The 144179-nt window shown below is 38.1% G+C and overlaps 5 protein-coding genes across 7 annotated transcripts in view; 2 read left to right on the top strand and 3 right to left on the bottom strand.

Annotated features, from left to right (window-relative positions):
- The window catches only part of CTSO (cathepsin O), a 9493-nt gene extending 5870 nt beyond the window's left edge, over positions 1-3623 (top strand). The window contains exons 6-8 of the mRNA XM_032109212.1: positions 324-487; positions 945-1037; positions 2345-3623. Coding sequence (XP_031965103.1) covers positions 324-487; positions 945-1037; positions 2345-2379 — 292 coding nt within the window. The 3' untranslated portion in view covers positions 2380-3623. The remainder of the gene's footprint in view (positions 1-323; positions 488-944; positions 1038-2344) is intronic.
- A 56-nt stretch (positions 3624-3679) lies between these two features.
- On the bottom strand, positions 3680-15287 carry TDO2 (tryptophan 2,3-dioxygenase). The gene is made up of 12 exons (XM_032109211.1): positions 15179-15287; positions 14725-14830; positions 13554-13644; positions 12298-12368; positions 10574-10701; positions 8700-8886; positions 7831-7938; positions 6757-6868; positions 6575-6632; positions 6003-6082; positions 5335-5425; positions 3680-4470 (listed from the first exon to the last, which is right to left on the bottom strand). Exons 1-12 carry the CDS (start codon positions 15211-15213, stop codon positions 4317-4319), a joined length of 1221 nt encoding a protein of 406 aa, XP_031965102.1. The 5' UTR covers positions 15214-15287; the 3' UTR covers positions 3680-4316.
- Positions 15288-24179: 8892 nt separating this feature from the next.
- Positions 24180-41707, top strand: ASIC5 (acid sensing ion channel subunit family member 5). Its single transcript, XM_032110199.1, has 10 exons — positions 24180-24352; positions 27893-28199; positions 30113-30344; positions 31493-31612; positions 32533-32682; positions 33242-33389; positions 34859-34915; positions 36957-37125; positions 40796-40887; positions 41508-41707. Exons 1-10 carry the CDS (start codon positions 24313-24315, stop codon positions 41705-41707), a joined length of 1515 nt encoding a protein of 504 aa, XP_031966090.1. The 5' UTR covers positions 24180-24312.
- A 15737-nt stretch (positions 41708-57444) lies between these two features.
- GUCY1B1 (guanylate cyclase 1 soluble subunit beta 1) lies at positions 57445-99961 on the bottom strand. Of its 2 annotated transcripts, none has more exons than XM_032108843.1 (14): positions 99868-99961; positions 99546-99619; positions 83904-84004; positions 82768-82886; positions 78118-78315; positions 69266-69496; positions 68638-68754; positions 67671-67804; positions 66674-66871; positions 64774-65011; positions 63813-63953; positions 62511-62665; positions 62068-62194; positions 57445-58766 (listed from the first exon to the last, which is right to left on the bottom strand). In XM_032108843.1, the coding sequence occupies exons 1-14, from the start codon at positions 99868-99870 to the stop codon at positions 58743-58745; spliced, it is 1860 nt and encodes a 619-aa protein (XP_031964734.1). In that variant the 5' UTR covers positions 99871-99961; the 3' UTR covers positions 57445-58742. The 2 variants fall into 2 exon arrangements, with proteins under 2 accessions (XP_031964734.1, XP_031964735.1); XM_032108844.1 differs by lacking the exon at positions 99868-99961 and adding an exon at positions 96819-96892.
- Positions 99962-105216: 5255 nt separating this feature from the next.
- On the bottom strand, positions 105217-142861 carry GUCY1A1 (guanylate cyclase 1 soluble subunit alpha 1). 2 transcript variants are annotated; one of them, XM_032109301.1, is made up of 9 exons: positions 142763-142861; positions 120685-121100; positions 117652-117713; positions 115973-116031; positions 114451-115160; positions 112512-112997; positions 111860-112003; positions 109850-110004; positions 105217-107884 (listed from the first exon to the last, which is right to left on the bottom strand). In XM_032109301.1, the coding sequence occupies exons 2-9, from the start codon at positions 120931-120933 to the stop codon at positions 107683-107685; spliced, it is 2067 nt and encodes a 688-aa protein (XP_031965192.1). In that variant the 5' UTR covers positions 120934-121100; positions 142763-142861; the 3' UTR covers positions 105217-107682. The 2 variants fall into 2 exon arrangements, with proteins under 2 accessions (XP_031965192.1, XP_031965193.1); XM_032109302.1 differs by lacking the exon at positions 142763-142861 and adding an exon at positions 142303-142320 and having other exon boundaries at positions 107407-107884.
- Positions 142862-144179: the final 1318 nt, after the last annotated feature.

The following is a 144179-nucleotide window of genomic DNA, read 5'->3' as shown; positions in this document are numbered from 1 at the left end:
TTGATTGAGAAGAGTGATGTACAAAAAGTATGTAGTGCTCTCTATTGCCCACCAGCTTGACCTAGAAACCTGCTGCTTTTTAATAGCATTATGTCTTTGGATCTGCACCTGTCCCATAGTTTGTGTGTCCTGTATTTTTATGACTGTGTTGTAGTATATGAAATACATAATTACTGATGTGTGTTATGTGGTATGTAGAACTTGGAGGAAAGAGTTTAGTTATTTGATTTTTAAACTGTCCTTAACAAGTAGATTACAATCACTCTAATCACTTAAGTGTGCTAACTTCAGTAACTTAGCATTTTTACTCACTTCTTTCACAGTGGTCAAGAAGAGGAAATGATGAGGATGCTTGTCAGCTGGGGCCCTTTGGCAGTGACAGTCGATGCCGTTAGCTGGCAGGATTATCTCGGTGGAATCATACAATATCACTGCTCCAGTGGAAGAGCAAACCATGCTGTTCTTATCACTGGTTTTGACAGAACAGGTGCGTTTCCACCAGCTGAACTTGAGCACAGTAGGTTTGTTTTACTTGCTACTTGCCTTTTGTGGGACAAGTGATTAAAATCCAGAACTTGGTTTTCTTTTGGAAGCTGTTTGGTTTGATGTCACACCAGTTCTGGAAACGTAGCCTGATCCCAGGAGAAAAACTCTTTTTTTTTTTTTGTTGTTGTTCCTTCAGTTCTGTGGGACTTCATCCTTGTAAAGTCAAGAACATGGCTGTGTGTGTCTCTTATGCTAGAAGAGCCCATATCCAGTCTTCCCATACCAGAATATTAGCTCTGTTCTGGATATGGACAACAGTTGGTTTCACTGGCCTATATCATCAATCCATCAGAAACTATGAGATACTAAAATGCTAATTAATTCTGTGGAGTGTTAGGAGGCCAAAGCTTCCCAAATTTCGTGCTGTCTCTTGTTCATGAAATGAATGTCTCTTGCAGGTAGCATCCCTTACTGGATTGTACAGAACTCTTGGGGGCCGACATGGGGAATAGATGGCTACGTTCGTGTTAAGATAGGCAGCAATATCTGTGGTAAGTCTGACAAAAAATAAGTAAGGTGGTAAAGGCCATGGGCTGGGATATGTTTCTCAATGGCTGTAAAAAAGTAATATAATACATATAATAATGTAACAGAGGTATAATGGGATCCTCAGAGAGGCAGTACAAATCACTGCTATACTTCAAAACAGGTTAAATGAGTCCAGATGGAAAAATAAATAAAGTGGCTGCTAGTTCAACGAAGCCACCTAGTTAAATGATTGAAAAGCACCATGTAAAGGTAAAGCTACATGAGACATAAATAATCAAAGTACTGTTGTCCCTTACCAGGTAGAGGTAATTGTAGAGTATCCAGCCATGTGTGGTGGTTCTAGGTGGGTGCCATCACTGTACTCGCTGTAGGTAAAACAGCTGCTGTCCTTGTCTGCTTGGTGCCATTATCTCTGGGCTCAGCTCAGCAAACAAGTGTGAAAAGCGAATCTGCCTGGGAATTGTGCACCCTGCTTGTGGCTTTTCTTGCAGGACAGAGATACATCTTTTTATAGTGCTAGTTTGATCTCCTGCCCTATTATTGTTTGCATGAAATTTTTCTTTGTATTTGGGGGATTTCTTTAGCATTAATTACCCAGTTTCTGCTGGATACAGAGGTAAGACAAGTCAAGCTCCTGTTTATCATTAGATTGCTGAACCAGATTGGTGGGATATTACCACTACATAGGAAGCGTTGTGTATCTGTTGTAATTTTATGTATTTGAGTAACCCCTTGGCTTTCCCTTCCACATGTGTTTCACAGTAGCTCTCAACCACTGCAAAAGGTGTTAGATTACCCAAGACTTCTGCAAATAAAGAACAGACAACATTCAGTTTGCCTGCACTTAGTAAAGATCAGAGCAATGTATCCAGTCATAGCTTTCTCGTGTTGCTGAATCTTTTGTTCTAACTGTTGCTGTGTAACCAATTTGGAAAGAGAAATTTAGTAGTGATAAAGCAAGTCAATAATAGAGATGGCAGGGAGAACAGATGTGTTATTTTCAAAACCTGTTCTTTCAAAAAGCAGGGTCTTTCACATTTTTTGCAGTTTACCACACCAGAACAATCCAGCAAAGGACAGGTGCTCTGATAGCACCAGGATACAAAATTTTGAACATAAAAGCAGAGGAAGGAGGAGATTAGGTTTTCAACTATACATAGTGCAAGGCAAGGAAGAAATTAAATAAAAGGGTTGCAGCTGATTCCCTGGATTCCTACTGTCATAGCATGGACGGGAGGGGGCATTGTATGAATATGAATTCTGGGAAGTCTCCAGTATTTATTAAAACCAAATTTTATTTCCTTTATAGGTATAGCAGATACAGTTTCAGCAGTATTTGTTTGACACGTAGCTGGGCCTCTACAACTGATCAAAGACCACAAGTATCATCAGGACATACACTGTATATGAAGGTGTAATTCAAAACAACGTCTTTAAATATAACAAATGGCTGTAAGGGCAATTCCTGCAACTCCTGGCTGAAGTTGTTAAAAATGCTTTTATTTGAAATGTGTGTTGTGTGCCAAATTTCTCATGGAGTAAGAAGACTCAGAATCAACTCCAGAGTGCACAAAAAGAAGTTACGAAGATGGACTGAAGCCTCAAATGTGAGCTTTATCCAGGTGTTGAATACTACTCCATAGAAAAATCTTGAAAGAAAAGAAGTGATGGCAAATGAGAAGGAAAAAAATCAATAGTATAAGAGTATATTTGAAATTATTTGAATATAAGAAGAGTCATGAGTAACAGTTTACAAAGTCAGCAATTACAGAATACATCAAATAGAGTGAGTGTTGAATTTCCCTCATTAATTGAATTCAGAGGTGGGACTTGGTGGTAATGAAAAAGGGGTTCCAGCTTCGCTGACATCTGAAACTGCAGCTGTGGGCAAATGTAACTAGAACTCACAACCAAACATGTAATTCTAAAATGCTCTGAATTTTTCACCTGGAATGCTTTACCTGTATCTTTTAAGGAGGCCTACTAGAAAAAGTATTGAAGAAATTCTGTTAATTTTGCACTCAATTACTGCACCATGTTTTTAGATTAGTTTTTTATAACCTTTTTATGACAAATGCAGTGAGTATTTATAATAGCCTGTTCTAATTGTTAATATTTTAAATGAAAGGAAGACCAAGTGAGGTGTTTCTTTACTTCAGGTTTTGCTACTTACTGAATTTACTTGGCTGAAAACTTCAGTTGAACAAAAGGTGAAGTCTTCTGTACTCTGACTGTTGTGTAGTCTGGCCTTCCCTGAGTGGCTTACAGACAACAGATTGCACACTTCCATAACTGGAAAACAACTGCCAAAGTTCCTAATAGGCATAGATAAGAGTAATGTAGTCATAGCAATATGAAACACAGATGTGCCACCAGTGTTTTTGAGGTGCTACTGCCAGGTATAAGTACCCTGAGATGCTGGAGTAGAGAGAACTTACCAGAAATTCCAGCCTATGTGTCTTTCCAAAGGAAGCACTTAAAAAGACAAAGGTCCATTTAATGAGAAGATGACACTGCTTTATCAGTATTCTATAGCCAAAGTTGCCTTTTATTATATACCAATTTGAATAAAAACCACTTTAAATGCCTGTCATACTCTTGTTTGAACTTTAGAGTTTGCTTTAGAAGAAGACTTAACAAAAGATGAGCTTTAATACTGCTTTATTTGAAATGCAAAGTAAGTACTTATAATCTGCTATTTTTAACAGTATTTCTACGTAAGGGATTTACATTCACATGTAACCCATAGATAGCAACATGATTCTTGATGTATTACAGGTTCAGGATGCTTTGGTTTCTACAGATTCAGGACCTACTCTTTTGAATCTAGCTTTTGAAACTTGTAACCCAAAATTCCTTTTGAAATTGCCCTAGAGCTCAGAAACAAATATTCTTCTGAAGGCAATGAGACTGATTATATCCTCAACTAGACATTAGGCAAACAAGCAAATACAAAACTATGTACAAATAAGTCATGATCATAACAATTGCGTGTAATGTTCTCCCTTTCTCTAGGTGTAGGCTTTAAGAAGTCAACTAAGAGTTAAATTGGTCATTAGGTTGAATTGGGGTATCATTGTACTCGTAATGTGGGCTAACTCAACACAGATTTATTCTTTCTACAAGCAATTACTTTCTTTCACAAGCCAATTATACTATTCACAAAGGTGTCATACATAAATAGATATTTACACGCCCACACTCTTTGTGAGAATAGCTGGTAGCACCACTCAAGGTGAAAGTCAGGAAGTTCTTTACAGCAACCAGCCTAGAAAGGCAGGCTAGTCAGAGTCATCACTGCTGAAGTAGGAGCTGTCACAGTATTCTGCTGTGTAAAGGAATTTATGAATGGTTGGGTTCATCTTTGGTATCCAGTGTCTTGGCACTAGAAACGTTGAAAGATTGAACAAATCCACAAACACCTTGTATCTGTCACTGAAAAAGATAGTCGGAACAATAATTCCATCAGCATAGAAGGCCAAAATTTCTAAATCCTCTGTAACCATTCCTTCTCATGTATTTAATAAGATTCCTTGCACTAACCCTCCTGAATATTGCAGAGCAAGAATCCGGTCCTAACTTTTTAGGGCATAGCAGATTAGGCTTAAAAAGGAAGTAGGGTTCTATAGTACCATCTTTCTTCTGAGAATTCAGAGTACGTAGGGTGTGATCTCTAGTAGAATTTATCTGGAAACAATCTTAACCTGACATGAAGGAAGAGTGGGAGAGCTTTCTAAAATCCACAGTGGACATTTAATTTTCACTAGCAGTCTAACCATCCACTTTCTACTCTGCCCTCTCTTCCAATGGTTGTGATAGTAGTTGCTCACAGCCATACATGGTGGTTCAGTGCTCTTTGAGAACAAACCTCAAAGATCCTCCTGTAAGGAGGTTGTGCAATTAGAGGTCATGCCAGGGAATAAAGAAACTCAGTTACACAGTAGCTGGGACTCACTTCCAGCCTGTGTCACCTCTGTGGACTTGGGCTAGCTGGCACACAAACTAAACAATGCAGGGTTAATATTATTGCTAGCACTGTAACACCTGGACCCCTTGGCTGCAAATTATAGATGGCACTTTGTGTGAGTGATCAAAAGGAATTCTTATTCCCTAGAAGCCTTGGAATTTATATATGTCACTGATAAATAAATGTACAACAACCAGGTGGAGATGCTAGAGTTCTAGAAGAGAAGCAGCAGCCCTTTGGCCTCCAGTGAGCCATCTGAAATAAGTCTCCCAGCATTAGAGTATTTATGAACTGCATTACTGCAGGTAACAGGGGAAACATGTTATTCCTACCTCACTGTTGAGCGCAAGTAATGGTAGCCTGATGAGCCTCCAGTGCCAGCCTTGCTGCCAATCATTCTGTGCACCAAACAGACATGGTTATCTAAATGATACAACAGGAGAAAATGGCACATGGTCAGTGTTTAGATATAACTAAAAAGTCACACTTATTAAAGGTCGTTCAGAGATCTTTACAGGGCTATAGAACTATTAGGTCTTCAGCAATGCAGGATTTAATTCTGCCATTCTTCAGTCAATTATTACAAAATTATTGTTACTTCAGAATGAATACGCTAATTATTAAACATTACTATGTTCTGTTAGTACAGAATTATATATTCAGTTATGTATGCCTAGATAGGGAAGGAGCAGAAGGAATGTTTGCATATAAAGACATGTCATTATGACCACTTGGGATACATTGAAAAATATATAATTGGCCTTGAAATAAGATAGTACACTTAAAGCCCGTCATACAAGTGGTAGCTATACCTATGTATCTAATGGTCACAGAAGCAGCTCTTTATCTTTCCTCTTGGCTGAAGTACAAACAAAAAAAAAAAGTCATTCCTAAAGCATGAACTCCAAAGCTCGATTCTTAGACTGGGTGTAAGTCAGAGACAGAACAATTTATTTGCGTCCAGAAGAGGGAGTGTCACAGTCAAAAAAGTCAAACTTACATCTCCATTTAGTCATGAGCACATCGAGATCCATAAGGGAGGTAAGAAGCTGAAAGGGAACCTGGAAACGAGGCTCCTCCCTTGGAAAGTGAAAGAGAAGAGTGAGACCTCTTAGCATGTGCTGTTATTTTTCAAAGTTGCATTTCACCAATGCTCAGTTTAAAGTATAGTTTTCCAAAATTAGTACTGAAATATCGGTAGATACTTCAACAAATGCTTCTGCCATGTAAGTCTTGATCCCTTGTACTTGGAAAAGGACTCCAAATCTTTCTAGGACAGGTAGAACAAGGCATTTACTAGTCACAATCGGAGAAGCAGCATCTGATCAGACAAGAACCAGCTGCCCAGAGGGGATGTGCAACCTCCATCCTTGAAGATACTCAGAACTTGGCTGAACACGGCCCTGAGCAGCCTGGTCTGACCTTCGAGCTGTATCTGACTAATCAGGGTTCCTGTGGAGGGCTGAAGTAGATTGCTTTCCACAGCCTGTTCCAGCCTAACTAAACCTGGGCTGCTGTTCTTACCCTTCACCTCTCCTCCTGCCAGTCACCACCAAAGACACACAGCATTACCTGTAAAAGTAGATCATCAAGGCCCCCTTCAGTGCTTTGTAGGACAGTCGTCTCTCTCCTGCAAGATAAAAGTGTCCTTAGTTTGTTGCTCATTCTCCTGCAATTTTAATGTTATTATGTGGTTATAAATAAGATGTATAAAACATACAAAGTGCATATTGACATATGGTAATGCAATCTACCTTTACTGAGCAGATGTTCATGGCGTTTTTCATCAAATAATGAAAGTAATACGTCTCTCTGTTTTTGGAATTCAGACAATAAGTCATCTTTTTCTTCTGATTCTGCCTTGGCCTTTGGTATTTAAAACAAAGACAAGTTTTAGAATTCAGTAGGGAAAATTAAGCACTTGAATGACTCATTATGCAACTTTTATTTAAATAAATACTCTGAAGTTTGCATCTTAGATGTAAGAACTGTATTTGCAAATAAGATACATGAGTCACTGTCCTTTGAAAAGTACAATTACCAAGAAATGTACAATTAAATAGATTCCAGCATAACTCAGATAAATGAATATTCAAACAAGCTGGCAATTTATCACTTATTTTGGTCTAGAGGCCTTAAAAAAATTTAATTTGTTTGAAGTCTGATTTATTTGTTTTCAAGGCAAAAAAATTACATCCTTGCAGAGCTGTGGGCAAGAAAATTGTAAATAAAAAAAGTTTAGATAAGTTAGAAAGTCATAAACAGATATTCTCCGGAAGTTGATTAATTCTTATTATTTTTTTTCATTAAAAATGAAAAAATTAAAAATGTTATTTAAAGCCACAGGTCTTAAAATATTCAGGGATTTTCTAGTCCTTTTTTGCCAGCATAATTCAAATGATCACATAGCAGCAAATTGCCATATACTGTTAAACAGAAATGGACTGTTTATGGTGACAATCCATATTCACAGCTTAGGGGCCCAAACTTCATATTTACTGTGGATTGTAGATGCAAGTACTAACTAAAGGTGGAGTTGTAGTTTCAGCAGAATCAAGTTCAGCCCTCCCATTGATACTAAATCCATCCCTTTTGCCATCAAAATCATCCATGTATCTCATGTTTTAAATCATTTTAGATGTCAAATTTAAAAAATATTCCTATTTCCTTAAGAATTTGCATTTTTTTCTGCTTCTTGCAGACAGAGACTGATGAAGATTAAGTGAAGTGAGTGAGAAACTATGAGTGAGCCAAAAGTTCAACTTATGGCAGACTATCATTTTGCCAGATGTCTTTGCTTATGGGTAGTTCAAGAGTACACTCTGTACCTGTATCAAGGCAAATTCCTCTTCCAGACCTTTTAAAACATTCTCTTCAAATTGTCCCCAAAAATCAAATTCTTCTGAATCGAGTCCTGGAGTTCTTTCCAGCCATGCCTATAATAATAGTAATAATATTAGTAGTAGTAGTAATAATAATAGTAGTAATATGTACAAACAATAACAAGGCAAGTGCATTATCCTAGAATTACAAGTTATAGCAACATAAATTATACTACTACAGTTCTGGTTTAGTATCCTGTAGAAGTGCTTATTGCTAAATTCAGCATGTCCATGCAGATAATTTACACCTGCATAATGGTGCCATACCAACCCCCCTCAGCTTCCAGATTGAACGGCCAGTGTTGGAATACAGAAGCTGTCTCATTCTAAGGATATCATTAAAACAAACTACAGGAAAATAAATCTTATTCTACATATATATATATATATAGAGTAATATTAATGATAAATCTCAGAAGGAAGATACAGAGCCATCTATAGTTTTTAACCTCTTGAATAGCCATCACCAACAGTGGGACTATTTTTAAAGTTTTCTTCCCAGAAGGGCCTACAGTCATGAAAACATGCAAATGAAACAGTACATTTACATTCTCAGTTCACACTTCCACAATTCAATTTGCCAGTTTAACAGCCAGAATTTTCAGATGAAAGGAGATGCTGTGAAAAGTCAGTTGGTTTATTAACAACTAACTCTCTTTCATGCAAAATTTGTAAAGAATCCAAAACACAATTGACAGAGGATTTGCCGGCACGCTTGCTTCTCTTAAGGTAGGAGAATTTGTCGCTGACACTAATGAAGGACATTCTCGGGAGATGGGGGAAAATGAAGCAGGGCTTAAGACAGACACTGTTACCTCCACAAGTTGCAGTAGTGTTGGTTCTTGTTCTGATTGAAGCAGTAGTTCATAATCCTGTCCCTTGAAGTTATCACGGTAATGCCTTCTGTTGTAAGGGACTCTCAGACTTTGGGGAACGCCAATCTTGTTCTCTAGCAAGCGAAACTGCAGGCTCTGAAAACCTGAGGCTGGGCTTAGGTGGTATCTTTGGGAACAAAGGAAAAGAAGATACAAAAATGCAGGATGTTATTTTACAATGGTGAGTTTATCTTTTTCTCAGAAAACCCCACCTATATTTCATATTTGAAGAATAACAAACAGCTATCTCAGCATTTTTTTATATGATTGCATTTAAGAAAAGAAAAAAAACATGCAACCTTAATGCAACTACAATGTTTGTACAACAATCTTATTTTCTATTTCTATCTTGTTTGTGCATACAGAGATACATTCACACATTTGTGTTTACACTGTGTTTTAAAATGGCAGCTTTGTGCACACAATGTACAGGAGGCAACATTAGTGAATGCCATTTTTTTTCCAAACAGAACAGGCAGTTTCACACCAAATTGCTATTACAAAAATTTTCACAGCAAAAAAGTGTCAACAAATGCACTTTAAAGTCTTGCTATACAGCATAATTCCTATATATTACTATATATATGTGTGCAATATTATATATTGCCTTATTCTATACAGTAGAATAATGTTCAGAAAAACTTCCAGTGGGTTTTTTTGAGGGATTCATTAATGGGAGTCTTTTCGAGTTAAATCATCTGACCATGCTGAAAAACAATTACTAGTGAAAGTAACCTGAAATCCTACATTGCTAGATAATTGTAATGCATTTTGAATAGCGAGTACAAGACTTGACAGAGACAGATCACTGATTAAATCTTAGGTTTACTTATCAAATGACAGTATGTGGTTGAAAAGGTGAAGGAAGTATGGATCAAAACAGAAGATTAGCCCATGGATTTCCCCTGCTGTAATGTAATGATAGATGATACAGACATTTCAAACTTTAAAAAAGTGAAGAAAAATTGTAGTTTCCTGCTCTTTTTATTAGTGAACATTAAAAGATAGAAGGAAAAGGGTTCCAAAATGCAGAAGTGGATGGGATGCTGGATGGCACTGGGGTCACCAGGCAGACAGATATGCACAAATGACACAAGCAGAAGAACAGGGAAGGCAAACAGTGGATGAAACTGTCATGCATGGTAGTGTGGTGGAAGGACCTAGATGTAGTGAGGGAGGAGAAAGAAATGCCATGGGAGAAGTGAGACAAGCCAAAGGATCCCAGAGAATGCCTGGGCAGAAGGCAGAAGAGCTACCCACCACCGAGCCCAGCAATACACTGAGCTGCTACTGGAGAGCAGAAATTATTGGGGAAAAAGGACAAGGGACAGCAATGCTTCCTTCAGCCACTTGAAGCCTCCAGCGCTGCAGACCCAAAGAAACACCATGCAAACCAAGACAGCTGAAATGCCTGTTTGATAATCTAGAGGGAGTGCATTTCTCCCACCCAAGCATTTCTATGATTTGCCATAGAACAAGGCTTCAGCTCTGCAGTGCCAAATTTCAACTAAATTGTTAACAGAACCATGAGCTATTTGTGTTTTTTCTGCTGTTTTAACTTTTGACTCTGAAACCAGTCAGCAGCACCCTGCCCCAAAACGTCAACACTTGTACTTCTTTGCAGAACACGCTGGACTCACACTCGGGCTCAATTTCGTAATTGACCCTTGCACTTCAATGTCATGTTTGCCTCTCCAAGGTGAGTTCTCAGCTTGCTGAAAAACACCAGCAGGCATGCAAAACTCACAGTCAGTTCTAAGGATGGGAATTACCAGCTTACTGGTGGATTACTGTGTGGAATAAGAAGTCTTCACCTGAAATCAAAGAAGTCCAATGCAGTCATAGTTTCCAAAACTGAGAATTGTTCCACAAGTAATTTCAGAATCAGTGAAATTCTGTTCATTCGAGTAATAACCTTCAGCATGTTTCTCTCATCTCTTACCTGTAGAAAAAATAAAGATCATTACCAGACAGAATGGTGTTTTCTCTAGATCCTACCTAGTTATTTCATGTCTTTTCACTGTTGTACATCACTACAGTTCCCAAGTCCTTCCCATGTGAAATCCATAGCAGCAGAATCTCATATGGAATAGAGCACTCTGGTTTCAACTGAAAACTGAAACTATAATTTTCACAGATTGAAATCTGTTTTTTTCTGACTGATGTTACATTACAAGTAGGCCTATCATATAGGGAATTTTCTTTTCTATGTTTTTAACTAAAATAGAAGTCAAAGAAATTACATTCTAAAGCAAAATAATTTATGAATTCCAATAATTACAATATTATTGTAACTTCATATTACATAATACAAAAATTATATACTTTCTGTTATAATTACTTCCAGAATGATTCCTATTTTTGTGAAGGAACAAGCCATAAGGCAGGTATGGGAATTACTTAGAAGTTGAGAAGCAGACTATCTGACAGCTACATCAGGAGAGCGCATCTAAAACATGTTCATCAGAATTGTGCAGTAGAAAGCAGAGAAGAAGAGAAAAGTGGGAAATAGAAAAAAAGTGGTGGGAAATAGAAAATATTAAATGGAGAATACAGAAGTTCTTTTTCTGGCTAAGTTGAACACTTTGCCTGCAGAGGTGTCTGCTAAAATTCCTTTCAGTTTCAATGGGATTAAACTTCTCTCTAAAATCTGGGCATGCAACCAGGAAATATCAAACTACAAAAAATGGCAAATGATAACCATTTCCCTAATTGCTTGGCTGTATACTTGACCTTAACATTGACATTTCAAATTCTAATTACAAGCATGGCTTCATTTTTCACAAAAATAAATATTGAAAGATTATTCTTCTTAAGAACTGATTTTGGTCAGTTATAATTTGATAAAATGTTAAACTAAAAAGCCAATGAAATTAGGAATATAGTGGGCAACAGAGAACATTTTCATTGCACCTTGTGAAAATAAGGTTCCTTTTTTCAGTCTGGTCTAGTTTCAAATTTACTTTGTAGACACATGGTCATGATGTCCTCAAGGTATTTCTCAAACTGCATGCAGTCAGTTTTTTCTGTGGATGTAGTAGCAAGTCAAGAGTTTTCCATTGTTGCCTATTGTTATAACATGTGTTTAACTTTGGACAAATGCAAAGAGTTCAAATCTGTAGACTTCAAAAACTGAGCAAATGCAGAAATGACTTTTCAACATAAAAATTCTTGTGAGCCTTCTGCTTTTCAGTTTTGCCTCTGAGGCTGCTTTTTCTGCAGTAGAATATCTCCAACTTACGTTTCTGCAGTTACCCAGCACTAGCAGGAGAATATGAGAGCATGGCCAATGAAATTGGCCTTGAAAGGTGATCTACACAAAAGGCAAACTTCCAGAGGAAATAAGATTTTGCTGATCAAAGATCTGTAGTATGAGGATATAAGAGCCACTTGGCCAAATTTTACTTGGTCTTTTGATGCTCTTTCTAAAAAGAGCACTTGTTGCTTTAGTAACCCCAAGTATATCAGGCTCAGAGGCAGGAAACAAGAGAGAAACGGGGCTGAATTTTCCAAAAATCAATATTTGTTTTTAACTTACATGACCATTTTGAAAGATCACTCGCACAGAGTCCATTTCCCACAAAATCTGCTTAAACCAAAGTTCATATGCTACAACAAGAAAGACACTGTTAGCATCAACTTCAAGGTTGCTTTGTTTTTTCTTCTTAGCACCAAGAAAGAAAAATTCTTGCATGTTGATTTGAAATGAATGGCCTGCATTGACACTGCCAGTGCACAAGAAGATGCTGACACATACACTATTACTTGTTACAGTATTCTGTCCTTTACTGAAAGTATTCCATGAAATAATCTAGAGTGGGGAATATTGACAGAATTTTTAAAAATATGTTTTTACATGTCAGATATTTGATCTACAGATTGTTCATTACAAAAGGAGGAAAGAGAAAATCCAGATCTGATACTTCAATAAAATCTAACTCCAGAGCTGCTTACAATCTGCATGTTTTCTGTCAATAACAGAAAACATCATCAGGCCAGGCTCTGGAAAATAGGCAGATATGGGCATTATGGAGTGCCTAACCAGTGTGCTGATTTCTAGACAGATTCTAGGTGGTCAAAACTGGATTGAAGTTTCAGAGAAGGCACAAAGCAACACACAAAATTTGCCTACAATAAACTGCATAGCAGCCTGTTGCTTGGACGACACCAAGATTTTCACCACCTTAATTTCTCTGAGAATAAAACCATCCATACCTTGGTTTACCAAATCCAAAGGTTATACTTATTGTGGATACAAAAATGCTGTTAGTGAGAAATTTTCCTGCTCCTTTCTAAGCCCGTGGGATACTTTTCTCTCTCACGAGGATATTTGCAGAAGTTCTGTAAACTATGAACACCTGCGACCTTGTAGAACTATGCTTATGGTACAGTAGAAAAATATTTTGACAATGGATGCTTTAGGATACTAGCCAATCACCCCAGGGGGTGGCTGATCCTTTGTCCAATTAGACTATGAAGAAAAAAGTCTATAAAAGAGTTGGTAAAATAATTAAATAAATCAATCTTGCTGCACAATTCCTGCCTGCTGGATCTTCTCTCCTCTCCTCCCTACGGCTGCGGGATACAGTAATAACTTATGGCTTCACAAGCATAGAGTTGATTACAGTCTTACAAATTATATAGGAATATATACAAATATGAAAGCAGATAAAAGACAGAGCTATTGCTGTGCTAGTGTCTAAAATGAAACAAATTGTGAATTGCATGTGTCGGCACCGAATAACTCCCTGTGGCAAAAATGTTGGTCAACCACCACTACACTCCTCCACTTACCTTGATGCGTCACAATGAAAAGATGCTCATCGTGGATTTTCTTCCCTTTCTTCTCACTCTCAAGTTCTTGAGCATTCAATATTTTGTTCAGCTTAAAAATAAAGGTAAGACTGTTCTGTAAAGCTCTCAATTCTACTATTAGCAATGGTAGTCCTACTGTGTATAGCTAATTTTTAAGGATAATATTTTTAAAAAATACACAGACATCACACTCTAGGTTCTATGAGAAGTTTGACTAAAGTGTCTCAGGTATGACTTTTACTTTTTAACTTAAAAAACATCTTGCCTAAAATGGAACATTTAGGTACCTCAAGTAATAAAGTTTTGAAAATAATTTTAAGGGTATTTTTAGTTTTATATATATATATATATATATATATAAAAATAGAGAAAACAAAATATCCAGCATGCTTTCCAGATTTTAGGTCTATACTGTTGTGTCCCATGAAAACAGAGTTCCTATAGTAAAATTCTGAGTAACCATTCAATAACATCTGCAAAAGAGTTCTGATTTGAGGCTGTAGAATTTCAGTTCTGACATTACTAATTTTTTTTTCTTAGCCAAATTTACAATTTAATCATACCTGTTTTCAAATAAATCTTTGTAAGATTCCAAACAGTATATCAACAAATCAGTTCACAATTATAGAGTTATTCCCTTCACTTCATGCTGTCAGAAAAAAAAGAAAATCTGGATTCTTTTTTACCTATGGCATTTTATTTTTACTTATTTCTTAATTACTTCTAATTTTTGCAGGTTTTGTTTGGGGGTTTTTTATATCACCCCTTTGTCATCATCCCACCCCCTAGATTTCTGAAATACACTTTTCCAGTCAAGTATTCTGGACTTTCAAGGAAGTTGCACACAGCCTGCTGACGTGCAGAAATTGCTGAGTGATGATTGCCAGACCAAAGAAAGCTTTTTGTGGTGTGTCACTTTACAGTTTAGGCTTACCAATATGGATAATTCCCTACCAACCCCATCTTCCTTGCAGTTTGAGAAGCCTTTCCCACAGTCCACCTTGAGGTCCCAGCTGAGGTGGGCACCTGTGACTGTAACACCTGGAGACCTGTCTTAGCAACTAGCTGACTGCAGGGAGAAGTGTCAAACATGTTCTGCCTCAAGTTACAAGAGCAACCAGGACAGCAAACATGAAATCCTTAAACTTACTTGTAGGTATTCTCCATAGATAAGCCCACCTTTGCTGGCTTTATTTATTCCTTCTTGAGACTTGTCATCATTCTCATCTTCCAAAGATAGCTTGTTAAAATTAAATCTAAGAAAATGAAGTAAATATGTAAACTATTTAATTAAAGAATTATGAATATACCTTTCTACTAACAGATCCACCTACAATTCAAATGATGCTTTCTTTTGATAAACAGAACCAGTAAAGCAGGCTTTTGATAAAAACTGAAATTCCTCTTGTCACAGTAACAGCTGGGAGCATCACATCTAGATCATCAAGTAACAAGTCCTTGTATGATCTCTAGTCATTTAGCGATAGCTACAGCTGTCTACTTGTTGATAATTAGTAACTCCTCTCTGGAATTTCTTATTTTGCACTAACACAATACCATTTGAATTGAATATATAAAGCAAAACACAGAGAGGAAGTACTCACAGGTAATTCTTCCCCGCAAAGGGGCAACCAGTCATGATTTCAGGATCCAAACTCGCTGAGCTGTGCACCGGGGAATACACTCTGGTAGTGTTCCCAAACCTGCTGCAGCTCCCTTATATGTAACCTTATCTCATTGCCAAGGCCAGCCCCCAAATTCCCCTCCTTAGCCCCCAGCCCATCCCCATTATTCAATAATTACAGAAACTATCACAACACAAAGGTCAGGAAGTTCATGTGTCATTGGCTCTCCAGGATTGTGTTTTTCTCTGCCAGTTAAAAAATGAATGGATGACATGCTTCATCCTATGGTACAAGCTTTTTGTGCTTTTACTGCAAAGTTTCCACCAGTTGCTTCTTTGGGTGCAGGCGTAAGGTATAGTGTGTAAGGTGTAAGTCAATGAGAGGCCTGTGTGTGATAAAAAGGCAGTATTTAATAAATACAGGAATTGTTAAAGTAGGTTTTTAACGTACAGCCTTTTGTATCAGGATACTATTAAGTTTAAAAAAATCAAACGTGTGGAAAGGGGAAATGAGGAGGGGAAGGGGAGAAACATATTTATGTGGCAGACTAAATAGGACTTATTCAAAGGGATTTCAAGTAATATATATAATTTTTTTAAATGTACACAGATTAAGTAAAGAACTAAAAGCTTCATGTACCTGTCAGGATGGTTTTCCAGTTATTTAATTCATAATAATTTCTTAATTTTATCTCCTTGCACAGAAGTTTCTCTCTCATTTATTGACAAATGTTACTCAATCCTATCTGGTCATCAGCTTAATACACAATGAAGTAACATGTAACTAGCATCCACTTCTTTTCTGCCTGCCAGCCCTTTCTGAAAAAAAAAAGTTAATGCTCAATTTCACTGCAAACAAAACCACAGGACCTCTGTGACCCTGGATCATTTGCCCTCTGCAAGATTTATTCTGCTTAGTGGTCTCTGTGTGGTGGTCTCAGCTGTTCCAGTCACTTAAGAGTAGTTTGCTCATTAAGAAATGCATATGTAGGATGTGTGGGTGATGGGATGGATACCCTGTTCATCAGCCTGATGTCATTTGTCAGGCTTTAGACATATCAGCTTAAAATTAAGTTTAGCCACAAGAAAAGGAGGACTGCACTGAAGCAAGCCACCAAGCAAGGTCAAAGAGCTCTTCATGATGTAAAACCTGACAGAGGAAAATAATCCTCTCCTCACACACACCTACACGTGCTCAGTGATGCAGACAACTAGAGATGAAAGCAAAGACACCAGGAATTAGATATTGAAAACTGCTTTTCACATATTTGCACTCAAACAGCTTGATTTACAAATGTAGAAATCTTGCACATCCATAGATCTCAAAGGCATGGAAAAGGGAGGTTTATATTGTCATTCCTGTATATATTCACCCAAAACATCCAGACTGAGCCTACATAATGAAATCAAGCTCTCTGTTATCTTTTCTCATGGCAGAAACAAAGAAAGAGTGTGAAACTAGTAAAAATAAGGACAGTTGGAGAATACTGAATATTTAACCTCACAAAATACGTTAATGTGTGTTTCCTTGTTCAGTTTTATTTTCTTCTGTGGAAAACAGAGAATAATAAACTTCCAGTGCAATGATCTCTGACTGGCAACCTTTACATTGCCTACCCAGTAGGCAAAGGACTTTGAAGTTTCAGAGCCCTTTTACACTCTGTGTTTAACAAAACATTAACTCCTTATTTAGGAAGTAATAGTACCATAAGTTCATTCAGGGTTAGCAAACTCACTTGAAATCTAGCTGGGGATACTGTCTTACCAAGACCTAGACAAACTCCTGTCTTGGGGTGACTTTATGATGTGTATCCCATATCGCTGCCCCATGCCCAGGAATTCATTTTGTGCCTTTCTATGCCTTTAAACTGAGCCCGAGAGAGAGAAGGAAAAACTGAGCAAAACTTTTTCAAAGCAGTTTGCAGCTTGTTCAAGGTCACACAGAGAGAGAGAGGTTTTTTTTCAGCTGCGGCAGGGGAGTGGGAGAGAGGGGAAGCACCTGGCTTTTTTTCTTTCCAGCCAGCTTTCGGCAGTTTTTTTTTCCTCAGCTCCTTTTCCTTCAGAGAGTTGAACTTTTGTTTTCCTGGGACTTCGCTTTTTCTTTTCTCTGCTGGACTGCTTCAACATCAGAATACATTGAGAGGACTTTCCACCGAGGCCTTGGCCCTGGAGGTAGGGCCACCACCCCGTCCCAGCTCCAAGGAGGGGGAGAGAGATCTATGGAAGGACTCTGAAATTTCCCCAGGTTTCTCTCAGCAGATTGAGAGGTTTTATTATTTAGCATCATTATCCCTTTTCCTGTGTGTTTGTTCAATAAATAGTTTTTATCTCTTTCACTTTCCTTCTAGGAAAATTTCTTTTTCCCCGAACCTGGTGGGGGAGGGGTGGTTATAGCCTGCCTTCTCTCAGAGGATGTATTTCTAAATTTGACCAAACCGGCACAACTCCCGATTCAGCAACAGAAAGCTTCAGTCAGTCAAATAAATTGGTAAGACAAGAGCAATTCAGAAAGTTTCTTCCAGTGTTTCCAACATTTCAAATTCCTTGTTTAAGGACCTCATAGCTGATTGGTCCCAAAGCTGTAAAAGACCAATTCCTGAACAACTGGGTAATATTATGGATAATATTTGCAACCATTCATTTAAGAAAGTTTAATCTCGCACTACCTGAATTCAGATCTCTAACCATTGCAACTACAACACATTTCAAACTCTCTAAGATCAGTGGAAAAGATGTCTTGATGAGGACTTGAAAACCCCTGAAATAAAACCATAGACAATACAGATCATTCATTCACCTTACTGGCTGCCTTCATCTGATCTCAGTAAGGCTCCAAAGTGTGTAATGAGCTTGGTAGCAAAATAACTTTTTTAAGTGACTTGTATGACCCGATTATGAAACTGTCTGTTGGCAGTGTAGATGACAGCACAGGTTACAAGAGCCCTCAGGTTTGGATCAGCTCAGAGCCTTGAACTTTGACATGGTTGCAGATACCCTTAGAAACAAATGTGCTTCTGCCATGCTGCTCAAATTTGGGGCTCTCAGTAGGGACTTCATTTTTATTTGAGCAGCCTTCATATCCTAACAGAGATTTTATAGCCACTTTGTCATCTCTCTCTACTAGCATAATCATAAACAAGTCTTGATGAAAAAAGCTCTCCAATGTGAATATATCTGAAAGCAAAACATAACCTTAATTTTAAATGATGGTATTGCTTTTTTTCTCAAAATGTACCTTCATTTCCCTTTTTCATGTTGAACACTCAGAACCACAAAGAAGCAGATCTAACCACACACATAACTTGCTGTTCATGCTGCAAATGACTGAGCAAGGCTGTGAAAACCAAGAGTATATGTGCCCTTGAGCTTTTATTTAGTTATTTATTTACTTTTAACACTTGAAAGTCAGATAAAAGGCCTTCTTTTCATCACAGAGGACTCTAACCTTCAGCAGACAGTGAGAATGTTCTATTTTGTGACTGGGCTGAACACAAGACAAACAGTTACATACAGCAGAAAAAAAAACCCCCACAGCTTCCCAGAACTGCTCTTTGTGGCCTTCGAATGAACTGTCACAGCCTTCGTGACCAAGCATGGGAATTGTTAAGCACCCTTCTTAATCCACCCTTGCCCCACTTCTGCTTACCTCCCCTTCCCCAGGTGGATGTAGGGTGGCTGGCTGCAATAGGGTTGCAGAGCAGACACAGACTGAACTTACTTGGACTGAGAGAAGTGGTTCACATGGGCAAAAAAGGAGCCTCTCTCTAGCCTGGCCAAGGGGAGGTTTGATGTAAGGCAGAGGTGGCCTGCAGCATGATTTACGGATACAGCCAGAGCCAAGGGTCTGCGTGTTCTCACTGTGGGGCTCTGTCTGAAACATTATGTTCTGATGAGGACAGGTAAGCAAGACTGACCTCCTATGTACTGTCATGAATCCAACCAAAGTGTGAATTGGAAGTGACCTGTTCACCCAAGCCAAATCTCAAGTTTTCCTACATGAAATCACTTACGGAGAAGAAAAAATGCACACACAAGTGGTTTGGACAGCGTTACCCATTCTACTAATCAAACTCTCATTCTGATTACAAAATCATCACAGATCAATTTGTTTGTCTAGTGTTTGTTAACTTGAAGAGCTCAGAGAACTTCTGACTACAAATGACGTTTGAAACTTCCCAACACTCTTGTCCAACAATTGCAGACTAGGAGCCACCCCACACACATGGTTTCTACCTATGTAACAATGCCTGCAGTGAGTCAAAGATCCAAGTAGGTCATGCCATGCTGAAAAGTTTCAGATAGAAAGTAAAGGATGTCTTGGGAAGAGCTATTAGAACAAAAGAAACAAACATTAAAAAACAAAACAAAACACCATCAACAAAAAAAACCCAAAACAAGCAAAAAACCCTTTGAAAAACTAAAAAGGAAGCTTACCATGCAATAATTTCCCCAGCATATTCATCTAACCTTCCAAAGTTGATAGCCCAGGACTTCCCAAGAGGCTTGAGTCCTTACACTTAATAACCTTTTTGTGGATTCTGCGAATCCACAGCCTGTAGCAATGACTTCTATAACTGAAGCATGTATCATGTGAAAGAATATTTCCCTGTACAAGTTTCAAACTTCCTCCCAAATAATCAAGTAATTTTCATTTCTGTTTATTACTAAGTCATGGCTAATGAGAAATGGGTGCATTAGAACTTCATAGTCCCAGTCACCCTGTTCTGCACTTGTGCAGATTCTACTGTGATCTTTGTAAGATGAAATACTCAAAACAAAAATATATTTTCTATGTATAGATGTTGCATTGTTAATTTCATAAAATTACAGTGATGAAATAATTTGGACAGCCAACACAGAACTGTAATAGTATATAATATATAATAGTATATAAAATATAATAACTGCAATCCAGCTGCTACAGTTTTGCTTGACAAGGTGCAACTCAAATTGCAGATGCGAAGCCCCTAGCGTCCTAAGCCAGAACTTCACTGTTTTGGCTACTCTGCCAGCACTGAACAAAAATCACTTCCTCATCCAATTTAATAACAAAACAAGAGATAGACAGGTGAATAAAGACGCATGAAAGGAAGGTGAAGAGCAGAAGATAAACTTGGCACCAAAATGTGTCCTCTGCTGAAATTAGTGTTTCGTGATTTTCAAAACTGGACTTGCTATCTAACTAGCATTTGAAATTAACAGTTGGTTTTAAGAAAACTAAAATTGGGTGACTCCAGGCTAAAACAAACAAGCCTGAAGTTGATGCAATATTAATAATCCAATCAGACATTTGTACCTGGGGGAGGAACAGAGCTCAAGGTCTTGCAAACTACAAACAAAGAGATGAGATAGTGCTGGAAAGATTATTTTTTTTCTTTTTAAATACTGCATTTGTTCAAATTCTTAAACACAAAGAACTGTATCATCACTTCCCAGCATACTTTTAACTTCCATCTGTGTTTCACACATCCCAGCACAACCTTCCCCCTTCTCTCTCTCATTTGTGGCTCAGCAGAATGCAGTAGTATTTCTTTCACATGCTGATAATTTCTGACTGATAGTTATTCCCTGAGTATGGAGAAAATGTTCTTTCACTTCTATTGTCCAAACACCCTCTTTCAATCAATGTAAATGTATCAATGCCAGCCAGAACTATAAACTTAGGAGAAACAACATACCTTGAACACATACCACAGCATTGTCCCAAGGCAAACCTACCCTCTATTAATGCCTTGCAGCCAAACATTGCAGGGTGCAATTCTTTAGTACAGGAAGGCTGTTGTTCTTCCCCTCCTGAACATTCCAGTCCTGGTTACCTGTCAGATCCAGTGAAGCACAAACCTGGAACCATAAGATACTCCTATGCCTCCACGTGGCTCAGTTCATGCTGCTGTTTACTCCATGGTACAGCTGTCTGGCAAGTGCAAAGGGCTGGTTTAGCACAAATGTTGATAAAAATCTGCTAATCTTGTCCTGTTCAGTATTATCTTTAATGGCTGGGGTGATGGAATAGGTTGTACACTTCTTAAACTGACAAATCAGAACAGCCTGGAAGGTCTAATAGCATGCTGGCAGATGGGAGCTAGAATTCAATATTACCTTGATGCACTGAGATCAATAATACGCAGTTTCTGTGATGCAAAGAGCAGTACTTTTGAACTTCAGCTGTGATAACCAAACTAGCAAATAAGAAATTCTTTAGAGCAAATCTTATACTGGAATTTTTAAACAGAAACTTTATACATGGCATGGAATCCGTCCTTTCCATCCAGCATCAGAAATAATTCATCCATTATATTATGTCCTGGGCACCACTCTTCAAGACAGATGAAGACAATGTGGAAAGGGCTCAGAAGAGGATGGCAAGAACAATGAATGTTCGATGTAGAAAATATGGCCCTTAAGAAAGATGGAAAGAATTTCACTGTATAACTAAGAGAAGATTTTGGGGGAAAAGTGAGAAATATCTTCCTTTCAAAAGGAAGAGCTATAAGCAACTTCCAATATACCAGAGCATGGGAAAAGGAGTAACTGGTTTAAATTATGGCAAGGTAACTCAGACATAAGAAAACAATAAGTAAGGAAATATTAGTATCTGTAAGCACGAGAAAACAATGAGAGCTCATAATTTCTCCAGTTATAGCTGATTCCTCCTCAAGGTAGAGAGAGACTCAACCAGTCCTCAAACTCTCCTTGAGCACCTTCTGCTGCAGCCCCTTCTACCCTGCTGTCCCCCATTGCTGAATCCAGTGGCAGTACATGCTTGAAGGAAGGAGCAAGACAGATGCTTGCATATACCATTAGTTACCAGCCTTCCATGAAATGGCAATGACAACACATTATAACAATCCAGATGGTGATCACTCCATTGTTTTTTCCTCTCTTTTCCCTTTTTGCTACTATTTTTGTATGAATTGAGTAAAAGTATTTGTAGTCTGCTATATTAGCAAATGCATTACTTCTGTCTTAAAAGTAGATAATATTTGAGATGTTTCTATTAAAAAAAGAAAGCAAAGCCAAACATCAGTAGCATTAATGCCAAGAAAGCACTTACAGAGTGTCATGCAATGTAACAAGCATTGGAAAGAAACATTTTAACAGATTTTAAAAAATACAAAATTGCCTAATGAAGCTAAATATACACCAAATACATACTTGTGCATGCATGTATTTTATCTCAGCAACACATAAGAATTCTCAGAAGACATTTTGCTGCAACTAGGCTATAAAGAATTAACTTTATCAGAAACGTTTCTATCTATTTGCCTCAGGAAATAGCTATGTAGTTACATTGGCTGCAGCATTATTTTTTAATTTAGCACCACAACATAAGAACTGAACAGCACTTAAGACTGACTTCAAATAACAATTTGAGTACAAAATTTGCGTTATGTATGAATGCAAAAAGTGGTGACCACCTCTGTCAGCAGTTGGTTTTCCTAATCTTTACGGCATTAAGTATTAGGGAATGGTTTAAATAACCAGATACAAATGCTAGGAGTGAGTGGACAGAGCAAGCTGCCTGTGACCAATTTACAACCTGGAAACTGTTTGTCCAAGCCATTTGGGAAGGATGAACAAACATAAGATGGGTGGTCCTCGCCCCTTAGTGTTTGCTTAAGAATTAATATAAAACAACCATAAAAGAAAGAAATTTTTCAAAATCAGTTTCTTATGTAAAACACAGTGGGACAACAACAGCCTTGTTCATCTAAAGTATTACATAAGCGTAACAACTCTTTTTAAGGCAGCAACACAAAAAAAAAAAGTTGAATCATTTTCTGTATAGAGAGCAAGTAACTTACAGTTTGTACTTCCTAATTCTATGCACATAACAGTATAAAAGATTGACATAATTCGTTTTATGAGCTCAAGCAACTTGGTCAAGAGGTGGTGTCTAGGTTCTGTGAATTACAGTGGTTAGCATCAATAAGACTCAATGGATCTGCAGCGCTCAGCAACTGCTCGGCAGAGCATCAGTTGGGGTCAAGTTACAAACAGATCTTGAAAAACTGCTTGAGTCAACACAAGTGCTGTGCAAAGCTTGCCCTGGCAGAGAGCCCCACCAGTGAGGCAACACTGACAAATGGAGCTGGGAATTCCAAGAAGTAGAGTACAGAATCTTGTCAGCCAGGAACAACTAAATGGAGTTCAGTGCTTTACCTTGCTGCGTGTAGCATTAAAAGGACAACCAGAAAATGGCAAACAACCAGGCAGTGAGACACCAAGGAGCCAAGCTAATACACCTGATAACCCAAGAACACTGTAGGTGATCACCTGGACAATTACTAACAGAGAGAAACAAAAACACAGCTCAGAAAGAGAATGCGAGGGGGGCTTTTTCCTTATATTTTCCTAAAGCGTTAATCAAGTACATCCCACATTTGAATTTTCTAGTCTTTTAATTCACTTTTATTAGATGTTCAGTTCTTTTCTTGAAATAAATTTCAAGCAAGATAATATCGCACATTAACACAAAAGCAGTCTCTGTCCTTTTGCGTAAGGCCTTGCTGGAATGATTAACCCTGCATGTATATTCATCCTTGCTTACAGGGTGGGTTCTTATGAGTATCAGCTCATTTTTGCTGAAGTCCACAAGAATATGAAATCTGGAGCTGGTCATGAAGACAGCTGTTCAAAGTGTGACTGGACTGCATCTTGTTCCTGATGGGAACCTAGTGAGAGACATTTATTACCCTCCAGACCAAGAAGGAGCTCCTTATCTATTTCAAGAGAAGCTATTCAGTTCTGAACAGCACAGAATTTCTGTGAAGATAACCGGCCTTTCTAAAACAAAAGGAAAAAATACGAAAGAAATTTGCAAGGTGATGCAATGCACAAGTGCACTTGTACTACTATTAGCATAATATGTAATTGAAATTTATATAAATGCATACGTCTGATCCTGTAATAAAAATAATCTTCTCTTTTACATTGAGGACCATGTTAATGAAAGGCAAAACATAGCAACCCTGGCAGGTAAATTACCCGGTCCCATGTGTCATCGAATATCACCTCCCATTTAGTGTTCTATAAAAGCCATTACCCAGCAGTGACCACAGTGGTAAGGCAGCTTTCTATCCATCCCTTCCTTACTGAAATAAGCACGGCCTCATGGAGCAGCTTGGGAGATTCATTCAATCAGATGCCAAAGGTACGTGACTAGGTATATTAGAGTACTTTAGAGCTTTGTTGTCATCCTGTCCAAAAGTAGCAGTAGTGTACCTTTTCAAGATACAAAGAAGAAGGGAGAGCTCAAAAAAGCTTGTAGAAAATAATTTGTATGCTTACTTAAGAAAATAAAAAAGTCTTTAGCTATTGGTCCTCTGTGTATTTAGAATAATACTAATACAGTTTTAACTAGGCAATTCCTTCTCTGAATAATACCACACTTGAATGATCTTTAGATTAAGGCAAAGAGGAAATCAGAAATCTATCTAGACTAACTAACCCTAGCAGAGAGGCCATACAACCTTCCCAAAATAACTTCTTTCAGGTAAGAGCTCTGGATGAAGATAAGTGATCTTTTAAAAAGCCATTTTTTAAAGTGTATTAGTGAAAATCCAATCACAATTAAACATCAGGACTACAAAAACAAAAGTGTTGTACCTTATTTCCCCTACGGCTTAGCTTCCAGTTCTTCCCACTCAGTCCTGTTATATCTTTTTCTCCACTAGATCAAGGAGCCTATTCTTATTATCTATCAGTTACTGTGCAAGCAGTTATAGATGGTTACCAGTTGCCTGCTGGCTGAAGTGAAAAAACCCTTTAAATCCAATTTATAACATTAACATTAAAGACACTGTGAATTTATGAAGAGATAATTTCTGAATGTCCCTATTACTATGTGAATTTCTATTTTAATTTCTGTAAGCCCATAACAGTATGCCCATGTATCCCTAGTTATACATGCAGGGAAGTAATTTCTTCTTTAACAACATTTACTGGGAAATTAGGTTTATCTGTCTAACCTTGATGGCTCTCAGGGCTTTTCCAGTAATCAATGTTTCCTGAGGCAAAGCACCTGCAGCCCATCCTGAACATACAAGCTACAGTACTAGTTCTTACATGCAGGTCCTATATTTGGTTCCTAATATGTCATTTGCTCCTGAAGCTGGATTCCTCTAAGTCCTTACTTTTTTACTTATCCATTCTCTACGCTCCAAATCTGCTATAAAAATTTGATTTATTGATATGTTTGACTGGTTTTTTTTTTCAAGTAGCTACATTAAATGTACTTTGTATTACTACTAAAAGAACATTGTGCTCTAAAGCACTTGTTGTCTTATGTGTCTAAGTCCTTACAAGGCCTTACTGTCTATCTAGCAGCAACTTGGATACTCTAACTCTCTTACAGCTAGTTCGGCTATGTTGGTTACACAACCTTAGGCCAGGTACACACAGCCTAAGTGTTGCACAGCATAGGATGTGACAACCCATCCTTAAAGGGAAGGAAGGATTAATCATTTATGATCTCATGCCCATCCATTATTGTGGTGTATTATTTTACTATTTGCTAACTAAGACCTGGAATAACCATTCTATTACTAATAATACATCACTGGAATGTATCTATTCCTCATAAACAGAGCAAATCACAAATCAATGGCTATTCCCAATTTACATATTTGATACTATTTTCCAATGTACCCCACGTGAGCAATTTCACACCAGAAGTTTACCATTTCACCCCTACTTGGCGTAACTAACAATAGTTTTTCTTAATTTTTTTTTTTTTAATAATAGCATTTTCTAAACAAATCGGGAAGTAGGGTGAGGATTCCTTAAGACGCTGACAAAGTGGTGCTAATTCCTCTGGTGAGAAACCAGAATAATTAAAGCAGCAACATGCTATTGTTAGATAATCTTAAGCATTAAAAGCAAAACTTTTGCAATCAGGTGAAACATCATTTCTACTTCCTACTATTTACTGTACTAGCTATGCACAAGAGCTGAAATAGGATTAGTTACATGTTTGCATAGATTCAAAGTTGCACTTCTGCTGATTAAGGTAACCAGTGTTTTATGATGGCACTGGAGTTTTATGTAGGGACATGCTATCATTCTTGTACCTAGCACAGTGCATACAGGAGAAATAAACACACATGGCACTATGCTTTGAGAAAAGGATCTGACCTGCCTGTGGTCTCTTGTTGGAGTCTATAGGCAGCAGATGCAGACATGTTAGAAATGTACTTCTCTCTGCTCCTTTTTGGGGAACATGCAAAGAATTCGCCCCACTGCCCATGTGCTGGTGAGAGAGAAAATCAGAAATCCACTCCATTCCAGCACGATGTACAAAACCACACACGGCTGAACAGATTTGCAGTGGGCTCCAATAGTCACTAGAGCTAGGAGAGAAATTTTTGAACAGTTTTGTAGCGGAAAACTGATGATAAAACAGATTCATAGTAAATTATGTAATATTGATCAAAGTTCTTACACAGACCTTAAAAGAACAACATAAAGTAAATTCTTTCCCTTCAGAAACATTTTGAAACCCGGCACCATCTGGGATTTCATTATCATGGTCCAGAGACTGTGGACCAAAGAAACACCCCTGAGTACTGATTTGGTCCCAATGTGGCTTTGGCAGATGACTCTTACATCCCTTTGTTCCTTTGCCTGACTGTAATAGCCTCAAGTAAGTCAGTCTTTAAAAGGCTATATTGTCTTCCTACTACACTATCAAACCTAATTTTTGGTTAAAAAAAGAAGGGAAGTATTTAATTGATGTTAAACACTGGTTTAAATAATATATTTTCAGATATTAATAACTGTCTCACATACTTTCTTTGATTTACTGTTCTTATGGATTTACTTAATGTCAAAATAAAGTAGCGGATAGTGACCCGTAAAAGAAGCACTTTGCAAAGAGAGTGACCCAATTATGACAAGGTACAAAAAAGGTCTCATGAAGTTTCCCTCATTTGGGTATTTTGGGAGAGAAAATGTTTTTAAATCCATGTCCAAAAGATTATTCAGCATAAAGCATAAGAAAGTTCCAGGTACTGATAACATTCATTACTGTTATAGCCCTTAAACTTAGATTTAAAAACTGTTTGGCTTGGTTTATTTTAATATCCGTTTATAGAAAACATGAGGCAAATGAAAACTAAACCCACCCCGATTCAAAGGTATGGAATCAGACAAGTATGAACCTAAGAAAATGAGATTAGATATTCTTTGGAACCTGTAACCTTCCAAGTCTTATTCTGAAATTTTTAATAGTGAAAGAGTGAAATTCCCTTTTATAGCATTCACATAATTAATTTTTAACCTTGTTTGTCAGAGCATGTGTGAAGGACCAGTCCTTTATTGGGTTGTTACTGCAAAAATGAGATGTTTAATTTTTCACATTAGGTTCACAGCAACATATGGTTTTAGATCCCTGAGGTATGTCAAAATCCAGTTTTTCCCCCAGAAGTGGAACTATTCTTTTAAATTAAAGTGCTTAAACATTTGTGGGCTTGAAATACTGCAAGATATAGTTTGTACTCAGGGCAGCACTGAGCTCATCTCTTAGCACACAACTCTTCCATCCTCAGAAACGAGTTCTCCACTTAAAGAGAGAATTTACAATTAAAGGGAAATTTTACATCTGCTTTTCAGCATCAGAATTATGTGGATTCCTTTCTTAAGTGACGGTTAAATGGTGTTTTTTAAAAATGTTTTCCCTTTGTTCCATATTCAGGAATATTGGAAAAGATACGGTTGTGTTTAATAAAGAAACTGCTGCCACATTTGGAAGACAGAAGGAGGTATCATGAGGAGTTTGTGTCATCCACTTCATTTCATGGCGTGCATAACGTTGTCCACACGCAGAGCAAGGCTCGCAGAGTGCTGTGGCTGCTGATAGTTGCAGGCTGCCTTGCCACTGTCATTTGGCAGATCTGCAGTCGCTTCATCTACTACTTCAGCTGGCCAACCACAAGTACAGTGGTGGTTCAGTACGTGGAAAACATCAAGTTCCCCTCTGTGACCTTTTGCAACTTGAACAGGTAAAAATGAGGTCTGTTGTTTGCTCTTGAGCCACAACACATCTTTATCTGAAAGCAGTCGGGTTCCACAGCTTGTTTGGACAAATCACATAAACCAAGGGAAACATGGCTATGAGGGGCATGTCTTCCACACCACCACATGATACTTAAATGAAGATGAGAATATGAGAATAAAGAAAGGGAGGTTGCTTTTATAATCTTCCCCTTCATTCAGATGACAGGATTTTTAAGTTTCACAACAGAAGTTGGAATAGAAAAACTCCTCTGGTGGTAGTGTTCTATGTAGAAGTGTTGCTTTTACAGTGTAACTAAGGGACAGTCATCAGCCACACCCAAGTTAAAAATAAAAGACAAGATTAGCTGATGATTTTAAATAGAAACCTCATACAAAAGTAAAAATCTTAGGTAAAACAGATACTCGTTTTTCAGAGGTGCTCAACCTTTACAGCTCCAGCTGATGTCTGTGGTTTCTGCAGGAGGAAAGCATTTGGGTTGTTTGGAAGTCATGTGTCTAAGCAAGAACTTCACTCCAGATTTCTACATTTGAAGACAGTGGCCAACTGCCAATTCAGTGCAGCCACTTCAAAAATAACGTAGTAAAACCACAGCCTGATTTTTAGAGCAAATACGTAATTCAGGAACAGTTTTAGAAGCACAGAAAGTTTATCCACCTATTTTTTTCCTCAAAAAATAGTAAGTTTTCTTAGTTTCTACCTTTTGCTAGCAGAATTAGCCAGAAGTCCAAGTCATTCTTCCTCCCTATGCCACCTTCCCATTACCTGCATAAAGCCACCCTGTGTTATACCTCACAATATGCACTGCAGATGGAAGTACCTCTGGTTGCAGTGGGCTGGCTGTTACAAATGTGCCTTGCTTCTTGTAACCATAGCAGCAGCACATTGTAAGGAGTCAGCTACTGAGCATGGCTTTTTTCCATCTTTGTAAAAATTTCCTGCTATATCCATCTGCCATTCATGCTGTGCTTATCCTCCCCTCCAGTTTTTAGTAAGTAGGAGTTTTTTGTTAGCATGACAAAGAGGCACAGAACTCCCTCTGTCTTTATTTTTTGACTCAAATTCAGTTGTGAAGAGCTGATCCTATTAATCTTCCTTAAACTGGGGCATTAGAGCTACTACACAAATACATTATATTAATACATTTTTTAAAATAAGATAAAATGTCAATGCTAAAGAACATGGCATAGTTTCATTTGTGCTTATTCTCTTTTCAAAGTTATAATTTCTGTAAAGCCTTACTTTACTTCAATAAAGAACTTCAATGCTGTGCACAAGGAAAGCACCACCAAAGTCTCATCACGTTTTTGAGACTTTTCTAGTGGATTCAAAGAGTAAGGCTCACGCTTGATTTAAGCCACTGTGCCACCAGCTCATGGGAAGGTAGACTGTCTCTACACTGGGGTGTAGTGCCTTAGTAAAGCAGGTACATAGATTATTGCAGATGCACTTAAGAGTTCAATTTTCCAAATTAATTAAGACAGCTTTTTTTGAAAGAGATAGCTCCTCTCAGCTAGTTTCCCACTTATAAATGCAATTGTTCAGCTTGTCATGAGTTCTACAAATCTGCTTGTTGGCTTATGTGAATTGTTAATCTATGCAGGGGATTTGGTTTTTAATTTTGAATACCACATACAACATAAATGTTTCCTGTATGACTGGCCAGAATAACCATTGGAAGATGTCCATTTTGTTTCCAGGTATGGAAGATACATTCCTAGAGATAGACACTATATTGTTTATCCATGTTCTAGGAATCAAACTGCAACCTGCTGGGCAAGAATCACTTATAGTTTGCGAGCAGACAAAAAATTGTGTCACAGTTTTGTCAAGAGCAGCCTTGAGATCAGTCCTATAACTGCAGAATTCCAAGCAATTCTTTCTCCTTCTCACTGACAGGTTTCAAGCTCATGCAGTGAGCAACCTGAAAGTAATTTTTTTAGTTTGGAACATTGTATCTGCAATACTCAAAAAATTTGCTATGGAAGATAAATATTCCCAGGAGTTAAATGATTTCCTTCTTGGGAACCAGAACTTCAGCATCAAAGAGTTTACAAGGAAAAATGGGTTTTATCTGAACAGCAGCACATTGCTAGAATGTGATTTTTTTGGAAAGCCATGTTACCCACAGGTAAATATGTTTATTTCATTAAAACAGTAGCATGGAGAGGAAGGGGATATATTCTTACACTCAACATAAGACATCTAGTTCTCCCAGCTACTCCCCCTTTGTTCCCTTATAGTCAGGCAATAGAGAACAAAAGTCTAACTCTAAATTACCCCGAGGGCCTCGATTCTCCCACTGACTGCACAGGCAGCCTGCTGGACTCTCTGAGCTCTAAGATGGGATTTCAGTTTAAATTGCTCTCTGCCTAATGCCACTTCTGCACAGACAGCAGCCTTTGAAAGCTGTCATACCTCCAGGCTGTATCTAACAACCTTTCCCAGCCTGTAATGAAGGACAGTTTGAACAAAGTTTTTCATAGCTTTGTTCTTGAGGTCAAGAATATAGATAGCCAGGGTAACTATATGCAGAATCCACAGGAATTTTAAATATCGCAATGAAAATACCCCATCTTTGGGAATTTTGGACAACAGCCAAAAAATATGATCATCCCATTCTTATGTTGATTCTTCCGTAAAGGATTTCCAACTTAAACAGAAAATGTGAACCAAAAAGTTAGTTCTACATTCTTTCAGTTTAATCTAACCTTTAGATATGCTGTAGTTTCTAAAATAAGACATTAGAGTCTGAAATTAGGCATCAGAGACTTCTCTTAACTGGAAGACACTAGTGCTAATAACTAAACCTAAAGCAATGAGATGCAGTCATATTAAATTATGAGGCATTTTCAGGAAAAAATGCAAATATTGTATTTTCATATGTAACATGACAATTAGTTTTGAAACAGTCTTCACTAAGCAGCTAATGGAAAAAATTAAAAAGTTATTTTTGAATATATAATTTCTACATAATGTAACAGGTATAGAAATAACACAGGACCTCATTAAATTATTCTGAGCAGCTCATAAGTATTAATAAAAAATGCAAAATTTCTCCTTTAAACTTTACTTTCTATAGAAAGGACTGAAATACTTTTGAATATTTCCATTAATTACCACTTTTCTGATTGTAATATTGAGCACTTTGTGGGGGGGAAAATAAAACAACCAAAATAATCCAACAACCCTAGTAGTTCCTCTCTTGCATTGTAATTATTAAGGAAACTTCAATGCTCTTTGTTTCATTTCACTCTTCCCTGTTTTCCTTTATTGAAGGATTTTGAACATGTTTTCACCGAATATGGAAACTGCTTTACTTTTAATCACAATGATCTCTCCGCAAAAAGAGTGAGTTTGTCTGGAAGAGGCTTACATTTGCTTTTTGATGTCCAGCAGGTACAGCTATCCTCAGGATTATAACAACAAATCATGTAGTAACTTATAAATTAGTGGAGGAGTTTTTTTCTTTGGTTTGGGATTTTTGTTTGATTTGGTTTACCCAGACCTTCAGAATTTCATGCACAAAATTCTAAATCAAGACTATTTCCAAGTGAGAGAGTATTTTAAAGGAAGGACCCAAATAGAGATTTAAAAAACCAGAATTATTATTGACTCTGTCCCCAGCTAAGGGGTGGGGGGAAGGTTGTGAGTGAGCATATACATGCACTGTCCACCTACAACTGAAACACGTCATCAGAAGAGTGATTTAATTTTATACAAGCAGTTCATTTAATAAAAGGCCCAGTAGCAAAGGTCACCTGGTGCCACTTTCTAAGTAGCACTAAATTTTAGTTACAGCAGCTGCAGCAGCTCAATGCCAGCCAAGACCTGGTCTTTGAACTGTAAATTATTTCTCACATTGTCTTCGACCAACAAAAAGCAGAAAACAGGGAATATCACCTTGTGAGAACAGGAAATAAAACCAAAGATAAACAACTTAGACATTTGCTTTTGTTCTCTGGAATTATGAGTCAGTAGTGAAAGGTTCTGAAGAGAATAATGGAAAGTTTGCTAAAATGTGATGGGTAGTTGCAAGTAAAAGGAACAAATATCCAAGTTATGAGTAAATGCTCATCTATGATTTCTTGCTTTTAAAATTGGGGGATGCCAAAAGGAATAAAAAGGTTAAAAGTTTATAGCAACTGGAAGGAAACCCACAGAGGGGAACAAAGGAAATTCAAGTCAGTTTGCTGCTGTACTTTCCTGTAAATTGCCAAAAATGTTACTAAATAGCATAGTACCACATTAAAAATATAGCTAAAGCTTCAGATCATAAGCAAAGCCAAAACTACCTTAAACAATTCTTTTTGTATTAGGACAAATTCACTGATGAACCTACTCTTGGTTATACTGATGCTGGAGTAACTTTTATTATCCATTCACCCCAAGAGCTTCCACGCTTTGATGGTTTAGGTTTATTGACACCAGTGGGGATGCACGCACGGGTCGCAATCCGCCAGCTGAAGGTAAGGATTTTGTCCATGACCTGGAAGTAGTGTTTTTTACTGTCTCTAATTCTCTTCTGAAGCACTGACAATGAATTAGACATTTTGGAATGCATAATATTTATTATGCCTTAGAGACTCCAAAAAATAACATTTCCTCCAGACACAAACAAAATTACTGCTCTTTTGGGGAGGATATCACTGGTTTGCCTAATTTGTCTCTATCAAGGCAGCCTTTCTTTCCTGTAACTTTACAGCCTCATTGACAGATAACGATAAAAGGACACCACAGCATTTCCCTATCAACATATTCTGCTACCATTAAGGGGGTCTCAGATTCCTAGTGGAATCCAAGCAGAGTGGAGTACCATTTTGCACTAGGCTTTCTGATCAGGCCCTACTTTTGCTGAGAGAGAGATGAATTTTTAATCCCAAGAGCACGAACTGTAATTAAATCACAATGTTACAGCTTATGTCTTCAACAGGCTTTCTTCAGCAATTTAAAATGTGAAAAAGCAATACCTACATTTAAAACAGAGACCAAAAATTGATTATATCTTTTGTTATTATTACCCTACAGTCAATTATCCAAGAATACCCATGGGGAGAGTGCAAGCCTGATATAAAGCTTCAGTACCACAAGATTTATAGTACTAATGGATGTTTGTTGGAATGCAAAGCCCGGTACATACAGGACTGGTGTGGCTGTTTGCCATTCATTCTTCCAGGTATTTCTCAGGAGCATCATCATACCACACACTGATCATCTTCCTGGAAGACCTCACATGCAGATAGAGCACATATATGAGGGATATCTCCAGCTGAGATTAATTAAAATTCCAAGAAAACAAGCGAGATATTTGGTCAAGCCTAGACCTAGCATCTGGGTCATTGTCTCTTCTTAGGATACAGTCCAAAATATGGAAAGAAACAGTTATGCCTTAGGCATGCAAGACAGGTCTGCAGTCTTCAACCTACATTCCTAAGGAGCTGGAACTAAACCTTTAAGAAGGCATATATTTTCACATGTACCCCAGACAACTTACTTTGCAAACAGGTATTCAGCAGAAGAGCTTGCTTGAAGACAGAATCTGAGGTCCCCCACATGAGCCAATGAAAGATCCCGGCAGCAGCAAAGGCTCTACAAAAGCCAAAAAGCTCTATGGAGCCTTCTAATCAGCCTCAAATGTGGAGCACCAGGTGCATGCTGTAATAATCCCCTCAAATATCCAAGCTTCTTAATCACTCTAGAAATGTAAAGCAGTAACACTTAGCCCTCACACCTTTTCAGCATTAAATGTAACAAAAGTATTGTCACCTAAAGCAAGAGCTGGAACCCAAATCTCTGGCTTTTGCACCTCTTTTTTCACAACTACTGGGCAAGAAAGCCTGCACTTTCTGACTCATTGTATTTTTTAAATATGTTCAAGCAAGGTAGAATGTTCTTAATAAAGCAGACCCATTAATGTGTAAGCTCTAGCCTGTTTGTTTCAGACCCCCTGGGAAAGGAGGTTGGCAGTCTTCTGCAAACTGCCAGGGAAAGGGGGTTGCCAAGGCAATTAAGTCTGGGTCTTCTATGCCTGGGGTGACAGTTTTATACAAGGACAGTTAGCTGAAGGAGGGCAATGCCTTCTGGAATTAAGTGTTCTAAACTGCTACATAACATTTCCATGTGAGGGAAAAAAAATTTAAAAATGGGATGAAACTGAGGCCATCTGAAATCTGAAAATTTTGCTCTACCTCAGGATACTATCTTACCCCTTAGATCTCCAAACAACTCTTGCATGAAGTTCAAAATTTCTGCAGAAACACATGGGATGTAATCATATAGCAAATTTACCTTACTTTGGTGGTTTTTTTTTTTTATCATTTCCACTAGGAAATGCAGAAAATCCTGTCTTTAGCAAGCTAACACAAAGAGTGAGCCACAAGCTTAAAGGCAGTTCTGGCTGGTACACATCATGAAGATGCTTGCTCCAACAGCAGCCTCCTGGCTTGGTCTGTTGTGTCTCTTCACTCTGTACCACTTCTGGTGTTTGCAACTGCACTGTGCCCAACTGAATTGATTTCTCAGTTGTGTAATCATTAACGTGGAGTTGTGAGCAGGCTTTGATGACATTACATTTCAGTTTAGTACAAACAGAGCTAAGGGTTAGATGGTTAATTTAGGCTCCTAAACCTTTTTATTTATTTTTAGGAAATGGAACAGAATGTGACTTGCTGAAGTTTTACAAATGTGTTTATCCAGCAGTCTGTAAGTAATAACTTCATATTCATGTTTTCTAAACTGGTTCCAAACAGTAGACAAAAATAAACCAAAATACTGAAAGTAATCTGAAATGGAGTACATCCCAGTTCATTTAATATTCTGAAGACAGAGTCCAGACAGAGCATGAAATGTATGTCCAATAAAAAACAAAGAAACAAACCACACAAAAAAATACTCCAAAAAATAAGTGTGTGTGTATATATATATATATATATATGTATATATAAAAAAAACTAATAGAAGAATTCATTTTAGCAATCAGAAATGGTTTAAAGTGGAAGAATATTCAACTAATCTGTTTTCAGTTACCAAGCCTCTGGCTAGCATTTTCACATCTTCATGGTATCATCCTTCTAGATCCAATGTTGTATTCTCTGTGCAAAGAAGGGTGAACCGCACAGTAATAACAGGTTTGTTAACTGGTAAAAATATAATTCACTGGACTTTAAGGTTTTATCTTTTTAAAAGTAAAGTTAATTACAAATTTTGAAAGCACTCCAAATGCAATTCTTTTCCATAAATAAATAATCTGCACACAGTGGATATGTGTCACTTACAACAGACTTTCTGGAAAATACTTTAAAAGGTAATCTGAGAAGTAACTTTTCATGAACTTCAGAAAGTTTTCTTTTTAATTGCTTGGTTTCTATTGTGTAATGTGACTCTCTCTGAGTGATTAGTAGACTCAGAAGTTGGTGGTGGGGGACTGTTTTGATTAGGTGTGTGCAACATTCAAGCCAGATCTACTACTGTGAACATTTCCCATTTTTTTTCCTGTGGCTATTTTGAAATGGATTCTACTAAGTTCACATTCTTATCTAACCACAATCTTTGAAAGCCTGTCATCAGGGAAGATGTATATTATTTTACTTAATAGATATTCAGAGACTGAATTTCAAAGAAACCACAGAGCACTAAGCAAAAATGACCCTAAAGTCCTATGAAGGATGGATAGGATTCAGAGCTGAACCCCAGAAGGTCTGTAGGTATATGGTCCCCAGGATCCCATGTTAGGGGCTGACTCTCCTCTGACAGTGTACGAGAGGTAAGTCATCTGATAACAAAATCTCAAGTAAGAGCACACTTATCCAGTATCTGCAGGACCTACTAAGAGCATTTATTTTAGGAACTCTAAAGGCTGTCAATCCAGAATTAAATCCACAACCCCAGCACCCCTGAAGAATATTTCAAATCATCAGCTAACAAGCTGAGATATCTCCTCCTCTGTGCTTTGCAAAAGTGACAAGCCCGCAAGCAGAATGAACAGACACATCCTCTGCCACCACACAAACAGGACAAATAGAGCATCACAAGCAGGACATTACAGTACTCATCTCAGAGTGATGGCTTATGATTTAGGAAACATTTATGCCTTACAATTTTTCATCTACATTGTTTTTCTCTAGCTTTCTCAGATTTCTGTAATGATTACTTTCTGTTAGAACCTTGTTAGGGGAATGGCTCCCCACTTTCACGAGCACCCAGACCTGAAGAATTTTATGGCTTCTCTTTGGTATTCGAAGAGACAAAGCTTCCCCTAAGCCTTCTTAGCTGTCCTGAGCCCAATTACCAAATGGAAGGCAGGGATTAAGGTAGAGTGAACTTAGTTTACCAAGGTCTTTATATAGTTATCAGATGATAGCAAATTAGAATTGGAATTGCTCTGAAAGATGTTTAAGATAGCACAGAACATGGAAAGTCTTTTGTTGTTCTTTTGCTTAACAGTGGGTGAGAAATAATAAGCACATAAAGCCCCAATGAATGCAGAAAGACTTAGAGGTGCTATATTTCTTTGGAAAAAGTGAGAAAAATATCTCAACCCTTATTATCGTGAACCAGTTTCCCAAAGGACAATTGCAAATACTTCTTTGCTCCTTCAAAACTGACTAAGTATCCACTTTTTTGGGAATAATTAACCCACACATTAAAGACAGTTAAAAGTAGTTTATAAAGTATTTTTTAAAAAGTTTTTAAACTGTGTGCGTTTTTAGAAATATTATATAAATTATTTCTTCTGAAATTTCAGATGATATAGAGATAAAAGGATTATGTACAGTAGGAACACACAATTCCACTTGCCCTGCCCCATGTGAAGAAACAGATTATCCTACCACTGTCACCTATTCAAACTTGGGAGGAGAAAAAGCCATAAAATATTTTTCTACAAAACTGAAGAAAAGCCCAGAATACATCAGGTAATCTTGCTTAACACCTTGTCTAACAAAGAAATTATCAATTGCTTATAATGGTGCTAGCAGAGCGTATGATGAAAAGATGACCTTAAAAAATATTCTTACGTGCAGTATTAATAACATTGTCTGTGAGATAACATAATCTCTTGGACAAAATTGGTTAAGATTTATACAAATGCATATATATATATAGATGTATGTATGTATTAGACATATAGGTACATATATGTATATAATACACTTAGATGCATCTAAGACTGTGGATAACAAATATTAGATAATGCAATTAGAAAGTAATATTCTCAATTACCTTCTCTGTCACTGATCTCCTATAACAAAGCTTTTTGATCGCTGCTTCAATTAAGACTAAAGAAAAAGCAGGGTTATCAAACCTATTCACAGTCCATGTGAGCCATCCATTCAAGAGAGAAGAAATCTTCACACTTCCACAAATAAGGGCAATGAGTAACACAAATAGATGCTATATAAAGTTTTTTTCCTTTCAGCTTATTCCCAAAGGAAGCTTGGTAAGCACTGAAGACCTAGGTTTTACTGTATTGGCAATGCCACAAATTTAATAATATTTTCCACTGTTAGTAGAGTTCCCTAAGACCATTTATATTATAAAAGATATTTAGAAAATCTTTGGTACAATATTAATTCTCATGAGGTAGCAGAAGAGTGAAAGGGGATGGTTGTGTGTGATTGAAAGCACTACACAGCAAAGGAAGGTAGTTCTCCACCCAATAGAAGATACCTTCTAGTGTGAAAACACCTCAACACTACTGACTACATCTTCTATCCAAGAAAAGGGGACAGGATTTACGTTATGCATAGAGCTGTGCTGCTCAGTATGCAGACTGCACTGACCTAATCTGCATACTTTTAAATTCAGTGATGCCATATATCCTTATGCTTTAATAGACCATACGTGCCTTACTGTTATGATATAATGAATTGATGCCAAACTTCCTCGCAAACACAAGCATTATATATCAAAAAACTGAATTATTGCCAGATTTTTTTTGCTAGAAAGAAATGATCTAGTTGTCAAAGAAAATTTAATACAGTTTCATACAGTGAATTGCCTCTTTCTCATAGCCAGAGATATCAGCAGTACAAATAAGTATTAAGGCAGGTGCTACCTGAACTCATAGTATATAGAACATCAAAGTATGTTTATAAACAAATGTAGAAAATTTGGTTCTTGAAGTATATGAGTTTCATTGTCTCAGTAACTTCAGTTTTCTCACTTTTGAAGCCATCAGTCTGCAGTGCTTGCATATGTTTATACATGAACAGGAACCATACAAATCAGAATAGTTGGGTTGGATGGGACCTTTAATGGTCAATTAGTCCAACTCCCCTGCAATGAGCAGGGATGTCTTCAACTACATCAGGTTCCTCAGGGCCCAACCTGACCTTGAACATTTCCAGACATGGGTCATTCACCACCTCTTGGGGCAACTTGTTCCAGTGTTTCACCACTCCTGCTGTAAAAAATGCCTTCCTTGTACCTAGTCTGAATCTACCCTCTCTTAGTTTTCAACCATTACCTCTTGTCCTACGTCTACAGGCCCTATTAAAAAGTCTGTTCCCAATGAACATTATGAAAATTAAACCTGTTGTTATATGCAAACTATATTAATCCCTTGAAGACATTTTATCTTTGTTGATTATTTTACTGTCTGTAAACATCATGCGCAACACAGTAATTACTCAATTAAGCAAGGGAACATACAGGACATTCCCCTGTTACTGGGCCTTAACCAATAGGAATCCTGCCAACACATTAATGAGTACATATTCCAAACTATAAAACATAGAGATGTATTTATTTCTGACGATGGAAGGAGGAAAAAGTTAAATATTTATTGGATAGTTCTGCCATGATAAGGGCAGGAGCCTTACTAAGAGAAGCTAGGAAAAAAAGATTATTTTTATAAATTACTGCTGAGTTTTAGAATTATCACCCAAAGAAAGAGAAGGGATGATTTTGTATAGAAAGTACTTTATTTTCATGAAAATGGTAAATGACCTTATTGTCACGGTCAAACCGAAAACCTCTAGCTGTTAACACTTCTGAAGAATCATAGAATGCTTTGGATGGAAGGGACATTAAAGGTCATCTAGTTCCCATCCTTGTGGGCAGGGATAGCACCCTCTAGATTGGGTTGCTCAAAGCCCCTTCCAACTTGGCCTTGAACACTGCCAGGGATGGGGCATCCCCAGCTTCCCTGGACGGGCTGTTACAGTGCCTCACCACCCTCACAGTGAAGACTTTCTTCCCAATATCTAATCTAAACCTACCCTCTTTCAGTTTAAAGCCATTCCCCCTTGTCCTGTCCCTATATGTCCTTGTAAAAAGTCCCTCTCCATCTTTTTTGTAAGCCCCCGTTAGGTAATGGACGGCTGCTATAATTTCACTCCAGAGGCTTCTCTTCTCCAGGCTGAACAGCCACAGGTCTCTCAGCCTGCCCTCAAAGGTGAGGTGCTCCAGCCCTCTGACCATGTTCATGGCCTCCTCTGGATTTGCTCCACATCCTTCTTATGATGGGGGCCCCAGAGCTGGATGCAGCACGCCAGGTGGAGTCTCACAAGAGTGGAGTAGAGGGGCAGAATCACCTCCCTTAACCTCCTGGTCACTCTCCCTTCGATGCTGTCCAGGCTAACTCTGAGGGCTGCAGGTGCACGGTGCTCATTCATGTTGAGCTTCTCATCAATGAACATCCAAGTCCCTCCACTTAGGGCTGCTCTCATTCTATTCTCCATCCATCCCATGTTTGTGCTTGTGCTTGCCCTGACCTAGATTCAGTACTTTGCACCTGGCCTTGTTGAACTACACGAGGTTTGCACAGGCTCACCTCTCAAGCCTGTCCAGGTCCTTGTGAATGGCATCCCTTCCCAGCAGCATGTCAGTCACACCACACAGCCTGGTGTCACTGACAAACTTGCTGAAGTTGCACTCAGTGCCACAGTCCATGTCACTAAAAAAGATGTTAAACAGCACTGGTCCAAATACTCTACTTGGACATCGACACATTGACATTAGCTGTGCAATCAGGTTTTGTGTCTGTTTTCTTCCAAAACCATTATTTTTATATTCAGTCTAGGACTTAAGCACAATCTTTCTCTAGGCAATATATAATAAAGAGGAGCTCTACACTCAGTCATTACACAGGTCTTGCTCCAACTGAGATTTACCTACTCTTCCACTTTGGCAGCAGGCAAGAATATAATTAGGGAAGTGAGGCTACTAGCAGAGGGTAGAACTGAACATCCAAGTTTAGGACAAGCACTGCTCTGCACAAACATGCCCATTGAAATAAGCACAATTAAATAGTATGTAATCCAGAGTGGTAGACTATACTTTGCTTGACATTTCCACTCAAGTTTCTATCAATGACCCTTAAAAAGTATGAGTCTATCCCACAGTACAGATCTAGAGCTACTTTTTCAACACAGCATGAAGATCTACTCCTGACAAAGTGCTGTTGTTATTAGGACTTTGGGTTTTTTCCTTCTCTGATGTAACCGATCTTGATAACACTCATCTAATTTTTCATTAAAAGACACCATCACTCTCCCTGAACTCAGACCATGCTGACAGATGTTGGTAAAAATGAACTGCACTCCCAACTGTCTCAAGTAAACTCTATGTATTTGTCATTAGGCAAAACCTTGTGCGCATTGAGATTAAATATCATGATTTGAGCTACAAAATAACACAGCAGCAGAAAGCCTTGACTGTCTCTGAGTTGCTTTGTAAGTGAATGTTTACTATTTATTTATTATTGATTAATAATTAATCTAAAAATAACAATTTTTTTAAACCCTCTTTTTATAATTGTCTCTCCTCCTAAACCAAAACCTATGTGGGCTTCTGAACAAGAAGCCATAATTTTTATATTATAACAGTAATAATAATGTCTGTCTCATGGTCATTTTTGATACTGTCTCCTGTCATTCCATTAAAGAACCTGGGATACGGACAGCAGCTGAGAGTAAGAATTAAGTCTGGCACTAGTTTATGGCTGTAGCATAGGCAGGACTGTAAGAATAGTGATGTTTTGGGGATTTGGAGAGGAGAGGGAGATCACAGGAATGAGAAGCAAGGGAACAGTTAAAAAGACATAGAAGTAGTAAATATTTTAAGTATCTCTTTCACAGTAGGATATCTTGTGTTGTACTTGCTTTATTTAGAATTTTCAGAAACACATTACTCTTCTTCAGTAAACATTCTTAAGAATATTAATTCTGTTTTCTTAAAGTGATGGATTATGTGTATTGAATTTATTTAACACTTGAGTCTGGCAGGGTTTTGTTTGCTTGCTAGACTAAACCAGATTCTTTGGATGACATATGTTTATTTTCTTCTATTACAGCTGAAGTAGGTGGCCAGCTTGGATTGTTTTGTGGTGCCAGTATGATTACAATCATAGAACTGCTAGAGTATATTTTTACTAACTTCTGTTGGATGTGCATCTTTCTTCTTTTGAAAGCTCCTGAAATGCCTCAGTGGAACAATCCATCCCAGAACCAACCAACACAAAAGGAAAAAAAGAGGGGAATACAAGAATGTTAGTGGATTGTAGAAGTTCAGAACTAATTGGTTTTGCAAATTCCCTTTCCTCTTAAGATACAAAGGAGACAGTAATATTTTACACTGCTCCCTTGTCTGCACTCCTTATTCTCCCTTTTATTCCCTAGAACTATTTAACTGTACTAAATAAATTTAAAGAGTGCATTTCACAGTCTTGCTTTCCTTCTCATGTAAAGAAAAAATGTAATCTTTAACTAAAATTGTACTTTAATAAATTAATCTTTTAAATAGCTTAACAAGTGATGCTGACATACAATATAATTTAGCATTCATGACCCAGTTTTTATCTTCTGTATTTTGAGTGATGAGAAATAATACACATGCCAAATTATCTCACAGAAGTTTCTTGACCACCATAAACATGGAGCATTGCTATTCTTAAAAAGCAAGTTGCTTATTAACAATTCTTCTAGTAGGTTATCACTGTAACATATTCCAGTGAAGAATATGGTAGCTTCATCTAGAACAATTAGGAATGTGCCTAATAGCAATAAAATTTACAGTACTAGCTGTCTCAAACACATCAAAAAAATCTCATCAGCCTGCCAGCTACTCTAGAGAACCATAGGGCATCTGAGTGGATGGCAAGTGGGCAAACATGAGTCAAGCTCAGTGTTTAATGTCATGAAAGACAATAATAAAGACTAAAGGCTTCATCTAAGTCTTACTAAATATGAGTCAGTGTAAGGACTTTGTGGCTTTGGTGCTGATTCAGGCTTCCTGAATGTTTGTTTCTTTAAAAGTGTTCAGAAAAGCTTCTGTGATTTCCTGCATGTTTGGGCCTACAGAGCAGTAGCAGTTTAGTCTTATGTTTTTTTAAGAAGACTCTGGTGATTAAATAATAAGTGTATTTACTAAAGAGCCAAGTCCTTAAGGTCAGACAAAGTAATGAAAATGCTACATTTGGCCATCATTGGCAATAGCTTCCCTTCAACATAAGCCCTAGGATATGCAATTCAGGAAATACAGGAAATATTTTTGCTTCGTAGAAAGAGATGCTTTGATTTTTGTCCTCTTAAGCATAACTTAAAGATTTTGTTCTCAGTTCTATTTTATTGGTCACTCCACTTCTGCTGGGACTTTTCCCCCTCACATGGCCACATCTGGCTCAGCAGCCCTACAAAAAGGTCATTCTAACCCCACTGTCCAAGGTGTGTATTAGGCAACACAGAGGAAGAATAGAAAGAACAGAGCAAACATACTGCAATATTTCTCTAAAGACTTCTCCCAGCCTCAAACAGTTTGTAACTGTGGAATTCTTAAGCCAAAAGAAATTATAGGTTTGGAAGTAGAAATCAGGTATTATCTGAAAAGCAGGGTAAAGTTTAAACATGGTAATCTAGCACACCTTGTATTTCAGAGATCAAAGCATTTTGTAGCTATCAATCACAATGATTTGGTTTGTTTTGTTTGCTTCTACTAATAAGGGCTAAATAAAAGAACATTAGTATTGTAAGGACGAAACAAAACAAAACTGGTATTGTTTCTGTCCAAAGGTTCAAGTGAAATGAAGCACAGAACATGCTAAAAAACTCACCAATCCTCAGAAAGGGAAGGTACTGAAATCTTTGCTTTGTTTAACAAGAATAAAACAACTTTTGCTTACTCCACTGACTTTGGACAAGGACAGATGAAATCACTGCTTGGTTACAGAATCTTTCAACATACATGGCAGAAAGAGCTCTGAAGGAAGCACAAAGGCTTGTTTTGCCCAAGGTCAAGTGACAGACTTGGATGTTTTATTCCCAGCAATGGCTTGTGATAAGATTATATAAAGCAATTGATTCCCTAGCACAGCTAAATTTAGCAAGTGTGCTGTGCAGCAAAGCAGAAGTAAGGGTGCTTTTGTATTTTGATGTATGACTACTCCTCCATTATGGCAATAGAATTTTTAAAAGTGTTAAGGAAATGTCTGGCTTTACTGGATGGGTGACAATGTCGTATCTGTAAGGCAGCAGAAGCAAGGTATTTTACCTGTTCAAACAGATCTCCTAGCTTAGCATTACTTTGCTGCTTATTTATTCCGTTTTCCTTTTCACAAGTGCACATCCATACTCCAAGTAAACATATTGGCAAGCTTTTCCCATAGCAATTGGTTCTAAAATGGTAGTCCTAACAATGGAATTAGTTGACATGATCAGGAAAGCCCCCTTGGACTCTTCCCAAGTCCTTGTCTAATATGCAAAAAGAGATGCAACATAGAATTTTGTAAAAATAATTTTAAAAATAAAATTTTAAATGCATTCTGCAGAGGTCATTAAACTTTATTTAATGCTATAGAGAATCTCATGCAGTTGCATACATTTTCTGAAGAACAGAGGGAGGCACTTTAGTTGTGTGGATAATGACCTGTGTTTGGGAGCTCTGGATTTTATAGAGTATTGTTGTATTCCTTTATGCATTGTATTCATTTTAAACCCCTGGGCAGCTGGTCAGAGTGTTAGAACCCCTGTACAAGGAAGCCAGACTTAATAAACTATCGGAGAACTTGCCATAAGAGACTCGGGTGGGGGAATGTTGGAGATAGCTAAAGACATGAATCACATGTTTTTACAAGTTTCTTTAGCTCATTTCTCTTCTTCTTCTGTCTCACAAGACTACTATTGCAATGTACATGGCAGACATCTCTAAAGGAGTGCCAGAAAGTAAGGAATTATGCAAAAAGAAATTGTAATTCTTTCCAAAGAGTTCAGGAAACAGGTCTGACATTTGCTTATTTGGCAAAGGAAAATGTAGACAGAATGGCCTGTACAGAAGAAGGATTTGGAGCAGACTTCCATGGAGTAGGTGAATTCACTACATTTCACCAGTAGATGCCCCACTTACCTTAGGCTGCTGTTCACAAGGCTTCTCATGCACAGTTGATTTCTCAGCACCTATTATAGAATTACTCACTATAACTGAAGTCAGGTTGTTTCCCTCTTGTTAATGATGTATCAGCTGGGGAAATATTTCAAAGGAGCTGCTGGCAAACCTGCCATTACTTAGACTGAACTGAGACATCATCTTTGCAGCACAATGTTTAGATTGATTTCTGAGGAAAACAAACAAAAGTATACAGCCATCCCCACTCTGCATCAAAATAAGCTGATCAAAGCATTTCTTAAGGAGCTTATACAAGCCAGCTGATCTAATGTTGCGTAAGAAAGCGTTGGTTAAGGTAAAATAATTACCCTCACCAATTCTTTATGCTGAAACTATGCAGGGGGGTGTGGGGGGAAAAGTATTTCCCTAATCACTCAAGTTTGAAGGTAGTTAGCTGTGCCTACACCCTAGCCCAAATACAAGTGTTTGCACTGTGTGTGAATCTGGTGCTGGCAAAACCTCAAAAAAGAACTCTTCCCCACCTGAGTAGTACTCCATGGCAGCATGAGACAGACAAGTTTTTTACAGATAAACTTTGCCTTCCAGTTGCTCAGTATTTTGGAAATCCAAGCATCATCATGCAATTCTAAAAACTTCCAGACCAACATAAACCATAGTGTTTCACTAATACTGTCTCTCAAGTACAAAGTGTTTCCAGCACTTCATACTTCTGTACACTGGAGTGAATATCCCTTATTAGGTTATAAACATTAGTACATCTTGTCACACTAACTGTATCCAGAGTTAAACACATTTTTGTGTTGGCAGTTGGTGTGCTTAATGAACTCAGGATACAGGAAATATCTCCAAGTTCATACCATATAAATTATATGGCAGGGCTATAAATTATAAATTCTATATGGGGAGGATACTGCTGCAGATCAAGGGTTAGCATCACATCTCATTCATGTTGCTTATGGCCAGCCTGCACTGTTAACCCTCTTGCACTCTAAGTCCCTTTATCCACCAGGAGATGCTCACCTCTGCTGACTCCTCACTACAAGCAGTCACCACGAGAAGGAAAGCTTCTTTAGAACACATAAACTTCCAAATGGCTCTTCCCACTACACACACAACTGATGTCCAGATAGGGAATCCCCAACTATCTCGTGTCTCAGGACAGAAATGCTCAAGGTGGTGGGGTGGGGATTGTGTTGTTTGGTTTGGTTATTTTTTAGCATCTTTTGGGATCAGGACTGCTTTTACAAAACTAGGAAGAGAGGGAGGTTCATACATGTAGCTATTCTTTCCTGAGTGAAATACTAAGACCCTTCTATCTCCAGAAAAGCATGTTATTTTGCAACAGGAAGACTGGTTAAGTGTGTATCTAGTTTTGCCTTGCTGATTGTTGGGGGTTACTTTCAAAGAAATAACCCTGAGCCTTAGAAAATTTAGTAATACTTCCAGTACATTTCGAGGTTTTAATGAAAAGGTTGATAGTCCCCATTATAATTGTTAGCATTTCTGCCTACTTTGCTACGCTTTCAAAGCCACTCTCAACTTAGCCAGTCATTTTGAATTAAAGAGATGAACACTGAATAAACACAGGTTGTGTCCCTTGTGGGTCTCAATCTGAGCACAGCATTGGGTTTCCTTATCTACATCTACCTATTTAAGACTTGGCAAATAGGTGTGCAAGGCAGGATTGATGATTCCACACTTGGTCATTCCTGATGTATCCCTCCCATACTGTCAATCAGCTGAAGGTAAGAAATAGGAACAGTTACTGTCTTGGTTTGAAAGACAGATGTCTGCTAAGGAAGGCAGGAGCCTTCCTTGGAATGGAAAATGTAACCCACTTCCCTCCAAATTATTAAAATTTTGAAATTAAGGGGCTTTCAGGCAAAGATATGAGAAATAGAAATAACAGTTCTTTACTAATATATATAACAAGGCAATAATACAGAAACACTGGCTTACTTAACCTGACAGAGTCAGGACATGACCTGACGCCCTGCTGGGCAGGGTGTGGTAGCAGTCCAGTTAAGCAGTGGCTGCAGTCCTCTCTGAAGTGATAGATGTGGTTCTGTCAAAGCAGTGATCCTGTAGAAGGGTCTGGTCTTCCTCTGAGGGTCCAGTGGTGGTTATGTAGCTCTTGTCCTCTGGGAATCCAGTAAGTAATGGCTACCTGTGGTGTTCCAAGCCTCAGATTATATCCAGGCAGGAATGCTTGGTTCCTCCCCCTGGGCGGAGCATCTCACAATGGGATGATGTAATTTTATGAGTCATGCAGTGGGGCTGAATGGCCCATTAACAGAAGACATCCCTCTGGAGGGAGTTATCAGGGATGTGTGTGGAAGAGATAAAGAACACTGCCTCACCTGGTTTTAACAGCTGGTGATAGAATACATACTTTTGGTTACATCTTATATTGTAACCTAAGTCAGTTACAACAAGGAATACTTTCATGCACAAGCTGTAAAAAACATGGGCTTGGCAGGGCTGCACACATACCACAGAACATGCAAAAACTGTTCATCGAAAATGAAGGTTTGCTTCTGGTGTTTTTAAACTAAACCCATAGGCCTTCCACAACAATGGCTCAATTCTTATGCAGTTTCCAAAACTGATACTCCCAAAAATTTTAGCTAAGAATTACAATGTAACCCCTTTGCCTGTTGTAAGCATAATTCCAAATTTATGGGAAGTTAGAGTCAGGGTTAGGGTAAGAGTAAGGGTAAGGGTTAGAGTTCAGTTAGGCAAAGAGTTAGGTTAGGGTTGTGTTAGGGTTAGGGTGCGGTTTTGGGTTGGGTTAGGGTTAAAGTCAATGTTAGGGTAAGGGTTAGGTTTAGGGTTAGGTTTAGAGAAAGGGATAGGGTTAGGGTTAGGTTTGGGGTGATCTTTAGGATTAGGATTAGGGTTCAGATAGAGTTAGGGGTTGGGGTAGGGGTAGGGGTAGGGTTAGGGCTAGGGTTTGGGTTAGGGTTTGGGTAAGGGTTAGGTTTGGGGTAAGGGTTTGGGTTAGGGTTAGGTTTAGGATTTCCATTAGGGGTAGTGTTAGGGTCAGTGTTAGTGTACGGTTTTGAGTTAGGGTTAGGGTTTGGGTTAAAGATATGGATAGGGTTGGGATTAGGCTTAGTGTTAGGGTAAGGGCTTTGGTTAGTTACTGGGTTAGGTTTAGTGTTAGTGCTAGTATTAGTGTTAGGGTTAGGTAAGGGTTAGTTTTAGGATGAGGGTTTGGGCTAGGGTTTCTTCAGGGTTCGGGTTAGGTTTAGGGCTTGGGTTAGGGTTAGTTTTCTGGGTCAGGGTTAGGTTTGGGGTTAGGTTTAGGCTTAGAGTTATGTTTCGGGTTAGGGTTAGGCAGAGGGTGTTTTGGGCTTAGCATCAGGCTTTGGTCTAGGGTTAGGGTTAGGGTTTGAGTAGTTTTTGGATTAGGGTTATGTTAGTTTCCGGGTTTTGGTTAGGTTTAGTGTAGCAATGGGGAATGAAGCTGACAGACTCCTTTGTACGTCCAAGGAAGATTTGTTTACTGTCATAAATCTTCCCCCTTTCTTCCCCTAATTTCCTCCAGACACAGCTGACACCAGTCTGAAACTTTACAGAATTTCTCCTAAGAAGGGCACCCATTGGCTGGCTCAGCTGCGCTGCTGCTGTCCGCCCATCCTATCACCCAATCAGCTTCCTGTTCACACGCTGCCCAAGCATTCCTCCAGCCAATCACAGTCTCACTGCCAGCTGTCACTCAACCGACTCTCTCCTCACTCACAGCTGCCTCTCACCCCTCAACCAACTTCCAACCGAGCAACTGTGCCTCTCCCACAGGGCCTTCTGGTGAGCATAAGGTTTAACAATATTAACAAAGATAATCCCATAGCCTACATCTTCCCCTTCTTTTGTTTAAGCAATGAAAACCTACTAAGAAAAACCAAAACAACTCCTACGACATCACTAACAGTAACAACGATAATAACTTTTCAAAAACTAGCATATGCCTATAACTTAGCAACTATATACACATGGAAGCACGATGGTGCAACAAAAGGTCGCACACACCTTGATGGAACCCACTCTGTGTAGCAACCTGTGGCAACGCAGGTATAACCCCTGCCCCACGTTAGTGAGTCCAGGGGTCCTTTCCATTGGCCAGTTAGTAAGTCCTTCACCATTACTGGAGGTCTTAGACGAGCCTTTGTGTCAGAGGAGTACTGTCTCTCGCACACACTCAACCGACTCTTTCCTCACTCGTAACTGCCTCTCACCCCTCCACCGTCTTCCAACTGACCAGCCTGTAACTGTGCCTTTCCCACAGGACTTTCTGGTGAGCATAAATTTAACAATACTAACAAAGACAATCCCATAGCCTACAGTTTCAGGTTTTGGTTTGGGTTAGGGTTAGGGTGTAGGTTTAGGGTTAGTTGTTAGGGCTAGTGTTCATGTCTAGTGTTCCACACAGCATCGGATTTTAGAGAATTCTTTTGTCATGAAGCATAAGTTGCTTATTGTTCTTTATTTTGCAATATGCCAGTTCAGAGAAGTGTTGTTTGAAGTACCTCACAAAATGCAGACCTTTTAGAACACTAAGGCAGCTTTTTTGCCCCTTAACTCAAAGCACCTGAGGGTTTGGGTTGCTCATTTACATGGTGAGATAAGAAAGTGTGCTTAGGTATGCAATGGCAAGTACCGTTTCTCCCATTCTTACTGCTTGCAGAGAAAGTTTAGATGTCTCAAAACAGATGGCCTTAATAGTAAGCAGAGAACAGCAACAGCACTGTCATGTGATGGATGTGACTATTCCTGAGCCTCCCTTGTGAAGGCAAACATGTTTTGCACCTGGTGTAGGAAGCAGGGTGGAGAAGCAATGGTTTCGAATTATGCGGACAACCCAGCTTCCTGTCACCCAGTTGTTTTGATGGCATCTTTGGGTTTGCTCCAGCAAATACTCACCCACATAAGCTCTGCTGGTGACACTAGCAAGTACTGCATTATGAGGTTTACATCTAAATTTGGAGACAATCTTTTTATTCTTTATTGCTGACACACAACTGAATTCTCACGGGTTGGCACTGCCAGTTTCTGCAGACTCCATGGGAGGTTTCAGTACAATAAGCCAATAAGAAACTTTCATCAGAAAACTCTGTCTGAAAATCAAGGACATTATTAGCAAGTTAGTAACTGTATTCAATTCCAAAGTTACATCCAAAGGTGAAAAACAGCTCTTTGGGGAAGAGGAAGGGGTAGTTTTCAACTGAAGAAGAGAGTATTTCTTGTGATGGGATGGTTCATATCTCTGAGGAAAATCAGGAGGGCCAAGGATCCAAACAGTTCCTGTGCTAAAGGAAACACTAGACTTTTGCCTTCTTTCTTAACCTCTGTGTCTTTCATAATGCCAAACATGAAATAAACCTTCTAAAGGTGTAATCTTCTACCGAGTTTGGACCCAGCAATGGAATTCAGCTCTTCAGCTCTATTAATTAACCCTTACATAAAACACTCATCACATTCTCACAGTGTAAAATCAACAAATACAGTTCTGAATTCAACTGTGTAATTCTCACATTTTTGCCTTAATAAAGAATTGTGGCAGGGCATATCACCCCTCTCCCCACCACAGGTGGCCAGTGTGGATAGGAGAGATAATCCAGGTGGGCAAGGCCCAGCGGGTGTCATCTCCTGGTGCCAAAAGGTCTGCCAGCTTAACCAAGAATCAACAGCTTGATATGGAGAACAGATGTGGGAAGAGACAAAAGAAAAACATAGGTGACCCAAAGCCCTGCTTTACCCTATGTAAAATACTACAGATTATCACGGAGGCAGAAGTCTCCTACACACACCCTGAGAAGCCTTCTACCCACACGCCCTGAAAGCGTGTGAGGCGGCTCCCCGGAGCCTGGATGCAGGTTCTGTGGTTACTTTCCTGGGAATTGAGGGAAAGGGTTTCAATGTGTGCTCCATCAGGAATTGGATAGTAAGAAACACTGGATTCTAAGTTATATTGTTTCTTCACTAGCTGTAAAATTAATGGTACCTTTAACCCTGTGTGTATAATACTAGTATTATATAAATAGTCTGTTTTAAGTCTTATGTCTGTTAGTTTTGTGTCTATTAAATAAGTAATTCATTCTATAATCGACTGAATCAGCCATTATTACAGAACTTGCAGACAAGAGTGGGTTTTGGGGTGCTGGCCATCCCTATAAAGCTACCGCCTGCTGCCAGAGGCCTGGGCAAAAAGCAGGGACTTATTTAAATCCACATCATCCATTCATAACAAGAATATAAACAAACTTCATAACAAGAATAAATCCACAAACTGATCAGCAATTTATTAAGTAATGATGTTAAGACCAGACCTAGGATGCCCTGTAAGGAAAATATGCAACAGCTACTTACCAATGTGAGTGTTATTAACAACAAACTCTATGCAATAGTGCTTAAAGCTAGCAAAATTCTGGAGGGTTATAGCAAGGACAAAGTTTGACTCCTTTTTTTTTCAGTCTGCCTGTCTTGATTTATAAATGCTATGTCCCTCAAAAGCTTTCTACCTTCAAATAATCAGCAGAAAGAGGTTGAGGGTTAATTTTTGAGACTGTTCAGCAATCAGGCTCTCCTGCTGAGAAAGCTACAGGCGGAATGGATTTCTATAACGTATTCTGAATGCATGCATTTGGCTTTGTATTACTAAGAGCAGATTAATTAAATAAAGCATATACAGGACTTGATAATTAAAATGAATGCACAGTTCACATGCATCAATAGATGAGTATTTGCCCTAAGGAGGTGAAGGACAGTAGAACAGAAAACAGATGGCAGGCAGCTCTCAGATCCACAACCAAAACAGTTCTTTTTGGCCATGCTTGCAGAATTTGTTGTGCCCGAATTCTGTCCCTCTTTTTCTTGTTAAAAGTGAAAAAGCAGCAACATTGTTCAGCACTGTTTCTTTGGGTGCTGATGGAAGAAAATCCTCAGCAGGGACCTGAGCGTCCAGCACCTTGCCCAGGTCCCCTGCATCCACAGAGCCACACTGCCTCTGCTACAGGGCAGGTGCATCTCAAATGCCGCTACTTTTGCCAGTGTCCAGACAATGAGAGGAGCTCAAATGAAGCCTGGTGCTCAGGAAGCAACAAGTCTTTTTTTCTTTGCCCTCCTGATTATCTGTTCCACCTGTCCCTGCAGGGAGGAAACAGGCGTAGTTGAAAAAGCCACGGCAGTACTTAAAAGTTACTGCCCAACTAAGCCGTGTGCTGGTGAGTGGGGACTATTCCTTTCATAGACTAATTTCCCACTCAGAATCCTGTTCCACCGATCGCTACTAAATTTTTTTGCACCAAGCTGTGCACTGACAGAATTTACCCACTTGCACATCAGCCAGAATAAAGCTGCTTTTTTTGGTTTTTCCACAAGCAGGGAGCTTTCCAGCGTATGTTTTTTGTTTAGGAGCAGGAGATGTTCCAACCTGGCCTAGTGACTGCAGTTAGTAACTCTAATGGATGCTTTCAAGTAGACTGAGAAATTAAAAAAGTTCTGACAAATGCAACTCAAAGTTCAAATCTGCATTATTGACATGCACAGAAGGGAAAGGGAATTGTTACAGAAACAGATGAGAGAAAGAAGCAAAGATTCTTTAACATCAGACCCTCCAGTTCATCCACATCCTCACAATTAACAATGGAAGTACTTTGAAGGCTGCAAAACTGCAGAACAGAATAGAAGCTGATGCAGGGAATTTTGGCATACTCCAGATATGAGCAACAGCCTGTATATTAGTTTTTCCTTTTTTACAAGTATTCGTAATTCCTGTCTTCAATTTAGAGACACTTTCTGTAACACTTGTCTTAATAGAACTTTTCCTGTATATTTACCAGAGCCGTAGAAGAAATGAACATAAGGTACAGAAAGATAAGTGCAAAATGGGCTACTTTGCATCAGGAATGATACTGTTGGTCAGCAGAAACTCCTAGCACAAAAGTGAGCACTCTACAACACAAGCCACTTCTGAAGTGCTGACAAGCTCTTTCCAACAATTAATTCCATTAACAGACCAGATAAATTTTCTTGCAGCACTGTTACACTTGCCACAGGCCTCCACATTCATGGGGGCAATAAAATCAGTCACTATGCAAGCAGAAATGACCCAAAACTCCTTGTATGAGTAATTACACATGAATGATGAATTTGAATGTTTAGAAAGACCTGTCAGTGTAGCATCTTTGGCTTGTAATTATTAAATGGCTAAAACAAACTATCTCTTCAAATTGGAATAAATTTTGGTTACTTCTAGGATGCATTCCTCCTAAGAGCCTCCTGTAAATGTAGCTATAGGAATGCTGGGTGCACCTTGGGAAAAGCTGAACTCATTTTCTTGAACTGAAATAACAACCCTGTTGTTACATAATCCTTACCAAAATGTTACCAAAGATCCATGCCATTGTAACCATGTCTTATGTAGATTTTGGAATATTTTATCTTTATTTAAAATGGCAGCTTATGTTACATACTTTTACACGAGAGATGTTACAATACAAACTACTGACACATCCATCAGACACAAAACACCTGATTTGTGTATTCCTGAACTAAAATGTAATGAAATACATGATGGTTTTTGGATAGCATCCATAGCACCAGTATTAGATCAAACGACCACAAATACGGCACTGACATGTGAATTCCAAAGCTGAGTTAGGAGTCAAGAAGGGAAAGGCTTTTCATTTTCTTCAGGGTGCCAGGGGCTGCCAATGGCAAGGTGAGAATTTAGCACTCAGTAAAAACAAAACCAATGAACCAAAGGGATGGGCAGTGTTCCTCAGCAGGTACGCAGCATGGTTTGGAAAATAAGGTTCAAGTGAAAACTGAGGTTGCGTCTCTCATAGATAGAAATGTTATCATTAACCCAGCACTTTTGTCCAGATAGCCTCTCCTTTCAGACTTATAAAATGAGCAATGGAAGGAAGCTATTGCTTTCAAAACTACGTATTTATCTGTATAAACAAAATTGATCTTTCTTTTCTTCCAGTGATCAAAGAAAAGTAGTTATTTTCAGTGTCTTCCATCAGAGGAGAACTGAGTACCTCAAGAAAGCAAGTTCTTCCAACAGCTGCTGACTTTAGATTTTGCAGTCTTATGCCATTCATGCTACTCTATGCAAGAGTGCGCAGCACTCAAATGTGCATGTGTGTGTATGTGTGTGTATATATATATATACACATGTACATGCATTTATAAAGCCTGAAGGGTAGGATGATGTGGGAAAGGCTGTGTGAAAAGGCATGGATCCTTATTTAGAGGGCAAGTTTCTTATCCTCTAGGTAATTACAAAATTGCCCACAAACACATCTATAATGTGGCAGAAAGCAAAGCTTTGATTTCTTGTACAGAGCTGAAGCTCTGAATGCTTCACTATGCCCTCTGTGGAAAAAGGATACTTACTCTTCAACATCCTTATACAGGTTTTTATTTGATATTAGGTTATTTCTGAACACTTCGTGTAGGAAAGCTTACATTTCTCAAGTCTGAAAATAACAAGGCGTAACAGGCTGCCTTTTCTTTCCAGGAACCCTATACACAGTGTTTAGGACTTGCAAGAAATAGATGTGCGTTTCTTCCCACTTAATACACTGCATATTTCAGTGTGATTTATGAAGGTGGTTTATTTGTCACACACTTCATTAGAGCACTACACCCATACTGACATAGGGGCTGAAGGCAGCAATACTGAACTCAAGAGTTTTATTTCTCATCTGAAAACTATGGCCATGTAGTTCCTGTGGGGGTTTTTGTTTGTTTTTATTTTTAAACAAAGGCTCAAGGACTATTGGCTTAATTGGTCTCTAACACCAGCTAGGAACTGTGAACATTTTCAGCCTTTTGTCAGGACTCATCAGATAAGTTCTGTCATTTTAATCACAGGTCAGTTGTTTGAACACTTAGACAGGACAGCACATTTATCAAAGTGTAAAATCAGTTTTGAAAGGCTAGAATGACCCTGAGAACCTGAAATATAAAAAGGCACACAGATTTCCTGCCAGAGGTGTCCAGCACATGAACAGATAGATCCTCAGCACACAAAATTGCTGCCCTTGAAAGCACAGTTGTTCTGTGATGTTGAATCTGTACTAGGAGCATAATCATCTCTGGAAAAAAACAGTAACAATGCTGATCTGAACACTGGATATGGGGAATAGTCTGGAACAAAACCTTTATAACAGAGATCACATCTTCATCCCAGAACAATAATCACAATATTGTTTTCACATTCCACTGTTGTCATTATCTCCAAAACAGTTATATTGGCAAAAAGACCCCTTAATGATGATGAAAGTGAACATTATTACCCTTTTCCTGTTAATAACAAAGAATGAATTGCTGGAGACAGCATGTATTGTTGCAGTTTTTCCAAACTGCCACCCAAAGTCAGACAGAAATCTAAAGAACAGTAGAAAAAACCCCAGTGCCTTTTATGTGCAGCTAGAGATTGGTGAATGGAACCTCTTTTTTGTTTTTTTTACAGTTACATTAGCACAGCTCTGTTTACTGGCTTATTACTTGCTTCCCTCTCATGGTCAGGTAGGCACATGAAATGACACCAGTTTCAGACTCTCCCCCATGAAAGAATCTTGTTATAATGAAAAATAAAATCTTGTTAAAATAAAATAGGACTACAAATCCAGTCAATTCCCTTTACTTGAAGATGGTAAGCCAACACAGTGACTGGCAGAATTAATTTAAAATTGCTATAAGCTCCCATTTGTACCAGTATGCTGACTGTCTGGAGAACATGAATACTAAATTCTCTTCAAGTTCTCATAGTGCTAGAACACGATGACCCAACTTTTCCTCTTCTTTTTTTAATATATGATGGCTCTAGAAATGCACGGAATAACCATTTTACAGTTTGTGACAATACAGTAAAGTGTTGGCCTGTCTGTGGACAAAAAACACATTTTAGGATACAAATGCCTCAGGCCTTCCTCTGGATCCATGGAGACAGGTGCTACTGAGAAGGCCATCAACATTTCAGAGTACAATACACAGAGCGTGTATTGTAGTGCACAACTGTCTGCAGCACACTCATTTAATAGCTTTAGATTTTACTGGAGGTTTGTTCAAAGCAAAGGTTCTGGGGCTTCCAGCATCACCCACTTTTTATTCATATCAGATGCTAGCACATCCCTTCCTATTTCCTTCTTGTACATATGATTGTCTTTCAAAAGTGAGCTTGGAACCAGTCGGATATGATTTGCACTACCACCTTAAACACTGGAACCAAGTAATAAAAAAACCTCACATGTGTCCCTCCTGGAGGATGTCCTGTACAGAGAATCACAGTTTGGAAAACAACTCTAAGACCATTGAGTCCAGCTGTTAACTTAGCACTGCTGTGTTCACTGCTAAACCACACTCCCAAGTGCTGCATCTGTGTGCCCTTTGAACATTTCCAGGGATGATGATTCCACCACGTCCCTGGGCAGCCTGTTCCAGTGCCTGACCACCCTTTCAGTGAAGACATTTTTGTGACAATCCTGTAAGCAGATATCCAAATGAGCATCTCATCCATTGTTTATCATTTTGTTTAAAAAAAAAAAAAAATCAAAGATGAAGTTATGTTCCCAGAGGTTGTTCCTACCAAAGACTGAATCAGCAGTTTGGAAGCCGACTGCAGGGCCCACTTTAAGACAGCAGTGGAGTCACAGAGTCCCCTGCACAGCCAAAGCACAAACACCACCGAAAATCAATTTGCCTTGCCTGTCTGAATTCAAAGGAATGCATAAGATCCAGGAGACTGAAAATAACTAAGCATTCCATAATTTGCAATTTCATGGCTGATTTCCCCTTTCTTCTCTTTGTTCCATTTTTTTTTACAAAAAATACCAGAATAAAATACATCCATTTATAAAGACCTTTGAAACAGACTTTGGTAATTGCTCTGCCTCATGTTTCAGCTGGAGAGCTTCTATTGGAAAGGCAAATCTCTACAATTAAATATAAGAGGCAGTAGAACACACATAAAAGAACTAAATACCTGCAGAAGTGTTTAACTGTTAGCTGAGAGTAATATTTAACCAAACCATAAATTTAGTAGTTGAATGCAGCATTTAAGACCAGTTTTAGTAACAGAAGTGGTTAAGCGCCTAAACTGAACTGAGATAAAAAGCTCCTACATGAACACAATATGAGCTATTATTCTATGCTTTAAGAAACTGGTTACGTTACAAAGTAGCTTAATAGGAGCATTAATATTTTGAAATTATTAAGAAGGTACAATATAAACGCAGAGCATTATTTAAGTTTTCTGGCACACCATCTTCCATTAGCTTGAAGTGTGATACAGAATTTCAGTTTCTTCAGAGGCATTTGCATGAATTACATCAACACACAACCACAGCTGTCACAAATCCCATGTGCTTCAGAGTTTTTGTAAGCTTGAACAACTTGATCAATCCAAATTACTCCTGTGTATCTATCTGAATGAGGGCAACCTCTGATGGTGTGCTGGGATGTGTTGCTGTCCGACAGTGAGATGATGGGGAAGCAAGTATGTGTTCTCCTCTCTTCATTTCCCATTCCTAAAGGAAATTTGGTTGATAAGGTACATCCTGCTCCCAAGTGTATGGCTAATCATTTTTGATTGCTCAATATCGTCCAAGAGTTTCAAAGGAAGGTGTATGGATTTTTTGTCACTTCAACTACTATTTCTGAAGCATTAACCTAAATATTTTGAACACTACTTTAATTTGAAGATGTGATCCATTAACCTGAATCTGTGAGACACTTGGTAATTTACAAACATCGGAACGATGACTCAACAATTTATTTAAATTCAAACTGCAAATTATTTAATGGAGAAAATACTTGTTTTGATATCAAACAATGAAATAAAGTTTTATACCAAAAGAAAATCCCAAGATTTCTAGAAGTCAGTGGAAAAAATAATTTATTGCAATTTCTTTTGCACATTAACATGAAACATTTATACATATATATTCTGTGCTAGTAAGATATACTAGATATAGACAATTTTTATACACAAAGTAATTGCACTATCCTATTTTATAATGCAAATATTCAGAAATGATCAGTCATATAAGAACAGATACTATTCACATAAAAATGTACTATATATTAAAGTTATGGAAGGTCTATGCATCTGAAACCTTGTCCACTTTTACTAACTGTATCAGCTGATGAAACACACCATGTCCCTTCAAGCTTTACATCCCTTAATTATGTCATGATGCCTAGAACATTACCAGGTCCTCTCAAGGAATAAAATTAGATCATTTCTGAAATTAGAGAGACCAAACCAAAAGGCAACCATGTCAACCACGTCCCAGCAGCATGCCTTTCAACTCCAGGGGCTACATCAGATGAGAATCAATGCACTACAAGTGGTCTGAAATTGTCCAGTAATCTATTATTAATATGACAATTTAATTTAGTTTATATAAATCAATGAGAAATACATTGCAAGTGAACAGCATTTCAGTAGAAGTACATTGGCACATGCTTCAAATGGCAGTATCAGAAACACAGCCGTCCCTTTTCAATACAGAAGATGTCTACAGAGTGTCCACAAAGGGAAAATGCAGGATGATATCAAATGAGAACCCTTTTTCTAACCAGGAATTTAAAGAGCATCAAGTGTTATTCACAAAACGAATGGGAAGCATGGTAATAGCAGAACTAAATCTGATAACATTTATACAATAATTTTTATAATGCCGCTTTAGGTATTATTATTAAATACAGTTCCTTAGGTTCATTGTTCTGCCTATCAACTGAAATACCTATCTTTCCAGAAATGTCATCAATTCACATAACCACAGTACTTCAGAGATGAAGATGAAGATACGAAGCATCAGATTGAAGTCATTAGTTGTGGTGTGCATACTACATGGTTTCATTCAATATTATCTGGTGGTAGGAATGGTCACATGACTAACATGCAAAAATGCATATCAAAAAAAGGAAAGCTTGAAATACATGCTCATAGCAGAGATATAACAGTACCAAACAATAAGGACAAAAAATTAGCAAGCAAGCCTGGAGAAAAATGGTAAGTATGACTTCAGGAGTAGGGCAAAAGACAATGGTATTGCACATGGCAGTGGGAGATATAATGTGAAATAACATCCATAACACAACCTTACTGCCTGGCACCCTATTTGGAGACAGTATTGCACCCTATCCAGCATCCTCTTCCTCTTCCCTCAGCTCAGGAAGCATCTTGCTTTGTTTCCTTGAGAGCATGCAAGCAGAATTTGAGAAGTAAGGAATTTTCTTTGAAGCAACAAGGTGGGTTAATGCAGTGACAAAATACATTTTACAACTTGCAACCAGTATCAGTAAATAATAATAATAATAATAATAAAAAAAGCATAGGTAGTGCATATATTTCTTTCGTATGTATTTTATGTAGGAATGAAACAATTCCTACATGCCCTGGTGAACTACCAACTCTGACAGAGACATTTCAACTTGATCCCACCAGTAACATGGGAACGGGGCAGAAGAGAAAGATACTAGAAAGTGGAAAGGAATGAAAATTGCAGTCATACATTTGAGGCTCTCGGCAAGATTTTTTTTTTACAACAAATCTGTTTCTCAAGAGAGAAACTTCACCTGAACCTCTGTTAAAGTAATAAAGATGGTAATAAATAATCTTATAACACGCAAACAAGCAGATGCAAAATGAGTAATTGGTCACAGCTGCTTTGTTCTATGTGCTTCTGATGCAATTCTACATTTTGCTGTACTGGTATCGTGGAAGAGATAGAAGTGGCAAAGAAGTGAAGGAGCAGCACTCCAAACCAACACTTATTCTTGTAAATTAGGTCTTTCTCAGAAATAACTGCTGTTCATGGGGACTGATATTAGAGATGTCAACCCAGGAATCAAGTTTGAGGCATGCTGAGCTGCTTCAACCCTACCATTTCCTACAGGCCTAGTAGAGCAAAAGCATATTTTAAGCCTTGGTTTCACATCTCTTATGGCACCTGTAAATATTTTGTCCTTTTTCCTCACCATGTATTTATTACCGGTCTTCAGAGTAAAAGATTACTCTGATAGATTTGCAAATGCTGAGCTAATAACCCTCTAACGGATATAATGAAAAGAAAAATACATCACTGATGTGCATTGATCCTAGACTAAAGGTAATGGAGGTAGAAAACTTCACAGTAAAAGCATAATTATTAGAAGTATCTTTAGGATGATTTAAGAAATATTTTCATATTTACTTCTATATGGCACTTCTTGCGATATTCTGGAGTGACCTCTCAGAAGTTTACAATTAGTTTCTGAATATATGGTAACATGCCATATTTATTGTTATGTACAGTCCCCCTGAAATAAATGGCACTGCACACAATAATATATTAGCATTCTGAAAAACTTCTGGAAAGAAAATCAACACTACACCCGTGACTAAAGCAAAGTGATTACTTTAAAGTGATCAAATATAAAAAGTTGGTTATCTGATTTCTGATTTTGGATTAAAACTATTATGCACAGCCTATAAAGTGCCAGAAAAAAAAACCCATGAAGAGTACCTTCACACAAGAAATTGCAAACAGTTCAGAAAATCTTAAAAGAATAAAACTTTGTGCATTTTTTGTGTATGGACAGATGAAATTGTGCAGGGAGTGAAAAAGAATCGAAAGATTAGAGGATTGTATTATTTCACTTTTCAAAATCACCTCTGACAAAATGATTATCAGTTCACATCATCACATCAATGCATTTTTCTAATCTATGCTCCAAAACTTAGTACACTTTAGAAGAGACACCTGTCATAGGAGAAGTCGTTCTGCCTCTAAGAATTACATCTATATCTGAATTTCAGAATTAACAAAAACTAACAAAATTAGAAAGACATTTTGAGTGTGCTCAAACTGTGAGTCTTAAGTGCTCCTGAAAATCAGGCTCACAGTGTTTCTTGGTCAGGTTTATTCCTGCCCCCATGTCTCCCTCTACAAAGCTCAATTACTGGATAATTGTATTACCAAGTGCCTCTCAGGACTGCTGTGAGGATTAACAAAACCAACTGTTGTACAAGATCTCTGAAAGGCAATTGCAATATTTAAAGTCTTAAACTACACAAACCTTATATTCATATTAAACATGTGTTAGGCTGAAACAAGGAAAATACCCACCTGACTCAGTACCTCTCTGAAATTTAGATTTAAAATTATAACGTGCCTTGCTACAAATGATAGGACATTTATAATGCAGAAAAAAAGGTGAAAGGTGTTTAATTAAAATATATTTTAAATACAACAATAGATTTGAAATAATGGTAGCCATGTGAAATTATAGTTATCTTACTGCAGAATAAGAATAGAAAAGTATTCTCAAAAGTGGCACCCAGAATATAATTTTAAGTAATATATATTAAAATACAGGATTAAAATGCAGGGTTAATACTGGGAGTTACCATTAAAAAGTCAGTGTTCATATACTTGGGTACCAGTAGTAATAAATCTGGATTAAATCTCCTAAAAAGCCTAAAGAGTTTAACAGCCTAAATTACTTTTTCAGAAGTACATGAGTATTCGGACACATAATTAATTTCCTCTGACTTACAAGAATTATTTCAGCCAAGGTAATTGATGACTTTCATTATTTTAGTCAAGTGTGTTTTTAAGATTAAATACATTAGCTGAAAACTCGTTCTTTTTGTATTGCTTCAGGGCAAAATTCAAGCTATGTAAATCACTTTTATCTTTTTTTCTTCCTGTTGACAATGGCTGGAACGTATGCGCCCGCTCAGCTATGGCAAAGCAGCTGGCATACTGTAACCTCATTGTCTAAGTTTGTAGCACACTTTGAGTCTAGATCTCACTGGCTTTTACTGAAATTCTGGATAATACATGCCCAGAATTCTGAAACTGAGGCACAAGCTTAAAGAGCCCTCACTGCTTGAAGAGCTTTACCCTACCTCATTTTGACGATTTTGGCTCATATGTCATTTACAAGAAGTAGTTTTCACCCTGTGTATTTCTGAAGTGGGACCTCTGCCATGCAACAGTCTGAACAAGCAGATGCCATCTGGGGTTAAGAGACCACCATACACATTAGGTGTAAATTTGCCTGCAAGTAGTTGCTTGACTGTTGCCTAAATATTTGAAGGCACATTTTTTCACCCACTGCAAGAAAGCACATGGCAAATTTTGAAGTGCTGATAACCAGACATGTCAGCTAAACAGAAACTGACATTATACTGCAAAATCTAGTACAGTGCAGAAATCTGTAAGAGGGAGATATAAATATTTAAACACTTGGCATTCCCTCAAGGACTTTTTGAAATCAAAAATATTCTTTCAGGAACCGCACAAACTGCAAAGACAAATAATCAAGAACTTTCAAGTACTGTCAAGATAGTAAATGTGTTAATGAAAGAGCGTTGCACAAAACTCTTCATTTTTTTCCTACGGAACATTTAGTTTTGAAAATGTATATGGATCTCAGTGGTTTAGATTAAATTTTTAATGTTTACACCTTGTTTGAAAAGAACAAAATTACACTCTAGTTACTCATACCTCTGTCTCTGTACTCTTTCTGGACAAAAACCAAACCTGCATTGGCTCTTTTTTGCCCTTCATAGAAACTGGACCCCTGTACTCCAGGTGGAACTGAGGATCTGAATTTTCTGGTGTCATGAGACACCTGAAATTGAAAGAGAAAACATGTAAATGAATGCGCTTTACATGTACACCACACACTATGTAAAATATTAAACTTGCTACAGGTATGTGAGCAAACTATCAAAAGATTCAAATCTATCTCTACATCATTATTATGTTTGCATGCCAGTAATTGTGTATCATAATGCAGTTTGCCAAACAGTTTCATGAGAAGTCACATACTTAAATAATGTTTGCAAGAGGACTGTCACTTTCAACTCCAAAAAAACTTTTATGGTATGCTGACAAAGTGAATTATTTTAAGATGTCAACACCAATAAAAATAATACATCACTCACCTGTAAGTATATTCAGAGACATTGATCTTTCCCTTTTCTCCAGTAGTTTCTGTCCTGCTTGTTAGATTCACAGTATTTCCAAAGAGACAGTACCGTGGCATCCTTTGACCTATGACACCTGTGACTACCTCACCAGTATGGATTCCTATTGTTATCTTTAGAGAGAAAAAATTAAGTTTGAATATTCAAAATTGAGGTAAGTAATCTGATGCTTCTGACTAAATACAGGGTATATGTCATTTTTATCTATTAGAGTTTATTTTTCCAATGTGCTACTCCTGCTTCTTCAAAGCCTTTCATTCTGTGGGTTTTGTCACTTCTCTGTTTTTTAACTTTAGTACAGTGTCGTGCCTCTGACTTCCACACGAATAATCAAACTCTGTAATTTTCCAGCATGCACCCTGCTGTTATTATATACTGTGAAAATAAAGAAAAAAGGTGGGCAGAGAGGCATACTCTGAATGTCTGTGTTTAGTGAGTGCTCAGAAGGTGCAGAAATGGATGGCATAGGTCAAGAAAAAAAGATGTTTCTCAAAGGAAAAATCATGGTATTTTGTATTCAGAAGCTCAAGAGATAGGACAGGGAGAAGCTTGTTCTTGTAGCATGGTACAGTTATTGTAAAGCCCCAAATCACTTCTCACTGCTTTCCTCCATGATAAGTGAACTACACAGCTCTAAGCTAGGTGATAGAATGGTAACATTCATGTAAATAGAAATACACATTGCAATCAATCATTTTCTGCTCACAACCTTCTGATGAGGACAGCCAATGCTGCTTGCCCAATTCTGTTATCAGTGCCACAACATCTCCGTAAAGTCCCACAATGTGTGAACTTCCACTAATACACACTAGTGTCAGCAGTCATTGCTGTAACTGTCTATGGAACTGTACTGCTCTTTTTAATGCAATAATTTCTCATTCTGACAGGAGAATCTGAGGTGTAATCAAAAATATCAGGGAGGGAATATTATTCTTTTGTTCATTGAGTTGAAGAAGACTCAACAGATTTTTCTTGATGCACAATAGGAATTCATTGATTATATTGAAACGATCAGAAAACTGACATAAATGATGTGGACCTAAATTAGTCCTTTACCTTTTAAAGCACAATAGGCATTTTAAGGTCTGGGAACTGCACATGTCACAGCTACATGTGACTTCTCACATTATTTGTACAAATCAGTCTCAAAATCTAACAATAACAAAGCTTGCACAGACTGGGACTAGAGCATTATCGTATTTCAAAGCATTATCATCCTATCAAAGAACGGGTTTTCCGTTCAAGCCCACATTTACTAACCTGTACAGGCTCACCATCTACTTGAACTTGGCCTGCTATTTCCATCATATCCAAAGCCAGGTGGCAGATAGATCGTGCATGATGCATGCAAGGCTCTGGTAGACCACTCACTGTCATATACTTGTCCCCAACTGTTTCCACCTATAAAGACAGATTTTTTTCAATTATTATTATGCCTTTTGGAGTACTAGAATTGATGTAGTGCTTCCTTCAAGACTGCTTGTCCTTTCAAATAGTTCCCTTTCATTCAAATCACCCTAATTACTGTCATCTGTGCTTGTTATTGAAGAGAATTTATTGTAAACCCACCACGTAACAACTTACATTGACACTGTGATTGTGTAAACCTGAGTCTCTCTTCTGGTGTCTTCTCAACGAAACTGAGCTCTATGTTTGTTCTGACTCACACCCTTGATTCACACAGTACAGGCCATAAAATTCAGTTCTAGTAAAAGCCAGGAATGAACTTCATAGATATAAACACACAAGCAAACACATGGACATATGTATGGGTTACATATGTATCTCTCTCTGTACCTTCCTGCTACCAGCCACATTTGCAACTACACCTCACTCCTAATGAAGGAATGAAATTCACATTGAGTAACTGAGTAATAAATTATGATTTACAACTAGAAGACCCAGGAACAGGACTGAAAAACTTAAAGCACAAGGTCAGAAGAACCACAAATGTCTTGTATAAGTTCACATATGCTAAATGTGGAAGTACATTTGTATGTGCACCTAATGGGTAACTGCAGAAATCGTAATGAGAACTTAGCACTTTATGTTCCCTCACACATTTAGAGATAACCAACATACTCTTCTGTAGATATCTAATATCAGACTGAGAACATACGGGTTTTTTTAAAACGCCTAAAATCCAAGAAAAGACTGGAAAATTTACGATAGTAAATTATCGAAAAGTAACAGATTAGATACTTTAAAAATCTATGCTTACCTTATAAACAAATGGATTCCTTCGTGAATCAGTCAGAATATCAAATCTTGTGTAAAGATCATTTAAAAGGTTGACAATTTTCATGGCTCCCTCTCCAGAGGCGTGTTTACTACAAAAGGCATTGAATCCCACAATGCCACTGAACAGAATGGTGACATTGTCGTAGCGCTTGGCTGGAACAGGACGCTTGTGTCTCAGCTCATTTGCCACTGATGGCGGTAGAACAGAGTACAGTAATCTACACAGGTAAGGAAAGAAAGGCACAAACAAAACAGAGAGAATGTGAAGAAAGGTGTTTTCAGCACCACTCTTCATATATTAACTTCCTACCCCCCCACAGGGCTTATAATATACTTCCATCATCAATAAGCAACAGAAAAGATGTTTACCGAAGAATATGTTATTTGGAAAACAGGAACTGATCTACATCAGCATGCCATTTCAAACACACATTAATGCATCTAAATTATCAACAAAATGAGACATATATTACTAATTCTTCTGACATGATCTGTTAATAGTGTCTTGGATCACTCAGCTTATTTAGTATGTTTTTGCTCACAGAACCATAAAAACTGCTAAAAAGACCATGAAGAGGATCAAACAGTTGTTCCACCTCTGATCAATTCATGCATTCTAAATGCTTACTCTCTGTTGAGCATGCTGCTTTTAGGGTTAGAGTGTCTTTAATTACTAGTCTATATGACATATTAACACTTGTTCATATTATAAGTTACACAAATAAAATCCAATCACACACAGAAATTCACTCTATTCTCATGTGTATTCCTTCAACTTTCTAACTGCTATCTTAAGGTCCATTTCCCTCCTGACACACCTAAGTGGACAAGCTGAAGATCTCTGACTGTTTCACAAATCTTGAACATCGTTTTGTACACAGCCTCCTGCACAAACCCTCATTAGTTGCCTTTTTGGCAAGTTCACTACTGCATGAGTTATAATTAGTGAATACTTTTGGCACATCATACAGTAACTGACACTGTCTGTTCCAGCAGCTGCCATGAAGGCTAGAATTCCTGAAGATAAAATGACTTTTTAAAGCAAGCCAAAAGGCATGAAGAGGAAAAAGATACTTCTTATGCTTTGTTTTCTCTGGTTCTCCTGTCCATCCCTTTTTCCATACTCCATTACAGAAAAAATGTATCTGTCAATAGAATTAATACAGAGATGGGACTATGTTTTATAAATGAACCCCACACTACTTTTCACACAAGCTTTTGTTTAATTTGCCAGTCATTGTTGAGCTGAGATGCCAGAGAGTAATGACCCTTGAATTTGACTTTATAGTTATCTGCAGAATTGGATTTGGGGCCCAGTGCACACTTACTGTTATGTGTTAGTTTTAGGTACTTATATCTAGATAAACCCAAATTCATTTCTACAAGTAACTATAATCAAATTCATAGCATTAGGCCATTGCAAAATTTCAGCTTTACACGAACTATTTTCAAGATTTATAAATTATGTTTTTCTGTTCTGTTAACCTGTCCCAGAAAGACAAATTTGGTTTACTGAACTCTGTCAAACAACAGCACTTGGGCATTCATCAAATTCACCTCTGCTACAGTGACTGCATATAAGTTTCCAAAATTTTAAGTAATTCACAAATAAAAAAGAATTGTCAGCTCACTTTTTATAACTTTTCTTATCAGGGAGGGAGCCATCAAAACATCTAGGCATATAATGGCCTAGACTGTGGGTGACATTTGACAACCTAAATAAAGAAATACCCTATTAAATGTTCTTTCATGACTCCAAAATTACCAGTCCTGATTATCTCTGATATTCCTTACAAGATTCTGTTATTTTTTAAAGAAGGTAGCTATAAATAATATATTGCTTTGAGTGTTTCAGCTCAAAATCGGGATTTGGTTCTTACGTGTCTGTCTTTTTCTTTTCATCTTCCAGTGCACGCAGTGTGTGCTGCAGTCTGTCAGTGAGGATCTCGAGCTCCTGAGTCAGTTTATATTCCTCTCTGAACTGCTCTCCCAAAAGAACCAGATCACGGGTAGCATCGTGCAGTGGAATATCACTCAGATATAAACCTCTCCTGGTTAAATCATCCAAGTTCATCACACTGCAAAGCAGAGAAGTATATAATAATATGGATAAAATTAAACTTGCCAGAGGAGCATTTAAAATTCAAACAGCAGAGTCTGCTGAATAACAGTAGAAAGCTGAAGCTTCTGAACTTGTGATGAGCTGAACAACATATCCCTTCTACGAAACACCTTATTTGTGATCATTCATGTTAACCCATGGCTCTTGATTTTTGCATTTAAATACAGAATTCTTATTATGAGTTCCATGAGCATATCAAATGTATGTACTGCAGCACACAAATTAAAGTGAGATTATGTAAAGGTAGGCTGCCTTCTGTCATCATCCCCTCTCTCCCCTTTACACAGGAGGTTAATGCATCGTAACTGTATAATCCGATGTGTTAGTTTAACATGCTCTTAGCTAAAGGATCTTTCCATTCAATCCCCCATTCCAACCACTTATCACTGATCTATTATAATAAAACTACTGCAAATATACATGAACCCACATAGAAAACCAAATCATTGTAACATTTCTTAGCACTCTCTGAGTAAAAAACAAAGGACGAAACTTGAAAAAAAAAAAAAGGAATATGAGGAATAACAATTTGTACAAACTGGGCCAGAGCAACCCAATACTTATATTGAGTATTTAATAATCAGTCAAGTTCCAATGTTTAAATGCTCCTACCTCTTTTAGTATAAACACATCGAAACCAATTAAATCAATATTCAAACCAATTAGTCTCTGTCGTACTACTCTCATAAGCGTTCTTAAAATTAGTAATTGTAAAATGGAAACCAGTATTATAGAACTCTCTAGGTTTGAAGTACCTTGGCGAACAAAGAAAGAGAATGCTGTCTGCTTCAGGCAAGTAGATCATTTGACCTTTCAGCCGTAAGCAGCTGATTTCTGTGCCAGTCAGTTCATCTTCACACTCCAACTTTTCCACATCCAACAGCCCCTCCTGGTGATGAAAAGTCACAACTGTGTAAGGGCAATGGTGTGTTATGCACCAGGCCTAGTATATAAGTGCATTCACTACGACGGCAGTGAGAATATTTGGAATAGACTTACAGCCTACATTAAACCCTGATTAATTTCTTATTTGAACACCACGCACTACCTGTATTTTAATACTGCTATTCGCTACCTTAAAGACACAACGCATGGTATCTTTCTTTACATTCATGTTCATAATTCCTTGTTTTCTTCCACATAATTTCTTAATAGTTTTGACAATAGTATTGCCTATTCTGTGAAGTTCTATCTGTGCCTGTGACCATCTCTAAGAAATCATCCTGGTTTCTCTCAGGTACAGTTTTCTTTAAATAACCAGGCTCCTTAATGTAGTAGGTGTTACTCTACATGCTGCATCTGTTCCTATCACCCGCCTCATCTCCTGCTCTCTTTAGAGAAAAGGGTACAGATCTGTGTATGAACGTACGGGCCCAAGCAAGAACACATTTCATATTTGTCTGCCACACTGTTATGAAGCAAAAGTCAATGTAATTACCTTTCTACATTTACTTTGATACAATGCCATATACTAGACTAGCCCCTAGCAGAGAAAGCATCAGACATGAAGTACATTTACTTCGCCATTCCTATAAAACATTCTGCTCAACAACTACACACAAATTCATACCTGTGACTCTCTCTTGGCTCAAGACTTGAAAGGGGCTGAGCATATTACTGTGCAGAGAATTTTCTCTGAAGAATTCTGAGCTTTCTGCACTTATCTCTCCAAAACACACTTCCTTTACTTAAAGAAAAGCTGGGAAAATATTCTCTAGTTACCTTAGTTCTCAGTACAAAGACTGTATTAATATGGGAGAGGATCCCATGGAAGCTAATATCAATATGAGGCCGGACCAAGGAGAAAACTGACAACAGACTGCAATTTCCTGGCTGTAGCTAGAATATTAAAAAACAGCAAAAAGAAAAGAAAAATATTGTTATGTTTTATAATAAAAATATACAATATTTTAAATATATTATATAGTATATATATTATATATAAAATTATATATATAATTATATATAATTACAAATAATTATAAACATATATATTATTTATATATATTTTATATAATATAGAGCAATTATATTCCATTTTCTTAGCTGACAACACTGAATGGAAGAGAATATATACTTTATGCATTTCCCCATTAAATCACAAAGATTTTAAATTATTCTCTTACTGCCTATGGACATGACCATAAGGAACAAAGCTGTTACAGAATTAGGCTATTTTCAAGTCCTTTTTCAAACAAGAGAAGCACAATTTAGTAAATATTATACACTTACATGGGAATGCTGTTTAGACAGAGAATCCTAAATCTATTTTATTCATCTTTATAATTATCCTGTGAAGCATCTATCACTATGAATTTCTACGGCTATCCATGCGTAAGAATCATCTAACCTGTGGAAGGACTCTGTATATAGCATTGCCACATTGTGTGACCACCAGATCTCTGTCAAATATGATGTGGAAAGGAAATGCCTTGCAGAAAGTATAGGGACTGATGCGAGACTCTTGGGTACCATTTTCTTCAAATCTGTCAAGGTCCTCATAGTAGTCCTCTTCTTTAGACTCTTTCTCTTCAATTAAAAATTGAATGTGGTCACACTCCTCATTTCTCTGTTGAATAACCTAGAGAAATGAAGAAAAAATGAAAAATTGAAAACTCTGCTACTCATTAGTAAGTGAAATGCTACTATGAAGACAGGAATGTATTTAGAGGAGAAAGGTAAGCTCAAGAATTGTATTCGCATCTTTAAAAATACTGTATTGTAATAAGAATTTCTGATTTTGTAGTCTTTGTAATTCCAGGTGAATAATTATGCCTTTGCTTAGCCACAGTTGCTCTCTGCAAGAGCAACATATTGAAGATCACCCATATACAATTTATTAAGTCCGAGTGAAATGCAAACCCTGAAATGAGGAGTCAAGGCTCAGGTTATGCTTGCTTTTTTACTGGTACTAGCCAGAAAAAGAGGGTGGCCACTTGCCCTGAAATGAACCTGAGGTGAGTCTTGAATCACACAGAACACTCGAATACTTACTTTGGTCACAACTGTTTCTAAGATCTATAACACAACAGCGAAGAGCACTGACTGTTTAGTGATGACTAAATAGTGCTAAGAGGGTGGGCATGACAACGACAGCAAGAAGAAAAGTGGATAGAGCAGATGTTAGAATACACAGTCCTTACACATTCCAGCAGATTGCAAGATCAGAGCCAACAGATGAAACTAAAAGCAACTACAATCTTCTCTGGGCTGTATTCCCTGTTAAAGGAAATGACAGCAAAACTAGAATAATCCACATCAGTGGAATATCAAAAAAGTGTCTTTAACACAGCATTTCACACTTCAGTAATTTTACTCGAAGTTAATAAAAAGTATGAAATTAATAGGGATTATTTTGCTTGCAGTGAGAGTCACGTATGGCAATATAATTTAAGCTAATAACTAGTAGAATAACATCATTTACCCTGAGAAACCAAATTCACCTCTTCTCAAATTTAATTAGACTTAATGATTGGAAAAAAACAATTCTGTTTACACAGTACTGTTTAGCAGCAACTTTCTGGAACATGTTCTGATTCTACTTTTATGTAGAGTCTGATCCTAAAGTCACTGAAGCCAAAAAAAAAGATTTCTTAAAATCTTTAAAGCATCCTGATTTTGCCCTTTATATATAGTCTTAACCACAGAGATTAACAGCTACAATTTGAAAACAGAACACATATGCACAAACACTGTGATCGATCCCTCAGATGTTAAGTTTATTAAGTATTTGTTCTCCAAAAATAGTAGTTGCTAAAAATGCTGGGTTGTAGAGTGCTGATACCTTTATTTGTTCCTATACAAATGGAGGAGTATAAAACAACAAAACAGAATTTTATTGATAAATTATGTTTAATTTAAGGTAGCGGTGTTCTTTAATTTACAAATTGACCACTTATTGAAGGAAAGAGATGCTTTTCTGGAGGACAGTTTAGAGCAAGAGCCCGATTTAGGTGCTCCATAGCTGTGTGCTGCATTACTCTTCTCTTTCTGTTGCTTATGTAAGTAACTTAGAGAAAGATCAGCTTACTAAATTTACCAGCTAATGTAGGTACCCAATGCCGGATGTACAAATAGATTCAAATGTGGAGGATGATCAAATCTAACTGCCTCAAGAAACTGTACTGGTAATCCATATCCCAGTGTGTGACAAAGAGAAGGGGAAAATTATGAGCTAATAAGGGGTAAGCCTCAGAAAAAATATATGGTGATCATCTGAGGAAAACACATTAAGTGGGTTTGTCTAGGAGAATGGACTCCTAGTTCTCTGAATTCAGGGTTTAAAGGTTTTCCATGTCTTTCACTTCCTTTAAATCATTATCCCTGAAATTGTGAGAGACTGTGGTCAATATTGAAGATTAACAGAATGCAGTTAAGAGTCTTAGTTCTTACTTTCTATCACCCCTACAGGTTTTATTTTAATAGTACTGTTATTGTGGCCAGAGATAGCTGAGATTACGCACAGAAACCTTTTTCAAATCGTGAAGATTTATCTCTAGAACTGATCTATGCTTCCTGATCATTTCCAGTCTCGGATCTTACTTCAAAGTGTTGCTCTTGCCACAAATGGAAAAAAAACCCTGCATACTTTGGATGAAAATTTCATTCAGCAAAGCTGATTTTAAAGTATCTAATCATTTCGAAGGAAATGTTCATATTAACAGCACATCACCTTCCAGAGATATTATCTCCTTATAGCCATCTCACTCACTGCACACTAGTATTCTGTTACCAACCTGTACTTACAGATTTTTTCTGCAATCGTGCAGCACCTAACAGGTTGTTTCTAATAACTTCCCATTTTATTTCATTTATTAGAAATGAATGATGCACCAGTAAACAAAACTGGGGTTTAGAATAAAGAAATCACCTATAAAAATAGAACTGCTACATCCTTCAAGATGTCTAACTAGTTTGAGCCATGACCCTCTGCAGATCCTACAAGCTAACACAAAGTCAGCCCTCACACAGGCTGCGCTGTTTTCCTAACCTTTAAAGATTAGAACTATAAAGTAACGTGCCAGTAACAGTGCAAAGCTACAAATTTCCCAAGCATCTTCAAGTTCATTTGAAACACTATTTTTGACATCTAGAAATGCTTGCTGTATTAGTGCAACATGTTAGTGCAGCAAATGAACACCTGGCCAAACACATGGACACGTGTCAGATCTACAAGACAGACACAGCGTCAGCTGCACACTCCGGATAAACATGATATGCTGTGGACATGGCTGGTTTATGGAATTTTATTCTCATCATTCATGCACAGACACTTATTAACAGACACTTTAAGCATACTCCTCTCCAGGCTAAGAAATCTAATGATGCATCCCTAATTAACTTCCCAATGGATATGCAATTTCATGACATCTTTTCTGCTCACACAACTTATGAACCATCTAATCTTCCTATCTCATTACTTCATCCACCTTGTCAGCAAATTTAAAATAAGCCCTTTTGACCATTAGCATAAAACGTTAAATTCTGTTCCTTCACACCTGTACCTATAGATCCAACCTAACTGGCCAGATATTTGTCTGGAATAAGGACCTGCCCTAGATACTCTGCTCAGCTTAACTAGAATAGAACTTATCTACTGTTTCAGTCTGCAAGCAAAGTTTGCAAGCCACACAATTTCAGTATCATTTAAATATTGTTGAAGAAGCATCTGATAAATGCTTGACAAATGAAAGTTCAGTGACAAAGCAACAAAGCCAGCAATCAAGTCTAATTCTTCCTCCTGCTGCAGTCTTAGCTGGTGAAGTGACATCAGTTCACAACATCTAAGAGCTCAATCACCATAGTAACTGCAGTTAAAACTGAAGAGAGAAATCACTCTCCTGGTTTCAAAGAGAATATGTAACATCTAACTGCTAACCTGCCTGTGCTTTCCAGAAGATCTACCTTTAGAGTTTGTCCTTGCTAATCACGTGAAAACTCACACCAGTATTTCACAGAATGACAATTCACAGGTAAGTTATTTTTAAATGAGTGTTGTTTAATGTATTTGGTGAGTTTCACACAAGATATTAAATCAAGCAGTATCGCTGTGATACAGAACACATAATGAGCACATGCTATCTGTTAAGCTGTCACCGATGTGTCTACAAGACAAGACTCAATTCTGTAGATCTGAGCATATCCCCAGGACACGCTCATATCTCAGCATGGCAGGACAGAATGTCCTTGGACAGGGATCTTTTTTGATGAGATTGTGAAGATTAATACAAAAACAGGGGGGTTTTTGCCTTTAAAGGTCAATACAGAATGAAATTCTTGATCTCTTCTGATCAAAACTGACTATGCAATGCTGCTTAACAAAGTTCACTGCAGCTGTTTCAGAATGATCCCAAGACAAAGGAGTTCACTAGAAATGGCACCATTTTTAGTTTTGCATACCCAAAGTTAGAACTGTGGGGATATCTTCACTTGGCAGCTGGTTTCAGTGCTGACTGTCTCACTTCACCAAACCACTGTGCCTGGAGATAGTGAAGTTTCCAGCTACCCTTGTGCCAAAATTAGAAGCTGATCATGCTCCATGATTGACTTATCTTCACGCACAGCTAGCATTTTAATGTGTGGACCAGTACTGCTTGTCCTCCATGACAAGTACCCAAGTAATTTTTAGATCAGCTCTCCTGCGGGTCACGTCTTCACTTTGTCTTTTACATTCCCATTAGTAAGTCTGAAATTACCATCTTGTCAAGGACTTCCCCTGGTCTTTTCTCATTTTACACTGTACACCATCTTCTCTATGTAAAAGATTTTGACAGCCTGCTCTCAGACAATAACAGAACTGCAAAAGTCTGCTCTCCCAACAGATTTTTGGGCTTTGTTGGATTACGTACAACATTCTTTGTTGACCCTTATCATTAGTAGCCTTGAGGGAATCCCTGTTCTGACTTCACCTTCACAGGTCACCCTCATTTATAATATACAAACAACCTCTGACAAGTGAAGCAAGAGAAGGCATAGCCAGTAGGCTGCTAACAGATCTCATGACTAAGTTTGTCACCAACATTGTGATGATGTTTTAGTTCTCATAATGAGACTGGCAGAACATGAATATTCTTAGTGTGTCCACAAAGCAACAATTTTTGAGACAATACCTGCTGCAAAAATTATAGTCTTAGTTCTATTTGGCTCTGTTTGGATTACCATATCAGAGAAGATAGGGCAAATTGGATTTGACCTAATTAATCAATTAATGTCAACTTGGGCTTTCCTGAACTATTCAACTGGAATTTTGAATCCAATTTCAAAACAAATTGCTTTCCTTTCAGTGCTAACAACGTCCAACAGAAACAAACTGCCAGGTTTTTTCCCTCCCTTGCCTTCCACACACACTCTAGCTGTTAAAAGAGAATGCACATTTCCTGACAGACACCCTTCTACAAAAAGGAAGCCCTTCTGTATTTCAGAAGATATATATATATATAGATAGATATCTATATATATATGCAATATATATATGCATGCATATATATAAAATTGCTCTGTGTGAAACTAAAGAAAGGGAATAAAATGAAAACTTTTTTTTCTATTTAGCTATTTCTCCACCCAAAGAGACAATTTGGGACAAAAAAAGAACAGTATTTTTCCTAATATTTAGTTTCCTCTTGTGATCATTAGTTGGTTTTCTCTGCAGGTTGAGGAAGGCGATCCTTCCCCTCTCCTCAGCACTGGAAAGGCCACACCTGGAGTGCAGTGTCCAGTTGTGGGCTCCTCAGTACAAGAGAGATACAGAGCTACGAGACAGAGTCCACTCCCTCTAGGGAGGTCTGCTAAGATGATCAAGGCACTGGAGCATCTCCTAGAAGAGGAAAAGGCTGAGAGAGTCGACCCTGTTCAGCCTGGAGAAGATATGGCTCAGGAGGATCTCATCCATGCACACAAATATCTGAAGGGAAGATGCAGAGAGGATGAAGCCAGGCTCTCTTCAGTGGTGTCCAGTGCCAGGACAAGATGCAATGGGCACAAACTGAAAGGCAGTGTTGCCTCAACATAAGGAAACAGTTTTCTACCATGAGATGGAGCACTGGCACCTGTTGTCCAAAGAATTTGCAGAGTCTCCATCCCTACAGATAGCTGAAAGATGTCTGAACATGGCATGGAACAACTGGCTCTAGGTGGCCAGGCATGAGCAGGTGAGGTTGAACAAAATTACCTCCAGTGGTCCCTTCCAATCTCAGCCATTCTGAAACCCATGAAACAAAATCTAACCACTTAATGGAACAAAACCAGTATTATCAAAAACAATTAAGATCTGCTACCACCTTTACAGAGACTTGTAATATATTAGACAAATTCAAATGAAGTTTCATGAAAATACAGACTTAGAAGCATGTATTCTCTGAAGCAGATTTATGTAAGCCTTTGCTCAAAATAGATGGAGAAGAAAAGTTGGATAATGAAGTACTAAACATCAAATTGCAGATATCAACTTCATACTAATATAAAGAGAACTGCAGAACCTACTGAGTCAGTCCTCTGTTGGATTGTTATGTAAATGCTTTGGATAAAGAAATTTGAAAGGACAACTCAAGAATCTCTTTTTGCAAGTCAGAAGATGACTCCTGTAATAACACTGGAAACTTTGGGCTAGGCACTGAGGTTTTTACTGGATCCAAAAAAACCCCATTCTTCCTTAAGAAAATGCTAACTGAAGTCCAAACCAAAATTTTTACAGTAGAGGCACTGATTGGTCCACTTAAACTGAAGGAATTAAAAGCAATTCCATCATTTTTCTGTGCTGTGCTATTTCAAACAATACACTGCAAACATACTAAGACAAAAAAGCATTAATTTACTAAATTATGAGGCAAGGAATGGAGATGAAAGAAGTTGGTCTACTTTTTCTCCTATTCTCAATACTTTGAACAGTAAAACTATCTAGTTATTACAACAGCAGACTTGACTTTAAAACCTTCACTCCGTATCATTCATGATTCATAGCTGACCTGTGGAGTAATGGAGGAATACTTTCATTGTCTGTGTGGATAAGCTGCAAGTTTCAGCACTCTCACCTTAGAGTATCAATTCTCTGCTTATCTACCACTGAAGTTTCTGAGTACCTGTGGAGTACAGCAGTATGTAATGTCTTAGAGATGTCAAGACATAGGCTTTATTAACCAGGAGAGACACAAAAAAGTTCAGGGTTAAGGGAACCTGACTTTCTAACAGGGAAAAGGTTAAAATTGGGGTAACAGACAAAGTAAGACAATATATGCTTTCTTCAGTTCAGAGGTAATACTATTTTTTAGGCACCTATGTACTTTTTTACCTCAGACAGTCTGGAAGAACAGTGTAGATTTAAATTAGACTTTGCGTCCATTTACAGTCGGTTTGACTAATATTATTAAATATCTATTTACTTACAATACAACAGTAAAATTTCCAGAAAAGCCTAAAAAAGTCAAATTAAAATAAGAAGTAAATACATAATAAATACCTAAATCTCTTTGGAACATTTATTATTTGTGAGAAGTTCTAGATAGATATTAATACAATTTTCTCAGCAAAGTAACCTTCAGATTGAGAGCACAGTTTATCAAAAGTTTGTGCTGCCAGCTGGTTTGGACAACCCAAATTTCTCCTCTGCCCCATGGATCACTTTTGCCTCTGTGCGGCCCTCTGAGAGACAGAACACTGAACCATGGAAAGGAACACATGAAGGTGAAAAAAAAATCCATAAAAAACCCCCGTTGTTTTGCACCCAGTTCATTTCCTCAGTACAGTTTATTTTATAACTTGACACCAGCTGGAGAGACACAGCCGAAGAAGCTGCTGTAGGACAAGCTTGAGCACTGAGAGAACAGGGACTGCTTAAGCTGCCTGTGCTACCAAAAGAAATGCTTGCTTGTCAAGCAACAGCTTCAGCCCTCTCGCAGCCAACTTTCCAACATGGTCCTTCTTGTCTGTCTCAACACTTCAAATAAACAGGGATCTAAAAAGAGCATTGTTTTGATTCTGTTGTATCCTTCTGTATCTGATTACTAACACCTGCTGCAAAAGTTTGAACTGTGGTTTTCTACAAAACAGAATCTAAACAAGGACACAAGTATATCACCACACTATACACAACTAGACATCTACTATAAACCTGAGCTAGCTTAATAGGAAACCTAAAAGGTAAACACTCCAATATAGCAGTACAAATATCTTTGTCACTGGATTGCTTGCAAATCTCTTATCCAAGCAAAGTCATGTTTTTGTGATAAAATTGTGAAAGGATTTCCTGAGCAAGAATACAAAGAAACTGGGCTAAAAATGTAGTATGACTAGGAAATATTTAAAAAACCCCAAGGAATGCTTGCTGTACCTGCTTAGATTCTTGTCTACTTGATGGAAAGAATTTTATGTCACTGCAGTATTTCTAAGATAAAAACACCTTCATTTTTTGTTTCCCCCTCCGTATGTATCTACACCTTTGACCAAACTCTGATTTTATACTACTACATATGCAAGGCCTGATCAATTAAATCTTTCTGTTGCTCTGTATGGGCAAAGCAGAAGCCTCTTTCCCATTTCACAAGTGACTTAGCAGAAATGACATTACATAAACTCTGTGACTGAGGAACATTTTCTCACTTCTGGGGCTGTAGGTGCATATCCAGTCACAATTCCATGCAATGATAGCATGAAGCCCACAAACATGTCTTGTTTCTGGGAAGGACCTGGCATGCTGGCTGGGAGGAAAACACTGCTTGCCAGGCAGGCCTCATCAATGCACATCAGCCTCACAGTCTGCACACTGATGAAGAATCTAGGACACAAAGATGAAATGTCCATATTCTCACAGAACGCAGCTGACGGTAAGAAATATATGCCAAATAAAAAATAACGCATATATAAAATATGCCAAATATAAAATAAAGGGGGGAAAAAGCACCCCAAACAAGCCAGTATCTAATTTCTTTACATGTCCTCTTTACAAACTTTCTCTGAATAAGGGGCTATTGCTCTGCACTGTTCCCAGTTGGGTCTGCCTGCAAATTAGTGCTGGCCTTCTCAGTACATGGCTAATGTGTCCTTCAAGCAACACAAATGATGATGGCTGTTCCTAAGAGTCAGTACTGATGCCACTTTTTCACAGAAGACAGCAACAGTGAAAATTACTGTTTGCCATCACTTCACTTTTGATTTTCTTGATTTTTTCCTACTGACATAATTTTTCAATGTGTGTATCACTTCAGACATTACCTTCATATCTATTTCTGTACCGTGGATCTGTTGAGCTACTGTTTTGATGATTCCAATGACAATATCCTGAAGACCTTCTCTTTCTGAGTAGTAATGCAGAATGAGTCCCTTTCCCTTCTCCGCGTCGGTGCATCTGAAGGAAGGCGCTCGCATACCCGGGTAAATAGTAGCGAGGTGGTCATGCAAAGCATCCAGGTTCTGGAAGAAGATTTTAAAAACATGATTATAAGGCATTCACTTATTATTTCTGAAGAAACTAAGTACATATTTTGTCTAATCTGAACAGTCCCTTTCTCCTACTGCTCATACTTCCACGCTTTTGCCTTTTCCTCTGTAGAACTGTCATCACAGCAGGCTTTTCAGGTAGCCTGAAATGTTCTTTCTATCTACCATGGTAATTTCTGAACAATGAATGGCATAAAAATTAGGACCATTATAAATTACTCCAGATAGTAAGAAGTCATGCTTGTTTATGCTATATTTTGAAACATTCAGATGATTAAAGACCTTCTGTGTGTTTCTCAGTCTGCTACCTCATCCAGTTTCATTCCTTCCAATTCTAGTCTCTGTATCTCCTCTTCAAATATTAATTCAGGAGTCAAATACAAATAAGCATGTCTGAATAAACATAAATCTTTCTCCTTATTATCAGTGAAAAAGCCTAGTTCTGACACCATAATAACGAAGTTTACAGGGCCTGACAAAGTTTCAAATTCTAAAGTTAAGTTTTAAATGCTTGAAAGACCAACCTCAAATACATATTTTCTTTGACAATAATTGAAAAACTCCACAGAATAAACAGAAATATTACAGCTGCTGTAATAATGTATCAGAAAAAGTTGTTCAGGAAAGGGAAGAGATTTTTTTTTTTTCCCCTGCCACTGTCCTGGACATCTCAGGTATTTAACTTTAAATCTTAACCAGACAAACTGTGATCTGGAAAGCTGAATTATAGACTAATAGGCATACCTAATAAGGACATTAAAGAGAAGAGTGAGATCAAAATCACACTTAAAACACAACACTAGATTCAACTTTGATCACGAAGCAATCATCAAGGCTCCAAGTTGCTATTTACTGTACATTTAACATAGAGCAACCTAGTTTGCAGGATAGTGTTGCAACCCACAATTTTTTATTTATGTTGTAAAATTCATACAACTCCTTCACATCTTAACTCCAGAACATTACTGCATATTTAAAATGCTGTTCTCTCACTGCCCTGCAAATAACTGCTACCACAAGGCTTTGCATATTGTTTGTTTTCTGCCAACATCGGAAGTGAGGTGAAAATATTTTCAGTGTGCTGTCTGGGAAATTCTCCACCTTTCATGAGCATCTGTCGATCACCAAATTTGTGGAAGCATACTGAACTTGATTTCATGTGAGCTGCGAAGTGCTTGAACAGCTGCCTCTTCTCCTGGAGACCTCCAGAGAAAATGACACTCTTAGCAATGAATTCCGTGGGATGTACTTAGCCTGGAATTTCCTCCTTCAGTTTTTTAGCTTGTTTCAAATTCATGTTTTTGTTGCTATATCAACATCTCCAAATTAGAACTTGAAGAGGCAACAATCTGGGAGTCAATTCATTCCAGCTGCTAGTGGGCATTGACAAGAAAACATAATGTTTGAAGGCAAATTCTGTAAGAACCTTGCAGGGTTCAACCCAGTGAAATTGGAAGAGACTGCTTTGAAAAAGAGTGTGGATGAGAACAGAGCAAGAGAGATGACTGGCTCTGAAAGACTGAGCTGCCATCTCCTTAACTGGTTGCAGGACTGCAGTTTCAGTACATATGCCTCAGAAACAGCCGGGATACATTGACCTTTTAGAAAAAACTCTTAGGGAGATACATGGGAACAGATGATAATCTTCCAGTTACACAGTCACCAGCTGAAGAATTTCGAATGGGGAATGGCCAATGTCAAGGACAGAATTTTTGTAAGATGGTTGTCTAAGTATTAACATTTAAGTCTGGCACAAGTGTGACTAACAACTGGCAGTAGCCCCATTCTGCAAAACCCCTTTGCCACCCTTCTCTACTGCTGACTTTGTCAGAGCAATGTCACAGGTGAAGTCCATGGGATATGTCCTTCAGTTTTTACTCTCTAATCTTCCAGAATGGGGGACTTACAGCTCACTGTGTTCAAAACCTCACTCCAACACATAGTCAAGGAGTAGACATGTTTTTCCAGATCAAGGAGCTGAAATCACTCCCAGATCTAGACACTGTCATTGTTACTCCTACTCCTAATTTTTTGCTGGTTTTGATCCATTCTAAATTGATATTGCAGCTTCTGAAAGAACAAATTTCTTTTTTATAGTATGTTCTTCACCTGCTGTGAGGCAGAGGTGCACTCAGGTGCAGATTATAATAGGCTAAGGTTGCCTTAATAATAAGCTATGAATTCTTGGCTCCTAGACTGCTCAGATGTATGCCAGAGCTTGTGCTGGAAACAAAGAACAAATTCTAGAGCTTTGAGGAACAGGGATCAGCTCCATGGTGAAACACAAGGGAATCTCCAGGCAAGAACAAGCAGTCATACTAAATGAGGCTGACCTGGTCTGTCTAAAAGTGACAGTTGTGGCTGGCACCTGAAGTACAAAGACACGCTGTTCAGTGCTGTGTGGTACACAGCACCTGGAAACTTATCTAAAAGAGGAGTTCATCCCCTGAATTTTATTACACTGTAATCATGAAAACCTGAACAGTCATGTAAATAATTCCTTAAATGAGAGAACTAACCACTACTCCAGTCTTTGATTTTCATTCAGTAAAAAGCTACTGAACTGAACCTAAAAGCATGCTTTGGGTTTCCTAGGAAGTCCTCTTTTCACACTGCTTCTCTTTGGCACAGTGTCTTTCAACATGACTTGCAAATCTTCCATGCTTGTGTTTTTCACAGAAAGTATAAATATTTGATTTAGTTGCCCTTTTTATTTTCCACTGTCATGAAGCTTGAAGTACCTGTGTTTCAACTATGAATAAACTAAATTTTCTTGAGATGTCAAATGGAACAGAACATAAATGAGATTTATTTTCACATATTTTAAAAAGCTGCAGTTCTCAATTATTTTGTATAGATCCTGGACTCAGTATACATTTCAAGAAGCACCTTTTGGAACTCTATTATGTATTCTAAGAATCTGAGAAAAGTTTGGGACATTAAATGCAATCTGCACCTATTTTTTAACAGGTATATAAAGTAGTTTCCTGACCTAACATTTGTTGGAAGATGCAAAAGTAATAAATCACAGCTAATGTTAATTTTCCATTGTAATAAAAAGCTAAAAAGTACACTTCCAGCACAGCTACTAATACATTAGCCCTGTTAATATTTAGAGAAGCATATAATATCCAATGTAATCTGTTAACACTGAAATTCAAACAAAGCTTAAAATGCTGTCATTAGAAGAATATAAATGTAAGCTGTTTCCACTTTTATAGATGTTTGGTGTGCATAACAAACGTGTCCAGTCCTTTCACCAGCACATGTGGTAAGAAATGACAAGAGAAGTGTATTACATGGAAAAGGGCATGAGGGAAAGGAAATAGTATCTGTATTTCTGGCCCATATATGAGTAACCAAAGTGATGATACAATGGGCCAGCTACATCTTTTTTTTCCTCCTCTCCTGTTCTTGCTCAACGTTAACCACAACTTCAGTACATGAGTTATCTTCAGAAATTACTTTTATCTGAAGGCTTGCTTTGAGAGCAGCCTGTGAATGAAGCTATAAAACACAAAGGATGTCACATCCCATAGACAGACTGTGGTTTGCTGATCACTCAGATATGCACATGTTGGAACATCCACATACCCTGTCTGCCCAGCAACTACAGTCCACGGGATTTGTACAAGAAGTCTGGGTTGACTGCACCTAGGATGCTCAGGAATGATGCAGGTTTTGGGGCAGTGAGACACACAAGCAAATATTCAAGTAATCCAACAAACTATGATTCTTTTTCCCTTAATGCTGGAGAGATTATAAGGGCACAGATGACAAGAGGCTGCTATATTTTCAGAGAAAATCAATAGTTTTGACAGTCAGCTTTTGGGCAATCTCCAGTTCAACACTTTTAACCTCATTACAGTACAGAGTCTCTCCAAGAGTGATACAGATCACAAACCTTAAATACAAAGTGCTTACTGCAGTAAACAATCTTCAGGTGACAAAAAAGGGAAGGCCATTTTTCTACACTTAGAAATAACACTTTAGCAAAGACCCTACATTTCTTCCATGCTATTATAAAATAATTTTCATTTTGTTTTCATGATGTTCTGCAGTTAGGAAAGTACATGAATTGACTTAAAAACTGCTTCTTTATCCCACCCTCAGTACATGGATGAAGGATAACATCTTAAGAGATAAGCTGTTATGAGCCCTAGCTCTGTACGTAACATACTATTAGAAATATCCAGTGTCTATAATTGTCAGAAATAACAGAATAAATACCCTAAAAATCTGAAGATCACATTTTCTGTTACTATAAACAAGGTAAGTCTTTTCACTTAACACACACCACCCCCCCAATTTGTTGCATATGAATACTCTTGCTCAAAAATTCTCTTTGGAACTTCAATTTAAATTTCTGTTGACTGGGCCATGATTCTGTCTGGTATCTGAAACAATTGGGCACAAAATTCTTACCTGCAAAAACTCTCTGACATTTGAGCCCAAGACACGTAGAATTGTATCATAACCAGATTCTTGACAAAACACAAAAAACATCTTCCCAAACATTTGAAGAATTTCCCCAGCATTTAGATCTAGTTAAAACAGGAAAATATGATTCAGTCCCAACACTGTATTTCACGCACCTGCTTATTTCATTACTCTTATATTCACAAACAAGACAGTATCTAAACACTACCCAGATCCAGTAGGTCAAGAACAAAGTAAGATTCAGGATTCATATGGCAAATACTGAGTTATCCAATACAGGAATTTCACTAGGATTTACCAATTACCATTATTACTTCACCACACTGTACATTTCACACACATATAGCATTTAGATTCTGATACAGAAAAATGAATCACTTCTTGAAAATAAAGAAACTTAGTTGTTAGTAGTGCTTGCCTCAGCAGAGTTAATTCTAATTTACAATAGCATGAAACCACATCAGCTGCTCCAATTCAACATTACTACAGTCATCAGTCTTATAGATTCTTGGCTAATTACTGATGCAGAACAATTTCATAGCGCACTTGGGTCTGCAGATAAAATAATGCTGATGGGCATATTTCTACCTTTTAAATTCCAGACCAGAGCTTCAATGATTGAAAATGAATGCAACCCAAATCAATGGCTGATATGCAATTAAATGAAATGTGTCCATGCCACATACATTTCTGTAACTCAGCATTGTTCTTTAGAGATCAAGGATTCATTCATTCATTAATTCATTCACTGCTCTTGCAGCAGTGGTTGAAACTTGGGTGTATTGGAAGGCAGCTGCAGTAGGATTTTACTTCAGGACTGCTTTGTAACACTGCCCATGCTCTGTGGATGAGGAATATTTCTGCAGTTTAAGATGGAATACTTTAGAAGTAATAGAAATAATTTCAAGGAATAAAAGGAATAAAATTTTCTTAAGAGAAATAAAAGAAATACAATTCTTTATTCTAAGATTTAAAAAAAAAAAATCCTCTCTTTGACCAATACTCCATTTTCACTTCCTCTGTGCTAAATCCTGTTCTTCTCTGCGACACAGATTTGGGGGGCAGGAGGGGTATTACCTTTTTTGTGATGAATGGGCAAAGAAGATATCTGTACTACTTACTAAGGACCTTGCTTGCAGCTGCAACAAGGTCATAGGTTTTGGAATCGTCGTAGATTATTCTGACCAGAAACTGTCCCTCTTCATCCAGCTGTGCCTCCTTCCTAAAAAGAAAACAGAATAAAATCTTTTTGCTTGAGGGAAAAGCACCATATGGATAAAAGTCTTTTAAATAAAATAAGTTTGTAGAGTTATTTAAGACAAAAAATTAGAAATAAATTTGTTCCATACCTCAGTCATTAGTGTACAATGCAAATATTTCAGACCATGAGTGTTCTATAAATAATAATTAGATATAAGAAAATAAACATGATTTTTCAGTATAGAGCCTCAAAAAGAAGTTGCTGTACTAATAAAGACACAATCTGCATTTTAAAATAACAGAATATCCAATACTACAGCCCATGATGGGCTCTTTAAACACTTTTTAAGCTTTTTCATTCCATCACATTTCAATTACACTTTATTTACAAAAGGCGTGGGATGTTTCTAACAACCATTTGCACATATGTCCAAAGCGGAATTTAAAATACAGATGCAGGTACCAAATCAAGTATCTTTTTTCAGAATTCTGCACATGCCCAGCAGATAGGAAGAAAAAGGATGCTGGGATATTGCAAGGCCTTGTTCTCACATTGCACATCAATTCTCATGTGTAAAGTGTCACTACTTAGCTAAAGCACAATAAAAATACACATTTCTTCACTAAAGAAAACAACTCTCAGCCCCGGGTTTAAGACAAGACTCATACATAAGTCCTGTCCACATTTACTACTGCTACTAAGTAAAAAACCAAAACAAAATAACTACTTTGTTTTTCAGCGTCATCTAGTATTCTCTAGATCATGAACATCAGGTCAGCAGCTTGTCCAAAAGGCAGCACAACTCTGTAGGCTATATTTTTTTACTGAGGAAAAGAAGATGATCCCCCAGACAATGAATGAACTGTTGTGCCTTCCAAACTTTGCATTTGGCACAAGTGAGTTACTAGGGAGGGCCCATAAGTGCCTTCCTCCCTATTTCACCCCATCTGCATGGCACAGGAGCCAGGCCACTCGTGCTGCAGGAGTGGCCAAGTCCCAGCTCTAGGGAAAAGGACAGGGAGCACCCTCATGGGCAGGCAGACCCCAGGACACTGAAGAGCCAGCTGCCCATGTGGTTGGTCCTGCTGTGCACAGAGCATGCCAATGGCCATGGCCCTGTCTCTGCCCAGCTTCAAGTAAAGTAATATTCTGTATTTGTTCTTATTTCCCTTGCAAATTTTCCTTCAACAGAAGAGGAGATGTGCAGAGGGGCCTGATGTGTTCTCTGATGAAGTCGTGCCCTGTTTGTTGAAGTCCCCATGTGAAAATGAGCACAGCCTCCTTTCTCAGTATGTTTTTTAAAATAGGTGGTCACCTCCTGTGGTGCCACCTACAATGACTCTCTATAGACACAGCATACTTCACAGAAATAGTGACAGAAGAGGAGACATTTGTAAGTACTCATGCTCTAATTGATGTACGTAGAATATATTTTGGCTCAGCAAAACTCATATGATCATGGCATCATTAGTATATTTGCAGGTGGAGGGTCATAGCTACCTCATTAAAAAGAAATTATACCCTTTCATCTAAATGTATCTCTGTCCTGCAGTTCATTTCAGGAAGTCAAGAGAAAGGCAAAGAGACAGGAAAGCCTTGAAGTGAATTACCGAATCACGTCACACCGAAAAAAAAAAAAAAAAAAACAAACAGTACACAATGTTGCTCTACAGAAAAAAAACCCTTAGAATTAGAAAAACTATAAAAAAGGCAGATTATGAGGTAGGTTTGAAAAAAAATCTAAGCACAAGGGATGCAAATCAAGACATTCATCAACTTGGTAGTATAATTATTTTTCTAATGTACAAATGAAAGAGGAGAATGAGTAATTAGTTATTTACTAGTACCATGGTAATGAGGAGCTTTTACCAGAGTTTGACAGAAGTGCTCTTTGAGATAAGGCTCAAGCCTACAGAGCCAATATTTCTAACTTCTGAATTTCCCTTGGTCACCAGAGGAATAACAAAAACCTACAAAAAGTAAAATTCTAAATCTACTATGTAAAATCCTGCAGTCCCTTTTACATCAAATTCTTTCTCTCCATTATCATAACATAATCAACCATAAATTAAAACCAAATTCTTTGACTGTAACTCAGGTTTTGATTTTCTAAAGCGGTGTCATTTATTTAAAAAATTAATTAATACAAAATAATAATGTCTGCAGAACAATTCAAGCATTTACAGATATAGTGGAATTATCCATCCATAGAAACAGAAATATTTCCTCCGGTACTCAAAGGGGAGAGGTCTGAGAATTAAGTACTCTTGTTGATCTTAAAACTGCTAGATGGCAAATGGTACTGCTGAGAAGGACTGATTCCAATCTCATATGGCAGTATTCTACTGACCTAAGTGAAAAGACTCATCATTTAACCCTCCAGTTTGTAATCACCGGTCTTTGATAACCTGTTCACTTAATGGATATCTGGAAGCCATTATTTTCTTTTTACTCTTCATCTTCCTTTAATCTTGCTCCTCACATTCTTCCCACTGTCCAAAAATTAAACAACATTGCTTCTATATTTCAAAAATATATTATTTATTAATAACTGAAGTAACTGTTACTTGAAATAACCATTTTTATACTCATTCTAAGAAAAATGAACTGAAAACAAGCTAAGCAATTTTCCTACAGGAATATGACAAGGCTATAGGGGACATGAGACTAAATATCCCTCATAATTCTACATAAAAGGAACGTCGTTCTCTAGCCAATGACCTAAAAAATATTGTAATAACCTTAATTAAGCAGGGTCTTAAGCAGGAGGAGAGCTGGAGTTGCCAGTGGGAAATGATGTCTTGAAACATAAGACATCAGTCAGGGACAAGAAGGTAAAGTTTACATTTCCTAAGAACAGAATTGAAATGAATATGAGAAAAGAAAACCATCTTGATTCTTTGATTCTCATAACATGGTATGAAACTACAAGTCAGCTACAGTTTGGAGGGATGTTTGCAAAGGGTGAAAAAACTTTCCCACATCTCGGATACATGCTGTGCTTTCTTTTAGTCTCTCTGATCTGAGCCAAACCACAAAGGATAGCACACACATCTGGAAAACCAATGAACATCCTCAAAAATACTGCATACTTGCACAGTCCAGTAGACACAGTTTTTCTGTGTGAGAATTTTCTCTATGAAAAATTGTCCCAGTTTGATGATGTTGGTATCTCTTTCAAAACTTCTTACATTTCTTTCTAACTACATTGACTGGAACTTTTCCTGTTTACTTCTCTGTGCCAAGCCATGATTCTTCTTTCCAATTTTATTTGTCTTTAGTTTATTTTGTCAAAGATTTTCTTCAGTATCTGCAATTTCTCTGAGCCACCACCTTTTAAAATCACCACTGGTTAGTTCAGTGCCTATTCCATTTATTATTTTAACTATTTATTTTCGAGTTTACTCTAGATCCTTTGGATCACTCAGAAGCCATCTGAGCAGCACTACTCATGTACTTCCCATTAAAAAATAATTTTAAGGTAAGCAAAATTTTCTAGAAAACTTGTCAAAGTAAATAGTTACTCCTGCAGGGGAGTAAATATACTCCTCAGTCAAAATCATGCAGGCAAAAACTTATTTGCTTATTCTACAAATATGGCAAATACTATCACAATGTCTAATCCAAGCCTGTGTGAAAATATAAACTGCTTTTTTAAGATCCATGCTTGAAAATTATTAAATTTCAGAACATTCTTCTTCCTTTCCAAGTCAATTCCTTCTCCATACCTCCAAGATCTGTTGTGCTGGTACATCCTAGCAATTTAGATAGGTGCTGAGCTGAAATAAAATTCAGTTAGGTATCTGTTTTTCTGTATTATTTTTCTGCTAGATGAATTTCCCTGTCTGCTCCATCACCTGTTCACAGAAGCTGGTGTGCATACAGACAACACGTAGCCAGAGTGATTGTGGACAGGCTTCTGAAGCCCTTCTGCCTCCCTCAGTAGTCTGACAGCAGTGAGAGCTTCCAAATGCTTTCTCTCTGAAGTACTAGTCTTAAGACTACATGCGACGGGAAAATGCTGCAGTGAGTTCATCCAAGATGGCCAATGCAAAGGGAAAGCACTCCTATTTTTACAGAGGCACTGGTCCTTTATCAAGTCTACAGAACAGCAGGTCCTCTAATCAATGTGTCTGAGACAGCATCACAGCTATCAGCACCAAAGAGGCCGACCATGGCTGACCAGAGGCTGCTGACCCCAGCAGCCCAGGAAATGGAGCAGTGTCATTCAGGTGAATGGGCAATACCTAAAATTTCCTCATGGCTGCAGTCTTCCCTCCTAATTAAGTGACCCTACCTGATTTCTCAAAGCTGCCTGCACTAAGGAAATGGTTCTACAACAAGGCTCATATGAAGAAATATATGATAGTGTTGTGAAAACTGTTATAATACTAAGAGTGAGGCTGCTTTGTCAGCTCTGCAGAGCTGCTGTGGTTGGCTGTCCATCATGAGCAATTCCCTTACATTTGTATTTGGCTGATCACATTTCAGAGAAAACTTCATAATCCATAGCTTTACAAAAAACTGTGGCATTTCCCTTGAAATGTTTTGCTGCAATCTTTAGTTACAGTTTTTTACCAGATAAAATTATGGGAGGAAATTAGCATAGTTCTAATGTTTTCTGCAGACTGTGGTGTTTGATCACAAAGACATTAACAGCAATAACATATTGGTGGCTTTCTTAAGAACTTGAGTGGAAATGAGCCAAAAGCAACAAGCTCTGGCAAATTCCCAAGCCCTGCTTAATTCTTTAATGAAACAACAGTATTACAGTAGCAAACTTTTAACTTTTATATGCCTGTTCTTTCAAAATAACTTCCAAGTCAAATAGAACAGAATTCACAATTAATGCCTCATTTACATTCATAGAGACAAAATAAGTGTGGGTTTTGCTCCCCTGTAAATTTATGTTCAAAATGTTAACACACCCTGGGATTTTAATGCTCTTGCCCAAACCAACTCCTGTCACCTGAGATGTGATATTTCATGGTTCAAAACTTACATCCTATGACATGCCTGTCCTAACTCCTACAGTCTGGCAGCCCTTCTTATTTACTCTAGACTAATTTTGAATGACTACACAGAGCTATTTCAATTGTGGGAAACAAAGATTCCAGCCCAGACTTTTCTAAAATGCTTTTGTTTTCCTCCAGAATGTTTCTATTATCCAGGTTAATGTGAGGCAGTTTACTTGGGCAAGAGAAGAACCTTAGCCATTGCACCATGGAAAATAACAGCTATACAGAGGATATTTTCCACATACAGATTTGGCCTTGAAATCAGTGGAAAAATTCCTATTGAATAGATCAAAGCAGGATCAAGTCCTAAAACAGCCTTTCCTCCATCAGTCTGCTAACACCCCCCAAACTGCTGTTGACTCAGGAGCACAGAACAGCATTACAGGTGATAGTGTACAATGGTCCCTTTGAAAATCTTCTCCATTGTGCAACTAGTTCAGTATTTGTAAACACAGTACTAATGTTCAAAGGTAATGTTAATAATTCACAGAAATGGCTGAAATGCTATGTGTGGACAAACATTTTGAGAAAAAACTGTTCTTAAAATCAGAACAGATCCTGCACTTCAGATTTTTAACCCAAAGATTGCACACATTTTTGTTTCTCATAGAGGTTTGAGGTAGTAAAGATTTCTTTTGCCATCTTTGGAGATTTTACAGCAACACAGCTGGACAAGATGTCACATCAGGCTGGTGTTACTTATATAGGCCATTCTGCACAAAGTGAGTTTCAATGTAGTTTTGCAATCAGATTGTCGTATTTAAAGTGAATTTGCATAAATCATAATCAAGAAGATTGCTGCTGACAAAACCTTCTTATTCCGGTGAAGTATCACTTGCTATTCTGCCTCTGTCAGTCAAAAAGCTGAAATCTTAAAAAATTCTTACAGAAAAAGAACCCTCCCCATTTGCATGCAGCAAATATTGAGAAAAAATGTGGTAGAAGACCCCATGGAACAATTACTTTGCATCCTGAAGATGCACAGGCTTCTCTGTGATACATTATTACTTAGAAGCTGTTAGTATCACTTTAAGAGATCATCCAGTGTCCCAAATGCACAACTGGATCTCTTCCTATCAAAACTCAGTCCGAAGTGTGCACACTGGGTGTGTCACCTCAAACACACCAAAACAGTCACTAGTTCCAAACCCACCTCCAGGACTTCTTCCATGATACGTATTGTTTCTGTTGGGACTTTTGCCACCATTGTGCTTCAGTTCTCTTGGTGTAACAAGGATGGAAAAAGTGCTTGTTAAATTGAAGAGATCGGTCAAAACAATCTTAATGACAAAATAACACTACTGCACTTAGAAACACAGCATGGTTCTGATCTCACTGATAGGAGCAAGTCAAGTTTAATTCCGTTCCAAGAGTAGCACTCTTAAACAGGATTACACGGGTCAGAACTAGAGATGGTATCTGTGAAACCAGAATCGTTGTCTTTGTACCTCATTTAAATTAAAATAGCAAACTCACTGCTCATTATATTACTTCACAGACAGTTGGTCTTTTCAAAATGCTTCTCATCGTTTTTTCATGTACTTCACAAAGATGCTTTACTAAAAATTATTACAAATATTGTGCCAGTCTTCTGAAAAGGAAAAAAAACAAAATAGACTTGTGCATGTTGTGGATGGTCCAAAGATATTTTAAAACACCCAGCTGGGAAGAACATAAATTATATTAAGTTACAAGATTAAATAAAAACGGGAATCTGTCCAGGAAAATTATGTTCTGGGTAAAGTAAATAGGTGTATTTATAGACTTCACAGTTCTGAGCTATTTCCCAGTTTTACAGGCTGGATATGGGAGTGTTTAATGTAGGTTTTCAAAACAAGATAATACTAGAAGATACAGTTAACAAAAGTACAAGTTCCTCGCTGCTACTACAAATACTAAAAATATTATTAAAAATATAAAGCCAGTATTATTTTGCTTCCTTTTACGTAAGTGGTCTAAAATGAATGGTATTTACAAATACTCTTTCATGCATTTCATTTATAAGAGTGAATGATATGTTTATAGCACCTGTTATCCTGGCACGTCCAAAAGCACTTAATTCTGGGAAAACTGCAAAGTACCTGAGAGATACTGCAAGAACACTCACACAAAGTTTCATAACATGGCACTATTTCCTTTTAGCCAACTAATTCCCAGAGGAATTAAAGAATTTGGCATCCACTCAGTTTAACTCCTAACCTTCAAGCAGGTCCCTCCGCTGTGAGGAACTGAAAGAGCAGGCAGTATAGTGTCCTGACCCTAGGAAGCTTGTAAATATTAACCTCCATACCCATGAAGAATCATCTATTCAGCATCACTTAAAAAAAAATTATAATGATATAATTATACTGATTAGAATTTTGGGATAGTATGAAATAAGGACTCAAAAACAAACTACAAAAAATGTTACTTTCTGGGTAAAAACTCACTAATGTTAAAACGTATTTGGATTAAAAAGAAATAATCTATTGTCATTTCACCACTAATGTCTTTCCAAAGTGTCTTTCTCACATCTACTTACAGGCAATCTGTATTTTTTTCAAAATTGTTATGAGACTGGTTGAACGGAACACTGCCTTCAGCACTGGGTAAACCCACAAGGTGCTAAAAGAGGCTGCAAAACCTCCATTTTCTTGCTTTTTCCCAGATCACTGCAATTATTTACAACTGAGAACTACATGATCCAAAATAAGAATGGATTCACAATCTAAACTCTAGTGAATAGTCTATTTTTTTCACCAGTGTTCATTGTGACAAGACAGTTAAAATAATTAACAAAGTCTGCAACACTTTTGAGCATGAAAGAATCAGTAAATTCAGGTAAACTGTCAAGCAAGCATTCCTTACAGTAATGAGTTGTGGGCTGGGAAAGGGAAATACCAAGCAAGATCCCAGCAGTTCAACAAAGAAGGAAAGAAGAGTCACAGGGGACTGACAGCCACCACTACAGCATACAGGTATATGTGTCTATGTGGCAAACTCCAAAACCCACTTGTTCACCACTCAGACTTCTACAGTTCCTGGGAGGAGAAGTACAGAAGAAAGGAAGAGGAAAGCCAGAATTCTGATGGGAGAAATCCCAAAGGCATTAATAGGATGAAACAAAATTGAAGTCCAAGACACATCCAAACCTACACTTTGAAATTTACAAGGAGGTTGGCACCAGGGTTCTCCTGCAAATCAGCCCCCTTGACAAGAAATACCAAAGATAACTGGAAGTCTCTTCACTTGCTTCCACTACAGATGACTACTAACAGAAGTGCCACACGTCACATTTTGTACAGATATTTGATTCTTATTTCCTGTTTAGTTTGCATTTTTATTGCCCAGGCCACATGGCGATTATGTAGACATAATATGCACATGCACATGCACATATAAGTGCACATCAATATTTATATGCATATGTGCCTACATATACAAATAGAGTTTCTCCAAAAACCCTACATTCCAAGCTCATGATTATCCAACTCCTCTCCTACCAGAAGTGACACTGTTATCACTGCAGACAAATTGTTACAGACTATGGTACTGTTTTACATGCTTTTTAAAGGGCTGCCCTATTCATAGAAACTACAGTCAGCTGAAAACTTGAAAAGCACTTTCCAGAACAGTTACAAAGAAATAAAACATGTCTCAAAAAGAGCCATAAGCGTCTGGCAAACTTTTTTTTTGTAGTTTAGTGAAAGCAGGAAAGATGAACTCAGGTCCACTCACAGCAACATTAGAGCAGTTTGCCCCAAGCACCATTTCCCTCTCTGTTCCCGAGCCTGTATGACACAACATACCAGCCACACCCATGAGCCCACAGAACCTGCTCCTTTTCCTCCAGGCTTCCAGTTCTTTCAGTACTGAGGCTAGGTCCTACTCCACTAATGTGCAACTATTTCATATTTTATTTTATCCCATTCCTCAATATATAGCAGTTTGCAAATCCAGTTCTGAAGAGAGAATTATTCCTTTCTAATAAGTCTTCCTGTGGAATTGATCTCTACACTAATTGCATGCAGAAGCATTAATTAGCTCTCCAACAATCTCATGAGGCCAATTAGACCATTTCCATTTAAAATAGGCAGGAACACCACAGATCAAAAAGGTTTCATTCATTTAGGGTGCCCGGTATGCAACAGGTGGTTCTGGTTTTTTAGGGTACTCAGCACTTCTTACGCTCAAAACACAATTTTCATGGACTTTACAGACTACCAGCATCAGACCTACAAGTTATCTAAATTCCCACACATCTTAAGAATTTGCTACTGCAACTTAAAACAATGTTTCACTAGAGCTTTTGTACATATTTTCCTAAGTTTCTGCAAAGGCAAACTACACTGTAGTATGAGCTATTACTACATCTAAACATTGTGCTAAGCAGTAGGCCAAAATCTTGATTCTCACAGAATCTGTAAACAAATGTAAGTTGTGTTTTGATACACTAATAAAAAGAAAAAAACACCTCTGACAAAGTGACATTCTGAACTCAGCATACAGACACAGTCAGCCAAGCTAGAGCCTTCATTCTCTGCAGCTAACAAAGCTTTTTATTATTTGCTTTGTTTAAGTAGCATAAAAATAGACAACTTTTGCTATGTGAGAAATTCCCAGGAAACAGTGCAATTCAAGTTCATCTCCTGTAAAAAATTATAAAACATATTCTGAAAGGCATTTCATATTTATTTTATATTATTTACTATTATAGAATATCACTACAAATATAATTAATCAGAATAGCACATCCTGTCAATGAGTTCCTAATTATCTAAATGCTAGTGAAAGTCAGTGGAATACAATTTTTAAATACATAAATGAATAAAAGCATCTACCTTTCCTGACTTAAGTGGACAACCTACAATACTACTAATAAACCTAACTGCTAGGAATGCCTTTGAAAATTTACCCAAAAACATGTATTCTTAAACCACCTACATTTCACTGCAAAAGCTACACCGCCACTAAAGTCTGACCTATGTTAACCTTCACCAACAGGATGCAGAAGTTTCTGTCTGTTTAATTTTCTACAGGCAAATGATAGTCCTGCAGTTTATTTCACTCCTCCAAATGGTACAGTCTTCTACAACTTCAGCTGAACCCAGTTTGAAACTGAGCAGAGAAACTTTCCACTTCCCGTTTCCACACTGCACCAGGATAACTTCTCAATCCTCAGTGTTTCACCATTTTAACCATAACAGGAGACTTACAGAAAAAAAAAACTTTTAAGAGCCTTTAGCCTTGGTAGGTGATAATCTGTGAAGCTTGGGGAACAAAAGTTTCCTTCCTCCTAGGACAAGCTATCGACTTTTGCTCTTCCTTTGTGTGCACTTCCAGATCACTGAGTCCATGTAAAGTTTGTGCCACCCAGAAGGCTCCCCAGACCTGGAGTCTTGGCATTTAAGAGTGCGAACAGCACATGCCATCCTAACCCTCCAAAGAAGGACAAAACAGGGCACATGCAGGAAGCTGCCTTAATTCTATATTAAGCATGGAGGACCAGGGATATAAGGCTATCACTTGATTTAGATGTGCCACACTGAGGTACAGACAGCAAACGACACATGGCTGTTGGGGAAAAAACACGTTTTTCTACTATGCAAGTTTGAACACTTCTCTAGAATCAAATAAAAAGTGTTTTCACCTCAGGGTAGTTACTTTTAGCAAACACTGAGTTTCAACTTCCATCCTAGTTTTTCCAGGCTACATGTTTTTGTGGGGACTTCTACCGTAAAAACAGAAGGAAGATGAAGACTGCAGCTGATTGGTTGGGCCATTTCATTTCCCAAATCCACATATTTTTGTGGGATACCTGTTTGGGAAAAATACTAATTTACTCTACAGGCTTGAGATGAAGCATTTTAATGCATTTCTTAATTAGATATTTGACTTCTCATTCATTTTCTTGGCAGTATGTTTGAAAGTGTCACAGTTTGAGCATCTAACCTGGCCTCAATTCAGATTTAGAAGCCCGTGGGAAAATCCTGTATTCATTTAATCAAACACAGAGGAATAGTGTTGGGAAACACAGGAAAAAAGACTCTGTACATATTCCCTGCTGACATTGCTCTAGCTCCCACATATTGACCTGGAACTGTTTCAAGAAGACATCCCTGTCAATGCTTGTTACACAATTAAACCCTTAGAGCTGCTGAATGGAGTGATCAGAATTTCACATATATTTATTGGCTGTTCACCTCAGCCATATGTGATACCTGTTGCAGAAGAGCTCATATTTTATCATGTTAGAGGCCTCTTTTAAAAAGGTACTATCATACACCATAAAAATATGCCCACTATAGAAACATACTAGGGAAGACAATTTCTTAAGCCGTGGAAGTTTTCATTTTGACAATATGAGTAATCTCTGTATTGTTTTGGACAGGTACATGGACAGTAATTCCAGGTGCACTAATGATCGTGTTCACACGCTACCGTACCACCCAGAAGTACAAATTTGACCTTAAACAGACATGAGCACAGAACTGCATGTATGTGGGAATAACCAGGCCTGGCAATTTTCAGTTTATGTTGGCTGCAGAGGACTTGAAGATATCTAATGCCAAAGGAATCTTGAGAACCATCCTTGAGAACCAGCCATTGCAATTGTGGCCACACAATCTAAACCAGCCCTCTGGATGTAACAAGTGAAAAATAAAGGATTCAGAAGAGGTTCTCTTTCAGGTATGGAAGGAACAAATGAAAAGTGTTTTCTCAGCAAAACTGTGCTTAACAGCTCTACATCAACTGTTTATTGACTAGTAACTCTTTGCAGAGCTAGCGAAGTACTGATCACAGCAGCCTGTCTCCATTGCACTGCAGGTCTTAAGTCTCCCCTTCCAAGGACTGAAATAGTGAACGACAACGAGCAGTGTATGTGCAGCTTACAACGGCCAGTAAGCAAAAGAAATGACTATGCTGAATCATCTTAATTTCCACCAAGAAAAATCTGCTACTGCGGAATTCAGCAACTACAGAAGGACTTTCCTCTCACTCCCTCTTGCTCATCCAGCTTTGCTAAATCCCTCTAATGATTCTAGGGCTTCATCATGAAAACCCTGTTCATTAGTTCAAATTCTCAGTTCTGCGAGTGGCAGTCAGAGAAAAACCAAGAAGCAAATTTTTGAGACTTTGCTGTTGAGAAAATGAGTAAAGGCTCTATAAGTCAAGATAAACTTTCACCACTTACATGCCTTTTGAATTCAACCTATTTGGGATCCAGAATGCTGGTTCAGAAATAGGAGGCTGTGAACCATTTTGTCAAGCATTTTAATTCTAGCTCTTTAGGAAAGCCAAGCCCTGAATCAAAGGATATACTGTAATTTTTCCATGAACTCAGTGCCTCATTATATGATGTGTAAAAGAAGTCTGGTGTTTAGTTATGCTTTCTTTTTAAAGTGGATGAAAATAACATGGAGTCTACCCTTCCCAAGAATTCCACTCTGGGCCAATAAAACACTGTATCTATTTCTGATAGATCATGGTTTCACAAGAATGCTGAAAAATGAACAAAATAGCAGACACAGAGAGTTGAAATTATCATTCTGACTCAGTTAACGGTAAGTGATGGCAATGAAAACACCACTCTCATAAGAGCATCTAATTCAACTATTTGGGTACCCAAATTCTCTATATAAGAACTTCATTCAACATCACTTTTGACTGCACAAGCTACAGAAGAGTTTCCATGTTTCAGATGGAGAACACCCTCTAAATTCAGTATTTACCATTTTTAAATGCACTTTTTTTGACAAATGACCTGATTTCATTATTTCAACTTATTTGGTTCTATGTTTTCTTTTCCCTTCTATCAATATTAAGTACAAATTCACCTGCTGGCATTTGAGAATCACTCAGCAATCACAACCCACCACTCTGCAGTGCAGATTCACATCTTCTGCGGTGCCTTCAGAGAGAACAAAATAGCAGTATGTGATCAGCTCAAAATTAAAAAACACCAAAAAGTTTAGATAAGAAATTTTGTAGTGAACTACCCAGCGGCCTCTCTACTTCACAAAAATGTCATGTTTCATTGCAAATTCAACCTCACTAACAGTGCAAAGTTCCTCCTGGTTTTTTGAAACAGCCAAAGACTGTTGACTTCAGTAATTACTTCTCCAGTCATCAGTGATTCAGCCGATTCAACTCAGCACGCCACAACACTGGTTTGTACTTTCCTGCTGTTTCCTAAATGCATAACAATTCTAACAAAACCTTTGCAAGAAGTTTGTATTTGCTTATAAAAGATAAAACATCCAACCTCTTCCCCAACATCACTTGGCTACCAGTTGACACTACCATTCTCTCAGTCAGCACCACTATAATCTGTTCCAGTGAGGGTTGATTTACTGGTTTCTAAACTCTAGGATACACTGCTGAGAAATCCTGCTGAGTAAATACCCCATTGCGTACACTTTTCACATAAGGAGCTATGGCAGCTGCTGCATACACGCTGGCTCCTTCTTGGAGATCACATCCCAATCCTCTGCTGGGTAGTGTCATGCCAGTTTCCTTCCAGAGAGCCATCTTCTTGTGAGCTAATAGCAGAGCCTACCTGCTGGGCTGCTACAAGACAGAAATGTTTCTCATCTGAAAAGCAGAAACAGGACGTACCAGCTTCCTGAATTTTCACTGCTGAAAAGCACTTAGAAAAGTATTTCATATATTTCTATCCAATTTCTCCAAAACTTTATATGAGTAATATTCCTCACAGGCTTTAGTTATCTTCAGTATTCTATTCAGTGTTTGTAAAATCTAAAGAGATGGGATGCCTCAGGAATTATGGCTGGTCAGGCACTAGAAGATGAAACTGTATCTTCTCTGATGGATTGATCTTAAACACAAATACATATTCAGTGGGTAATTTGGACAAAAGGCCATGACACTCAACAGCATCTTGATAAGGGATGCCATACAAAGAAAGAATGAACATCATCTTTTATACAAATTTTTATTTATTTATTTTAATTTTCACGGAAAACGATGCACGTGTCACTATTTTATTGCCTTTTAATTTACATATGTCATTAAAATAAATCAAACCATAGGAATTCAAAATAGACCACTGTGTTTAGAATATTCAGTATGTAAGTAAAATAAATGCCTCACTTATAGCACAAAACTTTGTGGCATACACTGAAGGTTCATCTATGTTATGCAAAGAATGGGATTTGCCAACAGTAATTTACAGAGTACCAGTCAGGGATCAATGGAACAAAGAATGCCTGCTGAATCACAGCTGTGGACTCACCTTTGGTGATTCTAAAGACTCAGCTAGACTAGCTCAGCCCTGATCTAGTGCCAGTAACAACCCAGGCTGGAACAGAAACTGGACTAGATGACCTCCAGAGACCCCTTCCAGAGGATATTTCTATGATTCTCTGATTTCATGGTACTGTGCAAGGTTACCAGATTCTTAACGAATGATTTTATGAAAAAAATGTGTCATGGTAACAAAAATCTCATAGTCAAAACTGTCCTTTAACTCCAAAAATTGTATAATGACAACAGCAATATATTATAAAATCAACATTAACACTGACATATTAAAATTGGCCCAAAATAAATGCAACAGGAGATATAGAAGGCATCCAGTTGAAAGAGGATCACTTCTCCCAAGTTGGATAACCGACTTCTGCCTTATCAAGAAATCATATTAAACCCTTTCTTCTGACAACATGTTGCCTAAAGCCTGATGAAGCAAGTCTACAACTCTGTAAGCTTTTACGTCCTTTTAAAAATTTTTGTTGTAGTTTTGCCCAGCTATTAATACTACTATTTTTAAGGCAAATAGAATTTTGTTTGCACGCTCATTTCAAACTTTTAGTGCAATCTCACAACTGATCAAAGGTTTAAAGTGAAGGCAGTCAGCTCGTTAGAAAAATGCTATACTGCCAGAAGAGCAAGGGTTGGGCACAAGAAATCAGATTCAAGAAATGAAGCCAAAAACCATTCTTTTACTTACATTCTTGTACATATTTCTCTGTGACGTTTTTGATTTCAAGCTGAGGACATTACCAAAATCTGACAGTAGTTTTAGACAGTGTTTATTAAATAAACACTGTCTCTCAATTCCTTCAGGGATGCAAAGGGATGCAACTGTTGCACGGTTCACCTGGTGGCTTGATGCAAGGATGGGCATCCGTGTTTTCGGGGCGTTTTGCCTGCACATTACTCCGGCCACATACCCTGTATAACCGAGGGACCGCGGGGATCCATGCCATCCCCGCTGCGGCTCCTGGACACCGGGAAAGATGGAACAAGGCGGGTCTTGGAGGCGTTAAGGGAGGCCGCGAGCGGGACGAGGCGCGGCAGGAGGCGCGCTGTTCTTGTCACGGCTGGGAGCCGCGTCCTGCGTGCCTCTGCCGGCCCGCAGACCTGCGGGTACCGCTGCCGGTGCCGCCGCCAGCCACTGCGGGCCCGCAGACCCGCCCGGCACCCGGCGGGCGGCAAACGGGGCGCCGCTACCCGCCCGGCCCCGCGGACACGCGCGCCCACAGACACACAGACACGCACAGACACAGGGACGGACGCACACAAACACACACACAGACACTTACTTGATGTCCTCCCAGACGGCGGGGCCGTAGTTGCGGATGACGAGCAGCTCCAGGGCGTGATTGACGAAGCCGTACTGCGGGGCAGAGCGAGGCGACGGCACGGTCAGGCAGCGGGCGGCAGGGAGCCCCTTCCCCCCGGCCGCAGCATCGCACCCCACCCTTCCCATCACCCCGGCGGGAAGCGACCCCACCGAAACATCACCCCATCTCCCCCCGAAACGCAGGGCTGGGGCCCGGCTTCCCGCTTCCCAAGTGGATTCAGCCTCCTCCGTCCCACCACGGGCCCGATGCCGGGCACGGCGGGCGCCCCGGCGGAGCTCACCATGGTGCCGCCACCGCCACCGCCGCCGCCGCCGCCGCCGCCGCCAGCAGAGGATGGGCCCAGCCGCCTCACCACCTCCCCCGGCCGCCGCCGCCCCGAGTGGCACCCGCCGGCAGCCAATGGCGAGGGCGCTCGCTGCCCGGGGGGCCAATGGCGGGCGCGGCCGCCGCGCTCTCCTCCAATCAGAGGCGGGGGCAGGACTGCGAGGGGCCGAGGGCCGCGCGGGGGCGGGCGGGGGCTGCGGCCCGGCGCCGGCCGGGGCTGAGGGGCGGCCGCTGCCCGTGCCCGGCGCGGAGCCGGGCATCGAGCCCGGTGTCAGGCCCGTTCCTGCACGTACCCATCCTGCAAGCAGTGCTTGGGTGTAGGGCAACGCGTGCTCGCCCTGGTGCCACTTCCCTCTGCATTCGCAAGAATGCTTCAGTTGGTCCTTGTGCTGATGCAACCACTTAACTTTTAGGAAGACAAATGTCCCCAAAAAAGGGAAGAATCTGAGCGACGAAGTGATCGCAGGCATTTCTGCTCCTGTGCATTCATTTCTCAAAGGCCAGTGGAGTTAAAAGCATAATAATGGGTGCTTTCATTAATGGGGGTTTTCGTGTGGTTTTGAGTCCCTGTCAGGTGTCAGTGAGAATAAACACTGCGATGTATCAGTAACCTACTGAATATGGACTCTTAGAGGGTTCTCTAAGTAGGGCATGACCCTTACAACAGGACGTTTTGAGCAGAGGCAATATGCCAAGGCCAGTTTGGAAATAACACACTCTATCATATGTTATCATATACAAGGAATAAAAAACTACAATACAGCACTTGAAAAACCCATATAGTTTAAAGCCCTTTGTACAATCGAAAGACCTGGCCCCAGCATATGAAGTAAAAACTCTAAGGAGAGTAGCGATTTTTTTTTACTTGTTTAAGAAGAAACAAAATATATTAGAGAGATTATTCGTTTATCTAGGAGGATAAGGGTACTTCGTGGACTACTAGTGTAAGTAGCTTTTGGGCAGAAATCTTGTTACATTAAGCCATAAACACTAATCAATCCAGATGGATTCTAAATGTAGGTAAAATTACAGAATTCAGATCTTAGTAAGATAGTGCAAAATAAGTATAAAATTTGAACTGTTCACATAGTTCTTGAAAAAAAAAAAATGAAGCATTGATGTTGGAAATTCCATGTAAATAAGTTAAAAAATGGCAGCCTGTAAAATCTTTTGAAATTTCAACTACTGCCTGGTGAACTTTTGAATCTGTGTTAAGATCTTTCAAAAATTCTAGTAGCTGAGGACACAAGTGGATAGGCATTAGAAATTTGGCAAAGTCATCTCAGTAGGCATTCCAAAAACAGCAGAGGGAAACCCTGCTTTCAGGTAGTGTAGGCAGAATAATCAATTCTATTTAGCACAGTCCAAATCTACTGGGAAAACAGATTTTAGATTTTGTAAAAGGATGACTGAGAACAAAAGCTTCAATATAACCAGTTAGAATCAGACAAGTAAGATGTTAATTTTGAAGAGAGGAAAGAAAATAGTTAAAGAAATTAACCAAACTACTCCAAACTACTGAATATATATGTTTAGAAAACCAAACAAAAACTGAAGAGATGCAAATCTCTAAAAATCTCTTCAATTTTCAGGAAACTGGCAATAGAAATAATGTAATAAATCATACTGTTGGAACCAGACCAAAGGTTATGCTTTCCCACAGCTAAATAGGGGTTGTCACCAATTATCTAAGATTTGAACATGTCAGGTCACTATCTACTTTTCCTGTTTGGTAGGAAGTAAAGTTTGGGAAAATGGGAAAATGCATCCTACTATACAAATGTTGTAATTACATCTCTGTGTGCCTACTGCTGGTAGTGAATCTACACTACAAGAAGACCTAAGACAACATCTGGGACTTTTGCCCTCCGGTGTTGCTGCAGTCTTCTCCTTCACGCACTTATAAAACTGTTTTGAGGATACAAATATCAAGGAACTCCTGGCAGCACATCCCAGGCAGGAAACAAGTTGACTATATTAAGAATAGGTGTAAAAAATTATTCCCATTCTTCACAGGTTTCAAGGGAATCCACTTGCTCTGTCTGTATATGGGGTAAGCCCTCATGCTCATCAAGTATTCGAGAGATTACATGAAGTTATTTTTGGTTATGGTTTTCAGAAGGTAGATTATCCTGGTGATTTTGTATATCTGAATGACACTTTTTCAAAAGTGCTGATATCTACAAGGGTCAAAATTGCCTTAGACAGATATGAAATTGCCTTTCTTCTGATTTGGTTCAGGCTTGGTAGGTTGTGTTTGCAGGGTGTTCTTGTGATTAACCCATTATAATACAAATATAAGGTGAGATTTGTAAAATCACCTAGCCAAGGTGAGATTTGTAAAATGTGAAGTGAAAGCATCATGGGCAGAGTAAAAGCAGGCACTGATTGATTTAGTTTTCTAAAATAGGGGTCTCCTTTTAAAAGTTTGGAAGATGCTGAATTAAAGAATTCAACCCAGTGATTTCCTGAGAAGGACAAACCTCCGTTCCAGATACCTGCTCAATCAAGATTCAAGGCCCAGCCATGTCAGTATCAGGACTGCTAGGGCACATGCATTATGCACATCACACAAACATTTGGATTGTATCTGATGCACTTCCATAAAGCCTGCAGCTTATTTCACCACAGCACAAAATCATATTCCCATTTGGGGACCCTCATGCACTAGGTATATGCTGTACACGGTTAAGTGGTGTTTTATTTTAACATTCTTCCTGATTTGAGATGCTGACTTCATCTGGCAATTTTTGGTGAGATTCACGAAAGCAAGAAGTAGCATAGGATCCTTTTATGTTGTGTGAAAGAGCAGTTGCTGAGACAGTAGGTTTGGGAAAACTGCTAGCTGTCCAAGAACATCTACATTCAGCTTAATATGGTTTGTGTTAATACACAAGCACTATAAAACAAAGGAAGTATTTTAATAAGTTGCATTTTTTTACTTTGGAGCCTGCTTTTACAGTTTGTTACTGAAATCCTGAATAAAAAAGCTGCCTTATATGGTATTTCTGGATTTCACTTACTGAAGATGGAGTTACTTTACTGACATTGGACTGAATTGCAGGTATTTTCTTGTTATGGTCTGAGACGTGACATTTGGAATTTTCATAATAATACTTCTCAGATGCAGAAACATCCTCTTAAGTTCATTTCAGCAAGATTCATTATTTCTATTATTTCTACTATACCACTCTACACTGTTCTACTATACCATTATATGAATTTTTCAGTACTGGTATTGACAAGCTATGATGAAACACCCCTCAATATGTCCATGGTGTTCTGTAATGCAGTAGCACGTGTACATCTGCAATCAGTGGAAATCAGTTCATTTTCACATGCTTGTAGTCCAAAGCTCCTGGGAATGCCTTTGTCCTTGATATTTCTTTGGCAGGTTTTGTTTGGGCTGAAAAATCTGAAGAGCGGAAATGTATCTATGTCTGAATCCACCCCTTTTCACACCCTTGGGAGGCTACTGCATGTATTCTCTTGATTATTTCCCACTACGTGCTGCTATGTGTGCAAGAAATGCATTTGCTGTAGTGGCACAAAAATTTGTCATTTCATGCTCAAAAAATGAGAAGCAAGTTTAGCACAGATCTTCAAAGGCCATCTTCTAATGGGGTTGCAAAGCCATGTGCTCATTTCCATTTTTATTAGGAAACCACTGGCTTGACTTTGCTTTCAGCATCAAAAATCTGCTGAAGCAGATGAGACACACAACTTTATAAGGTTGTTTACTTCGTTTCAGATTCTTTCACAGTTTATTATTTCTTTGACTGGCTTTCCAGCTTCATGTTCCACCCTAACTGCATATTTAACATTCAGATCCTACTGCTTGTGCTCAGGAGAGTATGTATCTTTAAACTGTTGCATCTCAACGTAGCAAAGGTTCCAGAATCATTGATTATCTTTCCTCTTTTATTTGTGTTTCAGTATCAGAGCAATGCTCAGTAACATAAGACAGTGACTTTTACTCTCCCTCCATGCTCTGCAAAAAAGGACTGCTAATGAACACATGCAAATGAGATTGGAAAACTTAAAAAAAAAAACCAAAAAACAAACAAAACCAACAAACCTTAATCTGATTATTTTCTTCCTATGCAGTTGTGAGCAGTCACACCACCAGAGGTGGTTTTAGAAGTCTCAAAAGACTGTTGTGGCACACACCTTGCAGACTTTAGAAGCAGAAAAGCAAGTCCTAGCTCTCACTTCAGAGAGTGAAATTTGGTTCCTGCCAAGCTCACTTATAAACTGGAGTAGAGCTTTGAAAGCAACTCAGTACCTTGTACACTCTATGGCAAACAGCCACAAAAGTCATTGCTGTTGCAGGAAGCAAATCTCCCACTGCTTTTGCAGAACAATGAGCAGGCATTAAAAAAATGGTAGCAGCTAGAGTGGAGCTAGGCTGTAGGATGGGTGGGGTTTCCAAAAGCGTCCTCTTGCCAGGATTCAAGAGCAATTCCCTTAATTCTGGTGGCTTTAAGTTGGAAATACTGATTTTGCCCGCTGTACTATTAATTGCAGCTGTTTCTGAAAAGATTGCAAAAGAAAATGATGGGAGAAATAAACTGGGTTCGGGGGAGGTCTGAATTCTGCCTTCACAAGATTTCCCAGGAAGAAGTAGCTCTGTCCCAAGGGTTCAATTATATGTGCGCTTCACTGTTCTGTCAGATTCTGTGACTCCCTTTGCTCTGCTTTTGCACAGTAGTTCAGAGAGAAAGAAAGCATTAGCTCCACACTAATTACACTTCCTCTGACACCAGCAATGTAAATTTTTTCCAACATCTCCCTGAAATTATATCAGGTCATGCCTGAATGAAATAAAATTAGTTGAATTCTTTTGGTATAGCTTTCACTTTAGCTATGTCACTGTTAAGATTCAAAGGACCCAGTTTTTATTTCAAGGGCCACTTAACTTCTTTGGCAAAGAAACTGCAGCGTGATAAAAATGTATCTTCCATCACAAAGCGTAAGTGTGAACAGAAATCAGCCAGGCAGAATCATCATGAACTATTAAAATAAAATTTCACATGTAACAAAACTGTTTCTGGACATAGTACTAAGGAATTTTTATATAAGTAGCATTGCATAGTCTCTGAAAATTCCCACATTATACTACAGAAGGCATCAACTTAAAAACAACTCTATTATTTTCTTCCAAAGTGTCCCAGTATTGCATCAGTGAAATTGCCTTCCTTCTGTTTATCTCCACAATTCCTTTTTTTCAATTTAAGTAAAAAGATTAGTTAAAAAGTGAAAAGACTATTTTAGATCTAAGTAAAAAGATCAATTAAAATAACTGTCCCTTATTAAATACATGTTTATTCAGCAAAAAAAAATTTAAACAGATGAACAGCTTCAGTGAGACCTAAATACTTAAATTACGCTTAAAGCTAAGTGGAATTATGGGGGCTTTTGTCAAACAGGTCTGAACACAAGTACATTTTAAAGCACTTTCTTCAATCATTGTCTTAAATATGTGACTAAATCTTATTTACTTCACTGAGACTCAAGCATGTTGCTTTCTGTGTACACTTAATCACCTTATCAGAATTCTTCCCCAAAGGTTGACACCACTAAGGAAGGTATCAAGAACTGCCATGATGAACAGCCTATGTAATGACAGATTCATACAGAATTTGGCTTTGAGCATGGCCATCATCCAGTCCAGCAACAGTTGTCTTCTAGGGATAAAAGGAAATTCCCTCCTAAGCATGTCTTCCATTCAGTAGATTCGAGAAAGAAATGCTTTTTATTGACAAGCCTATTTAACAGGGATGGAGAGATTAATGCTGACCTCAATCATTACTGGTTTAATAACATAAGCCTACTGAATGGTCAGTTTTCAAATACTGCCACATTGTTATATCAAGGAGCACCCACATGGCACTGCTAGTAACATCTGGGTATTTATCTCAACAGAATAGAATTTTCTAACCAATATTGGAAACATCAGTCTCCAAGATTCACATAGTTCTTGTTTCCTTGAAACACTGCAGTCTAAAGTGTTCCAAATACATGTGCTTGTATGTGTGTATATATATATGGTGTGTGGAAGACGTGTTTATATATAATACACTTTCTGGTTCCATTTTTGTGCCACAGAACTATTTCTAAGCATCCTCAATGGATATAGAGACCTCACGAAGGATTCAATGTTTCAAGTTTTGTTCAAATGATCCTTACAGGAAATCTGAATTGAAAAATGGTTTTAAAATGTTCTTAATTCTATATTCTTATAGGGACTTTTCTCAAGACTTTGATGGTACATATATGAGTTTATACCAAATACTAGTAGGACAAAATGGTATATTGAGCTTCAGAACATACCAGTCAAGATCAGAAAATGAAAGAAATAGCACCTTAGTCTAATGTAATTGTTCCCTGTAAATATTAAGATTAAAAATCTGATTTAGTGGCAAGTGGTTTGAAGAGACTTTAATGGCTTGATATGCCAGACCCCAAGAGCTGAAGAGGTCAGAATAATAACTAATAATACTTGATACTACTGGGAGTAGTAGTATGTGTGTAAGCTGTGCAGTTCTCCAGCCTGCAGCTGGGATCAAACTAGAGCACAGAGGAATTTCTGGGCAGATGGATCTGCTAGTCAGCGAGGCGGAATCCTGAACTCAGAACTCTTAGCTAACTCTATTCTGCCAGCTCCAGAGGCAAAGCCTTTAGAATTCTCCACTCATATTCCATTATCCACAACAGAAAAGCTTGTTCTGTAGTAGTATTAATCTTTGTAAATGTGTTCATATGTGAATCTTTGTAGATGTGTTTGAAAGCATTTCTGTTCACCTGAAGATTCCCCTGGCAACTTTAGAGTGAGCATGCGATGGGCATTTCCATAACACATCACACCCACATTTCATCCTCAAATAAGGATCAGAGCTTTAAGCTGGTGTGCTTCCATTTCATACAGTCTGACTGGGATTTCATTTCTAAGCAAACATTCCAAAGCATATTTTATTACAGTTCTGTTAAAACATTTCAAATTTAAATGACAACAAAAAGAAAACATTTATTGCTGTAATACATAATAACAAGTGGATATTATTATTTTTAAGTATTTTAAAAACCCTTAGAACTAAAATAGTTTGATGATTACAGAGATATTAGTATGTGATTATACAGTGTTTTAATCTATATTCATTTTATACACAACGTTCATGAAACAGTAAGCAGCAACTCTGCTATGCATGTGTATCAGCTACAATCAGCAGCCTGATCCAGAAAATGCTGAGCACCCTCATATTTTGACCAGTCAATGTGAGAAGATGGTCAGCAGCTTCTAGGATGAGGCCCAAATGATGCACTGGAAGGAGTATGTGATGGCAATGACAATATTTTAATGGACATTTTCTTATGGAATCTCTAAGAAAATTTTTATAGTCATTGATAAGCACCAGCTCACAACACTGCATCACTTGCACATTACATTTCCTGACAAACTGCATATACAATACCTCTAGAATTCTCAGTATAGAGAGAACTGTAGCACTTACAAATTACCACAGGGAAAATACAGTTTATAGTAGCATTTCCAACAGTGACATTGCAACATTACTTTAGCGACTATGTTCCTTATGCAAAGGAAAAATAAAAAGTAGTCAGTGACATACTTCCTGAAATTTTAATACTGGCTTTCAGGTGTTAACAATCTAAAGTGCTTTCATGTTTCATACAGTTTTAAAAATTTTCAATTTATACAAAAAAAAATTCCAAATATTTATAAATTTATTCTATACATTTGTGAATGAACAATTTAGTCTATTCCTGTTTCCTCACCGAAAAAATTTGCATTGCCATCTCCCAAATCTCGCTTTTGAAACCAAGTCTGTGAGTTTGTTCCTTGAATATAAGCATCCAGAAAATAGCAAATTCCAGGGATATCACTGGGAAAATTTGGTGGAAGCTCCTCTCTTGAGCGTGGTGTGAACACAAAACCTGGGTATTCCTTTAACAACCTAGAACAAAAATGAATCACCTTGATTAAAAATGAATCAGTCACTAATAAGTGCAGATATTCAATAATTCTTCATGAATGCCAGGGAGACTCCAATTCAATTTTTATAGTTATTTACTGAAAATATAAAAAATAATGTTTACTTGGTAACCTTGATCACCTATAAACTTATGCATCAGTGCAAATAGCAGTATCGCCTCTTCTTTTGTCTTGTCAATGTTTTGCAAGTAGGTGCTATGTTTGTTGTAAATATTTTCAAAAATTATTTAGTGCTGAAAGCTGGCTCATATCTGCACATCAAATGCACCATAATTAATGCTTCAAAGAATGGAATACTGTCAACCTTATTAATTAAACTATTCAGACCCTCTTACCAATTCTAATATTACTTCCTTTTTCACAGATTGAAACAGAGAGTGCTAATTTGTAGGGATAAATATTGATAACTTGTATCTAAGCTTTCAAACAATTACTGCAATATACAGGAGTTGTGCAAGGTACCATAATGTTATCAATGTGTCTTTAGAATTGGTGAATGAATCAAAACTTAAAAAACACCAAAAAGGAGGTTAACACCTCATTCACTCAGAAAAAAAAAGAAACTCCACAACAACAACAGTTGATCTGTTAATCAAATTGCCTATTTTCTAGGGGTATCATTCAAAATGATTTTCCATATGAATGGAATGGAAAAACAGTCAGTGTTGGCCAGCACTGCTTATGTTGACATACATAAGCACTGGCAATGCTAATGCTCTCTTTGTGTTTTCAGAGTGCATGATCAAAAGGGTTACTTTCTGTGTGCTCTAATACCTGTGCTACTTTTTCTAAATCACCTATCCAAGATCATCTAAAGCTTGGCACCCTGTATGTCACATAACACATGCTGCAGGGGATGTCAGGATCCTGTGCCAAATGCTCTGCCTGATGTTGAATGCAGAACCTTGCCACAAGGCATTATAAGATACTACAAGCTGAGTAGGAACAACAGACTACAGTCCAGGCTACAGTGAAGGTAGCAGAGCTTCCTTAAAAGATAAAAAAAATTTATAATTTTGCTTATTTTACCCAGCCAGCCATATCACTTCCTTCTAGTAGATTCACTCTTTACAGTACATTCTTATAGAATTTTTGGAAGAAACAATAATGTCTGTCAGCTGAGTGACATAAAATTCAGACCTGGACCTGGAGTTCAGATGTCGACTGTTGTTACCATCACATTCAAACAGTTTCCTATTGTCTTGCCTGGCATCTACTAGACACGATTACTTGGCCATTACTTGCAACATGATTTGCAAGGTGATTTTGAAGTACAATTAAACAGACAATATAAAGAGAGTGTTAGGTTTGAAGGACAAAGGAAAGATGCTGTACTTCCCATGGAAGGGCCTGCTAGCTGTCTGCATAATCACGGACTACATGTTACTAAAAATACCTGATCTGAGTTCCATACTAACAGATCTAAACTGAACTGAAAGACCTGTATAAACTAAACACTGGTGTTTCTGATTCATTGCAATCTATTCAGTCATCCTTCCTAACCAAAGGAGAATGAAGATGTGTAGGGTGATGTTTAACCATTCTCCAGTGAGGTTGTTGTTTTCAAGGGCACCTACAGCCAGTTTGGCATGCAGTTCACCGTGAAAGCTTGAAGAAGAGCAAGCTATATGAGAGAAGAAGGAAGAAAAAGCAAGATATATACAGCTGTGGTGTAAGAGGCAAAGTTGGCCCAGATGGTCAATGTCTGAAAAACAAGAATCAGTTGTTCTGTTTCACCTTTTTTCTTGCTGCTGCTGGTTGAAGTCTGACTATTAATAACTGTGGCGCATTCATGAGGAGTCAGATAAAAAGAAAAAATGGAAAATATGTAGCAGTACTTCAAGGAAAAACAAAAAACAACGGGAAGATAATAGACTACTACAGTAACTACTGCAGGTGGACATTTTACATACATTGAGCACTGTACCTGTAAGTTGTTGGGCTGACATTTATTTTTCTAGGTATACTGCAAGACTCAAACTTATTGGCAAGGGTTACATTATTTCCAAAAAGGCAATAACGAGGCATTTTAACCCCAACAACTCCAGCAAAGACGGATCCAGAATGAAGGCCAATACGCATCTTTAAACAAAAGAAAGAAAACAGCATTAATAGGTAAAATAGAATTATTAAAGTCAATCTTATAAATTATTCTTCAATTTAAAAAAAAAAAGAAAGCAAGCAAGCTACTAAAATAAACGGAGCTAGCAGAGCCTCCTTAAAATATCTGTACTCTGGTCATTACTGCTCATGGAGAGGGAACTAGCTGAAGTTTATCTTGCATTGCATTTTTAGTAAGTAATCCTACCATATCAAAATATGACTGTGAACTGCTGTGAACTTAGCTCATACTCAGATTTTTGACTCTTACTTAGCTGATGCTGCTTTCTGTGGTTCTTTCTGGTGGGTTTTTTTTTTGAGGTGTGCTCTTTCTCTCATGTGTATTACACAAGTGTAGAGATGTTTTCTTCAGAATAGCATTCTGACACAATAATGGCATGATGTCAGAAAGCTTGTACGTCTACTGTGCGTGCTACTCTTTACATATCCAGAGAGTATCATACCATTATGAAGAAGTTACAATTTCTAACTTTGAGTGTAAAAGCAGAAAAATCTGCAACAAGACCAAAATTCACCAACACAGTAAATATGGCTGAAATATATTCATGGAAATATAAGTCTTATTCAAAGTATGCCATTTGTGGTCACACCTTTTTTTTCTTTGACAATTGATATGTAAAATGGCAGTAGAATGTGCGACAAATTTATTGCTTTGATTAGCAATAATAATAATAGCCAATGATTTCATGAAGCATTTAATTAAAAGAGATGCATGCTTTCATTAAAAATAGCTTCCTTCTAAGAAGCCTCTGTTAGGTACACAATACAACTTTTTTCTCCTTATTTTAAAATTAATTTTAAAAATGAGCTAGTAGCATTTGCATGTAAATGATAAACTTGTTATAATATTGTCAGGATGTTTCCAGATTTTTTTAAGTGTAACTTAATTTGATACTGCAAAATACAAAAAGAAAAACATTTATTTATAATACAATACTGCTGTTCTCTGTGATAAATGTGGAGCATATAATCCTCTTAATAACCATTTTCTTTGTCTTGGAATACAGATATTCCTTTATCTAAAATTAAAAAAAAAAAGCATTAAGCTTTCTGGAGGAACAAATGAACAGATAAATGTTAAAAGTGAGCAAATGAAAGACATAATGAATTGAGACACCTCTATTAAAAATACCAGTATGCCATTCCAGGCCATTTGAACTTAGCTGAAAGTCCACATCATTTTTCATGCATACAGGCCTTTCTTTTTCCTTCTCAGTGAGAGATAATCCTACATGAAAATTTCAGTACATGTGTAAATTCCCATTGAAAGGAAGCCATAAATATAATTACCACTGAATTTAACAGTTGCTTTGACAGCATTAACACCATTATCTTATGGTGGTTCAGTATCTGACTGTAAAACAAGAACAGCAATGGAATCCTTTAAAGATGCGTCAATTACTACAATCAGAACGTCTTTGCGCATTCATATTCATAGCTTCTGCGTCAAAAGACTTGGAAGATTTGGAAAGAGGATTAGTCATTTCCTTAGAAAAGAGAATATTCCATGACACCGACAGATTTATTGCTACTGAGACAAAAACTGCAGCGTGTCAGATTGCACCTATTGACTTCACTGCATTTGTCTTTTGGGTTGATTTTCAGATCTCTATTTCATCTTTACCGCTCCGCAAAACTCTCATCCACAGAACTAAAAAGGTCAGCTTCTCCAGCCACCATCACTTGATTCCCCAAATTAATGGGGAGTCTGAGTTAACGCAATGATGTGAAATTTCTTTGAGACAAAATCCCAGAAAGCAATTAAACAAACAAAAATGCTCACTTTAACCAAATAAAATACAATAAAATATATGACCTTGATAGGCTCTCCATGGGGAGACACCACCTCGTCTGACAGTTCCATCATCTTAAGGGCCATCAGTGCTATCTGAACAGCATGTGTTTCACTTTCTTTGTGTAAGCCTCCAGCAACACAGTAGGCATCTCCAATAGTCTCAACCTAAAACAGGCATATATATTTCTTACTGTTAAACTGTTTGAAAAATATAAAAGAACAGCCAATATATCTTCAGTACTAGTTGTAGCTACATATAATTCTCGACCAAGTCTTATTTTTCCTGCAAAATTATTTAAGAACTGGACAAATCTTGCAGTATCATGCAAAAGGAAAAATTGCACAATTTATATTTATTGCTGGGCATAATTCTAAAATACTTTTCCTTTTTCACTTACTGTCAGGCACCCATAGCTACATTAAACGCCTATTTACTCCAGAGTCACAGCACTGTCATTGAACTTAATTTTTAAAATTAACTTTTAAGTTTTGACAGGTTTCTCTCTTGGCTGAATGAAAAATTGTTCATGCTGATTTTTGTTTTATGATTTTTCTTTCATTTAAAAAAGGTTTATGGCAAAATAATTTTTTGACCTCTATTATCTGCTGTCTCATTTAGTCTTAATTTCCTTCCCTGCCCCAGAATCCCATAGAAAAGCAATGAATTGTGTACCTTGTAGACATCTAGTTCTCCACATTGGTAATCAAAGCGAGTATAAAGCTCATTAAGCATGGTGATAACCTGCATAGGTGAGCATTGGGAGCAGATGGCAGTGAACCCAACAATGTCAGAAAAAAGCATTGTGACATTATTAAATTTCTTGGCTTGTACAACTTGTCCCTGCCACAGCTGCTGAGCAACCTCTCCAGGAAAAATTGAAAACAGAAGATCTACAGTCTTCTTCTTCTCTTCTTCAAGTGCTTGATGAGCCTGCTCAAGAGTTGCTTTTAGCTTTCCTAACCTCTTCTTCAGTCCATCCTGGGCTCTAGCCTGCTCTCCTATCAGAACAACATCTCTTAAAGCATTGTGAATGGGAATATCAGAGAGGTACAATCCACGTCCTGTAAAATCTTCTAGTCTATCCACACAGGGAGATCCCAAGAATAGAATGGCACTGGATTCAAAAATATAGATCATTTGGCCTTTAAGGTCCATTACCTGAAACAGTTAGAGAAACAAGAATTCATGCAAAACATGCATGGTGATGATTTAAAAGCAAGAAGTTTTAGAGAAAATACATTTTGCTAAAATGTAAGAAAATCAAGACTGGTTCATAGTCCTTACATTTTCATTTAGTTGCTTAGAGAAAGCATGGGGTGCTGAATCACAGAGCCACCAAATAAGTTCATTTTTATTCAGCCCTCTGGTACAAAAGGACCCCCAACTTAAGGATAAACACCTAGCTGTGTTTGAGTATCAGTTTATCTTAGGGAGAAAAGAAAACCAAAAAGAATAATTCTGTGCATTTTCAGCAATTGATAAAATGTGTGACTACAGTGGCCTATGATTTTCGACTAATAACTAGTTCATGCATCACTTTCTCCACAAGATAAAGTGGGAAAATCTGCTTAAGTTTTATCATAGGGTGTTCAGTACTCACTGCAATTTAAAATTAAAGGCATAAATGTCAGAAATATCCAATTTTAATGGTCTAACAAGGAAAATATTTTGTGTGAAGTGTTTTTATATCCCTTCTGTAGTCAGCTGTGTAATGTGTAAGGTGCTGCAGAGCTTAGCTTAACATGGCTTTGAAAGACCACTCTTTTAATAAAATCTGTTCCCTACTAACAGACGTTTGCATACGCAAGTATATGTAAAATCAAAGCCAAGTCTACTACCCCTTGTAATCATTCTAGTGCAGAAATGGATCTGCAATGAAGTAGCTACAGTTTTTAATAGTAGCTACATTAGTAACTGGGTAAAAGAGACCATTCTTCATTTAAGTTTTTGGAGAGTTGAGTCTGAACTGGTAACTCATCCTCGAGTGCCTCAGGTGTATATAAGCTGGAATTCAGCTGGGACCAGGAACGAATAAAAACAGTCACTGAATACTCAATGTTTTTTACTGTCCCAGGTCATTTGTCACACACCCAGCTTCAGCAAAGATAGTTGTAATCCCATCAGCTGAAACTAAGTGGAACCTTTGGTGATTGTATCTCATGAAAACATCACAGTATCAGATACCAACATAGCAAAGGCTGAATGATCACAGAAAACATCAATTTCTTTCCCCCAAATCCTATAGCTGTTTCCAAATTACTCAGGGGTGTTTTGTTAAAGCTTTACCTGCCACTGTCCCTGTGCTGGAGATGCCCTTATTCTCAGCAGCATGGCATATCACTGGCTTTATCTCAGTATTTCAAATTATTAAAATACAATCAAATTTTCAGTCAGATTTTACTTGTGTAAAAGTCCTAAAGCAAAATTTTGACTGAACATAGGCTTCAGAATCTGAATTACATTTGAGTACCCTAATTAAATCATTATTATACAGTTGTATCAGATGTTCAGAGGTAGAAAATGCAAAATGCACCATGTTTTGTGGCTATTTTAACTCCATCTGAAGAAAACAAATTCCTCATAGAAGTAATGGTGATAAAAAGTCTCTTACCATGGACGGTTTCATATCAGTATTATCCCATCTTCTAACTCGTACAGTAAACTGCATATTTAGCATTGTCATTATTGCACTAAAAGTGCAGCTTACTTTGGGGGTAAGAATTTCGAAATACTCTTCAAAATTGGGCTTAGCTTGAAATTCTCTCCTGGTCAAAAGTCTTCTTATCCCATTTCCAATTTGAAGAACTGACATATCCTTGTCAAACATAAAATGAAATGGGAAAGTCTTACAGAACATAGAGGCAGGAATCACAAGTGAAGACTGTGGTTTACATGGAGATAAGGACGGTTTTGCACTTTTGACTTGTATAGAATACAGCAAATAAGGCTGATTAGCAAACTCAGTGCAGTCGTTATGGAAACAAGGAGGCATGAGCATCACTTCCACCTCAGTTTCATACAAAATATGAGCTGCTGCTTTAATGATACCAGGAAGAATAAGACTTGTGATTTTCTTAGGAAAGAAATAATAAACATTTAAGAAGTCCTGATCTTTCTCCAGGCATAATATGGAGGCATCTTCAAGTCTGTCCTTTTTTCCTGCTTCTTGGCTGTGGCCACTCTGCTTCAGCAGAGTAGTGAAACTATTCAAGAAGTCCTTAAGGGTCCCTCCAATAACCCCTAATATGTGTTCATCCTCTTCATAGCATATTTTGAATAGCTCTTCACCAAGAGATTCCCGTAGAGATTCCACGGGAACACCTGCATGGAACCACATTTTAGTCAGAACTGCACTCGTGATCCAGAATCACAGGCCATTTTTTCATCCACATTTTTTTCATCCTAGGCCAAAGCAAACTATCAATATCCTTCCCTGATCCAGCATTGACACCCAAGGGCACTCTCATTTAGGAATCCTGGAATCAAGGCCTGGAAATGGGGGGACAATTTGTTGTAGTTTAGAAAGATCCACGATTCGGTGCTCTTTGTAGAGATGTAGACAAAACAAATGCAAGTTTTGGCACAAGATTTAACTCAACTCCCTTAGACTGATATAAAGGAGTAAAATAAGAATTTTAAAAATTAACATAAGAATAAAATAGGATCTGTAGATATAAGTACTATGCCTGATCCAGTACATTGAATGATGCTAGGAATATTCTGGAGCACTGGGGCCAATTGGCACCGAATGGCTTACAACTTCCCTAGTAAATTTGTTTTAACTGGATAGCTTCATGCAAACCGACTGTTGGGAATGTTCCAATTCCCCAGCTGTTACTGGGAATCCTTTGAAAAAGTATTGTCTCTCACAGCCCAACTATGTGCTTGGACCAGTTTAACAGTTAAAGAGTACAGAAGACCATATTTCAGTTGCAGGAAAGGCTAATTTACTATAACAGATGTTACATATTACAAATTACAGAGTTCTCTTCTGACACACAACAGTCCTTCAGAATATGAAGTAACATATTAGTAACAAGACTAATTTATATAAAATATATTACTTTTTTTTATATATAGCATATATAATCTATTTATTTATTTATATATATTATTAAACAAGCTTACATTACCTGCTGCATTAGCGTGATCACTGATTATTTTTTCAAAATCTTCTCTATCAGCAGTTTTTCTGCAAAGATTATAAAAATATAAATAAAACCCCTAAGTAATTACGATAAAAGTGGTAAAAATAGTAAGTACAGAAGTTACCTACCTTGTCTTTAAAGTGTATAGACCCAGTTCTGCTGATCAAATAGGAAGTTTTTAATTAATTCAAAAGGGGGTCTTGGTAGGATCTTAGACTATCCTCTGCATTTCTGGTAAATTAAAGCTTTGGTGGTCTGAGCTCAAATTATGGATTTAGGCCAAATGCTATTGCATATATATTGCATGTAACAGTCCTGTTTTTTGTTTGGTTTGTGTTTTTTTCTTGAAGCCAAAACCATATTTCCTAACATATTGTATAATATAATTGGGATTTATATTCAAGCATTTTTTGGAATTACATTGCATTTAATTTAAAAGAGGTGCGAACATATTTCTTCTTTGAGAGGAAATACCAATAACGACTATTAACTTCAAAATTACTTTTTCATTGGTAGTAACACAGATATTTAACACAAACCTGCAGCCCTGAGTTCTCTGAGGACAATAAATGTCAATATGAATGTTTGACTCACAGTTATGAGAATGACATATAGCTTAGATTATTAGATTTATTCCTTCATATAAGCAATAATCTCCTAATACATGCTGTCTGAATTTCATCACTTGGAATACCATAGGTATATTTATATGCAAAACCAATACAGACATTTAGATTTGTTTTACATTTGTATTATTGCCTCATTCAGAATATCACAGTAATTTTTTCTTTTCAAGTAATACTCCAGGGAAGGAACACATAATTAAAGAATGGGAAAACACTCATAGCAATAAGCCAGTCAGCAACTGCAAAGCACATCTGACCCGCTATCTTTGGTTCAGTCAATGCATGTAAAGTGCTTTAAAAATATCAAGTATAATTTAAAAGATACACTGCAATTATCTATTCTTACCATGGTGAGCAACAGTGTAGTTTCCAACTTGATTATTTTTCTTCACTTCAGAAAGCAGATTTAAATGGATGGGCTTATTTTTTCAGATGCATTCAATAAAGTGAATCCTCAGTGTATCATGAGATGCTAAGAAATTCTCACTCCCCACAAGGCTCAAATGATTAATATTGGAATAGTACTAAGAAGTGCTGAAAATTGAGCTGAGTTCCTCAGAAACAGAAACCAGAAGCCAGGTAAGCTCGGGAAAACATCCATGTCAGTATCTATAGTCTATGAGTGTTCACTCATACAGTGTATCAGAAACCAAATTCTTTTGTTTAATACTGATCGTATTTAAAACTCTTTTTCTGGGATCTTAGAAACAGTGGGCTAGATCCATATACAACCATATCTATCGTTCCATCTATGCCAAGCAGTCTCTGAGTTCCTCCAAAGTTCTTGCCTGTTTCCCTGTACAATTTGCCCATTAAGACAACTTTGTGAGTGATATAAATATTTGTGAATATTTTAAAATAAGCGAAATCATTACTAGCTTACATTACATGAAATGTTACACACTAATTTGACAAGATAACTGAAAACAAATTCCAGAAGTCTTGATTCCCGGTCACCACCCCATTCCTAGTCCTTATGAACTATCTGAAAAACATTTTTGCAGTGAAGTTAGTTACAAACCCATTACACTTACATACCTGGTTTCTTTTATTCTGTGTTTTGCTAGTGTTCTCTGCAGTGCAAGATTTAGCCTTTCAAACTGGGGAAAAAAATACGTATGTCATATGTATCTATGTCACTGGTGAAAATTTACTCATGAGATAACATTTTTATACAAATAATTACTTTTCCATCCTTGGGACTAATGACTTTTTTCAAGACACTATTGTTGTTAGAAACAGTATGTCACTTCTGTGGTTACAGGGTTTACTTTATGTTCATCTCTTCAGCTTCAGTCCTTCTATAATTAAGCCCCTCAGCTCATGTGCACCAGCAGTTGTGTATTTTAAATACAGTGATATTCTTTACTTCCAAGTTTTCAGATGGCAATAAAGACAGTGCTGCTAAGAAATAAGTATAACTAACACACCTTTCTATTATTACACATCTTCCCCCCAGAAAACACGCAGTACTATGAATACAAAATGCAGAAAAAAAATCTTTTCAGTTTAAGATAGATACTCCCAACAGGAAAAAGCCGCTTATATTCTGCATTATGCCCAAAGCAAAACAGTTAAAAGTAAATCTTACAGCAAATAGCTTTTCTTGGAATATGAATAGTTGGACTTTTTCAGGGCAATTTCCCCATTTTCAGGGCAATTTTCTATAGTGTCAAGACAGAAATTGAAAAAGGTGACAGTTTCAAATGCAGCTATAAAAGATCAGTGTAACATTCTATGCCTCAGATTACCTGCTTTTATGTTTTCAAGACTATAGCATTTCAAGACAATGTTAGAACCATTCTTCTAAAGAAAAAGAATAATTTTGGCTGTGTATGCCACAACCCCAAATATCCTCCAGATGAAAATCTAGTCACTGTAGATATCCTTTGTAAAAGGATTATCTAATAAATGACATTTTAGAGCATAATGAGTATTTGCCTTAAATTACTTCAATCCCATGATTCCATATCCCTTCTGCAGCTCCTAACTAGAACAGATGGAACATTTTCTAAATATGCATATTTCAAATTTTTAGGGCCAGTAAAGCTGTCATATGTATGTAGTCTCTGATATTCAAAACCCAAACTTCCCACACAGACAGGGTCATAGAATAGTACTATACTGGCATGATAGAATTTGGCCATGAGGCTTCCTGTGGCCTGGCTTTTCTTTGGTTCTCGTTCCCTGAAGAAACAAGCAGCTTTTACTGCATCTTTTACTTTTTGTATTTTCAGGAGGAAAGTTTGCACAACTAAAGAAAAAATCATGTGAAAGCAAGGCAGTATATTCTGGAAATGTTTTCCATGCAAAAATCTAAAGTGAATTAGATATGTATAGGTATATATCTATCTATGTATATACAATATACCATACCATGTATATGAATACAACATAAATTACATCTGTGTAGAAACTGATACAGCAAGTGGAATGCCACTCAATTCATTACTTATATATGAGCAATGTTCTCTATATTTCTGTAAAGAAAGAAGAAAATATAACAACAACAGGCACTACATTATATCTCAAATTTAATCAAAAAGTTGTGTGGATGCACTGTCCTGGATTTCCATGCATAGCTCGCTGTTTCCATGAGAAGTTCATGAATCAATAGGGGTCATGATGCAGCCCTGTTTTGGAGCTTCCAGTAGGAAGGAAGATGATGTTACTCAATGGTGTTTAAGTAAGGTACTGTAAAGTATCTAAGCAATGAAAAATGTTTCTAAACAAGCAAAACCCTTTTATGGAAAACTAGGATTAGGAAGATGCTTATGGCTTTACCCCAAACGATCATGAGAACATGGACAAAGTTCTAATAAATATGAGTAGAGTAATTGTAAATAGCAGCAACAATAACTTTGAACTTAAATGGTTCCTAGGGTACATGGTCATAATATCATCACGTTGCCAAGCTTTTGTCCCAACTGATGAACTAGCCTATCATGATTACGTAATAGGTAACTGCATACATTTATAACACTCTTTAAAGAGAAAAAAAAATACCCGTTATTAAAAATCCCACCAACAACTATATACTAGAAAAGGAATACAGCAATCATGACACCCTGGAAAGGGTGCTTTGCCAGTTCAATTTTGGCTTAAAAGTCTTATTCTTTATAAATTCAAAGATCAGTTTAAAGGTTTAAAGGGATGAATTCCATCTGTGTAAGTGCAGCAGAGGTAAAAAGGGGTTTTCCAAAACTTAGTTACCTAGAGGTTTAGTAAATGGGTAATAGATGAAGAGCTGCATAACCATTATCTGCAAATAGATTTAACAAAACTCCAGCCCTTTAAGTAAGGTACACTGAATATCCAAGTAATGGAATTGTAATTAAATAACTATACAGAACTGACCATTTGCTGTTGGTATTCCCAACATTTGTCAGTCAGTTCCTTCAAACTTTCCACTGAATTTGAGACAAGGCCAAGAGTTGAATGTTATGGAGCTACATTTTTCATGTTCTTTTTACAGAGATAAACCATGGTATTCATCTCCACTCAAGCAAGCCTGCACTGGACCTGTTCTCAAGTTGAGCAGAGACATAAGAATATCTTTGTGGTAAACACGAACAGTAATGTTTTTAAAAATAGTATGACAGGAGGTTAGCATCATAGCAGATGGAAACAGCTATTTTAATTTTTTTGCGATAATGACTAATGCACTTAGCAGTTTGGATTCAGTTAAGTGAACTGATGAGATGACCACATAATTTACATAATTAGGTAACAAGGCAGAATTTCTATTACTATATCTCCGTGTAAAAAAATGCTACAGAAATAGCTGGATTAAAAAATTTAAAATTAAAAAGACCAGTGAAAGGTTAAAAATACAAGGCAAAAATAGGGGAAATACAGTGGAAGGAATGGTGTGTACAAAGTAGATTGTGGCAAAATTATATCCAGAAGGAATGGAAGTAGATTTAAACTATGGAGAACTATGTAAGAACAAAAACTCTGAAGTCAAAATAACTTTCTAAAGGCTTACATCTAAAGGCAGGCATAAAATGCTTTTTTAACATTTACAATTAAATGCTATTAAAGTCTTATTATTACAAAGTATCTATTTACCTCAGGAAAGATTAGTTTGCAGATGCTTTCAGTTAGTGTGTGCAGGTACACTCTACCTCTGCTTGTTTTCCGTTGTGGAAGGTTCCCTTGACCATCTTTTTCATGGACTTCTTTGCAGATGGGCAAAGCTGCTCTAGAGCTGTTTTCTGTGCAGTCCTTGTCATGTTCCTCAGTAATGTGACCTTGAGTCAGTAAGGAGAAAGGACATTCTCCTGTGATCTTCAAGTCTTTCAGTTTTGTACAGAACATACTGTACGAAGTCTCTCTCTTGAGATTAGGAGTACTTGGCTTTGTGTTTAATAGTTCTCTTCTGTTTACTAACAAGAGCAGAAGATGCCAGAATAATAGGTTGATACGGCAACCACTGTGGAAGGTTATTGGTAGCTATAAATCACCACAGGAAAAAACTTGTGCCCCTACAAAACAAGAAAAAAAGAAAAAATTACAAACATTTATTTTCTCTTTTAAATTACCATGATGTGCCAGTTTTATCTTAAATACACTAAAATAATGGCTTTTTGAGGACTTTGCTCAGGAAAGCACTTAAACTCACGTGCCATTTTGAGCATGTAATATCTACTGACTTCAGTGCTTCAGGTAACTCAAGTTGCATGCACAGTTAAGTTTTGTATGAGTTGGTATTAAAGTGATTAAGGCAGAGGACTTGTCTTATCTGACACATATTTAGTCACATTGATGGATGAGGTTTCTGAAAGAGTGGAATTCCAATGAGGAAAACTTTTAAATTCTTTATAAGTAGCTATTAAAAACTACCTCATATGGCACAATGAAACAGATTAGTTATAAGAATTCTTAGGTCTAAATTTACTTGATGTCCAAGATGTTCTTTATGTAATAGAGAAACATATGACTAAAGTTAGTGTGTGCACTTCTTAAACAACAAACCATCCAAGACCAAAGGTTAGATTCTCTTGTAAAAACAATTGACTGGTGACAACTCACATCTTGGGAATTTGACTACACAACTGCAGTTGCTTGGAAACACCAAGGGATTTTTATGCTTTTGAAGGTGCTATTTTCCAAACAACACATTAAAAAAACCAGCTGCACTTTTAATTTTAGTAATGGTTCCATTTGTTACAGGGCCAAAGCCCAGCTAGAACTTAATCTGGCTACTGCTGTAAAACACAAAAGATGTTTTTACCAATTCATCAGCAACAAAAGGAGGGCCAAGGAGAATCTCCATCCTTTACTGGATGCAGGAGGAAACCTAGTGACAAAGGATGAGGAAAAGGCTGAGGTACTTGGTGCCTTCTTTACCTCAGTCTTTAATAGCAAGAACAGTTGCCCTCAGGGTACTAAGGCCCTGTGTTGGAAGACAGAGACAGAGAGCAGAATGATGCCCCTATAAACCAGGAGAAAATGGTCCGTGACCTGCTACGCAACTTAAGGCACACAAGTCCATGGGACCAGATGGGGTCCACCCAAGGGTATGAAGGGAACTGGCAGAAGAGCTCACTAAATCATCTTCCATTGTTTACCAGCAGTCCTGACCAATTGGGGAGGTCCCAGTTCACAGGAGGTTAGTTAAGTTAACGTCCATCCATGACAAGTCAGAAGGAGGATGCACCTTGACAGCCTGACTTCAGTCAGGCTCAGTCAGCCAGGGCAGGTCATGGAGCAGATCATCTTGAGTGCTATGACACAACACATGCAGGACAACCAGGGGATCAGGCGCAGCCAGCACGGGCTTAGGAAAGGCAGGTCCTGCCTGACAAGTCTGGTCTCCTTCTATGACGAGGTGACGTGCTTAGAGGATGAAGGAAAAGGACGACGTCTACCTAGACCCAAATAAAGCCTCTGACACCACTTCCCACAACATTCTGGAGAAACTGGCTGCTCATGGCTTGCACGAGCACACCCTTTGCCGGGCAAAGATCTGGCTGGATGGCCAGGCCCACAGAGTGTTGGTGAATGGAGTTCCATTCAGCTGGTAGCCAGTCACTAGCAGGGTTCCCAGGGCTCAGTACTGGGGCCAGCCCTGTTTAATATCTTTATCAATGACCTCGACAACCAATGACCATCAAGTGCACCCTCAGTCAGTTTGCAGGCAGCACAAAACTGCTGCAGATCTGCTGCAGAGGGATCTGGACAGGATGGATCTATGCACTGAGGCAAATGACAGGAGGTTCAACAAGACCAAGTGATGCTTCCTGCCTCTGGGTCACAATAGCCCCATGCAGTGCTACAGGCTGGAGAGAGTGACTGGAAAATTGCCTGGCAGAAAAGGACCAGGTACTGGGGGTGCTGGTCAACAGCCAGCTGAACATGAGCCAGCGTGTTCCCAGGTGGCCAAGAAGGCCAATGGCATTCTGGCCTGTATCAGCAATGGTGTGGCCAGCAGGACCAGGGCAGTGATTTTCCCCCTGTACTGGGCACTGGTGAGGCTGCACCCTGAATCCTGTTTTCAGTTCTGGGCCCCCTACAAGAAGGACATTGAGGTGCTTGATCATGTCCAGAGAAGGGTCTGGGGTGCAAGTTTTATGAGGAGCAGCTGGGGAAGCTGGGTGTGTTCATCCTGAACAAAAGGAGACTCAGCAAAGACCTTACTGCTTCTACAACTGTCTGAAAGGAGGCTGTAGCAAGGTGAGGGTCAGTCTATTCTCTCAGGTAAGAAGTGACAAGATGAGCAGAAACAGACTCCAGTTTTAGCAAGGGAGGTTTAGACTGATATTAAGAAAGATTTCTTCACAGAAAGGGTGCTCAAAAATTGGAACAGGCTGCCCAGGGAAGCAGTAGAATCATCATCCTTGGAGGTATTTAAAAGATGTGCAGACGTGGCACTTAGGGACATGGTTTAGTGAAGATGATTTACCTGAAATCTGAAAAAGGCTCATTTCTTTCATTTTCTATTGACCGTACCTCATTGAATCAGATCCTCTCATCCTCATATAATACTCTTTAAAAATAATCCTCGAGAGCTTTTGGTGACTCTGGAAGCAGTATTACATTTTTCTCTCTGGAGATACAACAACTATTTCTTTCAAAGGCAATACAGCTTTAATAAGCCTGTGCACTACACCATTTGTTTCTGCCCCTGAGACACCCCAAGGGCATTTGGGGTCACATGGCAACTGTATCAGGGTTAAAAATAACTAATTCTCTGATACAGGTTATCAGCTGCTGCTTTTGAAACAGCTGGAATGAATGGCACAGCAGAGGAGTGCTGCAGACACAGCACAAATGCCACGGATAAAAGGAGAAATAGGCAGGCGCTACTTTGATTGGACCTGCTGCTGCAAAAAATATTTGGCAGCAAAGCCCCTTTTAAAGTATGCTGTAATACTGATGGTGTCAGGCCAGGTTCGAGGGGACATCTGTCAAAATTACCGTCTTATTTTAAGAATCAATAAACACAATGCTAAGAACAAGAGGCTGAAGAATGTTTACATAACATTTTATATTTCTGATTTCAGTTTTTACTCAGAAACTCATTTGTTTCTGCTGCATGGACATCAGTATGAATATGCTTCATTTTTTATTGCTGAATAACACTCTGTAGCAAATAAGGCAGTGAAAAGTTTAAAGCAAGAACTATACTCCAAATACATAAATATACATAATACTTTATACTGTAAGCATTGTTTTATATATATATATGTATAGATATTTTTATTCAGAAGCCATTACATACCAAATATTACTATACTAAGAAAGAAAAGCAGAAAAGAACCGTATTTTCTGTAGTTGGACTGATCTGTGTACTGAAGTAAACATACATATATATATGCACCATTGTCAAAGCTGAACTAAATTATGGCTCTGATGGATCTTACATATATACTCACATGCTCTGCTGGATTTCGGCCTTAAATTTCAAGATAAATTTTGAATTTATAAAATAACTACTAAAACTTCTTAAGTCAAGTATATCAGCACTTTGAAAGGAAAAAACTCTGAAATATATTTTGGTGAAAAAATGTAGAATTAAACATTTAAAACATCTCCCAGGGAATGCAACACTGCAATAGTATATGCTGCTATTTAAACACTCTTTAAAAAAGTTTCTCAGTGAAGAACGTAAGAGTGAATTAATGGCTGAATTAGATAACAACAAATATTTACTGCATTTGTACTAACCTAAGAACAAAGAAAGTGAATCACCCTCAGCAATTACCAATGGTTTTCATGGGTTTTCTGTTTCTTTGGTTATTTTTTTCCTGCTGATGAAACTATTTCTCTATTTTTAGAAAACAATAATCTGGAACTATTTGGGGTTCACTTCTATGCCAGTATATTGTATTTTAATTAAATTACATTTATTGTGATAGGAAAAATATCCAGGCATGTAGAATCAGTTCTGTAAAGGAAGTGATGGCATCATTTTACACCTGTAAAGTCTGTAGAAGCTGCCAAGTGGGAAGAAGATGGTCATGGGAAAAGACTTTTTTGGGGCAAAATGGGCACTGATGTGAAGATCCCCGAGTTGACAAAGCTGCTGGACATGCAGCTACTGTTTCTGCAGCTTCTTTTTGTGATGCCATCCTTTGCGCTGCAGGACACCTACATTCAGCCTCTTCCTGCCCTGGTGGGGACTGGAATCTTTGCCCTTGATCTGAACATGACCCTGGGCTCCTGCCAGTTGCTATTTATGAACACATTATCATTGATTTTCAAGAACATGGGTATTCATGATGTTTCTAGCAATAATGCTGTTGTACAAAACCAGTATCAGATCTTTAAAGTCAAAATAATGAAGACACAGTTCCTAAAGAAAGTTTTCTGAAGAACCATTTTCTAAGAATCCTGAAGTTCTTGTTTTCTCAGAGACAAACTGTATGGTTCTTTGATAACAAAGATCACAATTCAAAACCATTATCAATTTGACAGGTATAACAATTTTCAAGCAGTGGTCAGTTCAAAACTCTTCCTGACCTCTGCAAGGATAAAACCCCCCAAATCACATCTGCAAATTAACAAAGTGGATAACCTAATTCCATGACACTTCAGAGGATTCAAATACTGAAAAAAAAAAAACCCTCTCTGCATAGACTAGGTCTTCCTTTATTAAAACATCAAGTTTGCATCTGGTATCCTAAGTGCATCTTGCACTTAATTTAAGTAATATTCAGAAAAAAAGTCGGTTGTGTTATACAAAAATCTGTCTCACTCAGATGGTAATTAGACAGTGGTGTTAAAGGTCTGACAGGAGAAAGATAATGAATCCCCAGTGTAGAAATTATAAAGAATTTCAGCAGTATAATGGACCTTCAAATGGTACGACAAAGATGATACCACACATCACAGGTTAAGTTAAACACCTGCAGACATGTTTCAGGAATGAGGAACACCAGCTCTCCCATTGTTCACTGTATCTTTAGACATTTTCTGATCATAAACAAAAGAAAAGAAACATGAAAAAAGTTTTCTGGTTTTAATTTCTCTCCAAACATTGTTTGAGAGAGCTCATCCCAGGGGAGAAGCAGTGTTTAATGCGGATTCTCCATCTCTGACACATTAATTGATGTCATAGTTACCTTGGGAAACAAATTGAAAATTAAAATTAAATAATCTGCTGTGAGATCTAACTACAAGCAGCCAATTTATTTAGTGTCTGACTGAATACAACATGGCACTGTGCCACTCAGAAAAATGAAGATGACTTTACACACTATAGTCATAGCTGCAGAATAACTTAACAGTGCTCAAAATGCTTTGTACAAACATTTCATTCTAAGTTTACATCTACACTTGTCTCACAGTCAAAATGCATTCCTGTATGTTTATTTGTACTGGCTGCTTCTGAATATTTCCTTTATTACAACATTTCTTGACACTGTCTTGCAATACAGATCAATGAATCAATCATACAGTATAACCCCTAATATTAACACATCCATTTATAATAATTAAGCAATACCACTTGTCAACAGTAGCTAAAGGTAGTTTACAATCTTAATTTATGGACATGGCACAAAAATTAAAACCAGCATTAAATACTTTTCTCTTACAACAAGCAGAGTCCTTTGCTCACAGTAAGACAGAATATGGTATGATGATATGCCATTTTTTAAATTTTAAATTATACATATCCCTTTGTTAGATGAACTGCTGCATGTTGAGCAAGAATTAAAAAAAAAAAAAATTAGGGTTTTTTCAGCAGTCAAAAGATACGGCTGACTGAATCTAACTTTCTCTAGTACAAGAGTGCAGCACTTGCAGGAGTGGTGTGGAAGCCTTTGCCTCCACAGAAGCAGCTGTTAACTTCTGCCTTCATGTAAGAAAGAGGCTTGCTATTCCCACTCAGCTCTAATCTCTGTGGGATTCAGAAATCCCTGCCTTTTGCCCCTCGCCAGTCAGTGCCTCTGCAGAGAGCAAGGCAGGAGCTGCTCCTTTTATGCACGGGCAAAACACAACCAGCTTCTAGTGAGACAGGTTAGGACCAAACACCCACCCTATCAGTAGCAGCTCATTTCTGTTTCAGCTGCTCTGCCTATCAGCTGAAAAACACAGCTAAAATAACTAAATCTTGCAATTCTTTCTAAATAATATGCAGTACAATATCTGTATCTTATTTTTTTCTACTTCATGTGCTGTGGGTAGCAACAAAATCAAAGCCCTGGTGATTGGTCTGTTTCCAAGGATCTTAAGGAGGTTTCTAAAATACTAAGAATAAACACCTCAAGTCCACATCAATATATAAGCTCATATTTTAAGAAGTCAAAGTAAGTATTTATTAGTCTTATTAAATCCTGTACAAGTAAGTTAATCTTTCATTGGTTGCTTCATTGCTAAACATGTCCAGGGTACACACCCCTCAAAGCATTAATTTGTTTGGGTATTGCATAGGAAAGGAGTTGAGGTCTAGAAACCCCCTAATGTACATGACCATTCAATCCTAAATCATTACCACCCTTGTGTCAGTGTAGACACTGGCTTTACTTACTCTACAAAGTAGTTCCTTTCTATCCTGAAAGATTCTAGGTTTTTTCACAGTACATATTTTTGCTACCTGAGCAAAGGCAATAACTGATGAAAGGTTGTTATCCTCTCTATAGATCAGGATAAGACATGATATTGAACAGTGGGCTTCACAAGAAATTAGTAGATTCAGCAATCTCAAATTCCACTCCAGCTCCCAAAAGGAATATGCTTTGCCAGGCATTAACTTTCCTGCTTGTTCACCCAAAATTTCCACCCTTCTTTCTTTCACGTCAGTCCTGGTTCTGATCTGTCTACCTCAGAGCCCTTTAAGAGTAGTCTTTTACCGTTTTTTCTCCAAAGCACAGATTGCCATTGTGTGCTGTGCAAGCCCAGTTCCAGTGTTCTCATTACCAGACAGAGCACTGTTTAGGGCTATTTCTAATACAAGTAGAGTCAATATTTTTCTGTAAGTCACAGCATACTTTTGATAATAAGGAAATACCACAGCACACCACAGATCTTATTGAATTAGTGGAATTGCAGTGATTACCAAAGTAAAAGATAGTAAAGCAGCTATGATAAAATAATACAAATCATACCAATCCATCATTGTTTTAACAGTCCAAACATTTTAGTAAATCCAAATTCAGTATTGTAACTCATCCCAGTGACTGTCCCATATGACTATATGACTGCTTACGGCAAGCTAAAAATCTAGACCTTGCTTTACAAGAAATCTTTCCCCCCACATAATGTGGAATTTCCTCACCTTTCTACTTTTCTCTTCTGTATAAAGTATTTTAAGAAGCAGAGACACAATCAAGTGTTTGCTCTGTGCTCGAAGTTGAATAGGTTGTGATCTGCAACATTAGACAGCTACCAAGCCAGGAGATGAAGAAAATAATTACCTTTGTTTTGTGAGAAAAAAATTATCTACTTCTCTATCTTGTCATCTATCTTGAAAACAAGTTTCACAGAATACATGTCAACTTCAAAACTACTAATATGTCTTATTTTAAGGTCATGAGACAGACATTTCTGCTGCTTTAAAATATTAGCATTTGTGTAATAACATCAAACGCTAGGTATTAATATTGAAACTAATGTTCTTGATGACACGGCAAACCCCTCATTTTAAAGTATCACTATATTTCTTATATTGGTTTTGTGACTGACTCATTTCCCTGTAATGGTCTGAAGCAAGTCCCTGGATCCAAATATACCCCTGGGAGAAGCCCAGACTCCAGATGTGAAAGTTATATTGCAGCCACATCTCTGGTTTCAGTTAAAAGCAAAGAGGGGACCTTAATTACTACACCCATGTTTTGGCATGTAGCTAAAGGAAGGATCGATTCCCAAATGTTGCTGATAAAATGCATATTTGCCATTTTAAGTATCACATTAAGTACTTTTGTAGGGTAAATATTTTCCTATGCTAGGACCAAATAACATGCTGAGAAGACAGCGTGGGAAAAATATTCTCTTCCTGTGAGTCAAAACCTCTCTGTGAAAACACTCCCCAGCAAGCCCAGCAGGCAGGCTCACAGCACCTGATCCTCTGCTCCCTCCGTCACACGCTCAGGATGAAGTGCAGCCCTCGGCTGTGGCACATCCATGCCCCCTCATCCCTGGCCCACAGCAGGGCTGGACCCCCAGCTAAGCAACTTCCAATGGAGATAGCGCCCCGAGAGCCACGGCCTCCTCACACTGCAGGAGCCCTGCAGCTGCACTGCTCACAGCCATTCTTCCTGAGGCACAGATAAGGATACCTCAACAAACACTAGATACCTGTATGCAACCATGATGCACTATTCAAGTTTCTGGCTTGGGTTTTGGGGTTTTTTTGAGAAATACTGATACTGAACTGACATAACTGATGAGACCTCGAGTGATCCGGCTGCCCAAATGAGGAAACAGTTGAAGAGCTCCTGCAATGAGGGCAAGCAATCCAATGCATCTGGAAATTATTCTCACACTTTGAAGGAATATATTTTTAAATATAGCACAATCTGCACTTGCATTCCTTGAAAGTACAATACTTTCATAAAACTTGTAAGAGAAAAGCTAAGAAAAATAAGTTTATGTCTTCTTTTCAAGAATTAAAACTCGTCCTGAGGACATGCAGTGGTTGTGACAGTCAGCAGGAGTTAAATGTAAAGATCAAAGTGTTGCCCATAGCCAATGGAATTTAATTAGAATCCACAAAAGGAGGAGCACTGAGGGTCTAGAACATGAAGTCATTGTTAACTGTTGTGCTTACTGATTCCTTCCAAATACCTACTCACAGCTCAATCTCTCAAACTTAGCAATGCATAGCACTTCACTCATTTAACTGGACCTTTAACTTTAAATGTCTGCAAAATCTGATTTTTGTTTATTTCATAGATCAAAAGTGCTATTTAGGAGCAAATAAAGTAAAAAAAAAAGTGGTAATTATTTAATGATGAAAGGGAAATCTAGTAACCTTTTATCCCATACCATTAGTGAAATCTTTAGCTAGTATTCATGACTTAGCCTAGATTGCTGCATCTTTTTTTCAATAAATTAAATAATAAACTGTTTAAAAACTCTAAATTTCTAATGCATGAAGAAACTTCTCATTTGAGCACCATGGTCTGGATTAACTGTGAAGCATCTTTCAGAGATGATAAAAAATTTCCCCTATTTCTTGAAAGACAATTATCTTGCTGAGATTTGTACCTGCACATACTGATCTTGCAGAAGTTCATGTAACTGTTTCTACAACTGACACATAGGTTTGCATAAATATTATTTTCCTAAATATACTGGAGCATTGTAGGGCAACATAAAACATTGATTGTAGTGTCTAATGACAGTGCATATGGTTAAATATTCCCTTTGTGTTCACAGCTTTAAATTATAATGAACAGCAAGTTTTATAAATAAAAGTACTAAAAGTATTATAAATAAAATTACTAAAAGTTTCCATGAACTCCACAGATCTTAGAGAACTGTCTGAAAACTAGGTCTGTAGAAAGAAAAGTGTTTCATTAGCAGATTTCACTTGCAGAGTTTTCTGACTGGGTATTTGCCACCTGTCACTTCTGTTTACAATGTCTATAAAATCATTTTAGCACTGAAAATCACTGACAACTACCTTTCATATTTATTCATAGCTAAGGACTCCTGCCAACTCCCATCGAAGTCAACAGCAGATTTCTGGATATAGCAGGAATAGGATTAAACCTAAAAGGTCTGTGACTGCTGTCCCTGAAATACTAATTTGCATTTTTTCTTATTTTTGAACAAACATAGGACCTTGGCTTTTTAAATTGAATGTTTTCTGATTTTTGAACCAAAATACAACCTTGTCTTTTTAATGTTGGGTTTTTGCAGCTAAGTGTGCAGATGCGATAATCACAGAACTGAGGTCATTTGAGATTACAGAAAGGTTAAAAACTATGCATAGGAAGGTAAAAACAGGAACTTCTAATTAGCAAAAATGGTTTGTCCTGCAGCATTGAGGTCATGTCCTTGTACCTTTTCTGAAAAAACATATTGATTGAAGATGTGTAATCAACCCATTCGAATAGATGGATGAAGCAGTGTTTTCACAGCCATCATACAGATACTGATTTTGCTTTAGGTATATCCCATGGCAGAAAAAAGCAGCTCTGAAGAAGCAGAGAAGTCAGCTACTTTCCCAGTTGTTCTCTTCCATGGTATTTGCAGGGCAGGATCAGAAGGCACCTTTCTTTTTGGTTAAATGCCTACAGATGGTTTCTGCTACAAAACATGTTTAAAAATAATTGGAAATGCTGATTTAGCCCATGTGCACTGTAAATTAGCACCTTCCTTTTTTATTTCACTGATTGGCCTGTCATTTTGCACACAATGGTACAGGCAGATATAGTTATTCATAGCCCACCTCTTTCAAAATCTGCTCTTCTAAAAAAGCTTTGAGTACACAAAAGCAGTGCATCTTACCTTTGAAAATATTACCAGTATCCTACGAGACTGAATGCTTTAGGAATACATTACAATACCACTTTGAGTATATTGTTTAGTTGTTTTCTAATACTCTTCTGCAAAATACAGCAGATATGCATTTAAAGCACAGAAAGCTAGGTAAATATGTGAATTTATATTGTCTTTAAAAACACAGGCTTCTTTTTACACTAAAATAATGAAGCTACATAAAGATGAGAGCTTTTGTCAAATATTGAGCCTGCACATGTGGTATTAGGAGAAATTAATCTTGTTAATCACAACAAATAAGCAGTTAATGACTAACATTAGCCTGCTGTTAATGTATACCACCTCTGTAACAAAACTAAAGATTAAATAAATCCAGAAGCAGATTTTGAACATTCAACAGGAAGCCAATCTGTGATGCTTGTTATTGTCTCCAGTGCAATTGCTGAAGTTATCACAGTTACTGATCTTTCAAATCCTTCCGTTCCATTTATTCAACTCTTCTTTTAAGCATGTGAAAGAAATCAAATTGCACAGAGTGTTTTTCAGATTACTTCTGCACAGGAAAAGTCAGCACATGCAAATGAGAGCAGCAGGGAGAAGGAATGCAAAATTAACTCAGAGATAATGGCCATGTTCACCACAGATTAAGAGATACAGAGGAATGGAAATCCAAGAAAAGGTTAACAAAGAACAGTGCAGAAACTTTGATCATATGTATCAACTGCCAGCCTCTAATTTGAGGTACAAATTCAGGGTTTAATTATTGAGGCAAATTAAATGTATTTTAACCGCAAGGATTCTTCTGCTGCTTTTTTGTGACTTTTTGTGCAAGGTCCTCAGATATTGTGCATTGCATGAACCACAGGTTAATCCTCCTGGAGTTATTCTAGGCAGGGTATCTAGAATTACCCACGTTTCTTCATTTCACAACCTATATAACTGCATTGGCTGCAACAATGTTAACATCACAATATTCTTACCAAAGTCTGAAAGATCAAAGCTTGTCTTCATTTCTCAGATTGCAGATTTTCTTTTGTTTTTTTTCTTATTTATTTTGCAGTATGTGCTGTTCTTTATGAACAGAGATAAAATGAAGGGAGATACAGACAGAATAAAGGATCAAGGAGGAAAAATCAGAAGAAAACCTATAGTAGAACATGAGGAACAAAAAATCCATAAGAAATAAGGAAAACACGGGCAATAGAGCAAAACTATTTGTAATGGAACGGACAGTTCTCTTACTGATAAAGTGCTTTCTCTCTACTACAAATCCACTGAAGTTTGGTAGGTTCTCAGGCAAATAATTTTTCTGTAATCTGTCAGTATAGCCTATAGAACATGTTGACATGCTAATTTCATGGAGCTTTCCAGCAGTATTTTAGATTTTAGGAGAATTTTTTTGGTTGTTGTTTTTGTGCTTCAACCAACTCTGCTGGTTATATATTACACTCTGTTGCACAGTTAAAGAAGGATATATGTTTATTACCTTGATTTGGCTGTCAAGATTCAATTTCTAGTGTCACTGGTTTGCCGCACAAGCATCTATTGGGAGGCTGGAAATGACATACCTTGTTTTGCAGCATTGTTTAATGAGGCTGCTCTGTGTTAATAAAGAAGTAATAACTTCCTAAACTTGGACATTTCCTATGTTATTTTCTAGTATTTTGTTTTGAATGGCATTGGTTTGTAACACAAAGGCCAGACGTCCATTGTTATCGATTTAAGGCTTTGTTTCCTAATTTTACATTTTCTTTTTTAAAGATGTTTCACTTGTGTTTTATAATATGTCTACAATGAACCTCTTCTCTCTCCATCAGGCCTTCTGAAACACCAGTTAGTGCTGCACACGTATCTGAGATCCCAGGATGGAAGCACTACTTACCTGGCTGCCTTGAAGGCCCTGACCTGCATTCCAGTGAGGCGGCATGGAAGTGCACTGGTGTCAGCAATCACCAATACCCATAAGACAGACCTTCCTCCCACTGTGTCACCACAGAAGGTAAGGAATTGTATGGGCACCCAGTTCTTAATTCAAGGTGTGGCAATTTATGCTTCACTGCTGGGCTTCAGTCCTCAGGCAAAATGAGCACAGAACACAGCTTGAGAATCTTGGTCTGGAGGAGCTCCCAAACAGGAGCAACAGCCAAATTGTATCAACAGAGTCATCTCAGATTTACTTTGTTGAGAATCCAAACTAAAATCAAATGTTATTGATAAAAATCTTTGTCTCAACACTTCAGCTACCCAGAGACCTAAGGCTCACTTTAAGTGTAGTGGCTGTCTCACACCAAAGGTCCTTTAAGTACAATTTCCCACCAAATGTTAAAGAATAACCACTCTGTATGTGCTGCTTTCTAAATCTGTAAAATGGAAATCCACCACTGAACACCTGTTTTCTCTCATTACATTAAGAAACTACATTCATTTCAAAAAATGGAGCCACATAACACAATGTGTCCAGCTTGTTGTGTTGCATACTGCTGCTGTGAATAGTAGATCCAAGCCAGCAAAGAAAACACTTCAGCTGTTTCAGAGGTGAAAGAGCAGAGCATCTGGACAGTGAATTGTGGCAGAAAACCTAAAAATGAACCAAAATAAAATTCCAGCCAAAGTAAGTGCATATGTACTCAGAGGAGTACTTCAAATAGGTTTTGAATGTTATTTGAATACAATCGTGAAGATTGATTGCTCCTTTGACTGGAAAGTTAAAAGTATTGTGCACTGGGCCCTTGAAAAAAAATTAATTATGTAACAAATAATAGGTTCCACCTCTGTATTTGTTTACGTGCACAGAAAGAGGATGCTACACAGCAAGTTCCCCCTTTTCCGAGGGAATAAAGGCTGAGCAGCCATGGGAACAGCTGGGGCAGAGGGAGGAAATGAGATACACGAGTTCCTAGAAGATGTAAAGCAGAGACCTAAGTTTAAGGATAAAGAGAGGTAGTATCTCCTTCACAAGGAATTTCCTGCCAAGATGAAGACAGTATTTTTTAAGCATTTTGGCATTCTAGAGCATTCTGAAGCACCATGAATCTTGCCGAGTGTGCACTCTCAACAGGTAAAAACAAAACAGGGAGGAAAGAAAATCTGCTGCACTGTGTATAATCTTCCTTTACATGGGGCCAGAAATATTTGACATTTCTGCTTACAGTTTAGGTGATGTGGAAAATATAAAACATTTATTTAAAATACTTGGACCTGACAAGCTTTAATGAGACACAAGCACTAACTTTACAAGTATCTTGTGGCAATGGAGAAATTACGTTCTCCCAGTATCACAACCACCTTTTCAGCACACTCATGTTGTAAACCTTTGCTCTGGGTTTTCAGCTCTGTTTATAACAGGCATCTAAATCCCACAATGCCCATACTATGTTAAGCTGATATTAGGATTGCATTCCTAGGTAATGCAGCTTCTTTGCTAAAAGACACCAGAGTGCCAAACCTAAGTTTAAAGATCTGAATGCAGTTATTAATGTTTTACTAAAGATTATGAGTGTTTTCCATTACTGTAGTGTAACAGGAAAGAAAACACTGAGTATTTGTTACATAAACCCATACAACTGCCTTTTTTGGCATATTTATTCCAGCATTAAATAGATCAGCCATTTACCATATAGTAGGTTACAACAATGGCAATAAAATCTAACTACTATTTTTTTAAACATATTAACCCCATTAGATGCTTTTCTGCCACTACCACTCTCTCATTTCAGTTTCCTATCTTGTTTTTCCCTGTACCAACTAACTGCTAACAAAATTCTGCCCACACCATGGGCATGGATAGATGTTCTGTTTTAGTTTTTGCTACGGGTAAATCATAATCCTGTATCCTATCAGTAGTCCTTGCTCTTCACCACTTCAAAGCCTATTTGAAAAGATATTTTTTCCTTTTAATTCCCCTCTATCATTTGAACTCATTTTTGCTTAGAACTTACTGTTACTTGGAAATAATAATTTTAAAGATGAAAATCATTTTCAAAGAGAAACTCAAAGGAAGGTATCATGAAACCACATTTCATATATTAAGCAACCATTAAGGCCAGTTTTTACTGGCATTTCTGAGTGCCAGTCTCTAATCTGCTATGAGAATAGTCAAGTCTCATGATACCCACCTCTATCTCATGCATGGTATAGCTGCACACTTCAAAGTGTGACTAGCCATGCCTCTGTTGCTTCTAAAATCTACTACTGTTATGGTCAATGACTTTTTCCACATATAGTTGGCTATTGTGCTGCATCTCCCACAGATCTGGAGCATATGACATACATGGAAAGTGTGAACCTGATCAAAGCTGATACTAACTTCCAGATCAGCTGCAGATTTTCAGTGTCCCTTTGCAAATGTGGTCTCTGCTTCATGAGCACATCAAAAGGTTTTGCAAACGGTGTCTAACTTGAGACTGAAGACTGGTCTCCTCTGTGTTATTTCATTGCCACCGCACAACCCAATGTTTTTGTCTGCAAAGGGAAATATTTCATTACCTTCTAACATTCATGAAGGTGTCACTATTTAGTCATCAAGACCACAATGGGTTGAAAATTCTTACAGAACTTTTGCTTACATTTAAAGACTGGTATTTAACCTTCTGTGAGTTCATCCTTGGACAGGTTGCTTAGCAGAGAAATAGTGCCACTGATACCCTGCATTCTGCTCTCTCTTTTGCTGTTGGTAGGCCTATTACTTGCTTATTTTAAGCCAGAAGGCTCCAATTAAGAGCAGGGCCATAGAGAAATATACAGCACAAGATGAAGTCTGACCTGGAGGGTTTGCCCCCTGAATGGGTAAGACAGAAAAAATGGGATATGAAAGGACCATAACTATGCCTCCTTTCTAAGTGGGGAAATAAGCCATGCTGGAGATCACAAAAGAAGCCGAGCTCAGAAGTCAATCCAGATGTCTTAGCACAAGTTAAGAGATTGCACAAGTTTCTTGGGCAGTTTAGTAGATAGATGAGTGACTTAGAGAAGTCGAGTCTGACCTTATAAAAATTGGCAGCAAGATAGTAAAAAGAACAACGGGATGAAAACACTTTACACAAGTAAAATTCTAACAGATTTTGCAGATAGAACTCATAAAAGGATGCAGGTGCTATATATACAAGCAGAACAAGGAAGGTAACCTCACACTAAATCTTCATAGCTAGCACACAGCAGGTTTAATGTCACTGTTACTTCTGAAGGCTTCGTAATTCCTTAAAGGAAATGTATTTCCCCTTGTCTGGTTTTTAATATCATGCAGCTTGTTTGGGAACCTTTAACTGTACCAAAATAAGCATTTAATTCAAACTATAATTAATTGTAATTATTTCTGTCAAGATTTCCTGACGTTTTTGAGAAAAAAAATCAGGTCCCCATTGACCAAAAGCCTTGCTAAGTTACTTAAGCCATAAGACTCTCTCCCTTCATACCATTCTTCCCATGGGGAAATTCTAAAATCCTACCTCTAAATATGCCTTGTGAGTTCGTTCTATGGACTAATGGTTCTATTTTCACTAAAATTTCAACAATTTCAGTCCACCAAAGATTTTTCTTATCATGAAGGCAAACGGTTTTCCACTTTCAGCTTGCCAGTGCAAAGAGGCAAGAGACAACTGTGAAGACAATTTTGGCAAAAACAAAAAAAACCTGAAATTTAAAGTTAGATTGATACATGCTTTCTCCAAAGACATGGAAATTTTGCCATTTTTAGCAGTTCTATTTAAAACAGGAACTGCAATGAGTATTTTAGGCTCCTGGATGCCTGCAGTCAGGGCTAGGGAAAAACACAGCTATTCATGTAAGCAGATGTCCCTCCCTATAAACCAGAAGGCATCACCTTGAGTATATTGTCTTGTGTTTTCAAATCATAGAAATAATTATGAGCAAATGTAAAATCCCAATTTTTCCAAGTTACAAACTAGAAATATTGCTGAGGTGTTCCTCTGTTGTATTCAGGCTTTTACTAATGCTCTTTTGTGTGTGAGGAGTTTCTGTATTTGCCAAGGAGGGTAATCAGCTTTCCCTGAACAATTTTTGTCAGTCTCCATCTCTATCAAGTGCCAAATGGAATGCAAGGTTAAAATGAAATTAAACACATGTTTACCAAGGTCAGTATTAGAAAGGCAGTCATCTCTATACAACACACTTCTGTCTAATACACTATTGAGAAACTTGTTTCTGTGCTATTATTCATTAAAAGTGTCGAGTTGAGCAGCAACTACTGTACATGGCATCACAGAAGCCTTAAGTTTTACTGCACTCCCTAGAATCAGTGACATTCTAGAACTACACCAGGAGGATTCCCACAAAATACATTTTCCCCAAAAGCGTGACACATTTTTGTTCTGAGTAACTCAGAACTGGGCTGAGGAAGAGATTCACTTCATAAATATATGTTTCTTTCAATTTCCATTGTGGAGGGGAAAATAAACAAAGAATTCTTTAGCACATTGCCTTCTAACAAGAAATTTTTACATTATTCACAGGGAAGCAATTGGATGACTCGCACAGGATACTCCCTGCAGTTCTCTAATACAAATAGCTGTCTAAGTGCTAGATTCCACAATGCTTGATAACATCTTTGGAAGTGGTTCCACTCTTCTCCACGATGATACACGTCCTGTTTCTAGATTACGACCACACAATTAAAGCTCTCTTCCTGAGCCACTGCATGGCTGACCTATTTTCTATACAGACTTAGCTGAAACAATCAATGGGCATAGCCATGCGTGAAGTGCAAGGCATAGCCAAACCATCCCAAGGGATGGTTCTGGACAGCTCTGTGTCCCATAGCCCCATGCAGGGATGCAAGTCCCCAGGCATTTTTCCTCTTGCCTTAGGGCAGAGGAAAAGTGGCCTTGTCACTCAAGTATCGACAGCACAGCATTGTGTTCACAGGCAGATACATATGCACAGGAAGTACAGACAGGGGGGCTCTCACGAAAGAAATACCCTCTCAGAAATACCACATAAGGTCACAGCTTGGTTATCATCTGGGCTTAGTGCACTCCCTGTAAGGAATTACCCTCCTGGGGTTGACTTGCAGGAAGGGGCTGGTTTGAATGCTTCTACTAGCAGGGCACCGTTCTCTTGGAGCAGCTACTTCGAGTGTGAATAGTGAATATGCAAGAAGAAAATCAATTCACAAATTGACATTAAGTAATACAAAGGAACTAATTTAAAGAGTCAGAGCAGTAAAATCAAGAAGAATGTGTACCACAATACTGCCAAGTTCAAGTAGCTGGGAGGGTGCTTAAAAGTAGCAGTGAAGGTTTGAACCATGGAAGGGGGTATTTGAATCAAATGAGAATGTCAGTTAAAATACAACTAAATCTCAATTAAATCTGAAAGCAGTAATATTCTTAGCAAGGGCACCTATTCCAGTTAACAAAACTATCATGTAATAGGAAATATGAACGAAAAACAAGTGGAAGTGAATATCACAAAATACTGTGCTCTGATAGGGTGGGATTCTCTCAAAGACTGAAGGCCTGTGTAGGCCCTAAAGCTCGCAGAGGTGCTTGGGGTCTGAATCAAGGAACAGGACTTGGTGAGGTCTCTCTGTGGTGAAGTAAAATTAATCCCCAGAGATGATATTTTCTCTGACTTAGGTCATGAAGCAGCAGAACAACTGAGAACAGTGAAACGTGCACTCCTACAAAAAGGGAGAAGATGTCAGTTTGCTCTAGACACCACATGTACAAAAACATGTGTGGTGAGCCACTTCCTAGCACTGACCTGCCATCACCCAAGTAGGACAACCAAAAAAATGGAAGAACAGCATATTACCAAATGAGCTGCAGTCAATACCTACGGTACAAGTAAAAGTCTTAATTACAGATATTAACACGTTTTTTTTTCCAATTGTCTCAAAGCAGGTGAATCTATAAACAAAAACCTTACAGAAAATCTGCTGTTTCTAGCAAAGTTTGCTGCCTTTATTAGAAAAAATTAATTTGTTGTTTACATCATAGCTAGAAGCCTTAGTCAATTTAACCACATGCTTAAAACCTATTGTAATTTTAAAATCAAATAGATACTAACATTCTGCCCTGAACAGTGTTGCTTTCTTGAACAAAAACCTATGCCCTGAACTGACTTAAAAATATATTATGTTTAATGATAAACTTGAATCTCTACTTGTCATACAACTATTCATGCAAAACATGCTGAATATACATCATACATACATCATACAGCCATATCTCAAAAGGTGAAGACAAGCTAGAAAGAATATTCAAAATAATGTCAAATATAAGATTTGGCCTAATTTAATATCAAATGCTAAAAATCTTAATTGAAATGGTAAACATCTACATAAATGCAGTAAATTTTAAAAGACATGTAGACAATAAAGGTCTTTAAAAAGTAAATAAAAAAGTACAAAATGTGCAAGGAATTGCAGGAAAAAAACTCTAATGGCAGCTCTCCAATGGCTCAAACTTCATTTGCTAATAAAATGTGCAAGCTGAAACGTAATGATTACAACATTATAACAAAATACTTCAAATTATGTCCTGTAGTTTCCAAAAACTCTTTTAAAATAATATTTCTTTTTACCTATACTAAACTTTTCTTAAATGAATAAGGTTCTATAAAGAAAAATTAAAACCTGTTGCTAGTCTACAAAGTAGCTACAAAATACAGCCAGTACCTCCTAACACATATTTCCTTGTCGATAATTTAGGACATTGCATATGCTTGCTTAGACTCCTGAGGGGCTTGATTTTTAGTTTTTGAGGATTTTTTAAAGTACAATAAAATTTACAGTAGTTTTTGTTGAACAAGTCTTTCCAATTAAAAGGAAAATAGCTGTGTTTGCCATAAACTCGCTCTTGGCTTCTTGGATTGCTTATTTTGAGTCTCGGTTGGTTTTTTTTAGAATTTTAAACAGATGGCATTCATACTCAAAATAACAGTGATATTTTATCTTTTAGGGCACGACATAACCAGGTTTTGACTGCTACTGATATTTGGCATATTAGATTTTATTATCAACTCTTACTTATGTTTTCATTTCACTATGGGATCTGTTTTGAAACAGACTGTCACAGAAGGCTAAGGACAGATTTTTTAAAGAAAGCATTAATCACAATAAGACAAATATACACAACCTTAGCACTTACTTTTATGGACACTAACTTTGACTTCTCATTTTCAGTGTTTCATCAAAAACTTGATTAATTTAAGTGAGTACTCAGCAAGTGAGCCAATGGGAGAGAGGAGGTGAGACTTTGGTCAGACATTTTATTGACATCAAATAAGGGTAAAAAAACCACTGTAGAACTAAATTCCTTACCTTCTCCTCCAATGTTTGCCTCCTGATCTTTCATTGTCATGACTCATAATAGCTGCAAGTAACATATTTCCACAGGAAAAGAAGTACAACCAGGAAATCTCAATATGTGCTTTCCTTCTTTCTCCTTCCATACTTTTCCTGCCTGCTTTGGATGAACATGATTTCAGCAAATGTTTTTTTTTTTTGAGAATGGGGAGCACAAATTTTTTATATCAATGCTACAGTACTCCTCATGCTTCCTTACAATCACCTGGTTCATTTAAGGTTCTTGCTACTGGCAAAGTGAGGAGAACAGTCATCAGAACGTATGGCCATATATAGCACCCCAAAGCAACACAATCCAAGCAAGAAACGTCTCTACAATTCTCCTCCCTACAAAGAGAACATTTGTAACACATTTAAACACATTCTCTGGATGCTTGAATTGCTTATCTTCTCTGATTAATTATGTAAAATAGTCTGTTACAGGAATCTCTTCCCAGTACACGCTGTCACCACCTTTTGTTCCTGACCCTAGAAAAGTAATAGAACCATTTATATGATTTAAAGTGTATGTTTCCTTATGACTACGTTTTGTAGTTTGGAAACAAATCACCTTAATTCTAACAACAAGAAAAGGGAGTGGCTCCATTGGGAGTTTTGTCTTACAAAAAATTCTAAGATTAGACCACTTCCAAGTAAGTAAAACACTTTGTTCTATTTATACAAATATAATTAAACTCTTACACTTGCTATGAAAAATTCCTCTGTTACATTTTTCTGTAGCTCTGTATTCTCAGACTACGTACTGGAAAATCTAAATGAATAAAAATTTCTGTTTTCCTACTAGTATTCCAAATAGTAAATGTCTGACCATTTGTCTTTAGACCAACCTACATGCAGCACAGTGTAACCTGTAGTCCAATGGAAGTGAAAAGCCCAAATACAGCATTACAGACACACTGCATCCTTGCTTATGACTTTTTCCTGTTAAATCATCCTTCGAACTTAGAAAGCCTTCTTACTACATCCAGAGAATAAGTAACCAGCTCTGAAAATAGAGCCATTTTAGAAGCAGCATTAGATCAAGCTTGAGACAGGACATAAGATGTATATAAAACATATAAAAGCACTCCTTTATATATGAGAGAAGAGCTTTTCAAGCATCTCATGATTATAGATAGGGATGATTTTATAAAGAGAATACTAAATGTAGGCTAGTAATGGTCACTGAGCTTTAGCCACAGAAACAACTCTATTCACTCAAAAAAGGGGATTACAAGCCTAAAGTCTTGATAAAATGGAAAGAAGAGGGGAGCTAAGAAAATTGACTGAAAAACTGCTAATCATCATGAATGCAACACAGGTTGGGGGTTCATTTATTCTTCCTAGGAAGAAGAAATAATTGGAATAGCAGATGCAGAGATGAAGTTATTGTTAGAGCATCAAGTATGTGATGAAATGTATCAGGTTTGTGTCTAATTCATGAGGTGGAATAATACAAATTGCTTTGAAAACCGAGTAAGAAACCTTACCTAAGCATAACGCAGTAGCAGCAGCCTGAATGGGTTGAATTAGCTTGACGGGTACCAGCGGTTTGTGAATTCTTAGAAAGCCTCACAATGCACAAAGGCCGCCGGAGTAGCCCTCGTGGCTGGAGCCCCGAGCGGGCTCCCCGAGCGCTTCCAGCCCCGAACCGAGCCTGTTTCGCTCACGCCCATATCTGGCTCGGGGCACGGCGCGAACGGGGCTCGGGGCGCTGAGGGGAGAGGGCTTCCCGCGCCCCCCCGCCCGCTCCCGGGGCTCAGCACCGATCACCGCCCGGCCGGAGAGAGCCCCGGCCCCGGCCCCGGCCCCGGCCGCGCCCCAAGCGCCCCGCGGCCACGGCCGGGCGCCCCGTCCCAGCGCTGTCCAGGGTCCCCGCCGCCCCTCGCCGCGCCCCGGGCGCCGCTCGCTCGCTCGCTCCCTCCCTCCCTGCCTGCCTCCGTCACTCACCATGGCGCGGGGTGCCCGCGGCCGCAGCCCCGCCGAGGGGCTCTGGGCAGGCGCCGCTGCCGCTCCCCGGCGCCGCCAAGGTGTATTTGGGGAGCGGGCGCGGCGCGGCGGCGGCGGGGCCCGGCGGGAGGGGCCTTCCCGCGGGCCCAATCAGGGCGGCGGCGGGGCGGGGGCGGTGGCCGGGGGCGGTGCGATGGCCCCGCCGGGCCGGCCCGGGCCGGGTAGAGCCGCGCACGCCCCGCCGAGCGCGGCCGGCGCGGAGCGGCCCCTGCGCGGGAACTGGCGGAGGCGCGGGGCGCCGGGGGCTGCCGGCGGGACACGGGCTCCCCGATAGCCCCGGGCCCGCCAGTGCCCTCTCGCCTTGCGGCACCGCACGCTTTAGATGTGGAGAAATGTCAGTCTGCGCAGTCGGGAGCTTCTGTCTGCGGCTTCCGCGCGAGTAGGAACCTGTGTCATCGGGGGCAAGGCGCTGTAGTTACTGACGTCCTTTGCATAGAAGTATCCTTCGACATACCCTTCTGTTTGGAAACGTGTGCTGCCATATTTGTTTTATTCGCATTTTCTCTACCACGGCTTTGATTTACTTGTTGCTAGTGTTATTCCGCACAATATGTGATATATAGCTTTTTAACTGTAGCCTTGGAGTGCTACTATTTAACCTAATAGTTAAGCAATGAACGAAGAGGAGCACCGTTCCAGATAAGCACAGAAAAAACCAAAGCATTTACACAACATCATCATATCAGGTGGCCAACTTCAATTTAGAACACAAATTCATAGAACTCTCCTTGTAGAGTTGGCTTGGTCTGAAATTACGTTCCGAATTCTTGCATGACGCCAGAATGATAAGTCCACAAATTTTAAATCATTACCAAAGCATTTTCATGGTATTTTCACTGGATGGAACCAATGGATAGTTTAGAAGCCTTGGATAATAAATAGTTTTGTTGGGCTTGGGCAATTAACAGTGACTGAGTTCACAATAGGAACAGTTGCCTTATCGAGTCACATGGAAGTAAACAGAAGATTTCACCAGGAAAAATAGCTGTTGTAAGCTGAATGATGAGTTTGGAGGAGCACCATACCTACACAGCAGGAGAAGAAGGGGTGTTGTTTCTTGTGGCTCACTCGATGTTGTACCTTAACAAGCTTGTGTGGAAGCGAGTGTCAAAATCAACCAAAACAAAAGTGACACATCTCCAACTGGGTTTGAACAGATCAGCTTTACACAAGAGAGGGTACCAAACTCAAGGTTTTGTTGCCTCCCTGACTGTCAGAACTGAAAGATGGCTTAATAAATATATCTGCTTCACACCATGCTTCCTTGCCTGCCGTGTTAAAAGAAGAGAAATCCGTCAGCTAAAGTGATTAATTCCTCCAACCACCAGTTAGACAACTGAAAATAATCTGCCAAAGC

This window comes from Corvus moneduloides, chromosome 5 (assembly GCF_009650955.1).
Source record: "Corvus moneduloides isolate bCorMon1 chromosome 5, bCorMon1.pri, whole genome shotgun sequence".
NCBI lineage: Eukaryota > Metazoa > Chordata > Aves > Passeriformes > Corvidae > Corvus > Corvus moneduloides.
This window is presented reverse-complemented; position numbering and strand designations above follow the sequence as displayed.

Excerpts from the sequence above, each read along its gene's own strand:
- GUCY1B1 (XM_032108843.1), bottom strand. Across the intron at positions 69,497-78,117 it reads GTACAGAAATAGATATGAAG|GTTATTCAACAGAGAAATGA; the intron begins GTAATGTCTGAA and ends TCATTTCTCTAG. Across the intron at positions 58,767-62,067 it reads GAAAGAGTACAGAGACAGAG|GAAACAAAGCAAGATGCTTC; the intron begins GTATGAGTAACT and ends CATGCTCTCAAG.
- ASIC5 (XM_032110199.1), top strand. The coding sequence starts at position 24,313 with ATGGAGCAGCTTGGGAGATTCATTCAATCAGATGCCAAAG. Across the intron at positions 30,345-31,492 it reads GAAAGCCATGTTACCCACAG|GATTTTGAACATGTTTTCAC; the intron begins GTAAATATGTTT and ends CCTTTATTGAAG. Across the intron at positions 32,683-33,241 it reads TCGCAATCCGCCAGCTGAAG|TCAATTATCCAAGAATACCC; the intron begins GTAAGGATTTTG and ends ATTACCCTACAG.
- TDO2 (XM_032109211.1), bottom strand. The coding sequence starts at position 15,213 with ATGACTGGTTGCCCCTTTGCGGGGAAGAATTACCT. Across the intron at positions 14,831-15,178 it reads TTTGCGGGGAAGAATTACCT|ATTTAATTTTAACAAGCTAT; the intron begins GTGAGTACTTCC and ends TCATTTTCTTAG. Across the intron at positions 6,869-7,830 it reads AGGAATTTGCCTTGATACAG|GCCAAGGCAGAATCAGAAGA; the intron begins GTACAGAGTGTA and ends TAAATACCAAAG.
- GUCY1A1 (XM_032109301.1), bottom strand. The coding sequence starts at position 120,933 with ATGTTCTGTACAAAACTGAAAGACTTGAAGATCACAGGAGAATGTCCT. Across the intron at positions 117,714-120,684 it reads GCAAACTAATCTTTCCTGAG|TTTGAAAGGCTAAATCTTGC; the intron begins GTAAATAGATAC and ends TTTTTTCCCCAG. Across the intron at positions 110,005-111,859 it reads CCCATGGAGAGCCTATCAAG|ATGCGTATTGGCCTTCATTC; the intron begins GTCATATATTTT and ends TTTTGTTTAAAG.